Source organism: Microcaecilia unicolor, chromosome 5, assembly GCF_901765095.1.
Source record: "Microcaecilia unicolor chromosome 5, aMicUni1.1, whole genome shotgun sequence".
Taxonomy (NCBI): domain Eukaryota; kingdom Metazoa; phylum Chordata; class Amphibia; order Gymnophiona; family Siphonopidae; genus Microcaecilia; species Microcaecilia unicolor.
Window position 1 is genome coordinate 345616621 of NC_044035.1, and position 132518 is coordinate 345749138.

Sequence of the window (132518 nt, forward strand, 5' to 3'; positions counted from 1 at the left end):
CCGGAATCCCAGTTAGTAGCAACATTCCATGTAGAATCTCAAAGAGTAACATAGTAAATGACGGCAGATAAAAGACCTGTAGAGTCCATCCAGTCTGCCCAACAAGATAAACTCATTTTACATGGTATGTGATACTTTATATGTATACCCGAGTTTGATTTGTCCTTGCCTTTCTCAGGGCACAGACCGTAGAAGTCTGCCCAGCACTCTTCTTGTACTAAGTTCTGAAGCTAACGTCGAAGCCCCTTAAAATTTACACTCCAGCCCATCTCTATCTATTCAGTCACGATCAGGGCATAGACTGTAGAAGTCTGCCCAGCTCCCATTTTCTTTCCCAATTACCGGCGGAGTCACCCAATCTACTACTACTACTACTACTACTACTACTTACGCTAAGATTCCATGGAACCATTCCTTCTAAACAGGATTCCTTTGTGTTTATCCCATGCATGTTTGAATTCCATTACCATTTTCATCTCCACAACCTCCTGCGGGAGGGCATATACCACATATCCACCACCCTCTCTGTGAAAAAATAGTTCCTCACCTTAGTCCTGAGTCTGCCCCCCTTCAACCTCAATTCATGTCCACTAGTTCTACCGCCTTCCCGTCTCCGGAAAAGATTCATTTGCGGATTCATACCTTTCAAATATTTGAATGTCTGTATCATGTCACCCCTGTTTCTCCTTTCCTCCAAGGTATACATGTTCAGGTCAGCAAGTCTCTCCTCGTACAGTTTGCAACGCAAATCCCATACCATTTTCGTAGCTTTTCTTTGCACCGCTTCCAGTCTTTTCACATCTTTAGCAAGATATGGCCTCCAAAACTGAACACAATACTCCAAGTGGGGCCTCACCAATGACTTGTAGAGGGGCATCAACACCTCCTTTCTTCTGCTGGTTATGCCCCTCTCTACGCAGCCTAGCATCCTTCTGGCCACGGCCATTGCCTTCTTGCATTGTTTCTTCACCTTCAGATCCTCAGACACCAACACCCCAAGGTCTCTCTCCTGAGTCGAGCTTATCTCTCCCCTCCTATCTGGTATCTCTCTTTTGGGTTTCTGCACCCCAAGTGCATCACTCTACACTTCTTGGCATTAAATTTTAACTTCAATTTTGACATTAGAAATCGATTTTTATAGGTCACCCGGAATTTTGAGTAGTATATTAAATTTTAACTGCCAGACCCTTGACCATTCTTCTAACGTTCAGAGTAGAGAGCTGCACGGCTTCCATCCCTGCGGGAATCCCGCGGAAGCCGCGGGATTCCCGCAGGGACGGAGGCAGTTCCTGCGGGGTTCCCGCGGGGATGGAAGCAGTTCTGCGGGGTTCCCGCGGGGACGGAGGCAGTTCCTGCGGGGTTCCCGCGGGGATGGAACCAGTTCTGTGGGCTTCCCGTGGAAGTGTAAGCTGCACCTGCACCAGCCTCTCATCTACCGAATACTAATTTATTTGAGTGCTGTCTCCTCCTCCTCCTCCTCTTCTTCCTTGCTTTAACAGCATAAATGTGGAAAGTCTTCCATTAAGGAGGTGGTAGAGTCACAAATGATGACGGAATTCAAAAAGGCGTGAGATGAACACAGAGGATCTCTAATTAGAAAATGGAAGTTATATAAAAGCTAACCTTAAATGGCTGCATGTGTGTGGATATGTCAAGTGACACTTAGATGGCGACTCTGGCTGTGATGAACTAGGGCTGATACCTGGCAGACTTGTATGGTCTGTGTCTCATACAGGGCAATCTGGTGTAGGATGGGCTGGAAAGGGCTTAGACAGCAACTTCAGTGGCTGGAACATGAGGACAGTGCTGGACAGACTTTTACGGTCTGTGTCCCACAAATGAGAACATGAATAGGCTGGAGTGGGCTTCGATGGCAACTCCAGCAGTTGGAACATAAGGATGGGGCCAGATAGACTTCTGTGGTCTTTGTTCCAGAAACACGAAAGAAAGACCATAATCAAGTATATAATATCACACTCGTTGATTTAATGATGAATTGATCATGAGTGTGACTATTGGGCAGAGTGGATGGACCGTTCAGGTCTATTTGCTGTCACTTACTATGTTACTATTAATCCTCTTTGCTCCCAGGCTGGTGCATAGACCTGAACTCTGACACAGGCACGAGAATCAGATGTCACCTGACCTACTGGCGCGGGCATGTGGCGGCCTCTCAGCACCCACTGCCAGTGGATCAGAGTCAAATCTTACATGTGCACACCAGAGTGTTCCAAGTTCCAACTTCTGTTCCTTCCTTGCCTACAGTGCTGTGGCTCAAATCCAGAAAGAGACTGAGGGAGCTGACTGGAACTTTCTTTTATGTACTTTTAAATTCTTACGGGGATGGGTGGGGATGGGTTAAATTCTTGCGGGGACGGGTGGGGATGGGTTGGGATGGTTTAAATTTTTGCGGGGATGGGTGGGGATGGGTAAGATTCCAGTGGGGATGGGTGGGGACGGGTAAGATTCCAGCAGGGACGGGCGGGGATGGGTAAGATTTCTGTCCCCGTGCAACTCTCTAGTTCAGAGATCCCTTCTCAGAGTTTCTACTCCCTCCAGGGTATCCACTCTATTGGCTATTTTCGTGTCATCCACAAAAAGGCACACCTTTCCTTCCAACCCATCAGCAAAATCTCCCACAAAAATATTAAACAGAATAGGCCCCAGTAAAATAAATAAAAATATTGTATACAGGTACTTATTTTGTACCTGGGGCAATGGAAGGTCAAGTGACTCACCCAGGGTCACAAGGCACTGCAGTCAGTGTTGCCAGGTGGGCAGTTTTACCACCCAATTGGGCGGTTTTCCGCGACCCGCTGTGGGAAATTTTTGCCCGCGGCGGGTTGCGGTTTTTTGGGCTTGTTTTGGGTCTTTTGGGCGGTTATTAAAGCGTTTTTTTCGGCCGCAGGGGGCGGGGTTAGTGACGTTCTGGGCAGGGCCGATGACGGGGAGGCGGGGCCGATGACGGGGGCGGAGGCCGATGACGGCGTGGGCGGGGTTGATGACGGCGGGGGCAGGGTGATGACGCGGGGGTGGGGGTGTCAGGGGCGGGGTTTGACTTTGGGCAGGTTTTGGGCTGGATTTGGGCTCGTTTGGGTGGGAAAAAAATTTTCCACCTGGCAACCCTGACTGCAGTGGGAATCAAACCTGGTTAATCTGGTTTTCAGGCCACTCACCTAACCATTAGGCTACTCCTCCACTTTACTGATTTTAAGTTAGTGAACAATGAGCTTCCTGCATATTAGGAGAAAAGAATGAGTGTATGACGCTGCCATGACAAATTAATATTACAGTCGATATGTTCCGTTTCCCTAGCTGTGCTCAGTTTCATTCTTTATTTAGAATATATTTATTGCTTGCCAATCCAACATCCTTAGCAGATCACAGTAAATATACATAATCTGCAAACGCACAATAGAAAATACAGTAACCATCCACTGTAGATATAGAAAACATCCTGGTCAAATTTATTTTGGTTGGATCGTTGACTATAGGACACATTCTCCACCACCCCACAGCGCTCTGCATTTCATACTGGTTAGTAGTAGAAGTAGTATTTTTTTTATTTTTTGTTACATTTGTACCCCGCACTTTCCCACTCATGGCAGGCTCAATGCCGCTTACATGGGGCAATGGAGGGTTAAGTGACTTGCCCAGAGTCACAAGGAGCTGCCTGTGCCTGAAGTGGGAATTGAACTCAGTTCCTCAGGACCAAAGTCCACCACCCTAACCACTAGGCCACTCCTCCACTGTTGCTACTATTTGAGATTCTACATGGAATGTTGCTATTCCACTAGCAACATTCCATGTAGAAGTCGGCCCTTGCAGATCACCAATGTGGCCACGCAGGCTTCTACATGGAATGTTGCTAGTGGAATAGCAACATTCCATGTAGAATCTCCAATAGTATCTATTTTATTTTTGTTACATTTGTACCCTGCGCTTTCCCACTTATGGCAGGCTCAATGAGGCTTACATGGGGTAATGGAGGGTTAAGTGACTTGCCCAGAGTCACAAGGAGCTGCCTGTGCCTGAAGTGGGAATAGAACTCAGTTCCTCAGGACCAAAATCCACCACTGTAACCACTAGGCCACTCCTCCACTGTTGCTACTATTTGAGATTCTACATGGAATGTTGCTATTCCACTAGCAACATTCCATGTAGAAATCGGCCCTTGCAGATCACCAATGTGGCCGCGCAGGCTTCTGCTTCTGTGAATCTGACGTCCTGCACATACGTGCAGGACGTCAGACTCACAGAAACAGAAGCCTGCGCAGCTAGTGGAATAGCAACATTCCATGTAAAATCTCCAATAGTAGCAACATTCCATCTAGAATCTCCAATAGTATCTATTTTATTTTTGTTACATTTGTACCCTGCGCTTTCCCACTTATGGCAGGCTCAATGCTGCTTTCATGGGCAATGGACAGTTAAGTGACTTGCCCAGAGTCGCAAGGAGCTGCCTGTGCCTGAAGTGGGAATCAAACTCAGTTCCTCAGTTCCCCAGGACCAAAGTCCACCACCCACCCTAACCACTAGGCCACTCCTCCACTCCAGTCTAAATAACATCCCTACCCAAGACAATGAACACTGATTAGAACAAGGCTATGAGAACACTGCAGCTGTGTATGTATTCAGTTAAGGACACAGATTAAATGGTGTGCAAATATCTTATAAGGCAATAGTGAAGGGTAGTGTACAGAAAATGATCTCCATCAGCCTTTTTTTCTGCAATCTCTTTCATTCCAGGATATACACCGCTCTCACACTCATTCTTTTTCTCTATGTACAGGGTTTTGTTTTTGTGTGTGTGCAGATACATGAAATGGCCTCTATTGGTGCAGGTAGAGACAAAAATAGTAATCAAAAAGACTGAGATAAGCACAGAGGATCCCTAGTTATGAAGAAAAAAGAAAGGGGGATGGGATTTGATATCCTAGTGGTTAGGGTGGTGGACTTTGGTCCTGGGGAACTGAAGAACTGAGGAACTGAGTTTGATTCCCACTTCAGGCACAGGCAGCTCCTTGTGACTCTGGGCAAGTCACTTAACCCTCCATTGCCGCCGCATTGAGCCTGCCATGAGTGGGAAAGCGCAGGGTACAAATGTAACAAAAATAAAATAGATACTATTGGAGATTCTACATGGAATGTTGCTATTCCACAAGCAACATTCCATGTAGAAGGCTGCGCAGGCTTCTGTTTCTGTGAGTCTGACGTCCTGCACGTACGTGCAGGACATCAGACTCACAGAAGCAGAAGCCTGCGCGGCCACATTGGTGTGACTCTGGGCAAGTCACTTAACCCTCCATTGCCCCATGTAAGCCGCATTGAGCCTGCCATGAGTGGGAAAGCGCAGGGTACAAATGTAACAAAAATAAAATAGATACTATTGGAGTTCTACATGGAATGTTGCTATTCCACTAGCAACATTCCATGTAGAAGGCTGCGCAGGCTTCTGCTTCTGTGAGTCTGACGTCCTGCATGTACGTGCAGGACGTCAGACTCACAGAAGCAGAAGCCTGCACGGCCACATTGGTGATCTGCAAGGGCCGACTTCTACATGGAAAGTTGCTAGTGGAATAGCAACATTCCATGTAGAATCTCAAATAGTAGCAACAGTGGAGGAGTGGCCTAGTGGTTAGGGTGGTGGACTTTGGTCCTGGGGGGAACTGAGGAACTGAGTTGGATTCCCACTTCAGGCACAGGCAGCTCCTTGTGATTCTGGGCAAGTCACTTAACCCTCCATTGCCCCATGTAAGCCGCATTGAGCCTGCCATGAGTGGGAAAGCGCAGGGTACAAATGTAACAAAAATAAATATACTGCCCTTCTGTGGTTACAATCAAAGTAGTTTACAAATTATATACAAGTACTTATTTTGTACCTGGGGCAATGGAGGACTAAATGACTTGCCCAGAGTCACATGGAGCAGAAGTGGGAAGCAACCCTGTTCCAGTGGTGTTCCTTGGTCAGCTGTCACCCAGGGTGGGTCATCGCTGCGCACAACCCCCCCAGGTGCAGCACCCCCCTTGCGCTTTACCCCCCCCCCCCCCCCCTGGTGCATCACCTGCAATCCCTCTCCCGGGTGTATTGTTCTTACCTCCTAGGGGTGCTGGGAGCAGCCGTGTGGCTGTCAGCTCCACCGGTTCCCTGCCCCAGAACAGGAAGTAATATCAGAGGGAGCAGGACAGAGGGACCGGCAGAACCAACAGCCACGCGGCTGCTCCATGCACCCTCCTGCAGCGTGCACCCGGGGTGGACCACCCCCACCACCCCACCCTCGGTATGCCACTTCCATGTTCCCCTGGTTCTCAGGCTGTTGCACTAACCATTAGGTTACTCCTAAGGGGAAAGCTAGTGATCAGCTGGGTTCTGTGACATTGCACCAGAAATGAAACTGAGCAGAGACTTGATGTTCTGTTAGATTCTCTGTTTCTTGATACTCATATGTCCATAGATGGAGAGAAGTCGATGGTTGCTCAGTTTTATTCAGCTGGAAATAAGTTTTATACTTTCTTTCAATAGCAATATTATAACTGGATTGAGGCAAAATTTCAACAGAACAATTTTGTCTCGGAAAAAAAGTTCCCTGGCAGACATTTCCTTTCATATCTTAAATGCTGAAAGATAATTAAACAGAACAGAATGATATCTACCTCTGAGCATTCTCATAATGACATCCTTCCCTACACTGCAACAGATAGAGAATTATCAGAAATAAATCTATGATTAAAGATGATGATCTATATACATATATATAGAATGGCCCATTTTAACTGATTTACATTTTTATGAAATAACAGGAATTTTATCCCTCTGTAGTATTTTAAAAATGCTTTTATCCTTTTACAGTGGATTAATTTGCATACATAAAGGAATTATTCAAGCCTATCAGCTTCTTCTCAGAGGTTTGACATTATTTCATTGAATTATATTTATAATTAATATGTAAATATAATGTAGTTTTAAATGGTGTCGGATCATGATGTCTTGAAGCATTTTACTTGTTCAAGTTGTATGAATGTATTTTTTACTATTAGATCAGGATAAATATATATGTAGATATGTCGATGTTTCATCAGCCTGACCTATGCCTTTCATTTATCAGTCATTTATTTGACAGTTATCACTTTTCATTGTTTGGTGTTTCTCTGTCCACAATATCTGCTTACATAATTATAATATATTAAAATTTTTTTACATAATTTATCATTATACATTTACAAATGTGCAATACTATTATGAATGTCCGTATATGTTTGGCTACATATTTTATTAAGGCGGATATATTTTATTTGAAATCTCTTAATATTATGTTTTTAATTTGTCCTGTTTTTTTGTAGAAAGTTGATTGTGACCCCTGAGGCAGGCGCTTTGGCGCCGAAACACGGACCGTGTCGGGTCCTTGATATGAATATTCTGAATAAACTGTTTTTTGATATCATTTCCCTATTGGTTTGCGCATTTGTCATTCTCTACTTTTGCTGTTTTGCTTTGACTTTCCGTGGAGGCTCCTCCTGTCTTCTTGGATTTTAGCTTTGTTAAAGACATATTCAAGGGTGGCTCCTAGATGAATTGCTGGGGTGTAGTAAGGGAAACAGTGTATGGTAAGACTCAACAGATGTTTTCATTTCCAGGCATGGCATTTGGAGAACCTTCATTATGGTTTCATGTTTTGTGTCTATTAATCTCTCTCCAGTCCTCTTCCTTTTTTCTCAGTAGGTCATCATATGTAGCCATCAATATTTTCCTCTTTTTATTCACACCTCCTCGCAACATGTGAACTACCTATCTCTTGTGCCTAAGAGCAGGATATATCTCCAAGTCAGCTCTTATGCTGTGCTTTTGTCAGCCACTAGATGGCATCTTAAGAGCAACAGGAGCTAGATGTGCTACCATGCTCAGGAAATTAACGGCATGTAGCAGCCATATACTCTACTATATAACAAAGGTATTTTTTAAGATCAATAGGTTATTCACAAGAGACTCCATCTTGTGCGTCTTGTCTACTTACCTTTCAAGACAAAATATCCAGAGTCCTGAAGAAGGCACCCTCAGTGCCGAAACAAGGTACCTTGTAGAGTCTTCTCTTAATAAACATATTTTAAATATCGGACGTCTTCAGTCTGTTCTTTGAAGAGCCTGGTTGTGTCCCCACTCCTTTATCTGCTCCTGAGATTCTTCGTGGGACATCGTCGTTCTCTTCCACCCCGGTGGTTTTGCAGGAAAGAAATATGCCATATAAACTCTCCTCATTGTTCTGCAACTTAATGATAAGTTAATTTTGGCCATGGAACTACTGGAAACTGACTTTCTTGTATGGAATTACAGCTGTGTGTTTGATTTGTAAGACTACATTTTGTATCTTACAAATGATATGGTTAAAGAACTAGCTGAGCAAGAGAACGCAGAGTAATAGTTAGTGCGGTGTGGTCAAGGGAAAGTAACTAGTGCCCAGTCCTCTTCAATAGGGACATTGGGGAAAGATTAGAAAGGAAAGTATGTTAACAGATAAAATTAAAAATTCCAACTTTGGTCTGTCCCAGTATGGCAAACATTAACACCCCAGGATACACCCTCCCTATCTCAGACAGTCTGAAAATTCTCGGAGTAACAATCGACCGTAACCTATCACTAGAGACCCAAGCAGATTCCACCTTAAAGAAAATGTTTTTCTCAATGTGGAAACTCGAACGCGTGAAACCATTCTTCCCGAGGGAAATATTTCGTAACATGGTACAGTCAATGGTACTAAGCCACGCAGATTACTGTAATGGAATCTATGCGGGATGCAATGATCAAATCATAAAGAAACCTCAGACCACCCAAAACACAGCAGCCAGACTTGTATTTGGAAAAGCACATTCAGACAGCGCCAAACCACTCCGAGAAAAACTGCATTGGCTACCAATCAAAGAATGCATCAATTTCAAAATCTGCACGACTGTCCATAAAATCACCTACGGCGAGGCACAGGGATACATGACAGACCTTATCGACCTGCCAACCAGAAACTCCACAAAATCTGCACGATCATACCTAAACCTTAACGGTAAGCCACATTGAGCCTGCAAAAAGGTGGGAAAATGTGGGATACAAATGTAACTACTACTACTACTACTTAACATTTCTAGAGTGCTACTAGGGTTACGCAGCGCTGTACAATTTAACAAAGAGAGACAGTCCCTGCTCAAAGAGCTTACAATCTAATAGACAAGTGAACGGTCGGTCCGATATGGGCAGTCAAATTGGGGCAGTCTGGATTCACTGAACAGTAAGGGTTAGGTGCCGAACGCAGCATTGAAGAGGTGGGCTTTAAGCAAAGACTTGAAGATGGGCAGGGAGGGGGCTTGGCGTAAGGGCTCAGGAAGGTTGTTCCAAGCATAGGGTGAGGCGAGGCAGAATGAGCGGAGTAACAAATAATAATAATATCATGTATATTGTGGAATGCCTGGAGAACAAATCAATTGATATTGGAAGAGAGCAAACCTAAGCTTTCCTTGGAAGATCTAATGACAAGGCTTTAACTTTTATATTTTAGACATGCATAGAGAACGATCATTAGCGAAAGACATCGTATTTGGCAAGGTTGAAGGTCAGTGCAAAAGAGGAAGACCAGCCATGCAATGGATCAATACAATAACAACAGGTATGGATGCCACTCTATCTGAAGTCAAGAAAGTTTAGGATGAGTACATAGGATCTGTAAGAGAGAGGAAGGGAATAGTAGATGGTATGGACAGACAGGCTGGATAGGCCGTACGATCTTTATCTGCCTTCATTTTCTCTGTTTCTCTATTTCTATCAGCCTGGCTTTAGACTGAACAAAGTTCAGAGCAACTATCCAGAGGGTCACCATGAATTGACACTGACTCAACATGTCAAGGGGGGTAAATAAAACGAAAGATGATTTAAAAAATTAAAAATGTGGTCTAAGATATGACAACTATGCTTTAATCCAAGAAAATGCAAATCGCGCGTAGCACATCACCAAAATGTACCTTTCTTGCAATAACACGAGGAACCTTCAAAATGATATAAACAAGATGGAGCTGGTCCACAGAGTGGCTACTACAGTGGTCAGTGGTCTTTGTCTTAAACCCAGTGTTGTTTTTCTAGCAAAAAAGGTGCCGGTACTCAAATGCTAGGCCACCCTTCAGGAGTGGGGTAATCACTGAGGGTCCCACCCCATAATAGCCAGGCCACCTGCAACCAGTCATAGAATCTATGACAAAACAGAATTGGTGTGTAGGGCCTGAGCTCTTTCATTAAAACTTGGGGTCCATGGGTCAATTTTAGCAGACAATGGAAAAGGTGCCGGTACTCAAATGCGAGGCCACCCTTCAGGGATGGGGTGATCACTGAGGGACCCATCCCACAATAGCCAGGCCCCCTGCAACCAGTCACAGAATCTATGACAAGGCAGAACTGGTGTGTAGAGCCTTAGCTCTTTCATTAAAACTTGGGGTCCTTGGGTCAATTTTAGCAGACAATGGAAAAGGTGCCGGTACTCAGTACCCTCAAGTACCCCCTCAAAAAAAGCCCTGCTGACAAACTTAAAGATCTCAATATGTTTACTTTGGAAGAAAGGCAGGAGAGGAGAGATACATTGAGACATTTAAGTACCTTCATGGTGAGTCTCTTTCAATTAAAAGCAGCTCTGGAATGAAGAAACATAGGCTGAAAGGTGAAAGGGGATAAATTCAGAAGTAATCCAAGAGAATACATCTTTATGGAAAGGGTGGTGGATGCATTGAATGGCCTCCTGGTGAAGGTGGTGGAGGTGAAGACTGTATCTGCATTCAAGAAAGCATGAGACAAGCACATTTGACCTGTAAGGTAACAGAAGGGATAGTCGATGGTATGGATGGACAGATTGGCCCCAAACAGGAGCAGTCTGTACTCACTCCTCCTTCTTCCTCCTAGGGCCGCTGAGAGCCGGAGCCGGGCCCGTGACAAGGCTGCCCCCGGGCCCTCCCCACCCGAGGTCGCCACCCACCTGAGATCGCCGGGCCCCGCCCACCTGAGATCACCGGACCCCCCCCCCCCCCGCCGCCCACCCACCCGAGGTCGCCGGGCCCCCTTCCACCCGCTATCGGGCTGGGCCCTCTGAACTAACCTTAAGCCTCCTTTCACTTCGCAGCAAGCAGTGGCAGAGCAGACCTCTCCTCCTTCCTTCCGTGCCCCGCCCTCGCGGACGTTACGTCAGGCGAGGGCGAGACATGGAAGGAAGGAGTGGCCTGACCTGTTGCTGCTTGCTGCGAAGTGAAAGGAAACTTAAGGTTAGTTCCGGGAGTGACGGAGGGCGGGCCAGGCGACAGCAGCGCCGGGCCCCCCTGGAGGCCCGGGCCCCAGGACCTTTGTCCCCCCCTCTCGGCGGCCCTGCTTCCTCCCCTCTGAACAGGGGTTTGTTATCCCTTTCATCAACTAAGACCTACCCATAGGCCTCACCAAAGACTACAACTGGAGGTTGTGTCAGCCATTTTGAAAATGGCCCGGGCAGGAGTGACTGAGAATTGGTGCTACCCAGACTATAGCACTAAAACACCACTAATTATAAGATTAACTTTAGGGGGGGAGGGACCTAGGAGAGTAGCTACTCCCAGTTAGTGGTGGGGGTGGACTAGGCTGTACTGTAGTGCCATAAAGCAGGATGACAGGCTGTAAGGGAAGGGAAAAAAAGGGAAATGCCAACCCCCAAGAATTCAAATGTATATGTGACCATCTCTGGGAAAAAGTGACTGAAGTGGCAGATCCAAAATGTTGAGAATAGCCAAGCAGTTTGCAAAAGTTACATGTCTGAACTCCTGTAACTTTTGTATTTGTTCAGATAAAGGGATGGGGGGTTGGACTGTTGGATTACAAATTGTTTGCTCTAACAGAATTCAGTAAAACCTCATTTTTAGCTTCTGGAGATTTCGGTCAACATTCCCCAGAGATGGGCTCACATTTAAGAGGCAAGATCAGGCTATCCACTGCGAATGGTCAGCATACAGAGGAAGACTGAATCTTTATAGAGGCCCATTTACTAAGCTTCGTAGGCGCCTGTGCTCACCCAATGCCCATCAGTTTTGAGTTACCGCCTGGCTGCCGTGTGGCCCTTGCGGTAATTTCATTTTTGACGTGCGTCCACTAGGCACACCGGAAAATATATTTATTTTCTGGCACACGGGCAGTAATCGGGCGATAATGGTCATTCTACGCATGTAGATCATTACCGCCTGGTTACCGGGTGAAACCTTACCGCTAGGTCAATGGCTGGCAGTAAGGTCTCAGACCCAAAATGGACACGCAGCAATTTTCATTTTGCCACCCATCCATCCTCTCCGTGCAAAACTTCACTGGCTCCCTATCAAAGAGCGAATCAACTTCAAGATCCACACATGAAGCCACAAGATTATCCACGGTGAATCTCCGGACTATATACTAAATCTGATTGACCTTCCAACAAGAAACATGGCTGAATCTTCGCAAAATTACCTCAACCTGCACTACCCCAACTGTAAAGGACTCAAGTACAAAACATATTATGGATCCAATTTCTCCTTCCTAGGCAGCCAACTCTGGAATGCCCTCCCCAGACCTATCCAATCAATCTGTTACCATCGACCCTTCTGGAAAGCACTAAAAACCCATTTATTCAAGCAAGCCTATCCAAATGACCCAAACTAATGAACCCATCTACTTAACAAATACCAAGAGACAAGGACATTGACCCAATCTATATCTCCCACCGTAATCCCTTCTCCACTACCTATCTCTACCTACTTATCTATTTTACTACTGGGTTATACTTAATTTTTACTCTCTCTACAATATTCTGTATTCCCTATTACTGTGTAAGCCGCATTGAACCTGCTTTGAGTGGGAAAGCGTGGGATACAAATGTAATAATAAATAAATACATTTTTGGCAAAAAGTTAAAAAAGGCATTTTTTTTTTACAGGTGTGCTGAAAAATGATTCTGCGTGCGCACAAAACACACGTCTACACTACCGCAGGCCATTTTTCAGCGCGCCTTTGTAAAAGGGCTCCTAAGTTAAGGAATCCTATTATATTTTGTGAAATTCTGCAGAACCTTTTCTTTTTCACCCCCCCTCCCCCCCCCTCAACACACACAGAATATATAGACTTGTATAGAACCCTTTAAGGATCCTCACTGAACCCCTGTTGAAAAAAACACTAAACATTTAAACATTCAGCTTCACCGTGTTCCCATCTGTTTTTCTTTTCTACGTACAAAGCACACTGGCATAAATCTAACAGAAAAGTGAGGGGAGACATGATAGAGGCATATAAAATAATGAGTGGAGTGGAACAGGTGGATGTGAAGCGTCTGTTCACGCTTTCCAAAAATACTAGGACTAGGGGGCATGCGATGAAACTACAGTGTAGTACATTTAAAACAAATCGGAGAAAATGTTTCTTCACCCAATGCGTAATTAAACTTTGGAATTCGTTGCCGGAGAATGTGGTGAAGGCGGTTAGCTTGGCAGAGTTTAAAAAGGGGTTGAACTGTTTCCTAAAGGACAAGCCCATAAACCGCTACTAAATGGACTTGGGAAAAATCCACAATTTCGGGAATAATATGTATAGAATGTTTGTACATTTGGGAAGCTTCCCAGGTGCCCTTGGCCTGGATTGGCCGCTGTCGTGGACAAGATGCTGGGCTCGATGGACCCTTGGTCTTTTCCCAGTATGGCATTACTTATGTTCTTATGACATGTGAAAAGAATATAATGAACTGAGAAAAAAAAACAAAAAAACACAGTGGCAACAGTGTCTCGGAATATATTAGTTAGAATAGGGAAGGTAGACAAGGATATGATAGATGAAAGGGAAGGAGAATGGGAGGGAAATGGTAAAGGATGGAGGGAAGAAGTTGAGGGATTGAGTATAAGGGATTAGTGAAAAAGGTCAATTGTAACATTGGGGTCAAAGTAAGCATCGACGTCTTAGCAGGAGTATCGTAGGTGGTCTGCTGGAATTAAGTTGGTCCATTAGGGTAAGCTTGCTTGAAAAAATGAGACTTTAACATTTTCCTGAAAGGTAAATAGTTATTAATAGCTCAGATGGGCCTTGGGAGAGCATTCCAAAGTTGACTACCCAGGAAGGAGAAACTGCCTGAGTCATATGCAGCAGGGGTGTCCAAAACTGGCCCTCGCCAGATCGAGCTTTAGGATTTCCTCTGTGAATAGGCATGAGATCTACAGTATTTGCATACAGTGGAGGCAGTGCATGTCAACAGATTTCATGCCTATTGATTGGGGAAATCCTGAAAACCTGGCTGGATTGCGGCCCTCGAGGATCGACGTTGGACACCCCTGATGCACAATGGATTGTACTAAAAAGTGCTACGTACAGTGGGCTGCTATATACTATCTGGGCTTTTTGATTGACCGTGTGTGGCATTAGTCCAGTTAAACATAACTGGCTTATTTTAACTGGTTATGTTTATACTTATTTTATATTTTACAGTATTTCGTCTTGCCCCATCCTTGACCATCTTTAAATCTAGATTGAAAGCCCACCTCTTTAACATGCTTTTGACTCGTAACCACGTGTATCCACTCGCCTCCACCTACCCTCCTCTCCTCTTTCCTCTACACATTAATTGATTTGCTTGCTTTATTTTTTGTCTATTAGATTGTAAGCTCTTTGAGCAGGGACTGTCTTTCTTTCTTCTATGTTTGTGCAGCGCTGCATATGCTTTGTAGCGCTATAAAAATGCTAAATAGTAGTAGTAGTAGAACTACCTGGGCTTTTCGGCTTCTGTAACTGATTTTGCAGTCTTGGCAATCCGACAGACACACCACTCTGCTGTTGGTAGTTGTGTCAGCATAACAATTTGGGGGGCGAAATGAAACAGGGAGCAGCAGGGGCCAGACACCCAGGTTTGGGTGGGCAGAAGAACTCTACCTTGTCCCACAAATGATATGGTCTCGTCCTCTCTCGCCTGCATGCCATATGGTCTCTCAAACATCCCCCCACCCCACCCCCACCCCCGCATACCTTTTAAATAGCAGATTTTCACCTGAAGTGAGCAACAACTAATACACACTGCTCATGTTGGCCCCACAGCCTTCCCTCTGATGCAACTTCCTGTTTACACATAGGCGGGAAGACATCAGAGGGAAGGCTGTGGAGCCGGTACGAACAGTATGTATCAGTCGCTGCTCGCTGCAGGCGAAGATCTGCTATTCACGAGGTATGCAGTTGTTGAGAGTTTTCGGCTGGTGGGGCTTCGGATCCCTGTCAGCCACATCATAGGTATGCTGCTACTGAGTGGGCCTGAGCTGAAAGTGGGTGGGCCTGGGCCCACCCTTGGCTATGCCACTGGGGAGCAGCAGGAAGGACATGACCAAGAAAAACACCGTTCGTGATTTCTGCTGTATGACCACAGCTGATGGCCAACTCCAAGAAACCGATGCCTGCTGACCACAGGAAGCCCTCTGTCAGACTCCAAGGCTGGCAAAATAAAAATTGCTGAGAGCCAAAATCCATTTTGCATGTCACAGTCATTCAGCTCAGCATATGACATATACAGTCAGTCACCCTGCACGAAATAGTTGTTTTGCTGCATTATCATTCTATTTTAGAATTCTTTCAGCTGCATTTCTGCAGTGCACATGATGCGCTGGGCCCAGTCATTCTATCTATTATGACACAGTTTGCATCACCTGCTACAGGAGCCTTTTAATATGACTCAGGCAGTGGAAGTCTATGAATGTAACACAGGCGATAGGAGTCTCCGTGTGTCATTCAGGTAGAGGGTGTCAATGTGCAATTCAAGCAGTTGGAGTGTCCATGTGTAACCCAGGCAATGGGAACCTCCGTGTGTGCCTCAACCAATGGGAGCCTCAATGTGCCATTCAGGTATAAATATTCATGTGTAATTCAAGCAATGGGAGTCTCCATATGTAATTTAGGTGATTGACAGGGCCGCTGAGAGACTAGGCTGGGCCCGGGGCAAGGCCACCCCCCCCCCCCCCCCCGAGGTCGCCGCCGCTGCTCCTCCTCCTCCACCCGTCCACCCGTCCCCCTCCGTCCGCTACCGGGTCGGGCCCCCTGCATTGAAATCACAGCACTTCTCACCTCCGTGTGAAAGCGCTGCAGGCAGCAGCAGATCGCCTCCCTTCGGGCCTCCTTCCCTCCCTGTGTCCTCCCCTCGCGGAAGTTACGTCAGACGAGGGGGTTTTTTTTTTTGTTACATTTGTACCCCGCACTTTCCCACTCATGGCAGGCTCAATGCGGCTTACATGGGGCAATGGAGGGTTAAGTGACTTGCCCAGAGTCACAAGGAGCTGCCTGTGCCTGAAGTGGGAATTGAACTCAGTTCCTCAGTTCCCCAGGACCAAAGTCCACCACCCTAACCACTAGGCCACTCCTCCACTGTTGCTACTATTGGAGATTCTACATGGAATGTTGCTATTCCAACATTCCATGTAGAAGTCGGCCCTTGCAGAGATCACCAATGTGGCCGCGCAGGCTTCTGCTTCTGTGAGTCTTGCTTCTGTGAGTCTTACGTCAGACTCACAGAAACAGAAGCCTGCACAGCCTTCTACATGGAATGTTGCTAGTGGAATAGCAACATTCCATGTAGAATCTCCAATAGTAGCAACATTCCATGTAGAATCTCAATAGTAGCAACATTCCATGTAGAAGTCGGCCCTTGCAGATCACCAATGTGGCCGCGCAGGCTTCTGCTTCTGTGAGTCTGACGTCCTGCATGTATGTGTAGGACGTCAGACTCACAGAAACAGAAGCCTGCGCAGCCTTCTAAATGGAATGTTGCTAGTGGAATAGCAACATTCCATGTAGAATCTCCAATAGTAGCAACATTCCATGTAGAATCTCCAATAGTATCTATTTTATTTTTATTACATTTGTACCCTGCGCTTTCCCACTCATGGCAGGCTCAATGCGGTTTACATGGGGCAATGGAGGGTTAAGTGACTTGCCCAGAGTCACAAGGAGCTGCCTGTGCCTGAAGTGGGAATCAAACTCAGTTCCTCAGTTCCCCAGGACCAAAATCCACCACCCTAACCACTAGGCCATGGTGGGACACAGGGAGGGAAGGAGGCCCGAAGGGAGGCGATCTGCTGCTGCCTGCAGCGCTTTCACACCGAGGTGAGAGGCGCTGTGATTTCAATGCAGGGGGCCCGGCCTGGTGGCAGACGGTCGACGACAGAAGGTGGGTGGGACTGCGGCACCGGGCCCCCCTTGGAAGCCTGGGCCCGGGGAATTTTGTCCCCCCCCCCCCCCCCCCCGCCTTCCCCCCTCTCGGCGGCCCTGGTGATTGATGTTTCTGCGTTTAAGTAAAACAGTGGTAATCTGAGTGTAATCCAGCACTGGGAGCTCTTGGATGCTATTCAGGAACCTTCCATGTGTGAATCAGACAATGGGAATGTCTGGATGCATTTTAAAAAGTGGAAACGTCTTGGTGTAATTCAGATAGTGAGAGCCTCCCTAGGTAATTCATACAGTTGAAGTCTCTGGGTATAATTCATGGAGTGGGAGCTTCCAGGTGTAATTTAGGAAGTGGGAATCTTTGGATGCGATTTAGATAGTGGGAGCTTCTGGGTATAATTCAGTTACTGGAAGCCTCTGGGTGTAATTCAAGCAGTAGGAGCCTCTGAGTGTAGCAATTTAGGCAATAGGGGCTTTTGGCTATAATTCATGTAGAGGGAAAGGGAATTGGGCTTGATATTGAAAGCAATGGAAGTAAAACCCAGACTGGCTCAATCTGGCCTCCTTTTTCTGGAGCCATATGGTAACCCTAAATATGAGCATAACGACACTGGCGGAATATTAGCCGTGCAGCAGAATTTTGAACAGATTGAAGAGGAGAGAGATGGCTAAGTGGAAGACCTGTGAGAAGCAAGTTGCAATAGTCTAAGCGAGAGGTGATAAGAGCATGGATGAGGGTTCTGGTAGTGTGCTCAGAAAGGAAAGGGTGAATTTTGGTGATATTATAGAGAAAGAAACGACAGGTTTTAGCAGTCTGTTGCATATGTGCAGAGGAGAGGGAGGAGTCGAAGATGACTTTTGGGTGTAATTCAGGAATTGTGAGCTTTGGTTTTAATTCATGCATGTCAGAGCCTTTGTGTGTAATTCAGGCTTTAGGAGCTTATAAACACAGTTCAGGCATTAGGAATCTTTGGCTGCAATTTAGACAGTGGGAGATTCTGGGTATAATTCAGGCAGTAGGAGCATCTGATTGTCATTCAGGCATTCAGAGCCTTGGATATAATTCAGACAGTAAAAGCCTTTGAGTGTAAATCACCAAGGACCACAGGCTTGTACAGGGCAGGGGTGTGAGCCTCACCTGATGACAGCCTGGGCAACCATGGGTGGTCCTCATGAGGCCCTTGCTCACCCAAACTCCTGTTTGACTCTGTGGTCTTTGCAAAAAAGTGCAGATATTCCAGGAGTGCGACGGCACAGCACATTGTGGGCTTTGCCTTCTTCACCAAGGCCAGGGCCTGCGCAATCCCTCTGGTGGGTTTTTGGTGAAGCGAATGTTCAAAGGTTGGGGTCGGGTGGATCCTCCTTTGCAGGATGTGCATTGTCCCATTACCCCGTCATTGTTGTCGGATTTGTGGTTTGACCTACCGGCGGTTGCAACATCCTCGTTTGAGTTGGTGCTCTTCCGTGCTGCCTTCAGCTTGACCTTTTTTGCTACCCTGCATGTGGGTGAATTGGTCCTTAGATCTAGTTTGTCCATGGATGCAGGGCTATGAATCCGTCGTGTCTTAGGTTTGCCAGACACAACTTTGGTCACCATTGCCTGGTCCAAGACCGATCAATTGGCCAGGGGTCAACACCATTAGATGGTGTCGTTTAGTGGGGCTGCCTAGTCCTCATAGGTATTTACTGCAGTTCTTGCAGATTCCTTTTTCCTAGTGCACGTTGACAGCTCCTTTCTCATGAGGTACCAATATGCAGCGGTGCTTCACATGGTGATCGCTCATCTGGGACTGAACTGTACAAGGTACATGACGCACTCCTTCTGCATTGGCGAGGCTACCAGTGCAGGACCCTATGCAAACCAGTTCAGTGCCCCCCCCCCCACCCATGCCCACGCCCTCCTGCGCCTGCCACCATAAGTCATAATTTATCAGTTTAAAAGGAGGTTTACAGTTCTCGGAACCCCACCTCACCCCATACCTTGATATGCATCCACCATGTTTCAGTAGAGAGCAGGGGCATAGCCAGACAGCAGATTTTGGGTGGGCCTAGGCAAGAAGTGGGTGGGCACCAAGTGTTCTCCCCTTCCCCTCCCCAAAAAAATATCTGTACCTTGCCAGTCTGCAGCAGGCATGCACTGAAAACTGAGCATTCACAGGTGCCAGTAACATAGCGCACACCATTTTCATTACCATCAGGGGGAAGTCTTCAGCTGGTAGAGCTTGGAACCCCCATCAGCTACTGCTAAGCACGTGCTACTGTTGGGTGGGCCTGAGCCCTAAGTGGGTGGGCCCCGGCCCACCCAGGCCCACCTGTGGCTACGCCACTGGTAGAGAGCGACAGACAGTGGCAGCAATTTTCATAACCCACTTCCCTTCTACCTCCACTCTCTATTTCGGTTGATAACACCCTCATCATTCCCGTCTCATCTGCCCGCAACCTCGGTGTAATCTTCGACTCCTCCCTCTCCTTCTCTGCGCATATCCAACAGATAGCCAAGACCTGTCGCTTCTTCCTCTATAACATTAACAAAATCCGCCCTTTCCTCTCTGAGCACACCACCCGAACTCTCATCCACGCTCTCGTTACCTCTCGCCTTGACTACTGCAACCTACTCCTCACTGGTCTCCCACTTAGCCACCTATCCCCCCTTCAATCCGTTCAGAACTCTGCTGCACGTCTTGTCTTCCGCCTGAACCGATACACTCACATCACCCTTCTCCTCAAGTCACTTCATTGGCTTCCGAACAGGTACCGCATTCAATTCAAGCTTCTGCTACTAACCTACAAATGCACTCGATCTGCAGCCCCTCCTTACCGCTCAACCCTCATCTCCCCTTACGTTCCTACCCGTAACCTCCGCTCTCAAGACAAATCCCTCCTTTCAGTACCCTTCTCCACCACCGCCAACTCCAGGCTCCGCCCTTTCTGTCTCGCCTCGCCCAACGCGTGGAACAAACTCCCCGAGGCCATATGCCAGGCCCCCTCCCTGCCCATCTTCAAATCTCTGCTTAAAGCCCACCTCTTCAATGTCGCCTTCGGCACCTAACCTCTACACCTCTGCCCAGGAAATCTAGACTGCCCAACTTGACATTTTGTTCTTTAGATTGTAAGCTCCTTTGAGCAGGGACCGTCCTTCTTTGTTTTATTTTGTACAGCGCTGCGTAACCCTAGTAGCGCTCTAGAAATGTTAAGTAGTAGTAGTAGCTGCAGAGCCTAGAGCCTCCTTGCTGCTGCATCCTGCCCTTGCAGAAGCAGGAAGTGACATGAAAAAGGGGGCGGGATGCAGTAGCGAGGAGGCTCTAGGCTTGGCAGCTGACAGGATATGAAGATCGCTGCCGCTGCCTGATACTCTCTACTGAAATATGGATGCACATTAAGGTGTGGAGCAGGGAGGTGTTCCGAGACAGGAGGACAGACGTGCCAGAGATGCGGGGCCCCTAGGAACGCAAGGCCCTGTGCGACTGCCCCCTGTCGCCCCTGCCTAAGACCGACTCTATTTGGTAGTAATGTAGGCAGTGGCATCCTTTGGTTGTAACTCAGAGCCCCTGAGCGTAATTCAGGCAGTGGGAGCCTCTAAGCGTAATTCTGGTATTCAGAGTCTTTGGGTGTAATCCAGGCAGTGTAATTCCATCCCAAGCAGGAAGTTCAGCTCCTGGCTGTTTACATCAGGGCTAAGTTAAGTGCATTCCACTGACCTGACACATTTTATTCCATATGAAGGCAATGAGACAAGTCACGGTGAGTGCTTATTCTTTTTCTGGTGACAGAGAACTGGTTCAGTTCTTATCTGAGAATCAAATCCCACTCACATTAATTTCTGGTCCCAAATGAAACTGTTTTTAACATGAAACTTTCTGGCAAAATCACCTGTTAGCCAGCCCTGAAAGGGAGGAGAGGGCACCCAAAACCAGCATCCAGCTGTCTCGGTGGTGTGAGGGCAGGTCTGTAACCTGGGACTGTAACAGGTGAGAGCAGGCGGGGGGGGGGGGGGGGGGGGTCAGGGAACAGCTAGAATATCACATCAGAGAGCAGGGTGGGACACGTAGGCTACAGCTCTGTTCCAAGGGCACTGCAGCCTAGGAAAAGCCGAGAAAGCTATTTTGGGACAACAGGGAGAGCAGGGCTGGTGACATCGGAGAAAGGGAATCCCTGATCAGGCTGAGCACACTAAGATTGTGCCATGAGGTTCCTGAGACCAGCCAAGCCGCAGTGGGAGAAATGTTCCAAAGAAGCTTGGCATGAAAGGCAGCATTTAGTAATTCCTCCGTGTACAGTTTTTAGCTACTTCTGCTGTCTGTCATTCAGAACTAAAATGTAACTTTGCTTTTAGTGGTTGCATAATAGAATTGCTTGTGGGGATCGAGCTAGCTTTTGCTTTCTAGCATTCGGCTCTCTTCTCCCTACAGTAGCCACCTACAGCCTGGCAGGATTTGAGCTGGGTGATGCTGGTTTGCCTGTTTATTTTGGATGGGGAAGCAAATGTTTTCGTGTCTTACAGCCTGTCCTGGTTCCAACAGAAAAATGACAGTGTACTACTTTCTTTTTCAATCACCCAAGCAGAATTACTGCCCTGCTATGTGTTAAGCAACCTGCCAGCACTTGCCCAGCTGAATCTACCACAGTGACACCTGTGTACGTGAACTCATTGACTGTTAAAGAGAAGAACTACCTGTCCCCAAACACTGGCTATAAAGCGAAAATCAACATAGCTTAAATATACTTTTGCAATCACAACCTGCTTAGGGTTGCTTGGTTTATACGCCAACAGTCTCACCAGGTAGCGTCTGTTCTAACAGGTGTGGAAGAATACAAGTTGCTAAAGGCCATTTCGCAGGATGCCAGGACTCCAAATGGGTTTGTTCAGGGCTGAATTTGTGGGCAAAGGGGAAATGGAACTGTGGAGCCTACAGAGGGGGCTGGCGAGCAAGGGCAGGAGCAGCAGAAGAAGAAGAAGAGGGATTGGAAAAGGGAGTGCCTTGAAGAGCGCTAGACTCAAACATAGTAGCATAGTAACGTAGTAGATGATGGCAGAAAAAGACCTGCATGGTCCATCTAGTCTGCCCAACAAGATCAACTCATATGTGCTACTTTTTGTGTATACCCTACCTTGATTTGTACCTGTCCTCTTCAGGGTACAGACCGTATAAGTCTGCCCAGCACTATCCCCGCCCCCCCAACCACCAGCCCCGCCTCCCACCACCGGCTCTGGCACAGACTGTATAAGTCTGCCCAGCACTATCCCCTCCTCCCATCCACCAGCCCTGCCTCCCACCACCAGCTCTGGCACAGACTGTATAAGTCTGCCCAGCACTATCCCCGCCCCCCCAACCACCAGCCCCGCCTCCCACCACCGGCTCTGGCACAGACTGTATAAGTCTGCCCAGCACTATCCCCGCCCCCCCCAACCACCAGCCCCGCCTCCCACCACCGGCTCTGGCACAGACTGTATAAGTCTGCCCAGCACTATCCCCTCCTCCCATCCACCAGCCCTGCCTCCCACCACCAGCTCTGGCACAGACCGTATAAGTCTGCCCAGCACTATCCCCGCCTCCCATCCACCAGCCCCGTCTCCCACCACCGGCTCTGGCACAGACCGTATAAGTCTGCCCAGCACTATCCCCGCCTCCCATCCACCAGCCCCGCCTCCCACCACCGGCTTTGGCACTGACCGTATAAGTCTGCCCAGCACTATCCCCGCCTCCAGGGGTGTGCTGGTAAATTTTTAACAACAGGCTCTTTCTCCGGACGTAGCCAGCTCTGCAGTTGGAAGGGCCAGGGGCGGTGGGGGGTGGGGGAGCAACACTTGCCTCTCTCTCCTCCCTCCCTTCGTGCGGGCATGCTAGGCATACCTTTGCTGGCAGCCAAAAAATGGACTGCCACCACTCCCAACGTCTTACTCTGAGCAGCATGCTGGAACTTCTCTTACATGCTCGAGAAGTCCCAACCTGCTGCCCAAAGCTGGAAACAAGGAGCGGGGAGCAGCAGTAGTCTATTTACTTGGCTGGCAGGGCTCAGCATCCCCACCAGCAAAGTAAAAGAGAATTCAGCAGGGGGCCCAAGCCCACATTTTGGGAGCCAGTTGTTAAAGTAGCCATGGAGGGCCCTACTTTAACAACCGGCTCCCAAAATTCTTAAAAACTTAACAACCGGCTCTTGCGAGCCTGTGAGAGCCTGCTCCAGCACACCACTGCCTGCCTCCTATCCACCAGCCCCGCCTCCCACCACCGGCTCTGGCACAGACCGTATAAGTCTGCCCAGCACTATCCCCGCCTCCCAAACCACCAGCCCCGCCTCCCACCACCGGCTCTGGCACAGACCGTATAAGTCTGCCCAGCACTATCCCCGCCTCCCATCCACCAGCCCCGCCTCCCATCACCGGCTCTGGCACAGACCGTATAAGTCTGCCCAGCACTATCTCCGCCTCCCAAACCACCAGCCCCGCCTCCCATCACCGGCTCTGGCACAGACCGTATAAGTCTGCCCAGCACTATCCCCGCCTCCCATCCACCAGCCCCGCCTCCCATCACCGGCTCTGGCACAGACCGTATAAGTCTGCCCAGCACTATCCCCGCCTCCCAAACCACCAGCCCCGCCTCCCACCACCGGCTCCGGCACAGACCATAAAAGTCTGCCCAGCACTATCCCTGCCTCCCATCCACCAGCCCCACCTCCCATCACCGGCCCTGGCACAGACCGTATAAGTCTGCCCAGCACTATCCCCGCCTCCCAAACCACCAGCCCCGCCTCCCACCACCAGCTCTGGCACAGACCGTATAAGTCTGCCCAGCACTATCCCCGCCTCCCAACCACTAGCCCCGCCTCCCACCACCGTCTCTGCCACCCAATCTCAGCTAAGTTCCTGAGGATCCGATCCCTTCCTTCTGAAGGAACACTGCAGCCACAACCATTAGTTTAATAAAGGTTCGAGGGTCTTTGGCCAGGCCAAATGGAAGAGTTCTGAACTGAGAGTGCTTCCCCAAGACACAAAGCACTACTTGGTTGTGGGCATTCCAAATGGCAATGAACCAAATACCCCTGCTACTCCAAGAGTCTCAAAATCAGTGGCAGAATTTCGTTCCCGGCCCGTTCTCCCAGAAATTAAGCCTTGGATTTGCTGCAGCCTGTTGTGGTCTGCAAACAGAAATAGCCCCTAGCTGTTTTCAGACAGGATACTTTTTTTTTTTTTTCAGTGTAGCAAACATTTTGACTCCAGGATACATGGCAATTAGAAACAACGGCTGTCAGTGTGCTGCTGTGGCTAAGAAAGCAAATAGAATGTTAGGTATTATTAGGAAAGGAATGGAAAACAAAAACGAGGACGTTATAATGCCTTTGTGTCACTCCATGGTGTGACCGCACCTTGAATATAGTGTTCAATTCTAGTCACCGCATCTCAAAAAAGATATAGTGGAATTAGAAAAGGTGCAGAGAAGGGTGACAAAAATGATAAAGGGGATGGGACGACTTCGCTATGAGGAAAGGCTAAAGAGGCTAGGACTCTTCAGCTTGGAGAAAAGGCGACTGAGGGGAGATATGATAGAGGTCTATAAAATAATGAGTGGAGTGGAACGGATAGATGTGAATCGCTTGTTTACTCTTTCCAAAGATATTAGGACTAGGGGGCACGCGATAAAGCTACAAAGTAGTAAATTTAAAACAAATCAGAGAAAAGTTTTCTTCACTCAATGTGTAATTAAACTCTGGAATTCGTTGCCAGAGAATGGGGTAAAGGTGGTTAGCTTAGCAGAGTTTAAAAAAGGTTTGGATGGCTTCCTAGTAAAAGTCCATAGACCATTATTAAATTGGACTTGGGGAAAATCCACTCTTTCTTGGATAAGCAATATAAAATGTTTTGTACTTTTTTGGGATCTTGCCAGGCATTTGTGAGCTGGATTTGCCACTGTTGGAAACAGGATGCTGGGCTTGATGGACCTTTGGCCTTTCCCAGTATGGCAATACTTATGTACTTATGTACTTAATTAAACAGTCTTGTGAAACAAAGGGCTATATTCTTCTAAGCTGGGCTCCCTGACTGCTCATCACATTTTTGATTGAAACTATGAAAACACGAAAAATGTAGCCTTGTAGGAACATTCCCTCCCTCCCCCCCCCCCAAAAAAAAAAAAATACATTAAAGGCAGATTATGTTGAGATGTAGTTTTCTTCTCAGCAGGGGTATTCAGTTAAGGAGCAAAGCTTCAAGAAACTGCTTTTGTGGGTTCCTTTTTTTCGTTTGTTTACCAGAAACCGGTGATTGCAATTAAATATTAAATGATTTTAGAACTTTGGACACCAGTGAAGCAATCATTTAATACTGATCTAATGGCAAAATGCCAAAAGTGTCTATTAAAGGCGTGGATAAATTTTCAAATTTGTCCTTCCTTTACAGTTTTTCACTTAATAGATGTATCTAATTCTAGATGGCTGAAGGGCTTTGGTGTTTGTTTGTGAGCCAAGATTTACAGTTATCTCTCCTAAATGCATAGTCATGCTGCTTCCTGCATAATTAAAATGTATCCGACAGCAAAACCTCAGCCCTTAACTACAGTGTTACACTGGAACATTACAGTTCCTTGCATGAATGTAAGAAAAGTAGCAATGCGGATCTTTACAGTGCAGCCCGGTCCTGTTTTAGAAAGCCCAAGGGAAAGACGATACATCCACTCTGGTCTTTGTTTTCTTCTTTGTTAGGACTTCTGAGAGTAAAACATTTATCCATTATCCTCTCTCTAAAAAAATGTATTGGTTATATAATTCCCCAGTAACACCTGTGCACACCCCGTAGTAACTGCATACCTGCACACAGGTTAAAGTAACATAGTAACATAGTAGATGACGGCAGAAAAAGACCTGCACGGTCCATCTAGTCTGCCCAACAAGATAAACTCATATGTGCTACTTCTTGTGTATACCTTACCTTGATTTGTATCTGCCATTTTCAGGACCCAGACTGTAGAACTCTTGCCCAGCACTAGCCCCACCATCCAAACACCAGCCCCGCCTCCCAATCTCGGCTAAGCTTCTGAGGATCCATTCCTTCTGCACAGGATTCCTTTATATTTATCCCACGCATGCTTGAATTCAATTACCGTTTTCATCTCCACCACCTCCATTCATCCCTATCCAGCAATTCCAAGCGTCCACCACCCTCTCCGTGAAAAAATACTTCCTGACATCTTTCCTGAGTCTGCCCCCCTTCACTCTCATATCATGTCCTCTCGTTCTACCGCCCTCCCATCTCCAGAAAAGGTTCGTTTGCGGATTAATACCTTTCAAATATTTGAACGTCTGTATCATATCACCCCTGTTTTATGTAAGACTAGTAAAAAAGGCCCGTTTCTGACAGAAATGAAACGGGCGCTAGCAAGGTTTTCCTCGGAGTGTGTATGTTTGGGAGAGTGTATGTGAGAGTGAGTGTTTGAGAGTCAGAGTGAAAGTGTGAGTCCAATCTAGGGTTACCATATGGCTCCAGAAAAAGGAGGACGGATTGAGCCAGCTGGGTTTTACTTCTATTGCTTTCCATTGAAAGCAATGGAAGTAAAACCCGGCTGGCACAATTACTTCCATTGAAAGCAATGGAAGTAAAACCCGGCTGGCTCAATCCGTCCTCCTTTTTCTGGAGCCATATGGTAACCCTAGTCCAATCCATGCTCCTCTGTCACCTGGCCCCTCCATTCATCCCTATCCAGCAATTCCGCTGTCTCCCTGAGGCCTGCCCTGCAATCCATATGCATCCATGGCCAGCATTTCCCCTCTCTGCCTGAGGCCTGCCCTGCAATCCATATCCATCCATGGCCATCTGTCCCCTCCATTCATCCCTATCCAGCAATTCCCCTCTCCCTGAGTCCTGCCCTTCCAATCCATGCTCCTCTGTCACCTGGCCCCTCCATTCATCCCTATCCAGCAATTCCCCTCTCTGCCTGAGGCCTGCCCTGCAATCCATATGCATCCATGCCCATCTGTGCCCTCCATTCATCCCTATCCAGCAATTCCCCTCTCCCTGAGTCCTGCCCTTCCAATCCATGCCCATCCATGCTCATCTGTCACCTGGCCCCTCCATTTTTCCCTATCCAGCATTTCCCCTCTCTGCCTGAGGCCTGCCCTGCAATCCATATCCATCCATGCCCATCTGTCCCCTCCATTCATCCCTATCCAGCAATTCCCCTCTCCCTGAGTCCTGCCCTTCCAATCCATGCCCATCCATGCTCATCTGTCACCTGGCCCCTCCATTTTTCCCTATCCAGCAATTGCCCTCTCTCCCTGAGGCCTGCCCTGCAATCCATATGCATCCATGCCCATCTGTCCCCTCTATTCATCCCTATCCAGCAATTTCCCTCTCTCCCTGAGTCCTGCCCTCCCAATCCATGCCCATCCATGCTCCTCTGTCCCCTGCCCCCTCCATTCATCCCTTTCCAGCAATTGCCCTCTCTCCCTGAGCCCTGCCCTCCCAATCCATGTCCATCCATGCTCCTCTGTCCCCTGCCGCTTCAATTCATCCTTTTCCAGCAAGTCCCCTGTCTCCCTTCCATGACCCCCCCTCGCATCCATGCTCCTCTCTCTCCCATGTCCCAGCCTGGGCCGCCCTCTTCTCCCCCCCCCCCCCTTCGCATCCATGCTGTCGTTTCTCCCCTGCCCTCCCGCTCCCATTGTTGTACTTTAGTGGCCACCCTCTTCTGTCCGCCAAACATGTTTTTTTTTTTTTCTTGTTTTTAAATTTACCTCCGTGGCGGTTCCGGCAGCGAAGCGTCAGGGAAGGAGGTGGTGCTCCCGACGTCTAGGTTTCCCTTCGCTGTGTTCCGCCTTCTTTTGACGTCATCCTTGACGTCAGAAGAAGGCGGAACACAGCGAAGGGAAGGCTAGACGTCGAGAGCGCCGCCTCCTTCCCTGACGCTTCGCTGCCGAGAGTTGCGATTGGTTGAGTGTCATTGCTCCGCCCTCGACGTCATCACGTTTGACGCATGGGCGGGGCAGACACAATGCGATCTCACCCCCTTCACTTAGAATGTTGGCTAACAGAGGCTTCATTAGAACGTTGGAGGTGCGTTTTATATAGAGAGATATGACAAAATCCTAGGTAGGAACTCTTTTTTACACATTATTTTATTTATTTATTTATTTATTTTATTTTACTTATTAGGATTTATTTACCGCCTTTTTGAAGGAATTCACTCAAGGCGGTGAACAGTAAGAATAGATCAAACATGAGCAATAGGGAATTACAGCAGTAAAAATATTTGAACAACAATACAAAGTATGGCATGGTATACTACTTGCAATGACAACACAATATGTACTAGAATATTATAATTGGTAGTGAAGGGTAAGGCAAAGTTGTAACATATAGATTAGTAAGAAAGTAGGAAGAATTAGAAAGGAAGGTGACTGATTTGAAGAAAGTTGCACGTGAGGTCAGAGAGATGGTTAAATATTATCTCAGCTAGGGTAGGAGTGGATAAACATGTCCCCTGCAGTATGTGCAGCCCGAGCCAATCCTTGTGTGTGTGAGTGAGACTAACAAGTTAGTTACTTCTTCCATTAAAGGCTTGGTTGAACAGCCAAGCTTTCACCTGCTTCCTGAAGTAGAGATAGTCTTGTGTTAAGTGGAGCCTTTCAGGCAAATCATTCCAAAGTGTGGGGGCTACTCCGGAGAAGGCTCGCTTGCGGGTATCACATCATGTAATGTCTTTTCGAGAGGGTGTAGTTAGTGATAGTCCTTGAGAGGACCTTAAATGTCCTTGGAGGACTGTAGAGGGTCATCCTGTTCTTCAAGTATTCTGGGCCATTTCCTTTAAGGGCCTTGAAGATCGGACATAGAGATTTAAATTTAGCCCTGTATTGTACTGGTAGCCAATGAACGTATGCTTTATATGTCTTAAGTTCCTTATGGAATCCTTTTGCAAAGGATCACTGAAAAGTGGCTTGCGGTAGTGTAGGCGCGGGTATTGGGCGTGCGCCAATCCATTTTTTAGTGCGCCTGTAAAAAAGGCCTCTTTTTTTTTTGCCAGAAGTGGACGCAGGTTAAAGTGGAATTATATAACCAATAAACACAGACAAAACACCCTGAATGACAAAAATATATATAGGATATGTATTTATTGAATACACACTAGAAAATCACTGCCCCCCTCTTCCCTAAGAACTTTCTCAATATGCTCCCTTGCTGGCTGGGTTTGGGGAATTAAGAGTTGTGTTGAACTGCAGAAATCAAAGCTATTAACAGCCTATTTTTAAAATCTTTCAGAGAGAGGATAATGGATAAATGTTTTATTGAAACACATTTTATAACATTTAAAGTCAAGGCCTTGATTTAATCAGGGAAAGGTACTCAGCACTAGTTCCCATGGGATGAAAATGCTGATCAATATTATTTTTAGTAGTCTCCTCAAACTCCTAATTAATTGGAAATAAACTCACAATTAATAAACACTTAAAAAGCCCTACACAGAGGAGGTAATTTTGCAGGTGGCTGAGGGGCTACTGTTAAGTTGTGTTACTTTACCACCAACTTCGTGCTATTTTACCACAGGTCCCATTTTATGAATGAGACCCTTCCCATATAATAATTCTCACCTCCAACATTCTGAGGCTGCCTGGAACCGTGGATCATGTTGGAGTAGATAATAGTGATGTCACACAACCCACACCAGGTTGGCCAGTAGAAGGGAGAGGGGCGGAGCCACGATACAGGGAGCAGCGAATCAGCACAACACGGGGAATGTACAGCAGCAGGAACAGAAGCCTCTCTCACACAGTCACTCTCTCAAACATACACACTCAGAGGAAACCCTTGCTAGCGCCCGTTTCCTTTCAAACAGAAACGGGCCTTTTTTACTAGTTTATTAATAATCCAGATTGACAGTAAAATAACCCACCTTAAAAGTAACTCATAAAACTGTGTTCTCCAGCTCAAGTGAGCATCTATAAATATCCTTGGGGCAGGGGCATAGCCAGACCTTGACAGGAGGGGGGCCAGAACGCAAGGTAGGTGGCACATTTTGGCCCACCTCCCCGCCGCTGCCCTCCTGCTGCCACTTCCGCCCTCCCCCCCACCTCCATGGCCGCTACCACCTCCTCCTATCGCCCTCCTGCTACCACTTCGTCCTCCTCCCTGCCGCCACTTCCCCTCCCCCCCCCCCCCCCCCCCCGCTGCCACTGCAAAGGGACCTTGGCTGGCGGGGGTCCCCAACCCCCACCAGCTAAATTGTTTGTCCCTCGCGGGTCTCACATTGCCTGGCACCCTGTTTTGCTTTCAGTCGCTGCATATGCTTGTTTTCATTAAAACGAGCTTGCACAGCGACTTAAAACAGGACAGGGTGCCAGGCAATGTGAGACCAGCGTGGAACAAACGCTTTAGCTGGTGGGGGTTGAGGACTCCCACCAGACAAACCAGGGACCCCAGAGCCAATTTGGAGGGGGCCCAGGCCCCCGTGACCCCATAGCTATGTCACTGCCTTGGGGTATAGATGCATAAAAGTAGCTACTAGGAAGTATAATGCCTACTTTTATGTGAAATATGCATAGGTGCCACAGGGGAGGGATTAGCCTCTGCCTTGGAGCACATGTAATCTTGTGAGCAAGCTTTTGGCGAAGACATTTGCAAAAAGCACATAGACATAAATGTTGCCTTTATGAAATAGGCATGTAGCAGACCTCTCGGATATTGGGGCTTAGGAATACCCCTGAGGTCGGTGCACAATTTGTTTAAGGTCTGTGGCCACAAAGCACTTACCTTCTCCTACAATTTCTCCCACCATGCACACCGACTAATAAGGGTCCCCCTAACAGCAGCCTTAAAAGTTACTAGTTATGAACAGATTAACTGGGAGATTGCTCTTAGATATCATAAAACTTGATTTCATTGGGCTCTCCAGTAATATATGAGTAGGGATAGAAAGCAGTAAGGCAAAAAGTCTATAACAACAAACTGAAGTTGCTACAAAAAGAATAAGAAAAAATGTCAATGGGATGGTAACCCTTGGTCTCCTCTGGGCAATAAATGCTCGCTACTTGAAACTCATGCATCTTTCACACTTTCTTACAGCTTGGATAGTTGTAACAATCCTTAGTCTCCTGTACAACAGGGACGTAGCCAGACAACAGATTTTGGGTGGGCCTAGATAAGAAGCGGGTGGGCACCCAATGTTCTCCCCCACCACCACCAAAAAGATATCTCAGCTGGCAGGAAAATGCTTCTTTCCACCTTGCCAGTCTGCAGCAGGCATGCGCTGAAAACTGAGCATGCGCAGGTGCCAGTATTGTGGAGAGTAGAATTTTGTTACTATCAGGGGAAAGTCTTCAGCTGACAGAGATTGGGATCTCCACCGGCTCCCGCTAAACGTGTGCTTACTGTTGGGTGGGCCTGAGCCCTAAGTGGGTGGGCCCTGGCCCACCCAGGCCCACCTGTGGCTACGCCACTGCTGTACAATGCCTTTATCCTTCTTGATGTTAGTGACTTAGGAGTCCTTTTGCTAAGTCACGTTGGGCGCCTACATGCTCACAACATGCATCAGTTTGGAACTACTGCCTGGCTACCGCGTGGCGCTAATTTCATTTTTTTTAACATACGTCCATTACGTGCGTCAGCAAATATATTTTCTTTTCTGGCGCGTGGCGCTAACCGGGCGGTAATCGGCATTGTACGTGTGTAGACAATTACCACATGGTTAACGCATGAGACCTTACCGCTAAGTGAATGGGTGGCGGTAAGATCTCAGTCCCAAAATGGACGCGCAACAATTTTTATTTTGCCGCACCTCCATGTCCCCGTTCCCCCCCCCCCCCCCCCCCCCCCCCGGCAAAAAAGGCATTTTTACAGGCACACTGAAAAATGGATGTTCGTGCATCCAAAACACGTACCTACACTAGCGCAGGCCATTTTTCAGTGCACCTTAGTAAAAAGACCCCTTAATTCCTTTCCTAGTTACTATGGTCTTTTGGGTCATGGTTGTGTTCAATATTTTCAAGCCCAATATTTCACTCCTCTCTCTCTCTCTCTCTGCGCCAGGGGCTTGGACCCCCTGCCGATGACCCTCTCGACCCCCCCTCCCGCCACCAACCCGCCGTCGCCATCACCTACCTTTGCTGGCGGGGGTTGGGGGTCTCCCACCAGCAAAGGTAGGCGACGGCGGGGGAGGGTTGGCAGCGGGAGGGGGGTCGAGAGGGTCATTGGCAGGGGGAGTCAAAGTTGGTGGTGGTGGGGGATCTGCAATGGCAGGAGGGGTGGCGGCAATGGCGCGGGGGGAGGGGTGGCGGTGGCGCCGGGGGGGGGGCTAAAACGTATCCCCGCACCTCGGGCTCTGGACCCCCCTCCCGCTGAAGTCTGGCTACGCCCCTGCTCAGCGCCACTCACACTTCCATCCGCTCTCTCATTCCTTTGCGGCTCTGTGTTCCCCAGTGCTTTTTTCTATTTGAACATAAAGGTTGATCAGAACCTAGGTCGAGTTCTCTCTCCTATCCCTTTGAGATATCAATACTCAACCGTTCCACTGCTCTCAGCTTCCAGATCCTTTCCCTGTAAGGACTGTCTTTTGGCAGCAGCTGTTACTCTCTCCTTCAGAGGATCAGGATTAAATCTCCCTGAGGACCTTACCCATTCCCTTTCATGTGTGGTCTGTGCCTTGGGGAGCAGCAGTGGGCCAGACCAATAACCCTGGACCAGTTCAGCGTTTCGGAGAATATACATCAGAAAACATCTGCGGACCAGACTATCAACCCCTGTGTTTCTTTCTCCTTAGCCCGTTAAGCAGATTCCTGAGAGTTCCAAAGTGGGGTACCAACTTAGTCCAGCTTTAAACCTCCTCATTACTGGAACCTCCTCTCTGAACTCAGTTTTATACTTCTCTTCAAAAGCTTAACCTTCAGTACTATTGGGCCACTTTCTCAGAATAGACCCCCTCACTATTCACTTTTGATTGGCACCTTTATGGAGCAGGAGCCCAGAATGTTCCTCCTACACCAGTATAGGAAAGTACATTTTGGCAGCCTGCTACAGGCACAACATATGCGCCTATGTGTTTTCACAGCCTGAGGGATCAAAAGACACCGTAAAACTCAGCAGAAGCTGGTGGTGGATTGCTGTGCATCTCTGAATAAAGTTTTCTCTTTAATTCTTGCTGGGAACCTTCACATGGTGACCTGCTTATATAAAATCTATATCAAATTTCAACAAAGTGACACCTCCACAATTGAAGTATGATTACAAAGAAAAGGAAGAATGCATACATCCAGGATAAAAAAAGGTGCCATCCTGTAGCTTACAAAACTAGGGGTGGGGGGGGGGGGGCAATGCAGATAGTATACAGTTACTGCAGGGTGTGCACACATGTTACTGGTCACACATTGCAGAAAGTATGCAGTTACTTTGGGGTGTGCATGTGTGGTACTGGTCGCACATTGTGGAATGTATGCAGTAACTGTGGGGTATGCACACATACATAGTACGAGGGGAATAATCGAACGGCGCCAGCGAAATAGATTGCCGGCGATCTATTTTGGCGGCGCCGCAAACAGCTGGCCGGAACTGTATTATCGAAAAAGATGGCCGGCCACCTTTTGTTTCGATAATACGGTTTGGACCGACCAAATGCCAGAGTTCGCCGGGTTTGAGATGGCCGCTTTTGTTTTTCAGCGATAATGGAAACAAAAAGCGGCCATCTCAACCCCGGCTAAATCCAAGGCATTTGCTCGTGGGAGGAGCCAGCATTTGTAGTGCACTGGTCCCCCTAACATGCCAGGACACCAACCGAGCACCCTAGGGGGCACTTCTAAAAAAAAATATATATATATACAAATACCTCCCAGGTGCATAGCTCCCTTACCTTGGGTTCTGAGTCCTCCCAAATCCCCCCTAAAACCTACTCCCCACAACTGTACACCACTACCATAGCCCTTATGGGTGAAGGGGGGCACCTACATGTGGGTACAGTGGGTTTTGGGGGGGTTTGGAGGGCTCAATACTTACCACCAGAAGTGTAACAGATAGGGGGGAGATGGGCCTAGGTCCGCCTGCCTGAAGTCCACTGCAACCAACAAAAACTGTTCCAGGGACCTGCATACTGCTGTCAGGGAGCTGGGTATGACATTTGAGGCTGGCATACAGGCTGGCAAAAAGGATTTTATTTTTATTAGTGTGGGAGGGGGTTGGTGACCACTGGGGGAGTACAGGGAGGTCATCCCCCATTCCCTCCGGTGGTCATCTGGTGAGTTGGGGCACCTTTTTGAGGCTTGGTCGTGAAAATAAAAGGACCAAGTAAAACCGGCAAAATACTCATTAAGGCCACTTTTGTTTTTTCCATTATGTGCTGAAGCTGGCCATCTGTTAGCCACGCCTATGTTCTGCCTTTGCTACACCGCCGACACGCCCCCTTGAACTTTCGCTGGCTCGGCGACGGGAAAGCGGCGATGGTGTCAAAAAAGGGGGTTTCGATTATACCGATTTGGCCGCTTTTGAGAGATTGCCAGCCATCTCTCGATTTATGTCAGAAGATGGCCGGCGAGCACTTTCGAAAATGAGCTGGATAGTAACATAGTAGATGACGGGAGAAAAAGACCTGCACGGTCCATCTAGTCTGCCCAACAAGATAAACTCATATGTGCTACTTTTTGTGTATACCTTACCTTGATTTGTATCTGCCATTTTCAGGGCAAAGACCGTAGAAGTCTGTCCAGCAATAGCCCCGCCTTCCAATCACTAGCCCCGCCTCCCACCACCGGCTCTACCACCCAATCTCAGCTAAGCTTCTGAGGATCCATTCCTTCTGAACAGGATTCCTTTATGTTTATCCCACGCAAGCTTGAATTCCGTTATCGTTTTCATCTCCACCACCTCCCGCGGGAGGGCATTCCAAGCATCCACTACTCTCTCCGTGAAAAAATACTTCCTGACATTTTTCTTGAGTCTTTTTTTCATTTTTCATGAATTTGCACACATGTTACTGGTCACACAATGCACATAGTATGCAGTTACGGTGGGGTTTGCACACGTGTTACTGGTCGCACAATGTGGAAAGTATGCGGTAACTGTGCAACCTGTAACATACTGCAGTGTGCAACCAATGACACGTGTGCAAACCCCACAGTAATGCACACTGTCTGCATTGTGTGACCAGTAACATGTGTGCAAACCCCACAGTAACTGCATACTATGTGCATTGTGTGACCAGTAACATGTGTGCACACCCTGCAGTAACTGCATACATTCTGCCCTGTGCAACCAGTAACACATGTACACACTCCACAGTTACTGCATACTTTCCACATTGTGCGACCAGTAACACGTGTGCAAACCCCACAGTAACTGCATACTATGTGCATTGTGTGACCAGTAACATGTGTACACACGCCACAGTTACTGTATACTTTCCACATTGTGCGACCAGTAACACGTGTGCAAACCCCACAGTAACTGCATACTTTCTGCACTGTGCAACCTGTAACATACTGCAATTTGTGTAGTACATGTGGGTGCCCAGGGTGGAAATCTATACATGATGCTCAAATCAGATGCCAGAAAAAATTTGTGCCAAGTACTATTTTAGAAAGGACACACGCCCTTAGCTCCTGGTGCCGATTTTAATGCCCAGTTCTGGTTGCCAGACTGACACCTGCTGAAACCTAGTGTAAATCTTGGTGCTCAAGTTGGGCACGGAGACCCATTATTCTATAACACCAAGCCTATATTTTCAGAATGCCTCTTACCCCCCCCCCCCCCCTTGCCCCTCCCATGGCCACACTCCCTTTTGGGATGCATGCTATGAGATTGAGGCGCCCAGCATTATAGAACAGCACTCAGCCAGATATGTGTGTAAATCCAAATTGGTGCCGATTAACATTAATAATTAGTTGCTAGCAACGGATTACTGATGGTTAAGAGTTCACGAGCCACTAAGATGTGCACGCATCTCGGGAGCGCACCCAAATCTAGGCAGCATATATAGAATCCGGGGGACACTGTATTAAAATAAACTGATGACAATGAACAGTGTGCTGTCCAGGGTAACCCCCAAAGGGAAAAAAGGGTTTATGTCTATTTGGGGGATTACATGTGGTCTCTACCCCTAACAATTTTTAATACTTTATTAATGTATAAAGATTGTATAACTGCAGAAATAGGCAATTATACCTTCCAAGATGAATTACAGTGTAAATAATATACAGATTCTGGAGTTACTGCATTAACAGCAACTCAAACTCTAGACTAGCAAAACTCTGCCAAAGAAAAAAAAAAATCTGGCCCAAAGCCAGCATAATAAAACAGAACTAACATCTCAGAGTCAAGCAACAATAACTGTAGCTATGAAAGGAGACACCCTGGAATACCAGTATACTTCCTACTGGGAAAACAGAACAAGTTAGTCTGCTGCAGACACCGACACAGAAATTAATTATAAGCAGGATACCTCGCTTTTGTCACTCCTCTAGAACACACACAGAGTCTCAAATAAAGAATCATTTCATTTTATTTATTTATTTGTTACATTGGTATCCTACATTTTCCCACCTATTTGTAAGCTCAATGTGGCTTACATGGAGGGGCATAATTGAACAAAAACGTCTATCTCCATGGGCGTTTATCTCCGAGAACGGGTCCGTGAAGGGGCGGACCGAACCGTATTTTCGAAAAAAATAGACGTCCATGTTTTATTCGACAATTTGTGAGCTGGGCGTTTTTGTTTTTCAGTGATAATGGAAAATGAAAGCGCCCAGCTCAAAAACGAATAAATCCAAGGCATTTGTTCGTGGGAGGGGCCAGGAGTCGTAGTGCACTGGTCCCCCTCACATGCCAGGACACCAACCGGGCACCCTAGGGGGCACTTTTACAAAAACAAAAAAAAAGGTAAAAGAGCTCCCAGGTGCATAGCACCCTTCCCTTGGGTGTTGAGCCCCCCAAATCCCCCTCAAAACCCACCGCCCACAAGTCTACACCATTACTATAGCCCTAAGGGGTAAAGGGGGGCACCTACATGTGGGTACAGTGGGTTTGGGGGGCGGTTTGGAGGGCTCCCATTTACCAGCACAAGTGTAACAGGTGGGGGGGGATGGGCCTGGGTCCACCTGCCTGAAGTCCACTGCACCCCCTAATAACTGCTCCAGTGACCTGCATACTGCTGCCAGGGAGGTGGGTATGACATTTGAGGGTGAAAATAAAAAGTTGTGAAACGGCATATTTTGTGGTGGGAGGGGGTTTGTGACCACTGGGGGAGTCAGGGGAGGTCATCCCTGATTCCCTCCAGTGGTCATCTGGTCATTTAGGGCACTTTTTGGGGCCTTATTCGTGGAAAAACAGGGTTCAGGAAAAGTGTCCCAAATTCTCGCTAAAAACGCATACTTCCATTATCGGCGAAAGGCGCCCATCTCTGATCGCCCGATAACCACGCCCCAGTTCCGCCTTCGACACGCCCCCATCAACTTTGTCCGCATCCGCGACGGAGTGCAGTTGAAAACGTCCAAATTCGGCTTTTGATTATACCGCTTTATTTGTTTTTGTGAGATAAACGTCTATCTCCCGATTTGGGTCGCAATATAGGCGTTTTTCTTTTTCAATTATAAGCTGGATGGTACCGGAGAGGTGTTTTCAGGCTCCGGTGTGAACAAATACAGGGTGATGTTGTGGTAAGATCAAGTTCATGTGGCACAGCCACATTAGGGATTCGGAGAACGGAAGAGTTGTGTTATGTCCATTACGTACTTTAGTTTGGTTGTGTTGCAAAGATTAGGCATTTAAGTTGGATCGGTAGGGTAGGCCTTTTTAAACAGGTTGGTTTTTAGAGATTTCCGGAAGTTTAGGTGGTTGTATGTCATTTTTAAGGCTTTTGGTAATGTGTTCCACAGTTGTGTGCTTATGTAGGAAAAACTAGATGCGTAAGTTGTTTTGTATTTAAGTCCTTTGCAGCTTGGGTAGTGCAGACTTAGATAAGATCGTGTTGATTCATTTAACTTTAACACTTAAAATCCACTTTACCATCAAGTTCAAGGTGGAGAACAATCAATCTATATCAATACAATCAAATAAGATGGTGTTAAGATCCCTACATAATCCAAGTGTAATCAATTCAACATAGCAGAATATAAAATTCAAACAAAATTCAATTCTCAGAGACAGAAATCAATTCTATCTTTGCTTACACACTATGCTATTAAAATATTTTATTGTGTAATGTGTTGACGTGGTAATGTAGCATACTATGCCATGCTTTGTATTTGTGCTTGAATATTTTTACTGCTGTAATTGTCTATTGCTTATGTTTGCTCACGTCAAATCCGGCATGCTCGTTTTAATAAAACCGAGCATGTGCGCATGCTCAATTTCACTAAAACAAGTGTGCCGGATGTGAGGGGAAGAGAGAGCAGGGCAGGAAATTCGGCAGCGCTGGAGACCAGCTCTGGAAAAAACGCTTCAGCTGGCGGGGGATGGGGACCCCCATCAGCCAAACCAGAGACACAGATCCAGTTTCGGGGGGACCCAGGCCCCAGTGGCCCCCGCAGCTACGCCACTGGAGTGGACAACATGAAAAGGGATCTAAAAAAAAATTAGAAGAATGGTCTACTGTTTGGCAAATAAAATTTAATGCAAAGAAATGCACAATGATGCATTTGGGGTGTAGAAATCCGAAAGAGCAGTATGAGCAGGGGGCGACAGTCTGACACACACGGATAAGGAGAGCCTTGGGGTGATAGTGGCCGAGGATCTGAAGGAGGAGAAACAATGTGACAAGGGGATGGCTGTTGCCAGAAGAATGCGAGGCCACATAGAAAGAGATGTCCCTGTACAAGTCATTGGCGAACTCTCACTTGGAGTATTGTGTCGAGTTTTGGAGGCCATCCAGCTTATAATCGAAAGACAAAAACGCCTATATTGCGACCTAAATCGGGAGATAGGCGTTTATCTCCCAAAAACGAATAACGCGGTATAATCGAAAGCCGAACTTGGACGTTTTCAACTGCACTCCATCGCGGAAGCGTACAAAGTTGACGGGGGCGTGTCGGAGGCGTGGTGAAGGCGGGACTGGGGCATGGTTATCACCCGAACAGAGATGGGCGCCTTTCGCCGATAATGGAAAAAAAGTATGCGTTTGTAGTTAGAATTTAGGGCACTTTTTCTGGACCCTGTTTTTTCACGAATAAGGCCCCCAAAAGTGCCCTAAATGACCAGATTACCACCGGAGGGAATCGGGGATGACCTCCCCTGACTCCCCCAGTGGTCACTAACCCCCTCCCACCACAAAAAATGATGTTTCACAACTTTTTATTTTCAACCTCAAATGTCATACCCACCTCCCTGGCAGCAGTATGCAGGTCCCTGGAGCAGTTGTTAGGGGGTGCAGTGGACTTCAGGCAGGTGGACCCAGGCCCATCCCCCCCCCTCTACCTGTTACAATTGTGCTGCTTAATGCTTAGTCGTCCAACCCCCCCCAAACCCACTGTACCCACATGTAGGTGCCCCCCTTCACCCCTTAGGGCTATAGTAATGGTGTAGACTTGTGGGCAGTGGGTTTTGAGGGGGATTTGGGGGGCTCAACACCCAAGGGAAGGGTGCTATGCACCTGGGAGCTCTTTTACCTTTTTTTTTTGTTTTTGTAAAAGTGCCCCCTAGGGTGCCCGGTTGGTGTCCTGGCATGTGAGGGGGACCAGTGCACTACGACTCCTGGCCCCTCCCACGAACAAATGCCTTGGATATATTCGTTTTTGAGCTGGGCGCTTTCATTTTCCATTATCACTGAAAAACAAAAACGCCCAGCTCACAAATTGTCGAATAAAACATGGATGTCTATTTTTTTCGAAAATATGGTTCGGTCCGCCCTTTCACGGACCCGTTCTCGGAGAAAAACGCCCGTGGAGATAGACGTTTTTGTTCAATTATGCCCCTCCATATCTCTCAAAGGACATGAAAAGACTTGAGGCAGTCCAGAGGAAGGCAGCAAAAATGGTACAGGGTTTGTGCCAAAAGATGTATGAGAAGAGACTGGAAGACCTGAATTTTTTATATAAGTACATAAGTATTGCCATACTGGGACAGACTGAAGGTCCATCAAGCCCAGCATCCTGTTTCCAACAGTGGCCAACCCAGGTCACAAGTACCTGGCAAGATCCCAAAACAGCACAACACATTTTATGCTACTTATTCTAGAAATAAGCAGTGGATTTTCCACAAGTACATTTTAATAGTGGTCTATGGACTTTTCCCTTAGGAAGCCAGCCAAACCTTTTTTTAAAACCCTGCTAAGCTAACCACTTTTACTAAATTCTCTGGTAACGAATTCCAGAGTTTAATTACACGTTGAGTGAAGAAATATTTTCTCTGATTCATTTTAAATTTACTACTTTCTAGCTTCATTGATTGCCCCCTAGTCCTAGTATTTTTGGAAAGAGTAAACAAGCGATTCACGTCTACCCGTTCCACTCCACTCATTATTTTATAGACCTCTATCATATCTCCCCTCAGCCAAGGAAAGGAGAGAGAGAGGAGACATGGTACAGATATTCAAGTACTTGAAAGGTATTAATATACATACAAACCTCTTCCAGAGACACAGGGATAGTAGAACTGGAGGACATGAATTGAGGTTGAAAGATGGTAAACTTAGTAGTAATATCTTGAAATACTGGAATGCCCTTGCAGGAGAGGCTGTGGAGTCAAAAACAGTCAGGGAATTCAAATATGTATAGGATAAACACGGGGGATGCAAAAGAGGATGGAAACATAACATGGCTGTTGGGGTGTTATATTGGGCAAGTGTATGGGAACTAAGGCCAATGTTGGACAGACTTCTATGGTCTGCATCCTGCATATGGCAAAAGACAGGGGAAGATTTGGCAACTCCAGCATTGTATATCACTTTATTATCATATTATGCGAGTGAGGGTGCAGTACAAATTCAGGGGCAGGGAAAGACCTCTTAATGGTTATAACATACATTGTCCCAGGACTCCTTCTTATAGCAGCTCATTTTCAAAGCACTTAGACTTACAAAATTCCATAGGGTACTTCTCCTCCACTGCTGACTCCAGACTGCGTTCCTTTTATCTTGCTGCACCATATGACTGGAATAGACTTCCAGAGCCGGTACGTCAAGCTCCATCTCTGGCCGTCTTCAAATCTAAGCTAAAAGCCCACCTTTTTGATGCTGCTTTTAATTCCTAACCCTTACTCACTTGTTCAGAACCCTTATTTTATCATCCTCACTTTAATATTCCCTTATCTCTTGTTTGTCCTGTTTGTCTGTCCTAATTAGATTGTAAGCTCTGTGGAGCAGGGACTGTCTCTTCATGTTCAAGTGTACAGCGCTGCGTACGTCTAGTAGCGCTATAGAAATGATAAGTAGTAGTAGTAGTGTTTGGGATTCCGGAATCTTGCTACTCTGTCTGTCCTGATTAGATTGTAAGCTCTGTCGAGCAGGGACTGTCTCTTCATGTTCAAGTGTACAGCACTGCGTACGTCTAGTAGCACTTTAGAAATGGTAAGTAGTAGTAGTAGTAATTTTGTAAGTCTACGTGCTTTGAAAATATGCACATGTGGTTGGCATGATGGCAAATTGCCAACCAGTGTTTAAGCAAGCTCAATACCCTATGGAACGGGTATTACTAAAGTGAAATTTTTCCAGCACCCTGGGGGGGAGGTAGATCCCTGCCCCAGGGCTGGAGTGGCAGGATGTCCCTGGGTGGGAGGAAGTCCAGCCCATGGGGAGTGGTTCTGAAACAGAATGCAAGAGAAAAGAGTGGCCCTTGTAGAGAATGACAAGGTTGGAGGAGTTGCAAAGGGGATAAAGGCTTTTGGGGTGGGGGGGGGTCTTTGGTTGCCTGCAGGTCTGGAACTACCTGTACATCCCCTGCCACACATTCCCTGCCATTGATCAGCAGGAAAGAGGGGAATTCTAGAAATTGGAGAGATCCACTGGCTTTGAGAGACAGGTTGTGGCTCCAATAAGTGGCAACCGGGAGACAGTGTGCAACGGGTGGGTGGAAAAGGGCCCAGCCTGCGTGTGTGCTGGAACTAATGAGGGAGGGGAGATTGGCCCTGAATGTGAAACTGAACTGAGATCTCTTTTGCGGCCCAGGGCCGGAGCTACCACACGGGTGAGACCCGGGTTACGCATGAATGACTATAATAACCTGCACAGTGTGGTGGATGTGGCCCTGGAGGTCTTGCTGGGCAGGATGGGTGAACTGTGCAGGGGTCTTTATCTGCCGTCATTTACTATGTTGCTGCTTCTTCTTCCTCCAACACAGGTCCCCATTCCTCTCACACTCACCCCTCCCTAGCCCCTCATTTCTACTCTCTCTTATGCCCTCCTCCCCCCCCTCCCTCCCTCCCTCCCTCTTGGCTGGAGGAGTGGCCTAGTGGTTAGGGTGGTGGACTTTGATCCTGAGGAACTGAGTTCAATTCCCACTTCAGGCACAGGCAGCTCCTTGTGACTCTGGGCAAGTCACTTAACCCTCCATTGCCCCATGTAAGCCGCATTGAGCCTGCCATGAGTGGGAAAGCGCAGGGTACAAATGTAACAAAAATAAAATAGATACTATTGGAGATTCTACATGGAATGTTGCTACTATTGGAGATTCTACATGGAATGTTGCTATTCCACTAGCAACATTCCATGTAGAAGGCTGCGCAGGCTTCTGTTTCTGTGAATCTGATGTCCTGCACGTACGTGCAGGACGTCAGACTCACAGAAGCAGAAGCCTGCGCGGCCACATTGGTGATCTGCAAGGGCCGACTTCTACATGGAATGTTGCTAGTGGAATAGCAACATTCCATGTAGAATCTCAAATAGTAGCAACAGTGGAAGAATGGCCTAGTGGTTAGGGTGGTGGACTTTGGTCCTGAGGAACTGAGTTTGATTCCCGGCAAAGGCAGCTCCTTGTGACTCTGGGCAAGTCACTTAACCCTCCATTACCGCATGTAAGCCGCATTGAGCCTGCCATGAGTGGGAAAGCGTGGGGTACAAATGTAACAAAAAAACAAATATTCACATTATCTCCAGTATGACTCCCCACATTTTAGGCTCATCTCACATTGTGCCCCAGCTCATATCATTTCCCCAATTCGCATTCCCAGGTCCCTACCCCAAACTCGCAACTCACAGCTGCATACTCTCCAGACTCACTTCCTGGTTCCACCATCCTCCAATTCAACCCACCCTCTAGTCCCCAATAGCTACTTTCTCCACCCTCACAAACCCATCCCCCGATCCCAGTCTCCCTTTCTGTACCTTTTCAACCCATGTTCAATGAATTATTCATGTGCTGCTCTCCTACGATTCCACACCCAAGCCTCTTTTATACCAATCGGAGGCCATATATAGAAAGGTACAAAAAAAAACTTTAGGTGATTTCATCAAGAAAAATCCATATTGGCTTTCTGCAGCTCAGAGGATTTCTGTTCTGACTTAAATACCAGCCTCCCATCCTTCTCTTTCCATCTCTCCTTAATTTTATCCCTCCTTACCCTTTCTCCCAAATTACACTATCCTATCCTGTCTACCCTCTTTTATCCTAGTCATATTTTATCTAGCTCAACTTATCATACACTACTAAGCCCAACTTTACATTGTTTTACTACTGTTTTATTAAAATTCTATCAATAGAAATCAAACAAAATAAAACATGGAAAAGAAAATAAGATGATACCTTTTTTATTGGACATAACTTAATACATTTCTTGATTAGCTTTCGAAGGTTGCCCTTCTTCGTCAGATCGGGTTCTACATGGAATGTTGCTACTCTTTGAGATTCTGCGTGGAATCTTGTCACTCTTTAGCAATCCGGAATCTTGCTGTTCTTTGGGGTTCTGCGTGGAACGTTGCTACTCTTTGAGATTCTGCGTGGAATCTTGTCACTCTTTAGCATTCTGGAATCTTGCTATTCTTTGGGGTTCTACATGTAGAGAGGTGTGGTAGCCGTGTTAGTCCACTCTTAAAGGTTATCAATAGAAATCAAACAAAATAAAACATGGAAAAGAAAATAAGATGATACCTTCTTTATTGGACATAACTTAATACATTTCTTGATTAGCTTTCGAAGGTTGCCCTTCTTCGTCAGATCGGGTTCTACATGGAACGTTGCTACTCTTTGAGATTCTGTGTGGAATCTTGTCACTCTTTAGCATTCCGGAATCTTGCTATTCTTTGGGGTTCTACATGTAGAGAGGTGTGGTAGCCGTGTTAGTCCACTCTTAAGGTTATCAATAGAAATCAAACAAAATAAAACATGGAAAAGAAAATAAGATGATACTTTTTTTATTGGACATAACTTAATACATTTCTTGATTAACTTTCGAAAGTTGCCCTTCTTCGTCAGATCGGAAATAAGCAAATGTGCTAGCTGACAGTGTATATAAGTGAAAACATTCAAGCATTACTTTGACAGTCTGACAGGGTGGGAGGAGGGGGGTGGGTAGGAAGTATGCATGGGGACATCAAAGCATATCATTGATATTCTAACAGGATGTGTGTGGATAGGTGAGGGGAGGGTGATCAACAGAGACATACAGCTTTATGGTTTATAATGGGCTAGGAACCCCAGATCCTTGTTAAGTCCTTTCTGTTGGGTGTTAAAATATTCAATCATTCTGACTTCAACAAGATATTCAACATAAAGGGATTCTGACTTCCATGTTTTATTTTGTTTGATTTCTATTGATAACCTTAAGAGTGGACTAACACGGCTACCACACTCCTCTAATTAAAATTCTATTAACTTTGTATTTCAAATTACCATGTAAGCCGCATTGAGCCTGCATTGTGTGGGAAAGCGCGGGGTACAAATGTAATAATAATAATCTTTAAATTAACTTTTATAATTCTTTGTTTTTTTTGGCATGCATCCTTTTTGTAAATTTGTGGGTTTGGCAGAATGACACCGTGCAGAATTGTATGTTTGATTCTCCTTTCCAAGTAGTTCGTCCTTAGGAGCGAGCAAACTCCTCTCCCCCTCCTCAAAAAAAAATATATATATAGTTATTCCACCCATTCCAATTCTTGGCTTTTTTTTTTAACCTTATATCAATCATGAGGCTGTTTGAAGCTTTTGTGCATAAAAGATTTATTTTTAACTGTGTCCCCAGCTGTGTCCTGCTATACTCCTCTGCCATTGAAGCTAGAGTTGGATCACACTGGTTGTGGTTTTACAATGCCTGAAGCAAGTAAAACAGGAAGCCGGACTGCAAGTTACAAGATCTGCCGAATAGACAGTTTTTAAAACACAGTACACATCAGGGTTTTTTTTCCTCTTTTGAAGTTGCATTTTTGATGTGCAGTTTGGAACAGCACTCGGGCACCATGTTAAGCTTCAGCTGTTAAGCTCGGCAGGGGTAAGATGCTTTTTTTTTTTTTTTTTTTTAAAGAGCAGTAATGAGTTTTCAAAGTACCTTGTGATGGGGACATACTTTAATATTTGAATTTGCTTTGCAATTAGATGTGCCCTCAGTGAACATTGCCAGCAAATCTGTAGCATCGGGAAATGTTGTTGTTTTAATGCCCTTCAAAACAAATTTTACATTGGATGGTGAAAGGCACCGTGTTCTAGTGCAATAACTTTATTCTAGGCTGATACATGGTCTTACCTCAGAATGCATTTCCTGCCATAGGGACCCTTTTACTAAGCTGCGTAAGCATCTAGGCGCGCCCAATGCGCGCCAAAATGGAGTTACCATCTGGCCACCTTGTGGCTCTTGCGGTAATTTTCATTTTTGGCACACGTCCGATACGCGCGTCTGAAAAATATTTTTTATTTTCAGGCGCACGTAATGAATGCACGCCAAGTGGTATTTGACGTTCGTAGGCCATTACTGCTCGGAATTCTTTACCGCTAGGTCAATGGCTGGCGGTAAGGTCTCAGACCTAAAGTGGACGCGCGGCAATTTTGATTTTGCCGCACCGTTTTCAGCACCAAAAAAAATAATTTTTTTATAGGTGCGCTGAAAAATAATTCTGCTCGCGCACAAAACACGCGTCTACACTACCACAGGCCATTGTTCAGTGCACCTTAGTAAAAGGACCCCTTATTTATGTATTTATTGGGATTTATTTAACTTCTTTTATAGAGAGATTCTCCCAAGGCAGCGTACAGCAGGTCTAGCTTCACTTATGATTTTATTAACAGCATAAATAATAATAGTAACATGACCAAACATAACAGTAAAATAATCATATAACAGAAATATGATAAATGTCAGCAAGATATAAAGGATACATCATAATGGTAATTAAATTCGCCGATGACACAAAATTATTCAGGGTCGTCAAGTCGCAGGAGGAATGTGAACGATTACAGGAGGACCTTGCGAGACTGGGAGAATGGGCGTGCAAGTGGCAGATGAAGTTCAATGTTGACAAGTGCAAAGTGATGCATGTGGGTAAGAGGAACCCGAATTATAGCTACGTCTTGCAAGGTTCCGCGTTAGGAGTTACGGATCAAGAAAGGGATCTGGGTGTCGTCGTCGATGATACGCTGAAACCTTCTGCTCAGTGTGCTGCTGCGGCTAGGAAAGCGAATAGAATGTTGGGTGTTATTAGGAAGGGTATGGAGTCCAGGTGTGCGGATGTTATAATGCCGTTGTATCGCTCCATGGTGCGACCGCACCTGGAGTATTGTGTTCAGTACTGGTCTCCGTATCTCAAAAAAGATATAGTAGAATTGGAAAAGGTACAGCGAAGGGCGACGAAAATGATAATGGGGATGGGACGACTTTCCTATGAAGAGAGGCTGAGAAGGCTAGGGCTTTTCAGCTTGGAGAAGAGACGGCTGAGGGGAGATATGATAGAAGTGTATAAAATAATGAGTGGAATGGATCGGGTGGATGTGAAGCGACTGTTCACGCTATCCAAAAATAATAGGACTAGAGGGCATGAGTTGAAGCTACAGTGTGGTAAATTTAAAACGAATCGGAGAAAATTTTTCTTCACCCAACGTGTAATTAGACTCTGGAATTCGTTGCCGGAGAACGTGGTACGGGCGGTTAGCTTGACGGAGTTTAAAAAGGGGTTAGATAGATTCCTAAAGGACAAGTCCATAGACCGCTATTAAATGGACTTGGAAAAATTCCGCATTTTTAGGTATAACTTGTCTGGAATGTTTTTACGTTTGGGGAGCGTGCCAGGTGCCCTTGACCTGGATTGGCCACTGTCGGTGACAGGATGCTGGGCTAGATGGACCTTTGGTCTTTCCCAGTATGGCACTACTTATGTACTTATGTACTTATGTACTCCGTATCTCAAAAAAGATATAGTAGAATTGGAAAAGGTACAGCGAAGGGCGACGAAAATGATAGTGGGGATGGGACGACTTTCCTATGAAGAGAGGCTGAGAAGGCTAGGGCTTTTCAGCTTGGAGAAGAGACGGCTGAGGGGAGATATGATAGAAGTGTATAAAATAATGAGTGGAATGGATCGGGTGGATGTGAAGCGACTGTTCACGCTATCCAAAAATACTAGGACTAGAGGGCATGAGTTGAAGCTACAGTGTGGTAAATTTAAAACGAATCGGAGAAAATTTTTCTTCACCCAACGTGTAATTAGACTCTGGAATTCATTGCCGGAGAACGTGGTACGGGCGGTTAGCTTGACGGAGTTTAAAAAGGGGTTAGATAGATTCCTAAAGGACAAGTCCATAGACCGCTATTAAATGGACTTGGAAAAATTCCGCATTTTTAGGTATAACTTGTCTGGAATGTTTTTACGTTTGGGGAGCGTGCCAGGTGCCCTTGACCTGGATTGGCCACTGTCGGTGACAGGATGCTGGGCTAGATGGACCTTTGGTCTTTCCCAGTATGGCACTACTTATGTACTTATGTACTTATGATCCTCAGAAGCTTAGCAGAGATTGGGTGGCAGCATCGGTGGTTAGGAGGTGGGGCTAGTGGTTGGGAAGGCGGGGCTAGTCCTGGGTAGACTTCTACGGTCTGTGCCCTGGAAATGGCAGATACAAATCAAGGTCAGGTTTACATATAATGAATGTAGCACATATGAGTTTATCTTGTTGGGCAGACTGGATGGACCGTACAGATCTTTTTCTGCCGTCACCTACTATGTTACTATGTTATGTTACCATGTTACTAGCAGGCTTATTTTCAAAAGAGAAGGGCGCCCATCTTCCAACACAAATCGGGAGATGGGCGTCCTTCTCTCAGGGGCGTCCCAAAAAATCGATAGCCAATTTTGGATGCCCTCAGCTGATTTCCGTCTCGGGGATGACCAAGTTCATGGGGGCGTGTTGGCAGCGTAGCGAAGGCGGGACTGGGGCGTGCTTAAGAGATGGGCGTCCTCGGCTGATAATGGAAAAAAGAAGGGCATCCCTGATGAGCACTTGGCCAACTTTACTTGGTCCATTTTTTCTTGCGACCAAGCCTCAAAAGGTTGCCCAAACTGACCAGATGACCACCGGAGTGAATCGGGGATGACCTCCCACCCTAAAAAAAAACTTTAAAATTATTTTTTGCCAGCCTCTATGCCAGCCTCAAATGTCATACCCAGCTCCATGACAGCAGTATGCAGGTCCCTGAAGCAGTTTTAGTGGGTGCAGTGCACTTCAGGCAGGCAGACCCAGGCCCATCCCCCCCTACCTGTTACACTTGTGGTGGTAAATGTGAGCCCTCCAAAACCCACCAGAAACCCACTGTACCCACATGTAGGTGCCCCCCTTCACCCCTTAGGTGGTGTACAGTTGTGGGGAGTGGGTTTTTTTGGGAGGGGGTTGGGGGGCTCAGCACTCAAGGTAAGGGAGCTATGCACCTGGGAGCAATTTCTGAAGTCCACTGCAGTGCCCCCTAGGGTGCCCGGTTGGTGTCCTGGCATGTGAGGGGGACCAGTGCACTTTGAATGCTGGCTCCTCCCATGTGGATTTGGTCGTTTCTGAGATGGGCGTCCTCAGTTTTCATTATGGCCGAAAACAGGGGACGACCATCTCTAAGGACAACCTAAATGTTGAGATTTGGGCGTTCCCGACCGTATTATCGAAACCAAAGACGGACGCCCATCTTGTTTCGATAATTAGGGCTTCCCCGCCCCTTCACGGGGCCGTCCTGCAAGGACGCCTCCAGGAAAACTTGGACGCCCTGTTCGATTATGCCCCTCCATATTACCTATATATACACAGGCAAAGCACACGGCTCAACATCCTTCAAAAGGAGGAAACAATCTCTGTAGTCTGTAGGTAGCAAAACCTTAGGGGTCCTTTTACTAAGGTGTGCTGAAAAATGGCCTGCTGTAGTGTAGGCGTGTGTTTTGGACGCACGCAGATCCATTTTTCAGCACACCTGTAAAAATGCCTTTTTAAAATTTTGACCAAAAATGGACTTGCGGCAAAATGATAATTGACACCCTTTGACTTAGCAGTAAGGTCTCACGCGTTAACCAAGCGGTTATGGTCTATGCGCGTCAAATGCCTTTTACCGCCTGGTAGTGCCGCGCGCCAGAAAATAAAAATTATTTTCCGACGCGCGTGGTGGACACATGTCAAAAATGAAATTACCACCCGGGCCACGCAGTAGACGGGTGGTAACTCGGAATTGGCGCGTGTTGAGCGCACTTGGGCGCTTATGCGGCTTAGTAAAAGGGTCCCTTGCTCACCAATTACTCATGTGACTAATTGTAATTGTCACCATACAGACTCTAATGTCAATCACTGGTCAAAAACCTCCCATTTTTTTAACATACTTATTTGTTCATTCTATAAATTTGTTTGCATTACATGTTATAGTCAACAAGTTTATAAAAAGTCAATCGTACAGAGCCCGTGTCTTTCAAAAATGTTAAGTGTCTCAATCGGGGCCACCATTTCATCATCTGCTTTCTTCAGAGGACAATATCAATTATTCCTGCTTGATTTTTGAAATAAAAAAATAACTGTCACCATTAATCTCTGTCCTCCATGAAATGTGTGTAGCTGTTAGTCACCTCTCAGCACATCGTACAAGCTTTGTTGCAGTCTCCTTTTTGTTGAATTATACTCTCTTACCCTAGATGACATGCCTGGGTGACACTGGTACACTTGCTAATACTTAGGGCACCAACTCTAGGGCTGGCAAGGATTGCCTCTCATTAGTGGCCACTGTCACCCTCCTTCCCTTAATTGGGGGTAAGTAGCATGGAATCTTGCTCCTTTTTGGGATCCTTCCAGGAACTTGTGACTTGGATTAGCCCCTGTTGTAAACAGGCTACTGAGCTAGATACACCTTTGCTGTGACCCACTAAGGCAATTATTTTGTTCTTACGTTCCTTCCTGAGCTGGAAAACAGACAAAGCAGATACGTATATGAAAAAAACAGTATTTAATGGAAATTCAATGAAAATGAAATTAGAAAGCCCGACACAGGCCGTGTTTCGCCCAACTGGGCTGCATCAGGGACTAATGGATATCTGTGTGATCATATAATTTCCACTTAAAAATCTGTTTGTTGAACTCACAAATGCAAAGTGGAATGAAAGGACTACTTAACCGAAGGCACTTTAAAGATAAGAGTCACTCCAAAGCCGTAGGTCTATGTCTATCACAAAAAAAACGATAGACGTAGACCTACGGCTTTGGAGTAACTCTTCTCTTTAAAGTGCCTTTGGTTAAGTAGTCCTTTCATTCCACTTTGCATTTGTGAGTTCAACAAACAGATTTTTAAGTGGAAATTATATGATCACACAGATATCAATTAGCCCCTGATGCAGCCCAGTTGGGCGAAACACGGCCTGTGTCGGGCTTTCTAATTTCATTTTCATTGAATTTCCATTAAATTCTGTATAAGTATCTGCTTCTGTTTTCCATCTTGGAGTTTGCAGATCGGTTACCCTGCTGTTTTCTTGGATCTTCCTGAGCTGGAACATGTCACCTTTGAGGTGCACCCAAGCCCCGGTGACCTTATCAGACAAAAAGATCAAAATTATTTTGAGCCACGGAACAATTTTCAAAAGTCATTAATGATGGTCATCATATACTATTTGATCATGCTGTATGTATGTGTTTCTTTTAAGATCCACAAAGGCATGAGCTGGGACTGTATTTGTAAAGGATACGTCTGATATGGAAGATGTAAGTGATCCCGAGAACCCTTGGTTTGTCTTGTCTTGGTTGGCCTCTGGCGTAATTGTGTTTGGTGGTGTGCTGCCCTACATCCCTCAGTATCAAGAAATCCAAAGAACTTCCAGTGCTGATGGATTCTCCACGTGGGTGTGCCTGGTGTTGCTGGTGGCCAACATTCTCAGGATATTCTTCTGGTAAGGTGAAGATGGCATTTACAAGAGAAAAGAGATGTTTATACTTATTAGACGGGAAGGGGCATTTTCGACATGACGTCTAAATCCGATTTTGGATGTTTTGTGGAAAACATCCAAAAATGAAGTGGCGAACATGGCCATTTTTGAACCTGAAAAATGTCTATTTTCTAGTTTTAAAAATGGCTATTTTCTCGATGTTTTTAGACATTTTGTGTTCACTACATTTTTCTTTTGTGACTATTTTTGAAAAAAAAACATTTTGAACTCTCTGGGCCCAATATTCAGATCGTGGCAGGCAGCCCGCATAAGTGCAGCGATCGTCGCTGATCCCAGATATTCAGTGCCGGGCCATTTCCGGTGACTGGCATTAAATATCTGGGGGGGTTTTCGCTGGGTGAAACTTAACCGGCTAAGTAAATATTCAGCACTGGTCGATTAAGTTTATAGTGGTCAAATATAGGACTGCTATTTAGGCCTCTGATTTGGACACTACACTCACCCGGCCAGCAGTGGCGTAGCTACATGGGGCCAGCGGGGGCCTGGGCCCCCATAGATTTGGCCCTGGACCCCTCTGCCGACGACCCTCTTGACTCCCCCCTCCCGCCACCAACCCTCCTCCGCTGTCGCCGTGGGCTACCTTTGCTGGCGGGGGACCCCAATGCCCGCCAGCCGAAGTGGTCCTCTTCTTCCTCCGAAGGCTTCGTTCTGTTTCTGACGTCCTGCACGTTGTACGTGCAGGACGTCAGAAACAGAACGAATCCTTCGGAGGAAGAAGAGCACCACCTCGGCTGGTGGGGATTGGGGTCCTCCGCCAGCAAAGGTAGCCCACGGCAATGGCGGGGGAGGGTTGAGAGGGTCGTCGGCAGGGGTCATCAAAGTTGGCGGTGGCGGGGGGGGGGTCGGCGCTGGGAGGGGGCTAAAATGTGCCCCCTCACCTCAGGCTCCCCTCCCGCCAAAATCTGGCTACGCCCCTGCTGGCCAGTGCTTGAATATTTGCTGATACCCCGCTAAATCGTGCGATATAGCCAATCAGTCGCTATGCATTAACCACGAATATTCAGCAGAGATAACTGGCTATTCCCCGCAGAATATTTATTTATTTTTGTTACATTTGTACCCCATGCTTTCCCACTTATGGCAGGCTCAATGCGGCAGGCAATGGAGGGTCAAGTGACTTGCCCAGAGTCACAAGGAGCTGCCTGTGCCGGGAATCAGTTCCTCAGTTCCCCAGGACCAAAGTCCACCACCCTAACCACTAGGCCACTCCTCCACGTTTAGCGGTTAGCCAGCCAAACACTATTTAACCATCCATGGGCCATTCCTGGCCAGTTAAATACCACTGAATATCGTCCGATCTGACTTTAAGTTGGCGCAGGATCGCTAAAGTCATATATAGTGGGCCATTGGGGCCATGGCTACATCAATATTTTGCCAACCACAACATCAACAACCAGAGAGCTGAAGGGTGGGGCTGGAGAGTGTTTTCTTTGGCCTCTTCACCCAAAAAGGTGTATGATATTGTATTGTAAAATTGGATTCTTTCTTATGCATTATTCTTAGTTATGTTTATTGTAAGCCACATTGAACTCAAACTTGTTTTTGGGATAACGTGGGATATAAATGTCACAAATAAATAAATTCCCCTGCCTCTGGCTCAAAGAATGCCCCATGGTGTTAACCCTTGCTGTCCTCACACAAGTGGATGAAGGTTGTCTCTCACTTCAGGTGCTTTTAATGTCAATTTTGCCCTTTCTCACTCTCTTTGCCCTCCTTCCTCAGGTTTGGAAAGTTATTTGAACTCCCCCTCCTCCTGCAGAGTGGGGTTATGATCCTAACGATGCTGGCCATGCTACGCCTTTGCTGCTGCGTCCATTCTGTAAACAAAGTGTCCACCAAAAGACACTTCTTCACAGGTAAGACCTGTTCTTGTGAAATCCGTATGCAATGATGACTAATAAAGAGGACGGATTCCTGCCTATCAGTGCCCTACTGGAGGCACAGGGAGGGGCAGGGCATCCAGGCTATGAGGGCACATAGACATGCCTGTTTTATGAAGGCCAAACACTTAAGAAATCATAAGAATGTAAACAAGCCATACTGGGTCATACCAATGGTCCATCTAGCCCAGTATCCTCTTTCCAGTAGCGGCCAATCCAGGTCACAAGTACCTGGCAGAAACCCAAATAGTAGCAACATTCCGTGTAGAACCCCAAAGAATAGCAAGATTCTAGAATCCTAAAGAGTGACAAGATTCCATGCAGAATCTCAAAGTGTAGCAACATTCTATGCTACCAATCCCAGGGCAAGCAGTGGCTTCCCCATGTCTGTCTCAATAGCTGACCACAGACCCCTCCTCCAGGAATCTGTCCAAACCTTCCTCAAACCCAGCTATGCCAGCTGCTGGCACAACATCCTCCAGCAAAGAGTGAAAAAATATTTCCTCCTATTTGTTTTAAAAGTATTTCCATGTAACTTCATTGAGTGTCCCCTAGTCTTTGTTCTTTTTGAAAGAGTGAACAATCGATTCGCTTCTACTCATTCTACACCACTCAGGATTTTGTAGACCTAAATCATATCTTCTCTCAGCCGTCTCTTTTCCAAGCTGAAGAGCCCTAACCTCTTTAGTCATTCCATCCCCAGTATCATTTTGGTCGCTCTTCTTTGAACCTTTTCTAATTCCGCTATATCTTTTTTGAGATATGGTGACCAAAACTGAATGTCATACTCAAGGTGAGGTCACACCATGGAGCGATACACAGGCATTATAGTATTCTTGGTCTTATTTACCATCCCTTTCCTAATGATTCCTAGCATCCTATTTGCTTTTTTGGAAACTGCCACACTGGGCAGAGGATTTCAGCGTATTCTCTACAACAACACCTAGATCTTTTTCATGGGTGCTGACCCTCAAGGTAGACCCTAGCATCAGGTAACTATGATTCAGATTATTCTTCCCAATATGCATCACTTTGCATTTGTCCACATTAAATTTCATCTGCCATTTGGATGCCCAGTCTTTCAATTTCCTAAGGTCTTCCTGCAATTTTTCACAGTTCACATGTGTTTTAATAACCTTGAATAGTTCTGTGTCATCTGCAAATTTATTCGCCTCACTCATCGTTCTGATTTCCAGATCATTTATAAATATGTTAAATAGCATCGGTCCCGATACAGATCCCTGCGGCACTCCACTATTCACCCTCCTCCATTGAGAGAAATTGCCATTTAACCCTACCCTTTGTTTTCTGTCCAATAACCAATTCCTAAGCCACAACAGAACATTGCTTCCAATCCCATGATTCTTTCATGTTCTCAGAAGTTTTTCATGAGGAACTTTGTCAAGAGCTTTCTGAACATCTAGATACCCTACATCAACTGTCTCAACTTTATCCACATGTTTGTTTGTGCCTTCAAAGAAATGAAGCAAATTGGTGATTCAAGACTTCCCTTGACTGAAACCATGCAGACTCTGTCCCTTTAAACCATGTTTATTTACGTATTCTGTAATTTTATTCTTTATAATAGTTTCCACTATTTTGCCCAGCACTGAAGTCAAGCTTATCTGTCTGTAATTTCCCAGATCACTCCTGGAACCCTTTTTAAAAATCGTTGCCACATTTGCCACCCTCCAATCTTCAGGTACTACAGACGACTTTAACGACAGTTTACAGATTACTAACAGTAAATCAGCTATTTCATGTTTGAAGTCTTTCAATACCCTTAAGGTTATCAATAGAAATCAAACAAAATAAAACATGGAAAAGAAAATAAGATGATACCTTTTTTATTGGGCATAACTTAATACATTTCTTGATTAGCTTTCGAAGGTTGCCCTTCTTCGTCAGATCGGAAATAAGCAAATGTGCACCCTTGGATGCATGCCTATTCTTTTTTTTTTTAATTCTTTAGTTCTGAAACAAAGAAAAATTATATTTCAGTAATAAAAAGGAAATATATCCAGAGAGAAGCATAAATATATTTGTAGCCCACATTAACAGGAGTACTTGTTGAATACATTCAAAAATATAATTAACAAAGGAAAACCATACTTAATCCAGTAAACAAATTAACGCTGCCTAAGAAATCCAGTTCTAACAATGTGACTGGACCAATAGTTTGAACTGATCTTGTTCAAAATAACTACGCACACAACACAACTTCCTCATCAAACAAAGATTTCTTAACTAGAGAGGAAACTTGATTTTTCAAAGAAAATGGGCCTTTATACTAGAATCCCAACCACCAACATTTAGACGCTTGCATTTACACCTGCTATTGGGAAACAGAGGAGGGGTGGGGAAGGTAGGCTCTTTCCAAACAACTGAGAAGACGTATGATTGTAAGTAAAAAGTAATGTTTATTACAACAACTTGACTCAACACAGCCGTGTTTCGGCGCCGTAGCGCCTTCTTAAGGAGTCTTCCAGAGGTTTTGACCGGTGCTTTGATAGTTAACACACCAAAAGTTTAAACGGTGCTTGAACAGTTAAAACATCAAAAGGCTATGCACTGAAGAGTACACAATTCCTTCTCTCCAAAGAGCGTAATCACGACTCCTGTTTGCTCATAGTTTGTACTGTTATGCAGAAAGAAGCACACAAGCAAAGTCTTCCATCAACATGGACGTTCATCCCATATGTCTGGCCTCATTTTAATAAAACTGGTTGCCAGTAGGGTTTTGCGCCTCTGCAGATGAGAATGATCTGGTTTTTCTAACTCCTGTTGCAAAGTTTCCTCTCACGTAGTTTTAAATAGGAAGGAAATCTGGCTTCCTGTCATGTTCTGAATTCTCCAATGTCAAGCCAGTGCCAGGCTTGAAATACATGTACGATGTCTGCTTTTTACCACTTTTGTTGCCCGTTCATTGTGCTTCCTTCCTCTGTTGCAAAAGAATGTTCTCCGATTGCATTTTCATTTGGATATCATGTGCAAGCAAAACATTTTCAAGCATAGCATGAAATAAATACGCCTCCTGTGTGAAATAAGTGTCGACATGATTTTTTTGGATAAAGTAGTGTGATTGTCCTGCTAGTCCAATTAAAAGGTAACGAATAGAAACAAAAGAAAAGATGATACCTTTTTTATTGGACTAACAATGCATTTCTTTACTAGCTTTCAAAGGCCAGAACCTTCTTCCTCAGGTCATGAATGAGCAAAAGATGACAATTATCATAATACAAATGAAACATAAAAGCATTCCAATGACAGTCTCACAGGAAAGGTTGGTGGAGGGGGGAGGGAGAAACATGGAAAGAGGGATGGGAGATCATAGGTTACATAAGTACAAAAGTATTGCCATACTGGGACAAACCAAAGGTCCATCAAGCCCAGCATCCTGTTTCCATCAGTGGCCAATCCAGGTCACAAATACCTGGCAAGATCCCCCAAAAAGTACAAAAACATTTTATGCTGCTTATCCCAGAAATAGTGGATTTTCCCCAACTCCAATTTAATAATGGTCTATGGACTTTTCCTTTAGGAAGCCATCCAGACCTTTTTTAAACCCCGCTAAGCTAACCGCCTTTACCACATTCTCTGACAATGAATTCCAGAGTTTAATTACACGTTGAGTGAAGAATTTTATGGTTTATAATTTGACAGGAAAACACAGGTCTCTGTAGATTCCTGTCTTGTTGGTGTTAAATATTTTGCCATCTTAATGTCAAATGTCTTTTGTTCCTGGATTGATTTAAAATGTCCTCTTAGTATTCTGACCATAAGGCTAATACTGCAGTGCTCTGGTCCTGTAAAGTTCTCTCCTACGGAAGTATCACCTTGGTTTGTCTCAGGGCAGTTTCTCCAATGGGTTAGTTTGCAACAAATCATGCTTTGTGGGCGTTTGATGTGGTGCCTGAGTGAGTTGATTCTTGTCTGTAGCACCTTTCTCTAAGGCCAGCAGTAACCACAGATAAAACCCACTCTCTGGAAGTGTAGCTCCTTTATTGACAGCCTTCCCACATCAGAATGGCTTGTTAATGCAGATTAAGAGAAAAATGCTGTTGTGTATCTTTTAATTAAAACAAAATGTCAGAAAGTGAGATGACAAAATGTTAATGAGAAGGAAAGCCTGCCTCTTGGTTCTGATTTTCGTAGCAGGTCTTTATTGCATCTCTTTTCAGGGAGACACAGCCAAGTCAACACAATCTTCATTTCAAGGACATTAAACTCAGTCAAATTATACTCCCGGATGGCCCTTTAAGTGCTAAATCCCAGGCATGAAACATTTGTAGGAATGTCTGAGCAGCAATCCATGGACATGTTGGTTCTACAAATGAAAAACAAGGGTCACTAGAAGTTTTTATTTATAACTTTCCAGCAGTTTGAGGAATTTTGAGGTGGTGTAGATTCAGAAACATCCTATGAATAAGTTTAGTGCCCGAGATTAAGGATGCACAGAAATTAGACTGTCCTTTGTTTTTTCTTTTTTTGCCATCTTGCAATGTTGTTTTTCACACGGATGTTGTGATAAAGCAGCCTCTAGTTTACTCTTAGAGGCAAGAACTCCACATATTGTCCACGGTTGAGCAGGGCATAGGAATTTAAGCTCATTCTTCATTTATAGGCTTGCTTTCTTCATCATACCTCCATTCCAAAATACACTTGAGAGACTGTGCTAGCACTGACCACATTCCTAAGAGCAATTAAGTCAAGGACCTTCCTTTTGTCTCTCAAGCACCTTTCCCTGCTCAAGAGCAACCTCTCCCCTCTGGGTCATGAGCAATCAAAGGCAGCCAGAGAAGTCAGGAGGAAAACTGTTTTTGTATTGGCAAATCTATGAAGATTTTAACATTCTAAGCAAGCATAAGAAGTATTAAGAAATCAAATTAGCTTAAAGCGTGCTTGTCTGACATTGCTGTCTGGATATCTCAACGCCACCTGAAATTAAATATGACCAAAACCGAGCTTCTCATTTTCCCCCCCAAACCCACCTCCCCGCTCTCTCATTCTCCCTGTCTCCTCAGCTCGAAACCTTGGGGTCATCTTTGACTCTTCTCTCTCCTTCTCTGCTCATATCCAGCAGATTGCCAAGACCTGTCGTTTCTTTCTTTACAACATCCGTAAAATCCGCCCTTTTCTTTCCGAGCACTCTACCAAAACCCTCATCCACACCCTTGTCACCTCTCGTTTAGACTACTGCAATCTGCTTCTTGCCGGCCTCCCACTTAGTCACCTCTCCCCTCTCCAGTCAGTTCAAAACTCTGCTGCCCGTCTCGTCTTCCGCCAGGGTCGCTTTACTCATACTACCCCTCTCCTCAAGACCCTTCACTGGCTCCCTATCCGTTATCGCATCCTGTTCAAACTTCTTCTACTAACCTATAAATGTACTCACTCTGCTGCTCCCCAGTATCTCTCCACACTCGTCCTTCCCTACACCCCTTCCCGTGCACTCCGCTCCATGGATAAATCCTTCTTATCTGTTCCCTTCTCCACTACTGCCAACTCCAGACTTCGCGCCTTCTGTCTCGCTGCACCCTACGCCTGGAATAAACTTCCTGAGCCCCTACGTCTTGCCCCATCCTTGGCCACCTTTAAATCTAGACTGAAAGCCCACCTCTTTAACATTGCTTTTGACTCGTAACCACTTGTAACCACTCGCCTCCACCTACCCTCCTCTCTTCCTTCCCGTTCACATTAATTGATTTGATTTGCTTACTTTATTTTTTTTTTTTTGTCTATTAGATTGTAAGCTCTTTGAGCAGGGACTGTCTTTCTTCTATGTTTGTGCAGCGCTGCGTACGCCTTGTAGCGCTATAGAAATGCTAAATAGTAGTAGTAGTAGTAGTAGTGTTGCAGAATTGATCAGAAACTTTGAAGCAGGATATCAGAGTGAGACGGAATCTTCCAACTTGAGTTCTTTGTGTTTGATTTGTCACACCTCTGTGCTAATTACCTTGAAGGTGCTCTGAAGTTCCCCTCCCTTCTTCCTCCAGCCAAAGCCAGAAATCTGAGCCCTGAAGATCCTCCACTGCATGCAAATCTCTCTCATGAATATTCATTGTCGATATCCTGAAAACCTGGCTAGCTGGGCTACCTTCAGGACCAGGTTCTATTCTATAACCAGCATCTGGGTGCCTGGATTCCATTACAGAACACTCGTTCAACCCGCGGTCACACCAGCCATAGACCTAACGTAACTGCAAAGGAGAGGTCGATAGTCAAAGCAATTTTAACTGGCCAGAAACAGCTCCTGGCCAGATAAATCACCTGTTCAGGGCTAACTGCTCATTTATAGCAGCACTTAACTGGTTATTTGTACTGCTGAAAATAACCAACTCATACCAAACTGTAAATCGGCTACTTTGGGGGCAATCCGGGAGCAGAGTCAGCATTTAACTGGCTAGATTAACCACATAAATAGGATCACGTAAAATCAGTCCTATCTTTCTGTGGTAGCCCATAGCCGGTTAATTACTGAATATCGCACTTAACCGGCTATGCGTTGGCAAGCTCCGAAAACCCAGAAATTCGATGCCAGTGCCCAGACATGGCCAGTGATGTCTGGGCACCGGGTTTATCGCTGATCATACAGGGTTTATCACTGATCGCCACCGGCAGAATATTGGGCCAGGAGTGCATAACTTACAGTATCCTAAGTGGGGTGTGTAAGTGGCAGAACCACCCATGCTCCTTCCATGCTCCACCCCTTTGCATTTACACACTGTGCCACTTATATTCGCCCTTATTTTTTATTTTTTTTTAGTTGTTACATTTGTATCCCACATTTTCCCACCTATTTGCAGGCTCAATGTGGCTTACATAGTACCGTAAAATCGATCGCCAATTCCTTTATGAACAAATGCATTAATGTTTTGGTAGAATAAGATTCAAGTGTAACAGACATATAGGGAATTGTAGAGAGGAAGAGGGTCGTAGAGAGGGATAGTTCATATGTGTCCATACGAGCTTTGGTTTCGTTGTGTTGCAAGGTGTGTCGGCATTTACGTTGGGTCGGTGTGATATGCTTTTTTGAACAGGTTGGTTTTTAGTGATTTCCGGAATTTTAGGTGGTCATATGTTGTTTTCACGGCTTTGGGTAGTGCGTTCCATAGTTGTGTGCTTATGTAGGCAAAGCTGGATGCATAAGTTGATTTGTATTTGAGTCCTTTGCAGCTTGGGTAGTGGAGATTTAGGTATGTTCATGTTGATCCTGTTGTGTTTCTGGTTGGTAAGTCTATCAGGTCTGTCATGTATCCCGGGGTTTCGCCATAGATGATTTTATGGACCAATGTGCATAATGTTGATTTACATGCATTAAGATCTTTTTACATATTTTAATTCAATTTTACAATCAATTTCAAAAGACCCTTTTCTTATAGTGTGGGGATTAGCTTAATCAACAGTTCAAAACATATCCCAAACACTCTTCAGTTTCATATATTTATAGATCATATCCGTCACAGCGATCTTTTTTACTAATAATTGAACATCTTCCTTAAACGGGGATCGTCAGATTGTTTCACCAACTCCACCATCTGGGGAAAACCCCAGTCTTATAGTGGTGACACCCACTTCTTCATTGATCAACCTATTTTTTAAAATTTTTATCACTACTTTTTCATTTTCGTTTTCTTTGTTTTCTTTAAATAATACAATTCAATTCTTCTTAAAGCAGTAATCCAACTTTATCCAATAACTTGTATACAACCAATATTGTTATACTACTTAGCTTTTTAAATAACTTGCAGCAACAATGGCAGAGGTTTGGTCTGGGAGACACATCGCTGATATATTCAAGGCAACCGTTTGCCTGTTGTCTCCCTTTGTTGTTTCAGTTAATACATTAGACATCCTATATAATAATTCTCACCTCCAACATTCTATGCGTCTGCCTGCCTGTGTCCGTAACTTTCTTCACAGATGGGCTCCGAAGCCCCGAGGGTTGGCGGCGGGAAGGGGGGCTCGAGAGGGTCGCGGCAGGGGGGTCCAGGGGTCAGGAACTCCGAGGGGGGGTCAGGAAATCTGAGGAAGGGGGGTCTGCAAATCGGAGGGAGGGAAGCAGGGAGGGGGGTCTGGAACTTGGAGGAGGGGACGAGAGGGGAGGAGGGGGGGAAATGCACCACCTGTACAAAAACTAAAAAAGAAAAAAAGGGGGGGATGACCCTGGAACTCGGAGGGAAGGATGGGGAACGACGACCCTGGAACACAGAGGAAGGGGGGACACTGGAATTGGGTGGGAGGAAGGGGCCCCAGGCACACACACTCTCTCACAGACACACTCGCACCCAGTCTCACTCTCTCTGTCACACACACACACTCGCAGATTCACTCTCTCTCTCTCTCTCTCACACAGTCACTCTCACACACACTCTCTCTCAAACATACACACTCCGAGGAAAACCTTTTTAATTGTGTCAGAAACGGGCCTTTTTTACTACTTAAGTACATATTTTTGGTATCTTAAATCTATATTTTTGGCTAGTGTGAGTCCTTTGCAGCATGAAAGTGACCAGAGGAAATCGTTTAATGATTACAGGGAGACTACTATATTAAGCTCTAGAACAAGGTAGCAGCTCATTTGTACACACCAGTCTTGCGTCTCTTTCTTACGGCTTGATTTCTTACTCTACTGTCTTTAATTGAATTTTCTGGATCGTTTGTGTTTTTTTTATCCTGCTGTAACTTAGATGTGATATCATTTACCTTGAGGAGACAGAAAGATGTTTATATTTCACTAGTCTATTCAGGTCTAATGAAGTGCAAAGCCAAGGAAAAATTATCTAATTATGAAGGAAAGTCAAATTAAAACTATGATATGAATAAATTCTAAGAACCCTCGGTAGCCAGGTAGTTACTTGAAGCAGCAATGATGTCTACGATATCCACAGCAGTACTTGGGATGAACAAATTGTTCTCTTGTTAGCTTTCTTTTGTATTCCAGGAAAAGGAAATAAATAAAAACCTTATACCCAATTAGCTATTAATGGTCATCTCGCCTCCCCCGCCCCCCCCCCCCCCAAAAAAAAAAATCAGGCTGTTAGATAAACATGGTAGAGAAGTGTCAGGAAGTATTGGTAAGTCACAGTGGATGGCCTTCCGCTTAGTAACAAGAATATGTCAGGAGGCTGAATGTAAAGATGGCCATTGCAGTGTAGAGTGGAGTGGAGGAGTGGCCTAATGGTTAGTGTAGCAGGCCTTGATCCTGGCAACCTGGATTCAATTCCCATTGCAGCTCCTCATGACCTTGGGCAAGTCACTTAACCCTCCATTGCCCCAGGTACAAAAACAGATTGTGAGCCCTCTAAGGACAGAAAAAGTACCTGCATATAATGTGTACAGCACTACATATGTCTAGTAGCACTATAGAAATGATTAGTAGTAGAGTAGATTCTTGACAACAGAATGTATTATCTCTAGATGGCTTTCCAGCTTATAATTGAAAAAGAAAAACGCCTATATTGCGACCCAAATCGGGAGATAGACATTTATCTCACAAAAACGAATAAAGCGGTATAATCGAAAGCCGAATTTGGACGTTTTCAACTGCACTCCGTCGCGGATGCGGACAAAGTTGATGGGGGCGTGTCGAATGCGTGGTGAAGGCGGAACTGGGGCGTGGTTATCGGGCGATCAGAGATGGGCGCCTTTCGCCGATAATGGAAGAAAAATATGCGTTTTTAGCGAGAATTTAGGGCACTTTTCCTGGACCCTGTTTTTTCACGAATAAGGCCCCAAAAAGTGCCCTAAATGACCAGATTATCCCCAGAGGGAATCGGGGATGACCTCCCCTGACTCCCCCAGTGGTCACTAACCCCCTCCCACCACAAAAAATGATGTTTCACAACTTTTTATTTTCACCCTCAAATGTCATACCCACCTCCCTGGCAGCAGTATGCAGGTCCCTGGAGCAGTTGTTAGGGGGTGCAGTGGACTTCAGGCAGGTGGACCCAGGCCCATCCCCCCCCCACCTGTTACACTTGTGCTGGTAAATGGGAGCCCTCCACACCGCCCCCCAAACCCACTGTACCCACATGTAGGTGCCCCCCTTCACCCCTTAGGGCTATAGTAATGGTGTAGACTTGTGGGCGGTGGGTTTTGAGGGGGATTTGTGGGGCTCAACACACAAGGGAAGGGTGCTATGCACCTGGGAGCTCTTTTACCTTTTTTTTTGTTTTTGTAAAAGTGCCCCCTAGGGTGGCCAGTTGGTGTCCTGGCATGTGAGGGGGACCAGTGCACTACGAATCCTGGCCCCTCCCACGAACAAATGCCTTGGATTTATTCGTTTTTGAGCTGGGCGCTTTCATTTTCCATTATCGCTGAATAACAAAAACGCCCAGCTCACAAATTGTCGAATAAAACATGGACGTCTTTTTTTTTGCGAAAATACGGTTCGGTCCGCCCCTTCACGGACCCGTTCTCGGAGATAAACGCCCATGGAGATAGACGTTTTCATTCGATTATGCCCCTCCAAGTCTGGTAACACAGGACACTTTGCGCCACCTGTTTAACTTGTCTTCCCTCTTCAGCTCTGTAGAGTTCTTTTGACTAGTCCTATATAAGTATCCTGATAAGCATGTCTATGGCCAAAAAAACAGCAACAACGACAAATTTGGTTTATGTTCAGAATTTTGAAACTTTTCCAAATGTTTTTTTCAGTTTGTTTCACACTTTCAAACAACAACAAAGCCAGGAGACACAAGATGAAGCTAGAATATGGTAGATTTAAAACAAATAGGAGAACGTTTTTCTTTACTCAGCGTGTAACTAGACTCTGGAACTCTTTGGGGGGGGGGGGGGGGGGGTTGCCGGGTTCTTGAAGCCTGGATTGGCCACTGTCGGAGACAGGATGCTGGGCTTGATGGACCCTTGGTCTTTTCCCAGTATGGCAGAGCTTATGTACTTATGTATTGCAAGTGTTGTCTGTGCGCTAGAAGTTTTTTTTGCATGCATATCAATCACATGCTCATGTACATACAAGCGGTTTGCAAGCATGTAAATTTTGTAGGTGTCAAACTGAATGTGTACTAACGAATACACATCCTTACACCAATAAGACCATTCTTCCCAAGATTCGTCTTCCGCAGCCTAGTGCAATCCCTCGTCCTCAGCCACCTGGATTACTGCAACTCACTATACGCGGGCTGCAAAGAGCAAATAATGAGGAAACTTCAAACAGCCCAGAACACAGCAGCCAGGCTCATCCTCGGAAAACCAAGATAAGAAAAGGCGAAGCCACTACGAGAGAAATTACATTGGCTTCCACTTAAGGAACGCGTTACTTTCAAAGTTTGCACACTAGTCCATAAGATCATCTACGGCGAAGCCCCAGCGTACATGTCTGATTTAATAGACCTACCACTCAGAAATGCTAAAAGGTCATCCCGAACATACCTCAACCTCCACTTCCCCACTTGCAAGGGCCTGAAATACAAGACGCTACACGCGTCAACCTTTTCCCACATGAACACGCAGGCCTGGAACAAACTACCGCGCAACCTAAGAATGATTAACGAACAAGCTTCCTTCCGAAAACTACTGAAGACGTACCTGTTTGAACAAACTTACGGAAAGAACCAAAACACATAGAGTCCATACTCAATGTTCATCAATGCAACATAAATCCACTTCAGATCCCTCATCATGTAATCAATTGTCCCACTGTCTCCTCCCAATGTTTCTATGTTGATGTCCCATTGTTATATTCCTAATGATAATCGAATGTCTCACACAACTCTGCACAATGTATTCCATATTCAAGTTGTTACAAATGTATTTCTACTATTCATATCTTATTGTAAGCCACACTGAGCCCGCAAAGAGGTGGGAAAATGTGGGATACAAATGCAATAAATAAATAAATAAATAAATAATGCTGGAAATGCTACTACAGAAGACTCAGCCAGGCCTATTCAGCTTTTATTCCATTCTGTTCTTAGCTTAATGGGCCCCTTGCTCTGCTGGGAAAGCATCATTACAGGTTTAATGTGCTGCTTCTGATATTATGTATGTATTTGTGTTTCTTTGCGTGTGTGTATGTTTTAAATTAAAAAAAGACCGAGATCTAAATTGTACATTAGCCATTTGAAACATTGCTTAGGCATGAGTAATTCCCTCTGTAATTTATCCCTTCATGTTTGCACCACCTGATTTTCACATCATTACTTGCAATAATTAATAAATAGGTGTAAACCTAACCAGGCAGAAAGGCTGACCTCTTTTTTTCCAAGGAAGAGGCATGACCCATTCTCTCTGAAAGAGATTATGTAATAAATCTCCAAATGCTTCAAGTCCTTCAACTAATTCCTTATTCCATCCCACATTAACATAGCTTTCTTCTACTCCCTTGCAAAGTGCTGTAATTCTCTTAGCAAAGTCTGCATTGTCTTCATTTCTTGCTAAGCCTCTCCCTCATGCTCTTGGCAAAAATATTTGGGTCAATATTCAAAAGCTGTTATTTGGATAACACCACCTGCTCTCTGGTTACGTGCTGCTGACTGAGATATTCAGATCCACTGTCCGGATAAAGCTTCCGAATACCTGTACACACCATGTCAAGCACTATGCAGGTACTTCCTAGGTGGAGCCAGGGTGATCCCAGATCTTATCCAGAATTTTATGCTGTCTGGATAGGTTAACCAGATAACCTGGGACAGATAGAAGGCTGCTCTAAGTTATCCAGATAAGTTATCTGAACAGTGGACTGAATATTGTCACTATTCGGATTACCTTACTCAGATATTTAGCACCATCCACTGACCAGATATTAGTGCTGAGTACCAAGGTATTTTTGACCACTGAAGGCTGACTGTAGCAGCTGAATTATTAGGAAAGGTATGGAGAACAGGTGTGAGGATGTTATAATGCCTTTGTATCGCTCCATGGTGCGACCCCACCTTGAGTATTGTGTTCAATTCTGGTCGCCGCATCTCAAGAAAGATATAGTAGAACTGGAAAAGGTGCAGCAAAGGCCGACAAAAATTATAGCAGGGATGGGACAACTTTCCTATAAAGAAAGACTAAGGAGGATAGGGTTTTTCAGCTTGGAGAAGAGACGGCTGAGGGGAGACATGATAGAGGTATATAAAATAATGAGTGGAGTGGAACAGGTGGATGTGAAGCGTCTGTTCACGCTTTCCAAAAATACTAGGACTAGGGGGCATGCGATGAAACTACAGTGTAGTAAATTTAAAACAAATCGGAGAAAATGTTTCTTCAGCCAACGCGTAATTAAACTCTGGAATTCGTTGCCGGTGAAGGCAGTTAGCTTGGCAGAGTTTAAAAAGGGGTTGGACGGTTTCCTAAAGGACAAGTCCATAGACCGCTACTAAATGGACTTGGGAACAATCCACAATTTCGGGAATAACATGTACAAAATGTTTGTACATTTGGGTAGCTTGCCAGGTGCTCTTGACCTGGATTGGCCGCTGTCGGGAGACAGGATGTTGGGCTCAATGGACCATTGGTCTTTTCCCAGTGTGGCATTACTTATGTACTTATGAATTATCATCAATAATAATAATAATTTGTACAGTTCATACCAGGTGTACATATAAAAGACTGTCTGTCTTCTCGTTGGAGTTTGCAGTGTCCTTAGGACAAACACATAATCATTGAATTTGCAGCTCTGCTGTTTGCTCCATAGTGTCTGGGAGAACTGGGGTTGGGTAAATGTAGGGGCAGCTGCCACTTACCCTTCCAGCCCAGCCAACTGGCTTGGCCATACAACAGATATCCATGGAGCTCTTTGTGGCTCATGGTCTGGATGAAATTGTTTGCAAGACTTAGAATCTGTAGAGAGATATATATCGAACTTACCCTGACAACCTGACACACTGAGCTCAGCACTTCTCAAAAGAGTGATTTGTAATGGCCAGCATCAGTGTAGGTTCCTTATAGAGAGATGACTTTTGAGATCTGGAGAGAAGAATGATTTGCTGAAGAGGACTTTCTAATGAAGATGTCACCTTCCAGACACTAGACAATTGATAAGTATGACAAATTCAGCTGCTCACCTTTCACTATGGTATTATCCACTCCAAAGACAAGGCTGTTACACAAGGACCTCAAGAGAACAGGAAGTAGAATGATCTTTGTTTCTCATATTAAAAGTAACAAGAAGTAGTGAAAGACCAGGAAGGAAGAGGACCACATACTGGATATAGTCTGCAACACTACAGTGGCGGGAACAACTAGGAACCCAATGGCCCATATCTGCCAATACTGACTCATAGCAAATGACGGTAGATAGAAACTTGCATGATCCATCCAGTCTGCCCATCAAGATGGCCAGAGCCTCACCCACCACTCTGTGCAGGTTACACGCCTTCATGATTAAACACACAGAGCAGTCGGCAATAGGCCATAATTAGGGTTACCATATTTTATCCCCACAAAAGGAGGGCGCATGCCCTGCCCCACCACACACCCACCCGCCCCTTTCACACCTCAACCCGCCCCCTTCCACGCCCTCTCTTCGCCCCCTGTCACATTTTCTCCTCCCCCCTGTCACACACCCCGTCTCCCCATCACCTCCCTCCCCTTACCTTACTACTGCCCTGGTGGTCTAGTGACCTCTTCAGGGCAGGAAAGAGGAGCCCCCTCTTTCCTGCCCGGAGTGCTGCCCTGCATGCATTCTTCCTTTCATGATTTCAGTGCTGATTCAAAATGGCCGCCGAGAGTTGAAGTCTCACGAGGTCACTTCAACTCTCGTCGGCCATTTTGAATCGGCGCTGAGATCAGCGCTGAAGGCAGAAGAGGTCACTAGACCACCAGGGCAGTAGTAACTAAGGGGAGGGGAGGCTAGCAATCTGCCCGTTTGTCTGGATTTCTGGACAAACAGGCAGGCTGGTGGGCGGGCCATAGGACGGCCCGCCCACCAGCCTGCCCGTTTGTCCAGAAATCCGGACAAACGGGCAGATTGGCAAAACCCGCCCGGTTGCCCGGACATGTCCTCAAAAAGAGGACATATCCGGGTAAATCCGGACATATGGTAACCCTAGCCGTAATGCTAACCACAGAAAGACATGTATAAAATGCAATCTTGGAAAAATGGTTTGTGTTTTATCTGCAATATAATTACATTCATTGTCAAATTCATGCTTAAACCAACAATGTTGCTGTCAAATATTTGCTAATTTTAACCTTACGCTGTCATCCCCTCCCCCACACTCATAGCATATGATACGAATGTGATTTAAAATACACGTAACTTGATCCTGATTCATCTTTGCCATTTATGGGACACAGACCGAGAGTTGAAGCCTTGCGAGGCCGCTTCAACTTTCGGCGGCTGTTTTGAATCCTGAGACAGCAACAGGATACAGGCAAGGGCAGCGCTCCGGGCAGGAAAGAGGGGGCACTTTGCTGTCCCGATTAAGAGGTCACTAGACCACCAGGGCAGTAGATAGTAAGTAAGGGAAGGGGAGGCTAGGATAGGTCTGCCGCCCGCCCACCCGTTTGTCCAGAAATCCGGACAAATGGGCGGACTGGCAAAACCCGCCCTGATGCCCAGACATGTTCTCAAAAAGAGGACATGTCCGGGTAAATCCGGACGTATGGTAACCCTAGGCGGGACTCAGTGAGGGAAGGCCTGCCCGAGGCGAACGGCCGCTTTCGCACAGAAGGCGCTGCGCTGCTGCTTTAGGTTTTTTTTTAAATGCAGGGGGTCGGATGGCAGACAGAAGGAAGCTAAGGGTAGGCAGGTGGAGACTGGGGACTGCGGTGCCCCTCCCCAAACACACACACAGCAACCCTGCTCTTATCCCTCCTTTCTTCTGCAGCATATGGGGAACATTCTGTTGGGAAAACATTTTATTTGGGGAAATGTTTTATCCCCAGATTCTGGATTACGTCTTCTCAGTGGCATAGGAACGGGGGGGGGGGGGGGGGCGGGATGGGCGGTCCGCCCCGGGTACACGCGCTCGGGGGGGGGGGGTGCCGGCCCCGCTGGTTCCCTGCTCTCTCTGCCCCGGAACAGGTTACTTCCTGTTCCGGGGCAGAGAGAGCAGGGAACCAGCGGGGCCGACGCAGCTCCGAGTGACGTGCACTCGGGGCGGATCTGCCCTCCCGCAGGTAAGAATGCGCTCCGGGGGGGGGGTTGCGTTCCGGGGAGGAGCGCTGCAGAGGGGGGGTCGCGCCGTGCTGCACCCAGGGGGGGGTGTGCGCAGCGGCGACCTGCCCCGGGTGCCATTAGCCCTCGCTACGGCACTGCATCTTCTACATATCAGTTTAAATACATTTCCATTGTCATATGTTTTCAGGATAAGCAGTTGGTCAGAAAGATGCATATTGAAATCCCTCAAGAGATTTCAGGCATTTATTCATTAGTTTGTGATTAAAAAAAAAAAATAAGTCCCTTCCTGCACAGATGCCAACATTTCAAATGGTTGGGGATGCTCAGCTCCCACAGAGCTGGCTTCTATGCCTTCAACTGAAATAATTTCTGCAGGGGAATGAAAAGAATAAAAATTTGTTGGTACCCAAATTAGAGTCATCAGATGAATATTGCAATTTTTGTCTTTCATCAGAGATCACATGGTTTTAGATCCTTTCAGAGTGCATCTGTGTAAGTTATATGCAGTGGTGTGCTGGAGCAGGCTCTCACAGGCTCGCAAGAGCCGGTTGTTAAGTTTTTAAGAATTTTGGGAGCCGGTTGTTAAAGTAGGGCCCTCCATGGCTACTTTAACAACTGGCTCCCAAAATGTGGGCTTGGGCCCCCTGCTGAATTCTCTTTTACTTTGCTGGTGGGGATGCTGAGCCATGCCAGCCAAGTAAATAGACTACTGCTGCTCCCCGCTCCTTGTTTCCAGCTCTGGGCAGCAGGCTGGGACTTCTCGAGCATGTGAGAGAAGTTCCAGCATGCTGCTCAGAGCAAGACGTTGGGAGTGGTGGCTGCCAGCAAAGGTATGCCTAGCGTGCCCGCACGAAGGGAGGGAGGAGAGAGAGGCAAGTGTTGCTCCCCCCACCCCCACCCTCGGCCACCCCTGGCCCTTCCAACTGCAGAGCTGGCTACGTCCGGAGAAAGAGCCTGTTGTTAAAAATTTACCAGCACACCCCTGGTTATATGGAACAGAGGACCTGAACCTGGAACCACACAGTACCAAAAGCTAGATGACAACTGACACGGTCAGAGGTATGAGGACATGACCAGGAAGATGAGGAACGGTGTGTGAGAAACATTTTACAAACTGTTTTAGACCAGAGGGAAAAAAAAAGAAAAAGGAAAACCTGTAGTATAACATGATTTATGGAAACCACTGAAAAAAAATCAATCGTTCTCTAATTTGTCTTTTGCACTTGGCAATGTTGGTCCCTTAGGACACAATTCAGACTTGTCGAGCAGTGCTTGTGCCATGCACAGAGGGGAATTGCGCAATGGAAGAGGAAAGCTAGTCATTAGTTTTGTTGATTATGAGGGCCGAGCATTTTCTTTTTTTGCAGGTTGTGAGAGGCTATACAGAATACTGCCCCTCACCCTTAAGGATAGTCCCTCAGATAGCCTGAGCCACCTTAAACCCTATAGTCCCGCCCAGGGAGGAAGTGAGATGGGAGAGGAGTATATTTTTTGGAGAAAAAGGCACAGGGGAGAAGCTTCCCGCTAGAGTGGACCTGTGACAGAATTGCCCCTGTGCCAACTGACGACGCATCCCACAAATAAATTCCTGGCTGGATCAGGATGTCGTAACACTGGCGCGACGACAAAAGCCCGTTTAAGATTTTCAAACGCCTCATAAGCCTCTGGTGACCAATTCCGGGTGTCAGCATTCTTTCTGGTCAGAGCAGTAAGGCGAGCGATCAGTGACGAATAATTGTGGATGAACTGCCTATAATAATTTGCAAATCCCAGGAAGCGCTGCAGCACCTTACGCCCAGTGGGCTGCTGCCATTGCAAAATTGCGGTCAGCTTGCTGGGATCCATCCATAGTCCTTGGTTCAAAATGATATATCCAAGGAAAGGCAGCTCAGATCGATGAAACTCACATTTCTCTAGTTTCACGTATAATTGGTTCTCTCTTAACCGTTGAATTACGGTCTTCACATGTTCATAATGATCCTCCGCTGATCTAGAAAATATTAGGATATCATCTAGATAGACCACTACGAATTTGTATAGGAGGTCTCTGAATATGTCGTTCATAAAGGACTGGAAGACCGCTGGGGCATTAGCCAGGCCAAAGGGCATCACCAGGTACTCATAGTGCCCATCGTGGGTGTTAAATGCGATCTTCCACTCATCACATTCTCAGGTTGTGAGAAGCTATACAGAATACTGCCCCTCACCCTTAAGGATAGTCCCTCAGATAGCCTGAGCCACCTTAAACCCTATAGTCCCACCCAGGGAGGAAGTGAGATGGGAGAGGTGGAGCCAAAGTATATGAAAGAGGAAATATAAAAGGTAGAGCCAGTCTGGGGTTAATGGAGGCCAAGGGAAGGAAGAGTTGAAGTCCCACCATATGTCTCTACAACTTATGTCTAATGGCCATGACTTGGCTGAGGTAAGTCACTTTTGATTTGAGACTTGCGAGCCTTGCCCTGAGGTCCGCCTAGAGCCAGACCTGGAACTCATGGGCAGATGATCTGAAGCCCCATGCTGTTCCAAACAGTGCTCTAAAATTAGCACTGGAACAGTGTGGGGCATTAACACCCGTATGATCAGAGCTAATAGTATGCAAATTTAGGCACATTATTAGCTCTGATCTTAGTTCTCCTGCACTTGTTTGACAGGTCCAGGATGTCAGAAGCCCGAACCTGTCAAACCGAGGTGGTACAAATGTCATACCTACGGGTACCGCAAGCATCATAGCTGGAATAATGGCAGCCGGTTCAATTACATGTTGCAGAGGTTCATCTTCTAGGTCCGGTTCTAAAGATGTGCTCTCTAGATCTTTAGAAAAGATCTAGAGAGCATATCCGCCTTGGTATTTTTCTCCTCCGAATGGTAAGTTAATATGAAGTGGAAGCGAGAGAAAAATAATGCCCACCGGGCCTGTCGGGGATTCAATCTCTTCGCTTCACGCAGGTAAACCAAGTTCTTGTGATCAGTGAATACGGTGAAAGGTTCTTGGGCCCCTTCCAAAAGATATCGCCACTCCTCTAAGGCCAGCTTAATAGCCAAAAGTTCCTGGTCACCGATGGCATAATTCTTCTCTGCTGGAGTATATTTTTTGGAGAAAAAGGCACAGGGGAGAAGCTTCCCGCTAGAGTGGACCTGTGACAGAATTGCCCCTGTGCCAACTGACGATGCATCCCACAAAAAATGTCCTGGCTGGATCAGGATGTCGTAACACTGGCGCCACGACAAAAGCCCGTTTAAGATTTTCAAAGGCCTCATAAGCCTCTGGTGACCAATTCCGGGTGTCAGCATTGTTTCTGGTCAGAGCAGTAAGGCGAGCGATCAGTGACGAATAATTGTGGATGAACTGCCTATAATAATTTGCAAATCCCAGGAAGCGCTGCAGCGCCTTACGCCCAGTGGGCTGTTGCCATTGCAAAATCGCGGTCAGCTTGCTGGGATCCATCTGTAGTCCTTGGTTCAAAATGATATATCCAAGGAAAGGCAGCTCAGATCGATGAAACTAACATTTCTCTAGTTTCACGTATAATTGGTTCTCTCTTAACCGTTGAATTACGGTCTTCACATGTTCATAATGATCCTCTGCTGATCTAGAAAATATTAGGATATCATCTAAATAGTCCACTACGAATTTGTATAGGAGGTCTCTGAAAATGTTGTTCATGAAGGCCTGGAAGACCGCTGGGGCATTAGCCAGGCCAAAGGGCATCACCAGGTACTCATAGTGCCCGTCGCGGGTGTTAAACGCGGTCTTCCACTCATCACCTTCTCGGATCCGAACGAGGTTATAGGCCCCTCTGAGATCCAGTTTGGAGTATATCCGGGCTCCCTGAAGACGATCAAGCATCTCAGCAATCAGGGGTAAAGGATACTTGTCCTTTCGCGTGATAGCATTGAGCCCTCTATAATCAATACGTGGGCGCAAACCTCCATCTTTCTTCTCCATGAAGAAAAACCCTGCGCCCGCTGGCGACTTTGAAGGACGAATGAACCCTCGAGCAAGGTTGTCCTCTATATATATAAATGGCCCATCCAGTCTGCCCATCCTCAGTAACCACTAACTCCTCCTTTCTTAAGAGATCCCACATGCCTGTCCCATGCTTTCTTAAATTCAGACACAGTCCTCGTCTCCACCACCTCCACCGGAAGGCGACTCCACCATCCTTTCCATGAAAAAACATTTCCTTAGATTACTCCTGAGCCTATAACCTCTTAACTTCATCCTATCCCTCTCATTCCAGAGTCTTTCTTCATTTGAAAGAGGCCCACCTCCTGTACATTAATGCCACCAAGGTATTTAAATGTCTCTAGCATATCCCCTCTCTCCTGCCATTCTTCCAGTGTATACATGTTGAGGTTTATAAGCCTGGCCTTATATGTTTTATGACAGAGACTGCTTGATAATTGTGTAGCCACCCTTTGGACCGACTCCATCCTGTTTATATCTTTCCGTAGGTACGGTTTCCAGAATTGCACACAGTACTCTAAATGGGGTCTCACCAGAGGCTTATACAAGGGCACTATCACCTCTTTTCTCATGGCTTAGGAATCATTTCTGCCTTCACTTCCCCTCTCCAAAGGGTGTTAGATATCAGAGATTTTTGTTTGTTTTGACATTTGCACACCAGGCGGCAAAGGAATGGAATGGTCACATACTAGAAGTTTAAATGATTCCATATCATTTACAAAACCGCTGAAAACTTATCTATTCAGAAAATATCTATTAGTACAAAGATGAGAATTGAATAATAGAATAGACTTATGAATGTATGATATATGTAACTATAAGATCGATTCTTGCAGAGATGAAATTGTAATTACTATACTTCCTAGTAAATTACTAGTTAAACTTTTTTAAACCACATGGAAGCTGTGTATATGATAGTTGCAGATTATTTATTTATTGCATTTGTATCCCATATTTTACCACCTATTTGCAGGCTCAATGTGGCTTACAGAGTTCTGTTATGGCATTGTCATTTCAGGATATCATATACATTTATTGATGAGAGCAGGTTAAGTAAAGGGAGAAGAAAGATTTAAGAGAATAGTAAAGAGGGTATAAGAATTATTATTATTTCTCTGGCTCCTCTGACCACCCAAACACTCCCTGACCCCCCTCAGAACACCCCCTGACCGTGCCTGAACTTCTTGACCCTCCTCCACTCTAAACACAGAAGCAGTTCCCAATCATTCCTGCCTTCCAGTGCAGCCATCTTTCAAAATGGCTGCCCTGAGCCCCAGCAGTGCATTCTGTAACCGGCTGGTTTCCCTTCCTCACCTGAATTAACTCACATACAGCACTATCATCAGGTGTATTAGCAAAGGTGATGAGATAATTTCCTCTTCTTCATTCATTTTCCTATACTCAAAGACTGATGGACAGCCTTTTGTCCAATTATGCAGGGAATCAGAAAAGAGCTACCTAGCTTTCTCTTGAACTATTGATCCAAGAACTTTAGCACCTCAAGATTTACTTGATAATGGTTATTCCTCCCTTCAAGCTTATCAGTGATACGCTGTTTAATATGCTCATCCCAGTCAAACTTCAAGCCATCTCTTTGCTTCAAGCTGCCATTTTTGTCTTGTGCCTCTAATGCCACCTGGAATCCATTTCTTCACTGAGAGAGTTCATTGTTATTCCAAGGCATGTTTCATTCATGCTGTCATTGAACAAGACAGTACTTGCATCCATGACTCTTCCAAATATGTGATAACATAGTTCTGAAAGCTAGATATTATGGAACAGGCCAGTACTTGCATCCATGTCTCTTCAAAATATGCGATTGCATAGTTCTAAAAGCTAGAAGCCAGTGTATTCCCAGGATCCCTTTCTATGATTTGTGAACGCATTTTCAACTAGGTTTACAGGCCTCTGCCAGCTCAGTGATAAATTATTTCTTGAAGTCATAGTGAAGCATACAACATTATTGGGATTCATCGAGGAAAAACCTATCCATTTTGTTGGCATCGAGCTAATTTCATCCATTAGAAAAAATTGGTTTAATTTTTCAAGTGTTACATCATGTTTGCCACCCTATTTATTTCACCAAAGCCAAAAAGCAATGCTATAGTGGCAAATCTTGAAAAAAACGCCAACTATTTCCATTATAATCAATAGAAATCAAACAAAATAAAACATGGAAAAGAAAATAAGATGATACCTTTTTTATTGGACATAACTTAATACATTTCTTGATTAGCTTTCGAAGGTTGCCCTTCTTCCTCAGATCGGAAATAAGCAAATGTGCTAGCTGACAGTGTATATAAGTGAAAACATTCAAGCATTACTATGACAGTCTGACAGGGTGGGAGGATGGGGGTGGGTAGGAGGTATGCATGGGGACATCAAAGCATATCATTGATATTCTAACAGGATGGGTGTGGATAGGTGAGGGGTGGGGTGATCAACAGAGACATACAGCTTTATGGTTTATAATGGGCTAGGAACCCCAGATCCTTGTTAAGTCCTTTCTGTTGGGTGTTAAAATATTCAATCATTCTGATAATCAACATTCATTATAATCAACAAACTGACATATCCAATGTTAAATAAACTTGTTGAATTATTCTCAAAGCAACTTCTTCTTTCCCCACTGTCATTTATATCTGTTGGGGAACTTATCTCGTGGCGACAATTGAGCCTATGATGAGTTTTGCTTTTTTAAAATTTTTTTTTAGGGAAAGGGGAGGGATTTTGGATTTAGTTCAAGCCTTTTGTTAGGTAAAATTCTGACTATTTTATTTATTTATTTATATCCCACATTTTCCCACCTCTTTGCAGGCTCAATGTGGCTTACAATGTGTAGTTATTAGTAGATAGTAGATTAGGAGATAACAGTTGGTGTTACATAAAGAATAGCAAATCAAAATTTAAACAAGTAAACATAAGTAGTGAACAGTATTAATAATAGGTAAGGTGGAGATGCCATGGAAAATGACGTAATCGAGATTTAAACAAGCAGATCTAAGCATGAACATCATTGATAATATATAGGTTGCGATGTATTACATTTATAGTTGCTGTTCTTATTGGTATGCTTTGTTGAATAGGTGGGTCTTCAGGGATTTGCGAAAGCTAGTTAGTTCATAAGTAGTTTTTAAGCTGCACGGCAATGCGTTCCATAGCTGTGTACTCAAGTAAGAGAAGTTTGATGCATGCATTAGTTTGTACTTTAGGCCTTTACAACTGGGGAAGTGAAGATTGAGGAATGTGCGGGATGACCTTTTAGCATTCCTGGGTGGCAGGTCTACCAGATCTGACATGTAGGCAGGGGCATTTCCGTGGATGATTTTATGAACTAGAGAGCATACCTTGAACGTGATGCAGTCTTTAAGTGGAAGCCAGTGTAGTTTCTCCCTCAGGGGCTTAGCGCTTTCATATTTTGTTTTTCCGTATATGAGTCTAGCTGCGGTGTTCTGGGCGGTTTGCAGTCTCTTGATGATTTGCTCTTTACAGCCAGCGTAGAGTGCATTGCAGTAGTCTAAGTGACTAAGCACTAATGATTGTACCAGGTAACGAAAGATGGTCCTTGGGAAGAAAGGTCTTATCCTTTTTAGTTTCCACATTGAATAGAACATCTTTTTAGTTGTATTTTTCACATGACTTTCAAGTGTAAGGTGTTGATCGATGGTAACTCCAAGAATTTTCAGTGTGTCCGATACGGGAAAGGATAATTTCGGTGTGTTTATGGTGGTGAATTTGCTTGTGTTATGTTGTGAGGTGAGTATAAGACATTGCGTTTTTTCTGCGTTAAGTTTCAGCTGAAATGCATCCGTCCATGAATGCATGATATGGAAACCTTGATTGATGTCGCTTGCAATTTCCGTTAAATCGTGTTTAAACGGGATGTAAATCGTTACGTCATCTGCGTATATGTATATTCTGTGTATATATATATATGATTGCAAGATAGCACACAGAATAACCTCCATAGACCCCTACTTACTAAAGTGTGCCAAAAGTTTGCAAATGGAGAATAGAAGAGAAGCAGACCTTTGAGAAAACAGTCTTTATTAACTCTTTAAAACTCCCAGGTGTCAAACAGCATTGTCCGATATGGTCATTTTTCACCAGACAGCTGCGCCAGAGGCAAAAGATACAAAGCCCAATATCAGACCGCACGAGTTAGCCCGGCTAACTCTCGTGGTCATCACTGAGCCTGGTTATTCAATTCCAGGCCATTTCTGGTGACCAGCATTGAATATCCGGTTTATTTTTGGTCGGTTCAAACTTAACCAGCCAAGCCAATATTCAGCACTGGCCGATGAAGTTTGCAGTGGCCAAAGATAGGCCTGCTATTGACGTGGTCAAATATGGCCACCAAAATCGGGATAGCCAGTTATATCGTGCATATAACCAGCTGGCTGCTAGCCACTAACCGCAAAATTTTCAGCAGGTTATAGCCGGCCATGTCCCAGTGAAAATTCACTGATAACCGGTTATGGGACATTTAATTGGCCAGGTGCCAATCCTGGTCAGTCAAATGCTTTTGAATATTAGGGGGACAGTTTTCAAACAAACCCAGGCTGAGGAACTATATCTTTTGCCCCTGGTACAGCATTCTGGTGAAACACGGCCATGTCTGGCAACACTGTTTGACACTTGGGAGTTTTAAAGAGTTAATAAAGTTTTGTCAAAATTCTGCTTCTCTTCTGCTCTCCATCTTGGATGTTGTGGACCATTTGCCCTGTTGTTTTTTGAACCCAATGTTTTCCATATGCCACACAGTAATAGACAAAATAAACAGTCAGTTGCTGCAAGTGGAGGAGTGGCCTAGTGGTTAGAGCACCAGTCTTGCAATTCAGAGGTGGCTGGTTCAAGTCCCACTACTGCTCCTTGTGATCTTGGGCAAGTCACTTAACCCTCCATTGCCTCAGGTACAAACTTAGATTGTGAGCCCTCCTGGGACAGAGAAATATCCAGAGTACCTGAATGTAACTCACCTTGAGCTACTACTGAAAATGGTGTGAGCAAAATCTAAATAAATATATGGAATGTTGCTACCATTGAAGATTCTACATGGAATGTTGCCACTTTTTGAGATTCTGGAATGTTGCTACTATTTGAGATTCTAGATGGAATGTTGCTAGTGGAGGATTGGCCTAGTGGTTAGAGCACTGGTCTTGCAATCCAGAGGTGGCCAGTTCAAATCCTACTGCTGCTGCTTGTGATCTTGGGCAAGTCACTTAACCCTCCATTGCCTCAGGTACAAACTTAGATTGTGAGCCCTCCTGGGACAGAGAAATATCCAGAGTACCTGAATGTAACTCACCTTGAGCTACTACTGAAAAAGGTGTGAACAAAATGGAAATAAAATATCTCTACATTAACTGTCGGCAGTATTTCCAACATTTTTGGGAGGCCTGGTTTGTAATTAATAGAGAAGAAAAAGTTGCTATGTGCAACTCCGTTAGCTACACCTCTTGAAGTGGTGTTAACTGCATGCATTATCTGCCAGGTAGGTCTAAATTCAGTGAATGGTGCCCAAATTTTGGCACCAAATAAAATGAGCAATGAGCGCTATTCTATAAACAGCACTCTGAGTTGGGGGCTGTTTATAGAGTAGCACTGAGTGGCCAGTTTTAGGCCCAGGCAGGGACAGCCCAAGTCAAGATGTCGCCTGAGGCGGAGCTTAGATGTCTCTTCCCCCTCCCCAGGCTGAGATGCCGCTCCCCCCCCCCCCCCCCCCGGACTAAGATGCTGCTCCTTCCTGGGCCGAGATGCCACCCTTTCCTTACTCCACCCTGTTCTCAATGTTCACCTTGTTTCGTCATGTTCCAAAAGCCGCCGGCTGCATCGGTTCCCATAGGCTGCCCTGCCGCCGGCACCAACCTCTTCCTTTTACTGCGGCCATCTCTGATGAAACAGGAAGTTACATCAGAGAGGGAGCTAGAGTCAAGGGAAGAGGCGGGTGCCGGCGGCAGGGCAGCCTATGGGAATCGCTGCCACCGCTGGCTTTTGAAACATGATGAGACAACAGGTAAATGCCGTGAAAGGGGTGGAGGAAGGAAGAGGGGGATGCCGCTCCCCAAAGAGTGCAGCCTGAGGCTCCCCCCCCCCCCCTCAGGTGGCCTAATGGTCAGGCCACCCCTGGGCACAAGGATTTACGCCAACTGAGACCTGATATAAATCCTTGTGTCTAAATTAGTTGCAGATCTCCTGTATTCGATAATAGTGTGGGCATTTTTAGTGAACGCTCCGACCCACCCTTGACCTTTCTATGGCCACGCCTACTTTATAGTTGTGCGCTGAAAAAGTTATACGCACATCTTTATAGAATAGCGCTTAGCAAGATGCACATGTAACTTCAAATTTTTGCCAATTCACACCAATAATTGATTAACACCCAATTATTGGCACAGATTAGCTTGTTCCTCAATTAAATTGTGCATGCAATTGGGCATGTGCCCAAATTTGCATGCACAATTTGGAGTGCCATTTATAGAATTTGGGGACTGGTGCGACTTGTTGGAGAGCGGAGTGACTGTGGGCCACTCTATCCCATGCTCTTCCATTGGTGAGTTGTGTTGTCGGGGCCAGGTTCTGAACATGCGTGGGGCCTGGGTATTTTTTCCCTTCTGCGGGGTTATGGGGATGGTTTTGCAATGAGCGCCCTTGCTGGGCGCTTTCATGCACCTCCTGCATGGTTGCCTGCCATGTGCATATGTTGTTTTCTGGGTTGCCATGCCAATGCATTGTGGCAGGTCGTTCCTTGTGGGTGTGGTGCTGTTTTTTTGAGGGTACTGCGCCTGACTGCAAGTGCCTCAGGTCTCCCCACTATCAAAGAGCCTCTCCCCTAATGCAAACGCTCCATTGGCTCCCCATGACCCTTTACATTGACACTGACACCCCCGCTTAATAAATTCCAGAACAGAACTGCACATGGCCACTGAAAATGTAGTTGAATGGCTAGGGTGATGAAATCCATGCTGAGTGAATATGAATTTTTTAAATGGTGAAACAAGAGCTAACCAGAGGCATGGCAAGATGGCGGTGTGATCCGGATGGTGTGTGAGACGCTGGCTTCTTCCCTGGTTTATTTACTTTTGAAATATGCCTCATACGAAGAGAAAAGGGACTGTGAGGTTTGTTCCCCTGCCTACCTTAGCGTCGTCCCCAATCCAGCAAAGATTGGATTGTTTCCTCGCCGGAGCCTTTCCAAGTGAGTCGAGGGAGGTGAGTCCTGCTGCGGAGGAAATTGGAGGAGCGAAACATCTGCTGGGACATGAAACATCTCTTTCTCCCCCCTCTGCCTCCAAAATTCCTCCGTGCCCAGCGTCGCCTGCTTTGCTGCGAGATAGCTTGCACGTCTCCGGACATGGGGCGTGCAGGGTCTCTGGCGAGGGTCCAGGGTTGCAGCGAAAGAGTCCAGAGAATGAGACCCAGGGTACGACCGGAGTCTCGGATACATCTGCGGAGGTGCATTTTGGAAACATTTGGACGATACTCAATAAGATGGACTCAACTCTCCAGAAATCCTCAGGTGAGGTAACAGCTTTGTGCCTTAAGTTTGAAGATTTGGTTAAGACAGGAGTCAGTGAAAGAAGATCTCTCCGCTCGGGTTAAGCAAATTCAAAATGAAGTGAAACACCTTCAGGATTTGAAGTTTACCACGGTTAAAGATAAATTGGCTCTCCATAAAAGGATAGAGCAGGTAGAGAACTTTAACAGGCGTTTGAATCTCCGCCTTTTGAATTTTCCTAAAGTCCCTGGGACTCTGCCTATGGATTTACTTAGAAGATATTTGGTAGAAAACTTGAAAATACCACAGGAAGCTATTCCTCCTATCAATAAGATTTTCTAGTTGCCCAAGAGTTCAAGGAAGAAAGAAGGAGAAGGCGGAGGCGGAGAAGATATAAATATTGACGTGAACAATATATCTGCCATTTTGGAGCAATCGATTGAAAATGTTACAGAGAGAGCCACGCTCCCAGTTTCTTTTGTGTTTGAACAAAATCTTAATGCCGTTTTAAGGCTCTATTTTAAACATTCAAGTGCTATTTTTTGGAGCAGAAAAAATGTGGATTTATCCGGATGTTACTAAATTAACTCAAGAACGGCGAAAAATGTCTTTGGTTATGAAACAGGAAACATTGAAACTAGGGGAAACCTTTTTCCTTGCTTACCCATGTAAATATTTGGTCCGATTTGGAGAGACGAAATACATTTTTTTATTCCCCAGAGCCATTAAAAGCTTTATTAGATTTTAAAAAGTTCAAATAATGTTGGAAATAGTAATATAGGTTAGGTAATCACACATAGCCTTTATGTCTATATTTTGCATTACTTATGTATAATCTCCTATGATCTAGCCACGCCTCCTAAGTAATGGTGGTCTAAGAAAGTTGACTTTATTTTGATATAAGAGGTTTCTTCTATTTGCTTTGGCTTCTACTGTGTTTCTGTATGACAAGTGAATGGATTGTAAAAAGTTTTGTAAAATTATTATAAATAAATACATTTGAAAAAATAAATAAATGGTGAAACAACACCGACACTGAACTACCTCCATAGCCCTGAAAACAATTTAATAACAACCCAAAACGTTAGTTGTTTTTCATGCTGAGTTACATTGAAAGCTTTTTGCGTGTTTACCACTGAAAGTGCTAATGAGCTGTAAATTCAGCCAGTTGGATGTACAATAACTTTCCTGCTGGTTGCTCATGTTTTTGGCACGCGCTAAACGTTAGAGACGCCCATAGGAATGCATTGGTGTCTCTAACGTTTAGCGTGCACCAAAAACGTGAGCGCACCTTAGTGAAAGACCCCCTCAACTTGCTAATTATGAAACCATTTTCAGTAGGGTCGAGGTTGGAATGTGCTCCATGTTTACGAACGTATGTACGTTCTCCTTGCTTGTTTCATATTGGCATGACAGCATCTCAGTAATAATGTGAATGATTACCTTCTGCCAGCTAACTGTAATTCTCCCAAATCAGAAAAATATGTCACTTAGCTTCTGACACTGCCAATTTGTTTCAACATACGACAGCTAAAGCAGGCAAAATGTACAATGTGAGCAGTAGAGTCTTATGCATCCGGAACAGTTGAGACAAAGCCCACTCTAGATAACGGAAGTTCTAGATAATCGGGGGGGGGGGGGGTGAGGGGGGTCTGACAAAAGAATTTTGGATAATAGGAAATTTTCTGGAAAATGAATAACATGAAGGCAAATTAGTTTTCTGGCTTATGTCCCAGGGAATACAAATTTTTCCTGGATAATGAGATTTTCTGGTTAACGGAACTTCAGATAAATGGTGTTCTACTGTAATATGACAGCGACATAAAACAATAATGAATGCAAACAAAATGTTTTGTTCTTGAAATTTAATTCATTGATCACTGTCATTGTACACAGGAGTTAGGGAAGTATCTCATATGTTCTGAAATCAGATTGTAAAAAAAGGGGTCTTAAAACAGAATCTGATATAGATCACTGACTTTGACTTCGTAATAAGTATCACAACATGAATGTAAGCTCTCAGGAAGCTAAATGTGTGGTTAGTAACAGTCATCATAGATCAATGGATTCTACTGTAGTGCCCTTCTGAGCCCAGTAGACGTTGCATGAATGGGGTTATCAGCCAGGGTATGAGGGGATGCCCATTTCCATCTATAGATACATAACTCACATCCATTACTGTTTTCATCACCACCACCTCCCACGAGAGGGCATTCCATGTATCGGGTGGTGGATACATAGAATGCCCTCCCGCGGGAGCTGGTGGAGATGAAAACGGTAATGGAATTCAAACATGTGTAGGATAAACACAAAGGAATCACATTTGCAGTACATATAGGCAAGAACAAAGTGAAATTCTTAGATGTGCAAATCCAATGGAATAAAAGTGAATTCATTACCCAAGTGTTTCGTAAACCAACAGATAGGAACACCTTACTTCACTACACGAGTCACCACCCAGCCCATTTAAAAAATGATAGACCCATAGGACAATTTTTGCGCATTCGCAGGATTTGTTCCCAGAAACAGGATTTTGTAGCACAGGTAGTGCACAAGTTATGATAGAGGTAATAATGGTAAAGAAATTCATCCTATATAATAATTCTCACCTCCAACATTCTGAGGCTGCCTGGAACCGTGGATCATGTTGGAGTAGATAATAGTGATGTCACATAACCCACACCAGATTGGCCAGTAGAAGGGAGAGGGGCGGAGCCACAATACAGGGAGCAGCGAATCAGCACAACACGGTGAATGCACAGCAGCAGGAACAGAAGCCTCTCTCACACAGTCACTCTCACATACACTCTCTCAAACATACACACTCAGAGGAAAACCTTGCTAGCGCCCGTTTCCTTTCAAACAGAAACGGGCCTTTTTTACTAGTAATAAAGAATCGTTTATATTAGTAGTTTTGAAAGAGTGGACTGCTACTTGAAGTATGTATATTCATTAGGGATATCCCGAAAAACTGACTGATTGATGGTCCCCCAGGACAGATTTGAGAACCAATACTCTAGTCTGTGTTTGGAGGCCAAAATGATGTGTGTGTGTGGGGTGGGGGGACTTGAGCCTTATATCTTGCCAAACCTTGAGTCATCCTAGCAGAGAGAATGAAAGCTCTGTCCCTCTGCCAAAGTCCTGAATAATCCAAACCATTATTCCATTACTGTCATGAGTAAGTATAACTTCACCACTAATTTTATTGATTAGATCAGTGCATTTACAGTTACTTGAATTAGTTTGCCTCTCATGCTTGATTAGAGTTTAATTTTACTTATTTCTAAGACTCTTGATTACTTTATCAATTGCTCTCTTGTCATCTTGTGTACGAGCTATAGACTCAAGAACTCTGATATAGCACACATTTTTCAGGTTGAAAGAGAGAACCATGCACTTTCTGGCAGTGCAAATTCTCAAATACAAATTGTAAGCTTCATGAACAGGGCTCATGGTGGTCAGTTGTATATTTGGAGTTAAATGCCTACAGTTGGTTATGGAATAGTAGCATAACTGGGAATATACGCACGTGTTTAATTTAATTTAATGACTGTACATTGTAGAGTGCAAACAGTATTAACACAGTCATAATAAATAGGAGGGGAGAGATTAGCAAACTCGACTCAAGAGAGAGACCTTGGGGTGTTGGTGTCGGAGGATATGAAGGTGATGAAACAATGTGACATTGCAACGGTCGTGGCCAGAAGGATGCTAGGCTGCACAGAGAGGGGTATAACCAGCAGAAGGAAGGAGGTGTTGATGCCCCTCTACAAGTCGTTGGTGAGGCCCCACTTGGAGTATTGTGTTCAGTTTTGGAGGCCGTATCTTGCTAAAAATATAAAAAGACTGGAAGCGGTGCAAAGAAAAGCTACGAAAATGGTATGGGATTTGCCGACCTGAACATGTATATCTTAGAAGAAAGGAGAAACAGGGGTGACATGATACAGACGCTCAAATATTTGAAAGGTATTAATCCGCATTCGAACCTTTTCCGGAGACGGGAAGGTGGTAGAACTAGAGGACATGAATTGAGGTTGAAGCGGAGCAGACTCAGGAGTAATGTCAGGAAGTATTTTTTCACGGAGAGGGTGGTGGATACGTGGAATGCCCTTCCGCGGAGGTGGTGGAGATGAAAATGGTAATGGAATTCAAACATGCGTGGGATAAACACAAAGGAATCCTGTTTAGAAGGAATGGATCTATGGATTCTTAGCGGACATGGGTGGTAACACTGGCATTTGGAGAATAAAACCGGTGCAGGGCGGACTTCTACGGTCTGTGCCCTGAAAATGGCAAGGACATACATATAAAGTATTACATACCATGTAAAATGAGTTATCTTGTTGGGCAGACTGGATGGACCGTTCAGGTCTTTATCTGCCGTCATTTACTATGTTATTATGTTAAATAGTAAACATAAATCATATTGATTAACATAGTAACATAGTAGATGACAGCAGATAAAGACCTGTATGATCCACCCGGCTACCGCGTGCCCTGAGTGGTAATTCAATTTTTTACGCGCATCCGATTCACTCGGCAGAAAATATTGTTTATTTTCTACCACGTGGCGCTAACCGGGCGGCAATCAGCAGAATATGCGTAATGACGATTACCGCTTGGTTAACGCATGAGACCTTACCGCTAAGTCAATGAGTGGTAGTAAGGTCTAAGGCCCAAAATGGATGCACACCAATTTTTATTTTGTCGCACATCCATTTTTTGGCCAAAAAAAGGCCTTTCTTCCAGGCGCGCTGAAAAATAGACTTACGCGAGTCCAATACACGCGCCTACAACAATTTTCAGCGCACCTTAGTAAAAGCACCCCTGAATAATTGTGTCCTTTACCCCCTTCCTACAGCAATTGCGGAGATGCAGCTATGTAGTGGAGCCAAGGCAAAGTGTCAAAGATGTCACTCTGAAAGAAATGAGAGGGTTTTCACTATTCAGAGGCTGCAAAAGGTAGCAGGCAGTGGTCAGATAGCTCTCCTGCCCTGAGATCCATCAGTGATGGCGACCTCCAGCTCTCACTTGGAGGAGGCAGCCTGCAGAGCATATGGCATCGAGAAGCCACTGACTTTGCTGCTGCAAGATATAAAATGCTAGATGGCCGAAATTAGGCAAGAATTGTGAACTATGAAGAAGATTAAGGAGGTGGCAGGAGAACAACAACAACAAAAGACTGAGTTGGGGAGTCATCATGTAGCATTAGAAGGGAGAGAAGTGATGGGAGGAAGCCACAGATGCAAGCAAAATGCACAGTGGCATGATGAAATTGCAGGAAAGCTGGAGGACTTAGAGAACCACTCAAGGAGATGTAATTTACGCATCCATGGGTCCTGGAGAGAGACCCAAGTCAAGATTGTATGGTGGTGGCTAAGGAAATCTGCCTGGCTGTCCTGGGCTCTGGTCACATAGGAGAACAGCTGTTACCTGATGTGAAAGTGGAACGTGTAATGAACAAACAACTGGCCTCAGGTACACCTTTATGAATTTACAGTAGAGGAAGCAATGGCACCGCAAGCGTGGAAGGAGGAACAGATTACTTGGAAAAAGAGCACACTGGAATGTTTTCAGGAGCTGTCTCCACTTACCACCCAGAAGCACAGGAATTTCCAGGAGGTCACATACTATCTCCAACGAGAGGACCATCGATATTGGTGGCTTTTCCATTTGCTTTGGTGCTCACTGTTTAAGGGGTCTCCCATTTAGTGAAAACAGTGGAGGAAGCATGGTCAGTGGAGAACCTCTCTGACATAGTAACATAGTAGATGACGGCAGAAAAAGACCTGCACGGTCCATCCAGTCTGCCCAACAAGACAAACTCATATGTGCTAGTTTTTGTGTATATCTTACCTTGATTTGTAACTGTCATTTTCAGGGCACAGACCGTACAAGTCTGCCCAGCACTATCCCCGCCTCCTACCACCAGCTCTGCCACCCAATCCCGGCTAAGCTCCTGAGGATCCATTTCTTCTGAACAGGATTCCCACGCATGTTTGAATTCCGTTACCGTTTTCCTCTCCATCACCTCCCGCGGGAGGGCATTCCAAGCATCCACCACTCTCTCCGTGAAAAAATACTTCCTGACATTTTTTTTGAGTCTGCCCCCCCCCCCCTCCAATCTCATTTCATGCCCTCTAGTTCTGCCGCCTTCCCATCTCCGGAAAAGGTTCGTTTGCACAGTAAGTGAGGCAGGGACCTGTGGATCCACCAGCAAAGCCCAAGTGGCAGAGAGATCCTGAAGGAAAGAAATTGAAGCACTTTTCCAGTGGTGCATACAGCCGGTGAGAATTCAGAAAGCTGAATACTTTGTCATAATGGCTCAGAACAACAAAGACACAGATACAGTGGATGGTATTAGGGGCAGCAAGCGTGATGACATTTTGATTTTTAGGGAGATGTGGGGGGGGGGGAGGGAAAGGTGCATGATGGGGTTTGACAGTGTTTTTCAAGTTATTATTATTATTAATATTTGTTGCATTTGTATCCCACATTATCCCACCTATTTGCAGGCTCAAAGTTGGCTGTATGACAGAGTTGGATGCTAGGAAGATGGGTGTGTTTTTTTGTTTCTTTTGCTGCTGGTGAAGGGATGGTGTTTAAGGGGGAGTGGCACAGGATTAAAGCATGAGCAGGATGTCACACTTCATAGCTAGAAGAGGAAAATGGTGGGAAAAGGACCACGGGCTCCAGAAACAAGAAGGACAATCTTAACGCTTAGGAAGATTTATCGATCAAAGACTCAACACAATGCTGTGTTTTGGCCTCAACTGGCCTGCCTCAGGAGCCTTTAAAAAGATCTTTGTAATGGACGATGTGAACCTTCAAATCTACTAGAGCCCACGTTTGCTTCCACTCGATGATCAGAGCTGGCCAGCGCGTGAAACAACCCACCAACCCCCCCAAGCCTGCAGCCTACTTTGATGTAGTAGTTGGAGGAGCTTATATGGAATTTAACCCCGCCCAGTACATCCCAGGATGCACCGGGCAGGGTACCACCATTTTGAGAAGGGAGTGCTAGTCCCTCCCTCCTCCGACTACTACCACCAGGGCATTTTTATTCAATGTGGGGGGGGAGGGGGATATCTAGCGGTCCCACTCGACCACCAGGGTTTTTGTGTTTTGGGGGTCGGGGGGCTTAGATTTGACAGGTCCAGGAGAAAATCCCAGACTTGTCAAACCTCTTCTGCGGTTTGACAGGTCCGGGCTTTGACAAGCAAGTGCAGGAGGATTGTGCCTGAGCGCATTCTCAGACATAATCCTCCCGCACTTCACCCCTATGATCAGAACTAACAGTGTGCCAGTAGCCCAGGCCACTTTTCGGCGCACCTTAGTAAAAGGGCCTCCCAGTGGCCATACAATATATTGCAAGCTATTGTGTATCTCAACAGTAATATGACTGGAGTTTGCTCTGGTTGTTTCCTGTAGTCTTATGTCAGACCCACTAAATCCTGCCTGACCATGAACGTATGGATGATTGCTTCCATATTGGGTTATTCTTTCATTTCTTTTTGTTTCTGACAGATTTTGACCTGCGGTATTTCTGGAAATGGAGTCGATTTGAGGACTACCTTCAATTCTGCCTCTTCTTCACTGTTCTGTTCAGTTTTGTCACCTACGTGTTCATGAATTCTTACATCTTTGTGGAAGGGATTGGTTTCTTGGCGGTTCTAACTGAGGCCATGCTGGGAATACCTCAGTTATTAAAGAATTTTCAGAACAGATCTACACAGGGCATGAGGTAAGAATTTCATTATTATCTACTATAATAAAACTCACCCTCAACGTTCTGAGGACACTGACGTCAGTGAAGCCAAGCCCTGACTTCCTTCAAAAAGGTTCGAAGGTTCATGGTGGTGAAGCCACCAAAATCGCTCCGGGCCCCGCCCTCGAGGGCGGAGCAATGGCAGAACAATGAAGGGGTTGGGAGGGAGGCAGGGAGGCGGGGGTGGGGGTGGGAAATCGCTCCGGGCCCCGCCCTCGCGTCTAACGTCATGACGTTGGGGGCGGAGCAATGCCAGAACAACGAAGGGGTTGGCCAGGGAGGGAGGGAGGGGGGTGTTGGCGACGAAAACCTTGCTAGCGCCCGTTTCATTTGCTCTGAAACGGGCTTCTTTTACTAGTATTGGATAAAAGGTCAGTGCCAAATATTTCCAACACATACTTTTCATGAGTATTTTCTATTTTCCATATCAATTTCATTTTTACTTAATGCTGTAAATTATTTTGCAGCATGGGTTTTGAAAGTAATTCTCAGAATAAATATCTGGTTAGCTAATATAATTGCTATTCAACATATATAACTATTAGTGATGCATTTCAATTGTTTCCTAATCTATACCAGAACCCACCAATATTGATCCCTTCTGATTTGATTATTTTATCATATTATCATTATTGAACATTACATTTTTCCTACTCTCACTTGCATGTTATGTATTATCATTTTATTTACCCTACCTACCTGTTATTCTTGTACATTAATTGTAACAATATGCTGAACCTCTTACTCTGTTAATGGTGATGCCATTGCTATATAATGTAAGCCACATTGAGCCTGCAAATAGGTGGGAAAATGTGGGATACAAATGCAGCAAATAAATAAATAGATTACTACTACTATAAATCACTTCTATAGCGCTACCAGTCGTACGCAGCGCTTTACAATTGAACATGAAGAAGACAGTCCCTGCTCAAAAGAGCTTACAATCTAAATCAGGACAGACAGACAGGACCAATAAGGATAAGGGTAGAAGGACACATAGGAATGATTCTAAATGGAATGTTGCTACTATTGGAGATTCTAGATGGAATGTTAATGTTGCTATTCTGCTAGCAGCATTCCATGTAGAAGCCTGCCCTTGCAGATCAGCAACACGGCCGCGCAGGCTTCTGTTTCTGTGAGTCTGACGTCCTGCACGTACGTGCAGGACGTCAGACTCACAGAAACAGAAGCCTGCGCGGCCGTGTTGCTGATCTGCAAGGGCAGGCTTCTACTACTACTACTATAAATCATTTCTATAGCGCTACCAGTCGTACGCAGCGCTTCACAATTGAACATGAAGAAAAGACAGTCCCTGCTCAAAAGAGCTTACAATCTAAATCAGGACAAACAGACAGGACCAAAAAGGAGAAGGGAAGGACATACAGAAGGACACATCAGTGGCGTTCCTAGGGGGGGGGGGGCGGTGGGTGCGGTCCGCCCCGGGTGCCGCGCGCGCCTGTCCGTCGTTCGTTCTATGCTCCCTCTGCCCCGGAACAGGTTACTTCCTGTTCCGGGGCAGAGCGGGAGCATGGAACGAACGACGGACAGGCGTGTGCGGCACCCCCTCAGAGGCGTGCACCCGGGGGGGTTCTTTCGGGGGGGGGTGTCCTGCATCGGGGGGGGGGGGGGGGCGCTGCACCTGGGTGTCAGCCCCCTAGGAACGCCAATGGGACACATAAGGGTAAGATAAAAGTTACAAGTCAGGAATCGAAAGCAGCATTACATTAAAAATTTAATCACAATTAATCATGTATGTAAAGGTATGTTTGGGGGGGGGGGGTCCCACTGTAGCTGCTTGTGACTCTTGGCAAGTCAGTTAGCCTTCCGTTGTCCACAGTCAGTCACAAGGAGCTGCACTGTGAAAATAAATAAATAAATAACATACATTTCATCACATTTACAAATTTTAATCAAAATTACTACTACTACTACTACTATTTAACATTTCTAAAGCGCTACTAGGGTTACGCAGCGCTGTACAATTTAACATGGAAGGACAGTCCCTGCTCAAAGAGCTTACAATCTAATAGATAAGAGTGAGACAAATATAGGACAATCAAGCCATTGTGACATCACTGATGAGGTTGGCTCTTAGGCATTGGTGGAATGAGGCATTATGACATCACAATCTCAGCTCTGGTTAAATCACTGCTATATGTAATACTACTACTACTACTTAACATTTCTAGAGCGCTTCTAGGGTTACGCAGCGCTGTACAATTTAACAAAGAGAGACAGTCCCTGCTCAATGAGCTTACAATCTAATAGATAAGAGTGAGACAAATATAGGACAATCAAGCCATTGTGACATCACTGATGAGGTTGGCTCTTAGGCATTGGTGGAATGAGGCATTATGACATCACAATCTCAGCTCTGGTTAAATCACTGCTATATGTAATACTACTACTACTACTTAACATTTCTAGAGCGCTACTAGGGTTACGCAGTGCTGTACAATTTAACAAAGAGAGACAGTCCCTGCTCAAAGAGCTTACAATCTAGAAGACAGGTGTACAATCAGGAGATAATCTAAACAATCTAAAGATAAGTGTGCAGTCAACGGACAAGTGCAGAGTCCGTCTAATAGGGCATACTATATATCACGAAAGGTTAGGTGCCGAAAGCAGCCTTGAAGAGGTGAGTTTTAAGCAGAGATTTATTGACCTGGAATGTCTTCTATTACTCTCCAAAATTCAATGCCTGTATCACTAATTTTGCCTTGTGATTCTTTCAACTTGATGCCCAGAAATAAAACTTTTAATTATTTTCAGAGGGAGAGTTTCTTTACTTTCCCATCTGGGTTAAAGGCATAGACTTGGGGAAGGGTTAAAACACATACTTTGCCCTGTAACAGGGTCATCGGAAGGAGAAGAAGTGGAGCAATTGTTATTGCCTCAACCTTATCATAGGCAGGTTATGCAGTTAGCCTATCCTGTTAGGAGGTCACTTAGTCCAAGAGAAAATCCAGGAGCGGATAATGGTCCGGTTTTTCTGGCCAGGCTTAAACAAATAGGTCCAGCTCTATTGCTAGGCCTGCCCAACCTGCGTACACTGTTAATGCACATGCGTGGTTAACACACGTTAAAAACGCTAACGCGGCGTAGTAAACAGGGCCCTATAATTGTAATCCGCATGTTCATTAATATTCTTTTCATTATAATACTGTGCTTTAATTGTATGTTAGCCACATTGAACTGATAATCTTATTTTGTATAATGTGGGATATAAATACCAATAAACAAATAAAAATAAGGTGGGATCCCAGAAGAAGTGGGCTTATAGTAAGTATATCTTAAAGGGACTGCAGTAGGGAAATAGGGAGCCAGTGTTTAGCATAGTAGAGGGGTTACCCTGTTAAATCCATCAGCACAATGAAGGAGTATTTCAGAATTGTTTTGCAAAAAACAACAAGGCAAACGATCTGCAAAATCCAATATGGGAAAGAAAGCCAGCAGATCAATATCACAACAAAAAGATTTTATTGAAGATACCGTGTATGAACAAATCGCCCGACACAGGCCGTGTTTCGCCCACCTAGGGCTGCGTCAGGGGCTAATTTGAAACCAGAAACGATGCATATAAACATCACAGGACACTTGCAATAGTTTTTCCAGCTTCAGTAATGGTGTGTCCATTTCTGTATGCTAGAGACCACAGGATTCCCGTTTGAGCTGTGTCAGGTTCTCAGGTTCAGAGCCCGCAGAGCTGGGCTCTGGAGCAAACATGAGCCCTTGGTCTGCTGACGAGGAGCGACAGCAGCAGGCAAAACCCACCAACCAACACTGGGTAAGCACACCGGCAGGGACTGCAGGTACTGCCCAGCGAACCAGAACACATGGACTGGAATACCCCAGACTGGAGGACACAGGACTGGAACACTGGACTGCAATCCCCCGGACTGGAACACACACCGGACCGGAACACACTGGACTGGAGCACACCCGACTGGAACACACACCGGACCGGAACACACTGGACTGGAGCACACTGGACTGGTCCCCCGGACTGGAGGACACAGGACTGGAACACGGGACTGGCACTGACGTCTGACGTCAGACGCCGAACTGGATTCAACGAATCAGCACTGCAGCGTTACTTCCTGGAAGCATGGCCACGGAGGAAGACGAAAAACGGCGATTGCGGGTCGGACCTCGGCGCAAGCAAAAGTAAGCAGCGGGGGAGGGTTGACGGCGGGGAGGGGGGCCAGGGCGAAATCTGCGGGGGCCCAGGCCCCTGTGGCCCCACGCAGATACGCCCCTGGTTCAGACCCCAATCATAACAAGCTGGTTTTTTCTTGACTTTTATGCACCATATTTGCCCCTTTACAAAGGTTTCAAATTAGCCCCTGACGCAGCCCTAGGTGGGCGAAACACGGCCTGTGTTGGGCGATTTGTTCATATACGGTATCTTCAATAAAATCTTTTTGTTGTGATATTGATCTGCTGGCTTTCTTTCTTGTCCAGAATTGTTTTGCAGCCATCTGAGACCTTGGTACGTTGATTTACAGTAGTCTAGATGAGAAAGAATTAGAGTGTGAATACGAAGAAAGGATGGAGAACATGTTCGTCAAAGTTCAGCTATTTATTTACAGTGATTCCAAGAATCTTCCGACTTGATGGGTGTACCTAGGATTGCAGGGAGAAGGAAAGCGGGCGGGAACTCGAACCAGGAGAACAATATTGCATCTGCTTTTGAAGCCCTAAGCTTTAATCCATTATTCATGAGCCAACCAGTGATTGCATCCAGCTTAGAGGATAGTTCAGACACGAAATCAGCTGTGACGGAATCTCAAAACTTTAAAGTTGTTTGTCGTCAGCATAAATAAAGAAAGTGATATCTAGGGATTTGATGAAGAGATCTAAGGGGACAAGAAAGATGTTAAAAAGTATAGGACCCAGAATGGAGCCCTAAAGAATACCACAAGATAAACTGAGTGGCGTAGAGAAGGAATTGTGATAGTGAACGCTTAAAATATCTAGACTTCAAGTAAGATTTAAGCCGGTCCAATAAAGTACCCGAAATGTGGAATTAGTCAGCCATTGTAGAAGAACAGAGAGTTCCACTGAAAGGTATGTATGTTAGTTTGTAATCCAGTCTAGATAATAGCGGAATATAAAGTGAAATAAATTAAATGAAATCTCCTGGCCTTTATCCAAGCATATCTGTACAAAATCTACTAAGGCAATCAAAAAGCATTCTGTGCAGTATTATGGGTGAAAGCTGGTCTGTTTAGAGTGAAGGGCATTGATTTTGTCAAGGTAGGAGATCAGCTGGGTGGCGACCAGTTTCTCTACAACATTGGCCCGGACAGTAATTCAAAGCAATAACAAGATCAGATTTAGGATCTTTCAGATGAGGATGAATAATAGCAGGCTTCCGTTCAAAGGGAAAGATACCTGACAGCAGACTAGAGGATGCCATTGAAAGCAAATAGGAGAGAAACAGGTCAAGGAATTGTTTAAGATGATGGGTGGGGAGAGGGTCAGCAGGATTGGTAGAGGACTTAAGAGAGACTACTTTCCATATGTCTAGGACAGACGATAGAGTGACTTCATGGAAAGTGGAAATAAGATGGACTAGATCTGGATCATTTGAGGTCAAGGTTGAATGAGGAACAGAAGAATCTTGAGAAGTGTTAGAAGATCTGAGGGTGTAATGAAGAATGTAAGCTCTCTACTTCCTGGGTAAAGCAAGGACTATGCTATCCCCTGTGAGGTTACTTCAGGCTAGCAATGAGGGTAAGGGGGAGAGCACTTGAATAATCTGTATAATTAAGAAGGGTTTAAGTCCCTTTGAAAAGTAGACCTTCTTTGTATATCAATGGAAATTCTGTAAGCTCAAAAAGAGATTAGACAGAAGTCTGAGCATTGTTTGTGTCATCTCCTTTCCAGATGACATAAATGCCATCTCATAAGATGAAGGGCCATGATGGTACCATGGTTCACAGCATCTCTCATTCTGGGTATGCGATTGCATTGCAGAATGCAAGGTGTTGTGCCAGATGTCAACTTGCTGAGATATGGGTAAAGAGGAAAGACTTCAGGGAAAGAGTCTCAGGCTGAAATTAAATGAGGCAGCATCGATGCTGGCTATCTTCTGAAAAACCGAATATAGGAGGGGGTGGATTTATTAGTGGGAGCAGAGATGTGACAATGAAAAGAAATAAAGAATGGTTCAGTCAAGGAATAGGTGTAGTGTGCAGATTATGAATGGACGTTTTGAAGGTATCTAAGGTAATGAGGAGGAAGGTCTGCCTGCAGTGAGTGTAGGGGAATTCACAAGTTGTGACAAGACAAAATCACACAAGAAAGAAAGAAAGAAAGTCTAGTGCAGTTCGTGATTTTGGGAAGAAATATGAAGGTTAAAATTACTTAAAAATATAGGCAGGGGTCATAGATTATAAAAATGTTTGGAGTGGAGTAAAAGAGATGAGGAGTGAGTAATAGACTTAAGGTGAACGAAGTGGCCACTAAACTAAAGGATAAGCCTTCAACTAGGGGGAAGAGTTGAGGTTTTGAGGAAAGAGTAGTGATAAAGGGGGGAGAGGAAAACAGATAAGCCCTCACACTTTTTATGTTAACGGGAAGAGTAGAAGCAGTAGCCAGGGGGACAGGCTTGATATAGGTAGGTTTAGTCAGCATCTGTCAACCATTTTTCTGTATGGCAAACTAAATGTAGACCTTAATTCATTATCAGAGATTAGATGAGATGAGTTTTATTCCGTAGGGAGTGAACATTCAGTAGGCTGATGGTCAGTGGAGAAGGAAGGGTGCATTTGGGCTGAGGGGAGGCCATAAACTGGAGGCGTGGAACAGGAAGGAGAACAGAGGGTCTTACCTTCCATCAAGCTGTGCAAAGGTCATTGTGCCAGTGACCCCAAATTGTAGGAATTAAGAAAGACAAGACATAAAAACCAGGGCCAAAAAGAGGAACAGAAGAATGGTTAACAGCCAGAACTTCATATTCAATCTAAGCACCTGCAGGTTGCGCACGACTCCCCTGTGATCTCTCTGACATTTCCAAGGAAATTTGTTGTCTTCCTCATTGATTCTTCTCCTTCCTGGGTAGATAAACAGACAAGATCTCATTCTTAATCCAGTGTCCAGCTCCTTCTTCCCTCATTTCTCAAATCTAAACATTTACCAAAGCTAATGAGAGTGTTGCCTAAATATACAGCCTCCTGGGTCCTAGTGGCTTTGCTGGACAATACCAGGACCGCCGAGAGGAGGGGGGGGGGGCAAAATTCCATGGGCCCGGGCCTCCAAGGGGGGCCTGGCGCCAAGGTCAGGCCGCCAGCGCTGCAGTCCCCGGTCTCACCTGCCTGCCTCCTCGGCTCCGGGCCCCCTGCATTCAAAGCGGCAGTCGCAGATCGGCTCTCTTCTGGCCTTCCCTCCCTGTGTCCCGCCCATGCGAAAACCGAAAATTACATCAGACGAGGGCAGGACACAGGGAGGGAAGGCCAGATGAGATGCCATCTGCGACTGCCGCTTTGAATGAAGGGGGCCCGGAGCCATGGAGGCAGGCAGGTGAGACCGCGGACTGCAGCGGCAGGGGAGCGATGGGAGGCGGGGCAGCGGGGGGCGGAGGCGGGGCGGCCTTGCCCCGGGCCCGGCCTATTCTCTCGGCAGCCCTGGACAATACCTAGCCAACACTAACCTGCAGGCACCAAGATAGTTGTTTCTGAGGGATTGTAGCCAACTGGACCATTAAGCCCATCTAGTCTGCCCAATTTCCTTCATGGTACAGTGCTATGGACCCTGTAGAGACTAGGCTAGATTAGATAGGGGGGTGAAGGGTTAAAATGGTAGAGGAGAAGGGAAGCCCAAAGTAGGAGTAGGTTCCAGTTGACCAACAAATTCAAAGGAACAGAAGAAAGTTACTGGGCCAAAAAGGGTTTGCTTTGGGTTTTCTCAACATGTCCAGCACCAGTGTTTGCAAAGACTGATCAAATCAATGCCTTCTTTTCTTCAAAATTAAAGGCACTATAGTTTCAAAGAAGTCCTTTCAAAAGGACAGAAATACTGATTTCAGTTCTATATGAAACCCTTATTGCTTTTTCATGGCTTCTTGAAAATGAAAGTGCAAGGGAAATACCCAGATGTGGGAAGATGCCAGTCCACATGACGGAAATATTCCATTTCTATAGGGCAGTGGGTAGTGTTTTATGTATGACTAGTAAAAGAGGCCATTTCTGTGTGAAATGAAACGGGCGCTTGCAAGGTTGTCCTCGAAGTTCTCCCCCCCTCCCTCCCGCCCTCCAGAGCTCCCTCCCCCTCTCCCTCCAGGGCCCCCTCCCTCCCTCCCTTCCTCTCCTCTCCCTCCCCCCTCCCCTTCTCCTCTGCTCCCTCCCCCTCCTCCCCCCTCCCTCCTCCCCCCCAGGGCCGCCCCCCTTCGAGTTCCAGGGACGGCCGCACTGTGATTAAAGAAAGCACACTTTTTAAACCTACCCGTTCGCCGACGTGCGTCATGACGTTTCAGCCGCCACAGCGCTATGCCCGCCCCTTTGTTCTGGGAATAGCTTACTGCCACAGCAGCTGCCGCTGCATCCAATGGAGGGATGCGCAACGCTTGCATCCGGCCTCCGCACGTTCGCTGATTGACTGTTGGCTGCTCTGCAGCCGCGCATGTGAAAAGAGCCCTGGGGCCGAGAGCGTCCTAATCCGTGCTTGAGACGCGTTGCAGTTTCCCAGGCAACAGGGTGACGTCACCGGAAGGCTTCAGACATTACGAACCGGGCTTCAACTTCCTGGCAGTCAGCTTCAGATCGTTGGAGGTGCAAATTATTATAGTAGATGAAGATAATTGAACCAGATGTTGCTAGAAAAAATAAAGGATGAGCAGGATCCAGGATCAGCAAACTGAGGGGCCCTTTTACTAAGGGGTGCCGAAAAACGGGCTTCGCTAGTAAAGGCACCTGTTTTGGGTGCACACAGATGCATTTTTCAGCGTGCCTGTAAAAAAAGGTCTTTTTTACACTTTTGCTGAAAATGGACATGTGGCAAAATAAAAATTGGCAGGCATCCATTTTGGGTCTGAGACCTTACCTCCAGCCATTGGCTTAGCGGTAAGGTCTCTCGTGTTAACCGTGTGGTAATCTTCTACGCACATAGAATGACGATTACCGCCTGGTTTCTGCCGCACGCCAGAAAATAAAAATTATTTTCCAGCGCACGTATCGGACGTGCATCAAACATGAAATTACCTCAAAGGTCATGTGGTAGCTGGGCAGTAACTCCAAACTGACGCACGTTGGGTGCATGCAGGCGCCTACATGGCTTAATAAAAGGGCCCTTCCTGTTTACTAAGGTGCATTAGCGTTTTTAACACACCTACAATTAGCGTGCATGTTAACCATCCATCGATCCATCCTATGAACTTTTATTGGAACACCGCTCCACCTCTTATTCCGAACATGAACTCTTTATACCTGATTGCTTAATCTACTTTGTCATTCGTGATCTTTATGTAATACCTCATTTCTCACTCCAGAATGGCGATCGCCATGATGGAACAATGTAAGCCACACTGAGCCTGCAAATAGGTGGGGAAATGTGGGATACAAATGCAGTAAATAAATAAACCATGTAGGCGCCTATACGGATATTGTAGGCGTATACACTGTTAACACATATACGTGGTTAACGTGCGTTAAAAATGTTAACACGCATATGACACGGCTTAGTAAACAGGGCCCTAAGTGCTGATGTGCCGGTCCCCAGGCGAATGTTGACAGATGAAGGCTGCTCCGATTCACGTGAGTTAGGTAGAAGAAAGAAATACGGATGGCGATTGCTATGTTTTCAGTTATAGGATCTGCAGTGCATGCCAAGAGAGCCTTTATAAATCAAATTATAATAAGATCTGTGAGTTCGCATTTTTGGGTCCTTGCTTTTTACATTCTAATAATGGAATTCATTAGGAATCCATTGAAATATTCCATTTATTGCAGTAAATATAGATGGCTGTTGACATTAACTGCTGTTATGGGGCCAGGCCTTGATTACAGACAGGCAGAGTCATTTTACAGCTGAATGAATGTGCATTAATTCAGAGGTTAGGAGTATTAATCTGGTGGAGCTAAACCCAGTGTGTATGTATATGCATGCATATATACAGTGAAGATAATTCAAAAGCTGAAGATTTCTCTGAGCAATCTACAGGCAGCCACAGGGAACTCTATTACTGTCTCTCGAGCAGTCTGGTCATTAATATGTAGGTATAGGGGAATATATTTATAGCGCTGAGAAAAAGTTTGCGAGCCCCTTAGGTTGGATTGGCTGTGTTTTAGCACAATTTATACTCAGTGCGTGACTATTCGCTCATTCTGCACCTGGACTAGCTTGCTACACATACTGTAACTCAGATCAGTTCCTTATCTCTTGCTTAACTATCAGGGGCGTATCTGCGTGGGGCCACAGGGGCCTGGGCCCCCGCAGATTTCGCCCTGGACCCCCCTACCGCCGCCAACCCTCCCCCGCCGTTGCTGTCGCCTACCTTCGCTGGCGGGGGACCCCAACCCCCACCAGCCAAGCCGAGGTCCTTTCATTTCTTCCACTGCAGTCTGCAAAGCTGGCGCCGAAAGTTTCTTCTGAGTCTGACGTCGCTGCACGTTGTACGTGCAGGACGTCAGACTCAGAAACAGAATGTGTATCTTTTTGTTACTGTTTCACAGTAGCTCTATTATTAGGTTTCAATTTACTGTTTTCAAGTTTACCTCATTTATTATATTTACTAGCCGTTAAGCCCGTTAAAACGGGCTAGTTTTTTGTTTTCCTATGGCCTCCCCCCGTCCATCAACCCTGCTCTCTCCCCTACCGTACCCCCATGTCCAGCAACCCTCCTCTTTCCCTTGTCCTCCCCCCCCCCCCCCGTCCACCAACCCTGTTCTCTCCCTTGCCCTCCCCCCATTGTCTAGCAACCCTGCTCTCTCCCCTGGCCTCCCCCCATATCCAGCTACCCTCCTTGCCGCCGCTCCCACCCCCCTCCGTGCTGGGCCCCCTGCAGTGATATGAAAACGCCTCTCATCTCCGTGTGAAAGCGCTGCAGGCAGCAGCGCTTTCACACGGAGGTGAGAGGCGCTTTCATATCACTGCAGGGGGGCGGGAGTGGCGGCGGCGGCAACGTCGGGGAGTGGGGCCTTCATTCATTGCTCCTTCCCCCTCTGATTTCAACGGCGCCCCCTCCGATTCCCACGCCCTGTCCTTCACTTACGTTTGGGCTGTTTGTGTACTCTCCGCCCCTCGCCTTCCACGCCCCCTCTAATTCCCACGCCCCATCCTTCTCTCTACTTGCGTTCAGGCTGTTTGTGTACTCTCCGCCCCTCGCCTTCCACGCCCCCTGCAATTCCCACACCCCGTCCTTCTCTCTACTTGCATTCGGGCTGTTTGTGTACTCTCCGCCCCTCGCCTTCCACGCCCCCTCCAATTCCCACGCCCCGTCGTTCTCTCCACTTGCGTTCGGGCTGTTTGTGTACTCTCCGCCCCTCGACCACCTCTGACTCCTCCTCCTTTCTGATTCTGAAGCTGGTGGAGGCGGGGCTAGGACTTTTCCTGTCTCAACGTTCGGGCTCTACTGCGCATTTGCGGGTGAGTCGATCACTTGTCATTTTTTATGATTGATGTTTATTCTTGGTTATTTTACTATTGTTATGCTGTTAACAAAATTGTAAGTTTTATGTTAAACTGTATCTGTACACCCAGGGCCGCCGAGAGACTCGGCCGGGCCCGGGGCAAGCCTCCGCCCCCCTGTCGCTGCCGCCCCCCGTCGCACCCTCTGCCGCTGCTGCCCCCCATCACTCCCCCCGCCGCTGCAGTCCACGGTCTCGCCTGCCTCCATGGCTCCAGACCCACTGCATTCAAGGCGGCAGTTGCAGATCGCCTCTTTTCTGTCCTTCCCTCCCTGTGTCCCGCCCTCATCTGATGTAACTTCCAGTTTCCGCAAGGGCGGGACACAGGGAGGGAAGGCCGGAAGGGAGGCGATCTGTGACTGCCACTTCAAATGCAGGGAGTCCGAAGCCAAGGAGGCAGGCGAGACCGGAAACTGCGGCACCAGTGGCCTGACCCCGGCGCCGGGCCCCCCTTGGAGGCCCGGGGAATTTTGTCCCCCCCCTGCCCCCCCCCCTCGGCGGCCCTGTATACACCGCCTTGGGCGAATCTCTTCATAAAGGTGGTTGATAAATCCCAATAAATAAATATCCTAAACTAAACCACTATAGGAAAGAAAAATAGACCCACTGAGCAAATAACTTGGACAAAAAATATATATATTTTGATTATTTATTCAATTTTAAAAAATCATTAATAAGTATCCTTGTACAAGAAAGTAAATGATCCTTTCATTCAGTAACTTCCGATCCCTCCTTAAGCAGCAATAACTTCAAAAAAGCATTTCCTGTAACTGTTGGTCAGTGTCTCACATTATCCTCCAAGAAGTTTTGTTCCATTCTACTATGAAAAACAGTTCGGCTCTGCTGCATTTGAGGACTTTGCTGCATGACCAACTCACTTCAGGTTCCACAATCAAAAGAAATTTTAGAAGACCTATGAAAAAGGGTAGTTGAAAATCATCTGTCTGGACAGGGTTACAAGACTTTTTCTAAACCTCTGAGGCTCTACCAGCCACTGTCATCAGGGCTAGCCCAACCATTAGGCAAGACTAGCCAGCTGCCTAGGTAGCAGCTTCAGGGATGCAGCAAAGAGTAACTGTTGCCAAAGAAAAGAATAGATCCTGACAGCTACACAAACAAAAAACCATCAATGCATATTTTTACCTACAGGAAGGGTGAGCTGCTTTCAAATTGTCCATTTGCATCCCCTCCCCCCCCCCAAGTTTAACGTTTAAAAGACATAAGACATAAGCATCGCCACACTGGGACAGACCAAAGGTCCATCTAGCCCAGCACCCTGTCTCCGACAGTGGCCAATCCAGGTCACAATCACCCGACAAGATCCACAGAGCAAAGCATTATGTACTGCTTGTCCCAGGAATACTGGATTTTCCCCTACATCCATTTAATAATATTCTATGGCCTTTTCCTTCAGGAAGCCATCCAAACCTTTAAACTCTGCTAAGCTAACCGCCTTAACCACATTCTCTGGCAACGAATTCCAGAGTCGAATTATGCGCTGAGTAAAGAAATTTTTTCTCTTATTTGTTTTAAACTTACTGCACTGCAGCTTCATCGCATTCCCCCTTGTCCTAGTATTTTTCGAAAGCCTGGTGTCTTGGAAGGGTACAGATCAGGGGCTTGAAAATTAATTGAGCAATGACAGGAGGGATAAGGCTGAAGATCCGGCAAGGGCAATCAACACCCTAGCACAATGGTTCCCAAACCTAGGGCTAGATGAACTAAACTTAACGAGCCAGCAACTTGGGTTTTAAACTGGTTCTAGCCAGTTTAACGTGCAAGTAGTAAACCAGGACATGCATAAAAGGGCATTGTCCTGTCACAGCTAACGAAAACGGAATGCAGATGAGCAAATTAGTATTATAATGTGTATAAATCGTATTGTAATGAGATGCACTACCGTTTTCCGATTCCCCTTACCGTGGAAAACCTAACGGGAGGTCTGCACCTCTCGTTGGGGCTGCTGTGAAGGAATCGGAAAGAAAAAAAATTATTGCAGAGCTGAACAACACCTTTAGCGAGCTCCAAAAATGTCTGAGAAGGATGACAATCTGGGAAAAAAAATGTCCAAGTGCTCGTCAGGGACGTCCTTCTAAAGTGCCTAACATGGACGTCTTTTACTCACAAAAACAAAAAAGGATGTCCCTGACGATCACTAGTCCTGGAGGCACCCCAGCCAGTCAGGTTTTCAGGATATCCATAATGAATATTCATGAGAGAGATTTGCATGCACTGCCTCTACTACGGTAGTGACGATTGGCCGTGCGCTAACAGCGCATTAGCCCTCCCGCACCTTTGCAAAAGGGCCCCTAAATATGGGAGGTTTTCCGACCTATGAATAAAATTGGAGTCTGGATGGCAGCAGTCACTGTTAGTCACACAGAGTGATGTGGCGTGAAAAGGTTTTGCATGCCACAGACTGCAAAGATCTTTTTCTCCCTAAGTTAAAATGAACTTTCTGCACTGTGGTTTTTTTGTTAAGGTTCATGAATCAACCGTCAAGAAAACACTAAATGGGAGTGGTGTTCATGGGAGGACAGCTGAAAAGAATACCGCTACCTGCCTCAATTTCACCAAAGAGTTCCTTATCCGATCAGTTGAGTACAGCTCTCGGTCACTCTATGGATCAGTGTTCTCCATGCCTTCTGATCGCTCACAGCTTCTTTCAGTTCTGCTATGTTCATTCCGGTATCTTCCTTTATAGTATCTATCCATCAATGACGACAAACCATCCAGGTTCTGATGCAACAAAGCCATCCCCCACCATGATATCTCCATCGCCATGCTGGACAGTCGGGATCGGGTTCTTACTTTATTTATTTTATTTATTTACTGCATTTGTATCCCACATTTTCCCACCCATTTGCAGGCTCAATGTGGCTTTCATTGTTCCGTCATGGCGATCGCCATTCCGGAGTAAGAAATACAAGAGGTATTACATAAAGATCATGAATGACTTAGTAGATTAAGCAATCAGGTATAAAGAGTTCATGTTCAGAATAAGAGATAGAACGGTATTCCATTAAAAGTTCATAGGATGGGTCGTTGGAGTACGTCTTGATGAGGACATAGTAGATTCAAATTCGGAATGGGAGATAAAGCGGTATTGCGTTAACGTTCATAGGAGGGATCTTTGCGGTATGCCTTGTTGAAGAGGTAGGTCTTCAATGGAAGGCAGTGTTTGTATTTTTTGACAAACAAAATGTTTGTTATTGTGAATATTTTACTCATTAATCTATGCTCAAACTCTGTGCTCACCAAAGAGTATGAGCATAGAATAATGCTTTGCTCATCAGTACCTGGATGGTTTGTCGTCATCGATGGGGCCATGAATTCTGCTCTGTATCAGAAAATTCTAAAGAAGAGTTGAACCTGAGCCAAAGTGGGTCATGCAGCAAGACGCCAACCTTAGAAATTCAAGTAAATCTATAGAATGGCTAAAGAAAAAGAGATTTCACGTTTCATATTGGCCATATCAAAATACTGGCATAAACTCTAATAAACTGCTCTAGCAAAACACGAAGGGAGACATCAATATTCAGCAACTTAACCAGGAAGTGCCTCCGTGTACTGACTCTGACTGCCATAGAACTGTCCAGGCAGCAACAAACGGGTTGATAGAAACACACAGCAACTGTCTCTCTCATTCAAGACAATTCTGAATGCAGCTTTCGTTGGATTTTAGCTCTGTTGCGTGTACGTGCCCTTTGGGACTGCAACAGCTGTTTTAGCCCCTGACGCAGCCTATAGCAAGGCGAAACATGGCCACTTCGGGACATTTTACAGAGTGGCACAAATAAAGCCTTTTTATCATATTAGACGTGTGTTCTGCTCTTCTTTGGACTATTCATTGTGGATATCCTGAAAACCTGACTGGCAAGAGGCACTCCAGGATTGGACTTGAGAAAGACTGCTCTAGACTATAAGCCCTCCAAGGACATGAAAATGCCTACTGTATTTGAACATAACTTGCCTTGAGCTACAATGTACAGATGTAAGCTAAATCGAAAACCCCTTCCATTCCTTCCCCCTTTTGCCTCAGCACCTTAAGTATCATCTGATTTTCTACTGGCAAGCTCATCTGTCAACTTAGGAGAGAAGCCTTACTTCTAGGAGCGGCATTTTGGTTATTCTTCCGACCGGCTCCCTCAGCAGCAGTGCAAGTGTGCTGGACATGTCTTGATGCCTGTTACATGCAGGGGCGTAGCCAGACCTCGAGGTAGGAGGGGGCCAGAGCCTGAGGTGGGGAGGCACATTTCGGTCGCTGCCCCGCCGCCACCCCCTCTGCCTCCGCCCCCCTCCTCCGCTGTAAACATCTTGGCTGGTGGAGATCCCCAATCCCTGCCAGCTGAAGCACCGCCGCCGCAAATACCTTGGCTGGTGGGGGAGGGGTCCCCAACCCCCACCAGCTGAAGACTTTGTCTCTGGTACCGCTGCGTTGCCTGCCCTGCCCTCTCTTCCCCTCACATCGGCATGCTCCTTTTTGATGAAACTGAGCATGCTCAATGTCACTAAAAGGAGCGTGCCCGACATGAGGGGAAGGGAGAACAGGGCAGGCAATGCGACGGCACTAACGCAGACCAGTGCTGGACGAAGTCTTCAGCTGGCAGGGGTTGGGGACCCCCCACCAGCCAACCAGGGGCCCAGAGCAATTTTGGGGGAGGGGCCCAGGCCCCCATGGCCCTATCTAGCTGTGCCACTTGGTTACATGGCTAGGCTGCTCCCTGGAAACCAGTGCTCTTTCCTTCAAATCTGAGGATTTAAGCTTGTGGAGAGCTTTCTCATGTGGATCCCTCTGCTGAAAGCTGGAATAGATATTTTCCATGAGCGCTACGATTCCTCCCAAGGGTACAAGGACTTTTTCCAGGCTGAAACTCATTTCAGCAAAGACCCAACAAATCCACCATCTCAAACACTGCCTTTTCAAAGCCGTGCAACTTAGTTACCTTCGAAAGCAAGCACTAGAGAGAGAGAACAAAAATAGGGAAGGAAGCAAGATAGGAAACACTGGACACAGATCCATTTCAGGATGAGCCCACATGGTTGGAAGTGCAATGTCACAGAATCTCACATTTCATTTTGGCCATACTCAAGAGTCTCAGTCAGCGCCGAACAGAATTTCTCATCAGAGCTGCCAGAAATCATTAAGGTTTTCTTTAGGCCAAAGGAGGGGAAATAATCCCAAATCCCTTCTGAGGGGCAGTTTCAGCAGCTCTGATTCTTATCCGGCTGAGATGCAGCCCACATTTCAGGCATGGGAAAGGTGAGAATTAATTAGTTTTCTTTTCACTGCCAGCCTCGGCTGTACCTCTAGGTATTCTGCGGTCAGACTCCCAAGCAACAAGAAAACCAAAAATTGGAAAAACTCAGGCTAAATCAGGAGAGCAAGATTCAATATTCATTGATAAATTATTCAGAGAGTGAGATGTAGCTGTAAAAATCCTTTCTGTTTTCTGTTGTATTTATGCTGACCAGCCTATAGAGCACAGCTGGTGTCCGAGCTTTGCTTCCAGTACAGTCTCAGGAGGAGAGCCTCACAAGTAGGGTTACCATATTTGCCCTAAGGAAAAAGAGAGCACATGCCCCACCCCCTGTTGCCCCACCCCCACCCCCTGCTCCCCTGTCACACTCCACCCTGCCCCGTCACACCCCACCTCACCCCCTGTCACTTTGACCCCCCCCAAGGAAAGCCAGATTTCCTCTCTCCCCCCATGTATATCCCCTCCCCAATTTTCTAGCCTCCCTCCACCCACATGACTCCATTCACTACCCATCCCCTCCCCTCCTGTATCTTATTGTAGTGCCCTGGTAGTCAAATCGCCTCTTCGGGGTAGGATAGAGCCCCCTCTTTCCTGCCCGGTGCGGCTGTAGACCTCTCTTGCTCCCGGTGCTGATTCAAAATGGCTGCCGAGAGAGACCTTGCAAGATTTCTGCAGCACCACACTAAGGTAAAGGAGGGGAGGGGAGGATAGGACACCTGCCTGCCTGTCCGTCCACCAGCCTGCAAATTTGGACAAACGGGCAGGCTTGCAAAACCCACCCGGATGCCCGGTCATGTCCTCAAAAAGAGAGGACATGTCCGGGTAACACCGGACGTATGGTTAGGGTTACCATATGTCCGGAATTACCCGGACATGTCCTCTTTTTGAGGACATGTCCGGGCAACCGAGCGGGTTTTGCCAATCTGCCCGTTTGTCCAGATTTCTGGACAAACGGACAGGCTGGTGGGCAGGACATCCAGAAATCCGGACGAACGGGCAGATTGCTAACCTCCCCTCCCCTTACTTACTACTGCCCTGGTGGTCTAGTGATCTCTTCCGCCTTTGGGGCAGGAAAGAGCCCCCTCTTTCCTGCCCGGAGCACTGCCCTGCATGCATCCTGTTGCTGATCTCGGCGCCAATTCAAAATGGCTGCTGAGAGTTGAAGTGATCTCGCGAGACTTCAACTCTCGGCGGCCATTTTGAATCGGCGCCGAGATCAGCAACAGGAAGGATGCATGCAGGGCAGCGCTCCGGGCAGGAAAGAGGGGGCTCTTTCCTGCCCCAAAGGCGGAAGAGGTCACTAGACCACCAGGGCAGTAGTAAGGGGAGGGGGGTGACGGGGAGGGGTGTGTGACAGGGGGAGGGGAAAATGTGACAGGGGCGGAGCGAGGGCGTGAAAGGGGGCAGGGTGTGAAAGGGGGCAGGGTGTGTGGTGGGGCAGGGCGGGGCATGTTTCCTCCTTTTTGGGGGACAAAATATGGTAACCCTACCCCTAAGCATCCTGTTTTCAGCCATACCAGTATTTCTGAACTGTGAATACACTTCACCCTGATCAGAAATACTACACAGCACTGGACCCATTGCTGACCAACATGAGTATCCTTCAATCCCCTCCCACAACAGTACGCTGCAATATAAAAGTTGTGGAAACTTGCAAAAATTCACTTATTTATTTATTATATTTACATTGTTTTGTAAACTGTCTACTTTCCATGGTTCTAGGCAGTTAACAATAAGCACACATAAACTACAGCAAAAACATAAAAGTACAACCATAAATAATCAATACAACTTTCAATAACTCAATGTCAAGCAACCCATACCTTGTAAGTCTAGCAGAAAAGATGAGTCTTGAGACACTTCCAAAAACTGTGACGGTCCATAATAGAAAGCAGCAAGTTTGGTAAAGTATTCCACCAGATTGGCACATAAAAGGGCCTTTATACCAAGCTGCAGTAAGCACCAGCGCATGCTTACCGCAGAGTAAAAGGACTTAACCCGGGATGCACTGAGGCATCCCATGGTAATTTTGCAATCTGCACGTGCAAACCGCATGCTAAAAAAACATAATTTTTACTTTTTTGAAGAGTCAGCGTGTTTGCGCTAATCAGTTAATGCGTCTACGTTACGCACACTAACTGATTTGTGAGAGATTAGCGTGTGAGCCTGTCCTGCCTACAAATTAGGTGTAGGTAAGGGCTCACATGCTAATTTTTGTTAATGGCCATGCGCTAATGGCAACATTAGCACATGGCTGTTAATTCGGAAAATGGAAAATTGGCCATTTTTCAGCTGCACTACAAATAGCCTTAATGCGCTGGAAAGACGCGTGTAAGGGCAAACTAAGGCCTCTTTTAGCACAGCTTAGTAAAAGGACCCCAAAGTGGGAACGCCCTGGCACACATCGTACATGTTTTGAGACCAGGCCCTTAATTGGCCAATCACATGTATGGGCCTTAGGTTTGACAGACGTAGCATGGATTTCCCATAAACCTTGAAAAAAAAAAATCTCCAACTAGCTCGGAGAATGTTTGGGTTTCTGGTACTGGTCATAAATTTGAGGATTTTAGTGAACGTATGTTACTGGCATTCATGTGCAAGGAATATACTTAACAATCCTTTCCCTTGCTTTCTCTCATTTCAGTGTGAAGATGGTGTTGCTGTGGACAGCAGGTGACTGTTTTAAGACAGGCTATTTTATCATTAACCAAACTCCAGCTCAGTTCTGGCTCTGCGGACTATTGCAAATAGCCATCGATATAACCATCCTTCTTCAGGTCTTCTTCTATAAACAGTGGCCACATTCCAAACCCGGCTAGTGAGATGAAGCAAGAAGGACTTTATTGTGTTTCTAATATACTCACAAGGAGAAGGGAAAGCGGGAACTAAGGCCACGGTTTCCAGAGACTGGAGCACACAATGTCTTGAATTAAAACAAGATTTTATTGAAAATCAAAAGCGACTCAACACAACGTTGTGTTTCGGCCGAAGGACCTGCATCAGGAGTCTGTGTTTATAAAGGTGCTCAATGCTGGGACTGTGACCGGCATTGAGCACTGTTATACGACCAACGGTCTTTTTAAAGACCCCCCCTCTGTTTTTATTACGATTCTCGTGATTTTAATTGTCAGACGTTTTGATTCTGTTATAAACACAGACTCCTGATGCAGGAGGCCCTTCGGCCGAAACGCAACGTTGTGTTGAGTCGCTTTTGATTTTCAATAAAATGTTGTTTTAATTCAAGACATTGTGTGCTCCGGTCTCTGGAAACCGTGGCCTTAGTTCCCACTTTTCCTTCTCCCTTGAGATACTCCGTGGGATCTTTTGAGTTCTCCACTGATGTGGATTCTCTTTGGACTCTTCACTAATATACTCACAAGACATACGCTGTTCATGAAACCTAATGGCATGTTACGTTTATTTAAAAATTTGCTCTACCACCCTTCCTTGAAAAAAATAAATCGAAAGATATCATTAAGGAGACCTTTTAACAAGCTGAGGTAAGCACTAATGCACGCTTACTGCAGTAAAAAGGACTTTCCTCTGGGCCGCGCTTAGGGGTCCCATGGTGATTTTACCCACGCACTAAAAAAGTCTAATTTATTTTATAGCACTGGGGGGGCCGGTCTGGAGGTGGAGAGTGGGCGTGCACTAAACGATTAGCACATGGTTAGCGCATGAGCTCTTATCGCATATATAATGGGTGACGGTAGGGGGGGGTCACGCGCTAATGGCCATGCGCTTATGAGCCACGTAAGGATGCGCTGAGGCCACTTTTTACCGCAGTTTGGTAAAAGGGCCTCTAATAAAGAAAACGTAAGAACAGAAAATAACAGTTTCCCAGAATGCAGCAAATCTTCACGAGGGCCATTGCTCTCTTCGCCCTTCATCGGTTAATAAGAAAACAAACAAAAAAAAGAAATATTTTAAGACCTGAATTAAATTCTGAAAAAAACAGTCTGAATTCCAATGCGTTGGGGCAGTGAATTCCGTAGGGCCGGAGCTAAATAAAAGAGTTCAGTTACGTTCTATAAATAGTTGGAATTGCAAATCTATTTGGTTCTCCCTGGCATATAAGGTATCCACATATTGTACAAATATAGCTTTGTTTTCACTGCAAACAACTTATATTTAAAGCGGCATTTGATGTGAAGTGTTGCAAAATTTTATGATATAGTAGGTCGGCATAAAGGTCATTGCTTAGTAGCAAGTTTCAAGTTGTCAGCAGATAATGACATCTGCCTTTTTGCCTTTCTAAATATCTACCCCCACCCCCATCCACCACCCTATGTATCTGTCTATGCTGTGTTCACTGCACCTTCTACTGGTAGATATTTTCCCCTTTACCAAATTTAGTCCATGACCCCCTTGTCATTAATCGTTTTTACAGGAAAATATTATCTTCATGTGCCTTTTGGAACCCTGACCAATATTTCAGTGTTTCTAGAATACTCCCATGTCTTCCCAGATCCACCGAGAGTCAAAGCCAGGCTTTTGACTCCCCCACCTCCACACACACACACCCCGCTGCCTCACCACCACCACTGTCGCTGCCCTCTCCCCCCACAGCAGCAAACAAGAGTTCTGTGCCAGTCACAGGTTCTTCTTCCTGCCACATCCCGCCTCCTGTGAAGTAACTTCCTGTTTCTGCATAGGCAGGATTCGGCAGGAAGAAGGACCCATGACCAGCCTGGCAGAGCAGTCTCGATCACTGTCGAAGGGCTCTCCTTGGAAGCCAGGTCCAGGGAATCTTCCGCGCCCACCCCCCCTCCCTTGGCAGCCCTGTCTCCCTCATCTCTTTCCTCCAGAGAATATGTTTTGATTCCCTCAAGCATCGGTGTGTAGAATTTGTGTTGCAACATTTCTGTAGCCATCCTCTGACACTGTGTCCGTCCTCTCTATCTACTTACGAAAGTGTGGCCAGCAAAACTAAAAAGTGCTAGTCTGTGCCATTTCCAGTGCAAAAGAAAAATTAAAATGACTTCTAAATATATTTACTACAAGGTGCAAATTTGCCAAAGACAGGTCAACAATTGTTTCTCACAACCCACGTTGCAACCAAAGTACTTTATGAATTTGAAATCTTGCCTGTGTCTAGACGTCTATCAGATCAAGTGCTGTAGTCAAGCTGTTTCAAATTCTGCTGGTACCCAGGCTTTTATCAAAAACACAAGACTCGATGCACTAAAACTTCAGCACAAATTTCAGACATCACTACATTTAGCAGCCAATATGTTGAGGAAAAACGGTTCCTTATTGAAGGGTAGATGACAGTTGAAATGAGCTCACAACATAAGGCAGGAAGAGCAACCCTACAATGTGTCCAAGGAACCAAGTAGGGGATGACACAATGACTTCCAGTGGGCAAACTTGATGTCAAACCAATCTTTATTAAATAAGCACCACTGTTGGACTCAACATGGGACCATGTATCGGGGGAAACAACCACCTACCTCAGGGGTCAAAACACTGTACATAACTATAAATAAATAATAAGTAAATTAATGAATGACCAATAGATAACAACAAATGACAAAAACAATACAATAATAATAAGTTGTGTACAAAAGAATAAATACAAATAAACCTAAATATCTCTATATATAAAAGGCAACACCAACGTTCTATGAAGCCTCCAGCCGGAAGTGTGAAGGGGGAGAGATATCCGGTTTCCCCATGAGTGTCTGCCCCGCCCTCGCTCTCTCTCTAACACAAACAGTGAAGGAAAACAGCAAAGCAGGAAATCAAATCACACTCTCTGTAACAGTGAAGGACTCAGAGGGGGGAGGGGAGAGAGGGCAGGGACACACACACTCCCACATGCACACAGAAGAAGACCTTGCTAGCCCCCGTTTCATTTGCATCAGAAACGGGGCTTTTTTACTAGTAATAGATAAAAAACATAGCTAATATGTAATCATAAAAACCAATATATATATAAAGGATAAAATCTGAAAAACTGATGTGAACAAAAAAACTGGTGTGAATAAAAATAATAAATCAATGATTACAGGCTTAATAAAGCTGAAGATGATGATACAGCACATAAAAGAGATAGAGACACCAATCCAGGAGAGCTAATAAGATTGCATGTGAAAAAAAAAAAAGAAAGCCATACATAAAAAAAATGCAATAACAATTCATTGAAAGATAAATAAATAAATAAAATTGAGTACTACAAAAAGGAGAAAAAAATGTATGCACGAGAAGCTAGAAATGCTCATGACAGCTGCCAGCCCCTGTAGTGGCTTGAATAGATCCACTGAAAAGATACAGGAGACTACCTTGAAACAGCGCTTGTCGCGAAACATGGAATCATGTCGGCTTTACCATGTCTCCGTTGTGTGCTTTGAAGTAAAAGAGTAACTGGATTACATTTAAAAAGCTAAGTGAAAGCTGAATGTTTAAGATACTTTCAATGATAAAATTAGAAAAATATAGAAAATAGAGGATCGATGAGGATTACGTCGCTACCTCCGAGATATGCTTGGCTCATTTTAGCCATAACAGAGGTTGATGCGCGGATCTGATGATCCATATAAAGGTCTTACTCTACCAGACTAATGTATGTGAACTTTAAAGGTATATCTGAAGCTGAGCGTTATGTGAATGCTGAGCCCCTGTAGTGAAGCAGTTAACGCACCACGCAGGGAAAGAAGATAAATACCTGCCAACATTCAATTTCCTTTGTAGGAGTAACATAGTAACGTGAGTAACATAGTAGATGACGGCAGAAAAAGACCTGCACGGTCCATCCACTCTGCCCACAAGATAAATTCATATGTGCTACTTCTTGTGTATACCTTACCTTGATTTGTATCTGCCATTTTCAGGGCACAGACCGTAGAAGTCTTGCCCAGCACTAGCCCCGCCTCCCAAACACCAGCCCCGCCTCCCAAGAGCAAGAACAGAAAGCACAGTGGTAAAATTTCCAATCTGGCAGAAATGTTTCACTGGAAAAAGAATGCGGAAGAGTCATTCAGAGAAATGGAAAATAGTTCCCAAACTAAAAGCGGATATTGATGGTGGCTGCAGTGACTTAACCTGAGACGGGCAGTCCTGACCCGTGGCCTTAGATATTTTTCACTCGGGGCAAATGCAGGGACAGGTGGGAGCCTATTCTACAAAAGCAGTCGTCCAACCTCGGTCCTCAAGGGCCGCAATCCAGTCGGGTTTTCAGGATTACCCCGATGAATATGCATGAGATCTATTTGCATGTACTACCTCCATTGTATGCAAATAGATCTCATGCATATTCATTGAGGAAATCCTGAAAACCTGACCTGGTGAGGGTCGAGCTTGGAGAAAAGGCGGCTGAGGGGAGACATGATAGAGGTCTATAAAATAATGAGTGGAGTTGAACGGGTAGATGTGAAGCGTCTGTTCACGCTTTCCAAAAATACTAGGACTAGGGGGCATGCGATGAAGCTACAATGTAGTAAATTTAAAACGAATCGGAGAAACTTTTTCTTCACTCAACATGTAATTAAACTCTGGAATTCGTTGCCAGAGAATGTGGTAAAGGCGGTTAGCTTAGCGGAGTTTTTAAAAGGTTTGGACGGCTTCCTAAAGGACAAGTCCATAGACCGTTATTAAATGGACTTGGGGAAAATCCACTATTTCTGGGATAAGCAGTATAAAATGTTTTGTGCATATTTGGGATCTTGCCGGGTATTTGTGACCTGGATTGGCCACTGTTGGAAACAGGATGCTGGGCTCGATGGCAATACTTATGTACTTATGCCTGGTTTCCTTTATATAATACTAGCGTAACTGGATATATACACACTTAAAAGTTAGGCGTGAACTATTACTCCAGCCATAGAGCTGGTGTACAGGTTGTCAGAGATATGCACGTAACTGATAACATTCTGTACGTTACATGCATAAGTACGAGTCCTGCCCAGGCTTCACCCATATATACATCCATTTACACGTGCACACTATAGGATCTTTTACTAAGCCACGGTACTGTTTTTAGCGTTTACGGTCAGCTGATTTCTACCGTGAGCTAAAAATGCTACTGCGGCTTCGTAAAAGACCCCCTGAGTAAGTTAAGCGGGTATTTGCAGAATAGTGTTTAGGTGGAATTCTGTTATGCATGTAAATGCCATTATTTTAAAGATTTGTGCCCATAATAGGCACATAACTGTACAAGCCTATGTTATAGAACTGCCCCTATGCAGCTAATTTTATAAGTGATTTTTGAGCATGTAGAACAGTACTTCACTTATAAAGCTGCCTGGTGAAATACACACATGGAAGTATGCGCTAGCACCTCATATAGTGCTGTGTACCAGCGGCAGGGCTTTTTTTGAGGGGGTACTTGGGGGTACCGAGTACCGGCACTTTTTCCATTGTCTGCTAAAATTGACCCATGGTCCCCAAGTTTTAATGACAGAGCTCGGGCTCTGCACAACAATTCTGCCTTGTCATAGATTCTGAGACTGGTTGTAGGGGGCCTGGCGATTGTGGGGTGTGTCCCTCGGTGGTCACCCCACCCCTGAAGGGTGGGCCGGCATTTGAGTACCGGTACCTTTTTCGCTAGGAAAAATGCACTGACCAGCGGCATTGCCAGATGGCTAATTTTGGGTGGTCCTAAGCCCAAAGAAGGTGACCATGAAATTTTCTCTCTACCTCTCCCTTCCCCTGCTCTCTGCCCCTCCGTGCTCCCACCCTAATGATCCCCCCCCCCCCCAACTCAAAATATAAATACCTGAGCTGCCAGGGATCCCCAAGCCCCACCACCTGAAGACTTCCTCCTCTGGTAGCCAGAACGCCTTCCAAGCTCGGTAGTCGGTGGCAGTGTTTCTGAGCCACTTCTGCTGATGGCAGCTTGGAACACTGCTGCCGGCTGTCAGGCTTGGAAGGCGTTACAGCCACTGGGGGAGGAAGACTTTGGCTAGCAGGGCAATGGGGATCCCCGCCAGCTACAGCAAGGGTGTGCCAATTTTGGTTGGGCCTGAGCCCAAAGTGGGTGGCTGCTGCCTACCCAGACCCACCCACATGCATAAACGATCCTCAGCAAAGCGGGTGAGTGGAGCAGGGACTGAGTTGTACCACACAGGCATGTTATAAAACACATGTATTTGTGCAAAGTTAGGCATATCATGTGTGCCTGCCTCAGAAAAGGTGAAAAGGCCTATGCCTATTTCTGGTGAGGTAATTTTATACAGACTTATTATGTATTTATTGCTTTTCTGAAAGAGGTGCAGCATGATTGTACAGTGGGGGTGGGACGACTTCCCTGTGAAGAAGGACTAAGGAGGCTAGGAGGGCTTTTCAGCTTAGAGAAGAGACGGCTGAGGGGAGACATGATAGAGGTATATAAAATAATGAGTGGAGTGGAACAGGTGGATGTGAAGCGTCTGTTCACGCTTTCCAAAAATACTAGGACTAGGGGGCATGCGATGAAACTACAGTGTAGTAAATTTAAAACAAATCGGAGAAAAGTTTTCTTCACCCAACGCATAATTAAACTCTGGAATTCGTTGCCGGAGAACATGGTGAAGGCGGTTAGCTTGGCAGAGTCTAAAAAGGGGTTAGACGGTTTCCTAAAGGACAAGTCCATAAACCACTACTAAATGGACTTGGGAAAAATCCACAGTTCCAGGAATAACATGTATAGAATGTTTGTACGTTTGGGAAGCTCACCAGGTGCCCTTGGCCTGGATTGGCTGCTGTCGTGGACAGGATGCTGGGCTCGATGGACCCTTGGTCATTTCCTAGTGTGGCATTACTTATGTACTTATATTTCTTTCTTGCCTAGGTTCCCTGTTAGGAAGTCACCTTCTCTGTAGGGATCTCTGTATGCTCTCTCTCTTAACTAGCTTCTCAAAGTCACAAGTGGAAACACTCAAGAAAGTCACCAGAGGCCTCCATGTCCCTTCTGTGAAAACACTGTTTCCATATCAATGAAGAGACAGGTATAGAAGTGGCAAAAACCACTACAGTCTCTGTATACACTGGTTTCTGCCACTTCTGCACCTGTCTCTTCATTGATATGGAAACTGTGTTTTCAAAGAAGGGATATGGAGGCCTCTGGTGACTTTCTTGAGTGTTTCCACTTGCGACTTTGAGAAGCTAGTTGAGAGAGAGAGAGAGCCAGCAAGGTGGAGGTATTGCAAGATCTGCCTGCTCAGTGAGACAGAAGTCCCTGTCTCCAATGTTGACAACAAGGTTAGAACCCTCTTATTGTGACCAAGGGTTCTGCTAAAAGATTGCTAAAGGTATTCTAGAACCTCAGGTAGCAACACACCTGCACACCAAGAAGCGAAAGACAAAGGGAGTCTGATAAAGTTGTCTTACTCTTGCTTCAGCCTAGATCATCAGGTTGAGATTGGAACTAAGATCTTCAGGGGTGTCTGGTAGAATGAGGGTTAGGAGACTAATCTCTTAAAAGAAGAAGCAGCTGTTGCTTACTTCCAATCAGTGGTGTATCCATAGGGGCAGTGGCGTAGCTACGGGTGGGCCGCCCACCCATTCTCGGCTCAGGCCTACAAAGCGGTGGCATCCCACATCATCATCTCTCCTCCTCCGCAGCACCCTGGCATCTGTCCACCCATTGACTTCGGTTATCGTTGGTTTCGGTTTTCGTCAATTTGTTTCGCTAAACATTTGTCTCGCATTTCGTCGGTTGCCTCGGATTTGATCGGCATGCCCAAGTGACCTCGCTGCTAATCTTGCAAAAACGCGTTCTCCTGCTCAGTGTGGCGTTGTTTCTCATTGTGTGAGCATCACCCCATGCGTCTAGCCAAACAATTCCTTTGCTTTCCACTGTTGATTCTTATGGAAATAATTGCCTCGGTTTTCGTCGGTTTCGGATTTCGCCAATTGTTTTCGGACGGATTATCAATGAAAACCGAGGTGTCACTGTATTTCTCTTCTCGGAGGGGGCCCCGGTGCAGCAGCCATCCTCACAAGCGGCCTCCGGCTATCCCGAAGCTTTCCCTCTCCGCCGCGATCTGTTGCAATTTCTTGTTTCCACCTGGGCAGATTGCAGCAGAGAGGGAATGCTTCAGAGATGCTGGAAGCCGCTTGTGAGGATGACTGCTGTGCTAGGTCCGTAAGGGGAAGGGAGGGGGACGTACTGTGTTGGAGAGAAAGGTAAGAGATGCCCAGACGCAATGCAAGTCGGGAGATCAGGGGACAGGGCTCCCCCTCAATTTCTGCCTTGGGCCCCACCATATCTAAAACCGGCCCTGACACCCTATGCGGGTCTTTCCCACTAGCTAGGGCCACTTTTTTGCCATGGCTGGAAAACGGCCAATTTTCTATTTTCCAAATTAATGGCCATGCGCTAATGTTGCCATTAGTACATGACCATTAACAAAAATTAGCATGTGAACCCATACCGTCACCTATTTTGTAGGTGGTAAGGGCTCATGCACTAATGCTACACTAACTGCACTAAGGGGCCCTTTTACTAAGCTGTGTAAGCGTCTACGCATGCCCAACATACGCCAAAATGGAGTTACCGTGTGCTTCTTACGGTCATTTTATTTTTGGTGCATGTTTGATACGCGCGTCCAAAAAATAACTTTTATTTTCAGGCACACGTATCGGACACGCGCCAAGTGGCATTTGATGCGCATAGGTCATTACCCCCTGGCTACCACATGAGACTTTACTGCTAGGTCAATGGCTGGTGGTAAGGTCTCAGACCCAAAATGGATGTGCGCCAATTTTGATTTTGCCGCACGTCCATTTTCAGCAAAATAAAAAAAAGACCTTTTTTACAGCCGCGCTGAAAAATGGATCGGCGTGCACCCAAAACCCACGCCTAAACTACCGCAAGCCATTTTTTAGGGCACTTTAGTAAAAGGACCCCTGATTAGCCCAGACACACCTTACACAATGGGGAATGGGAGGAGAGAGGGTATGAAGAGCAGAGGAGATGGCTATAACATCTGAAGCTGTCATAGAGTCTGGTAAGTAATATTTTTAATCACATCTTTGGGGGGTGGGAGGGGGGTCAGTGACCACTGGGGAAGTAAGGGGGGGTCATCCCTGATTCTCTCCAGTGGTCATCTGGTCATTTAAGTCTGTGCCTTACTCATTCTAAAAACAGGTCTAGACCAAAACGTTGAAGTTTCAGCCTTAGATGTTTTTGTTTTGTTCCATTACAGCTGTAAAATGTCCAAGCGTTAGGAATAGTGGAATTAGAAAAGGTGCAGAGAAGAGCGATGAAAATGATAAAGGAGATGGGACGACTTCCCTATGAAGAAAGGCAAAAGCGGCTAGGGCTCTTCAGCTTAGAGAAAAGGAAGCTGAGGGGAGATATGATAGAGGTCTATAAAATAATGAGGGGGGTGGAACGGGTAGATGTGAAGCATCTGTTTACACTTTCCAAAAATACTAGGACTAGGGGGCATGCGATGAAGCTACAATGTAGTAAATTTAAAACGAATCTGAGAAACTTTTTCTTCACTCAACGTGTAATTAAACTCTGGAATTCGTTGCCAGAGAATGTGGTAAAGGCGGTTAGCTTAGCAGAGTTTTAAAAAGGTTTGGACGACTTCCTAAAGGAAAAGTTCATAGACCGTTATTAAATGGGCTTGGGGAAAATCCACTATTTCTGGAATAAGCAGTATAAAATGTTTGTACTTTTGGGGATCTTGCCAGGTATTTGTGACCTGGATTGGCCACTGTTGGAAACAGTATGCTGGGCTTGATGGACCTTTGGTCTTTCCCAGTATGGCAATACTTATGTACTTAGGTCCTCTAAGCCAGCCCCCGACATGCTCCCTTGTGATTTGGATACACTGCAGATGAATTGCATAGATAAACGGCCACAAAATAGGTTTGAAAATACCAATTTGGAGGTTTTGAGAATACATTTATTCAAATGCTGCTTTATGACACTTTTGGGACATTTTACTCTTTCAAAAATGAGCCCCACAGTGTCTAGCAAAGGAGGAAGAGATTGTTTGGCTGTTACTGCCACGACACTGGAATTTGAATATAATTTTTTATAGGTAAATGAAACATCATATTTCTGCTTTCCACCTGCTGCTTGGGGAAGTTCTACTGCTTGGTTGCAGAGGACCTAAGAGGCAGGCAGAGCTCCGAATTCTCAATGCATGGTTGAGACGATGGTGCAGGGACAGTGGCGTAGGGAGGAATCTTTAACAGGGTGTGACTTTTTGGACTACATTTTCAGTTTTTATTTTTCAGTGCTTGGGGCACTAGTAAGCAGGATGAGATCTTTGTAAATAGTAAAAATAATAGCACATGGTATATGGTAAACATACGGTAAGCTTTTATTAGCCAGCTGTCTGCATGCTGTTAACAGAGCTTTTGGGTCCAATGAATCTCATGGGTGACAATAGACTCTTCCATGCAGCCCTCAGCTTTTCTATCACATTATGTTACAAAAAGTTGTTCAACAGATTTTGTGCCATCTTGCTGGGACCTCACTAAAAAGAAAAATAGGTCCCTAGATATTCTTTGGGTAACAATAAAAACGTGAATGAAATTGCTGATTGTTTAGTGACATATCAATTAATTGTAACTGTACAAAATATCTCACAGTTCACATGAGAAGACCAAACATTTAGGGGCCCTTTTACTAAGCCCCGTAAGCGTCTACGCATAGCCAACGTGCGCCAAAATGGAGTTACCGCCCGGCTACTGCGTGGCTCTTGCAGTAATTTCATTTTTGGCACATGTCTGATAAGCGCGTCTGAAAAATTAATTTTTGGATGCGCGTATCGGACACGGGCCAAGTGGCATTTGATGCTCGTAGATCATTACTGCCCGGTTGCCGCGTGGGACTTTACCACTAGGTCAATGGCTGGCGGTAAGATCTCAGGCTCAAAATGGGCGCATGCCAATTTTGATTTTGCCGCACGTCCATTTTTGGCAAAAATTTTTAAAAGGCATTTTTTTTTTTGCAGGCACACTGAAAAATGGATCTGCGCGCGCCCAAAATACGCACCTACACTACCGCAGGCCATTTTTCAGTGCACCTTACTAAAAGGACCCCTTGGTGCATCTGTTCTTGGCGCAGGTGTAATTTTATGTTATACAGTGTAATTTTAGTTTCTGCTGTGTCTTGAGTATATTAGGCAGGAATTTGGTTAATTGACATCTATAACATTTACTGTAAGTTGACAACCTGCTCAGGTCGTGCATGAGTCTATGTTATTGTATCCACTGTAATTTTTTTAGTTTCTGTTCTGAGTATATTTGTATTTTAGGCAACATTTTGCAAATACTATTATAACCCCCTCAGAACTGTGGATGGTGCAATATTAAATATTTTAAATAAATACAGCATTTTTTTTTAAAACTTCATCATCTTTGATTCTAACCACAGAAAGGCGGTATATCAAATCCCATCCCTATTTCCTGGCTATCTAGGTTTGGGATGAGAACCTGAGGAGCTGCAGTACAGAGCCCTTGGGTTGGGTCTGAATATTATTCATTGGAATTTACTATTCCGCTGAAGCTGAGAACAGAACATTCCTATGCCCTGTGACTGGATACTATTATCCTTGCCAAATCCCCATTGATTCCCCAGATTGGCCAGCATACCTCACTTCCACCCCTTCTTTGGGATGTAAGTTTGAAACCAGGACCAGCCAAAAATTCTCCTTCCTGGAATGGGTAACTTGGCAGCTCTGGAGTATGACATATGCATCACAAGCAGTGTGCAATCCATTCTGGTCCTTAAAATGTACTTGGATGTATAAACTCTGTTAATTCCAATACATAATCACAGGTTACACAGTTGCCACATTTAAAGTGACCACAAACAATATTGGCACTAGATATAATTCGTGCTGGTCAATAAACCAAATAATCTTTTCAGTTTCCCCTACATTGAAAAGCAAACTGAGGAGGAGATGAAAAACAGGGTGCCCCTTTGAAATATGCCAGTACTTCGAAATATTTAATTTGAAAATCTCGCTGTGAATAAGGCAAACACAAGTGAGATGAGATCCCCTGAACACGCCTACACCTGGGTCACATGTATGCATCTATTTGCAACACTTACACATAGGGGCGTAGCCAGAGGCCAAGGTGGGGGGGCCGCCTCCTCCAGCCGCCGCCCCTCCCCGCCACTTCCGCCCCCCCCCCACCACTTCTGACTCTGCCGCCAACCCCACAAGGTACCTTTGCTGGCGGGGGTCCCCAACCCTCGCCAGTTGAAGCCACCTTTAGCGCCGGTCTCCGGCATGCCGCGTTCGCTGATCTGTGCTGCTGTCTTGAGTCCTGACGTCCTGCACGCTTCTTTAAGTGAAACTAAGCATGCTCAGTTTCACGTAAAGGAACGTGCAGGCGCGCCGCATTTGCTGATCAGTTTTTTTTCTTCCTCTTGACGTCAGCATACTCAGTTTCACGTAAAGGAACGTGCAGGATGTCAGGACTCAAAACAGCAGCACAGATCAGTGAATGCGGCGCGCCGGAGACTGGTGCTGAAGAAGACTTCAGCTGGCGGGGGTTGGGGCCCCCCGCCAGCAAAGGTACCAGGGGCCCGGACTAAATCTGTGGGGGCCCATACCTCCGTGGCCCCACCTAGCTTCACCTCTGTTTACACAGTAAATGATGGCAGATAAAGACCCACATGATGCATCCAGTCTGCCCAACAAGGGGAACCAGAGCCGCACCCGCCACTCAGTGCAGGCCACCACCGCCCATTCTTAAACACCGGTTGGCAAGTCTCCACCATGTCAACCACATATAGGCAGCCAAACATGATGGAGTCTGGTTGTAACTATACATCATCCCCAAATATTATTGACAATATTCAACTTACCGATCAAGATGTCTTACCCTGTCCCCTGAACTGCACAGCACCCTCCCTCGAAACACGTGACAATAAAGTGATCTACAGCACTGGAGTTGGAGCTTTGCTTGTCTTTTGCCGTAGAAGTCTGTCCGGCAGTTGGCGAATCTTCACCAGTCTTACGCCATTTGCGGGACTGGAATTATGTCATTATGCATTTACCACAGGAAAAATCATTTATAAAATTATCCCCTACGCTCCCAACCCCCACCCCATCCCTTACACTCCTCATGCAATGGCAGCTGGCAGCCTTCAGGAGACTGGTGTAGCAACGTTTGGGAGGCCACGCACATTTCCTCTCTGCCCCAGCACCAAACATTAAAAAAAAATTAATACCTTGGCTGGCAGGGATCTCCAAGTCCTGCCAGCTGAAGACATCATCTATCAGAATCTGCTGAGAACTGAGCACGGGTGAGGTGTAGATGTCGGCAGCTGGGAGCACAGCCTCTGACTGCCACAGTCTTTAGACATCCCAAGGGCTCCAGTATGGTCTGGGAGGAATTGTGAGCGGCTAAGGGATTGTTTTACACATCGACCTTGAATACTTTTACAAGATTAAAATGCAACAACTACACCCATTGAACCTGTGTATTGAAAGGATGTGGAAGGAATTTAAGTCCAAGGACCAATTATATGGACGGAATAGCTGTATAGCCAGAACTCTGACGTATGCAAAGACTATCAACAGTGCCACCCAGGTGGTGGTATTCATAGCGCTGTGAACTATCTAATACACTCCATAATTTTATGGAGAAGGAATTGCGTGTAGTGAATGGGGTTTTTGATTGATGTGTTAAACTTGCTGATTATTATAAAAGTGATTGCAGGTTCAGGAGGGTAGTGAGTGATTTGCTGTATTAGGTAGTTCAGGCAAGGTCTGATGAGATGTGAGAAAGTTTGGAATGATTGTGCATGCATGTGGTGTGTTTTATGGAAAAACTAGTAAAAAAGCCCCGTTTCTGATGCAAATGAAACGGGAGCTAGCAATGTTTTCTTCTGTGTGCATGTGGGAGTGTGTGTGTCCCTGCCCTCTGGCCTCTCTCCCCTCCCCTCTCTGAGTCCTTCACTGTTACAGAGCCAGCGATTTGATTTCGTGCTCTGCTGTTTTCCTTCACTGACTGTGTTACAGAGAGGGCGGGGCAGACACTCTTAGGGAAACCGGATATCTCGCCCCCTTCACACTTCCGGCTGGAGGCTTCATAGAACGTTGGTGTTGCCTTTTATATAGAGAGATAAACGTTTTGTCATTTGTTATAAAAATAAAGAGCAATTATAATAGCTGATATTGTGATAGATATTTATAATATTAAGGGCTCCAGCAGAGGATGTCTTCAGCTGGTAGGGCTTGGGGATCCCCACCAACTACTCCAATGTTGCACACAGCTGCTGGGTGGGCCTGAGCCGAAAGCGGATGAGCCCAGGCCCACTCAGGCCCATACGAAGTGACGTCCCTGCTTCAGCAGTAAGGCTGTGATTTTCTATTCATCGTATTCCTCTTGGGAAATGGACATTTGAATGCTGAAACCTGCACCTGGAGAATGAGACTGAGAGGCAGTAACACGTGTAAGCCAGAATAGGCCTTTGGGGTCTCCGTACAGCTGGTACTGAAGAGGTCCGTTACAAGGAAACACAGAACTGGAAATGAAACAAGGTACACAGTGAACAAATGGATGGCACGTGTACAGAAAATGTAAAAGCAGCGTACGCTGAACACCTGCAGCCACAGACACACTAAATTCATCCTTTAGAAGGAGCATCCTAATGATTAGAAAAAGCAAAGAATCAGGGAAGCCAGAATTCAAATCCCACTTCTCATCCTTGTGATTTTGGGCAAGTCACTCAACCTTCCACTGGCTCAGGTACAAACTTAGGTCCCCCTTTACTAAACCACACTAGCGATTCCCGGCTAACAAAGCCCGTTCACTTTGAATGGCCTTCATTAGCATTGCCACACGGGAATCACTAGTAAAAAAGGCCCTAGTCCACTAGGGACAGAACAATACCTACTGTATTGCACCTTGAGCTGCAACAATGGCGTAGCCAAGGGTGGGCCCAGGCCCGCCCACTTTAGGCTCAGGCCCACCCAGTAGTATCACACCTATGATAAGGCTGGCAGGGATCCCCAAGCCCCACCAGCTGAAAACTCTCAACAACTGTCCCTCCTGCGTACCTTGTAAATAGCAGATCTTCACCTGCAGCAAGCAGTGATTGATATATACTAACATAGTAACATAGTAGATGACGGCAGAAAAAGACCTGCATGGTCCATCTAGTCTGCCCAAGACAAACTCATATGTGTATACATTACCTTGAATTTGTACCTGTCCTTTTCAGGGCACAGACCATATAAGTCTGCCCAGCAGTATTACCCGCCTCCCAACCACCAGTCCTGCCTCCCATCACCGGCTCTGGTACAGACCGTATAAGTCTGCCCTCCCCTATCCTCGCCTCCCAACCACCCCCCTCTTCCCCCCAACTGCTCCACCACCCAATTTCAGCTAAGCTTCTGTCAACCCCACAGCCTTCCCTCTGATGTATTCCTGCCTATGCGGAAACAGGAAGTTGCATCAGAGGGAAGGCTGTGGGACCAACATGAGCAGAGTGTATTAGTTGCTGCTCGCTGCCGGTGAAAATCTGCTACTTAAAAGGTATGCGGGGGAGGGGGGATGTTTGAGAGCCCATATGGCATGCAGGCGAGAGAGGGAGAGACAAAATCACTTGTGGGACAAGGTAGAGTTCTGCCCACCCAAAATTGGGTGTCTGGCTACGCCCCTGAGCTGCAATTGAAAAAAAGGATGAATAGATCCAAAATTCCCCCTCCTGCCTAAAGCCGCCAATGTTTGAGATATCTGGAAATCCTTTAGGTGATAGAAGCATCACCGAAACATCAAGTGATGTGTGCTGGGCACAGGGCTTTTTTTGAGGGGGTACTTGGGGGGTACTGAGTACCAGCACCTTTTTCATTGTTTGCTAAAATTGGCCCATGGTCCCCAAGTTTTAATGAAAAAGTTCATGCTCTACACACCAATTCTACCTTGTCGTAGATTCTGTGACTGGTTGTAGGGGGCCTGGCTATTGTGGGGTGGGTCCCTCGGTGTTCCCCCCACCCTTGAAGGTTGGACTGGCATTTGAGTATTGGCACCTTTTTTTTTTTAATCTTTATTTATGATTTTAATTATAATTCACAAGGATAACCTTGTTATAGCAATACAGGTAAAGAAATACTTAGGTTAAGAATTTATAACATTCTCATTCAAATAAAAATTATTTACGTTTCTGTCATAAAGAGGAAAAATAGGAAAATTATAATGAGTACAATTACAAATAAATATTTAACCTTTCCTAGACCCCAGTAGTTACGTGGGGGGGGGGGGGGGGGGGAAGAGTTAGAGAAGTTATACAGGCATTAATTAAACTAAACTAGTCCTAAAAGGAACACATGTTTAAATACAGTAAAGGCTGTCGGTTTCCAGAATTAACTTATTTCACTGTTTTAACTTCTAGAAACACTTTAAGCTGTTCCGGTGAAAGGAAATTGTATTTTGTTTGACCCAGTTTCACTACACACTTGCATGGGTATGCTAGAAAAAAAATGTAGCTCCAATCTCTATAGTTTTTTGTTTCAAAGCAAGAAATTGTTTTCTTTTTTGTTACGTCCGGATAGATCCAAACCTTAATACCGTGGAATTGAGCTTTTATATGTACTGGCTGGGCACGTTTGTCTTCGACAACTAGAGATATTCTTGCTTGCATGCCAGTGACAAGCTTCATTGCTTTATGTTGCGTGATAAATTTCACATCAGTCTGTCGAGCCAGCACCGCTTCATCGTTCCGAAGTATCAGCTATGGGAGCTGCAGTACAATCTGAATTCTTGGATCTCTATTTAGTATAAACCATTTTTTTCTATTCGGTCTAGTACGTGGCCTGGGTGCTGCATCTGAATTTTGCCTCTGCTAACCATTCTCATTGCGAGCTTGGACAAGTAACATTTAGGCCTATTCATAGGGTTACCATATTCTGTCCCCCAAAAAGGAGGACACATGCCCCGCCCCTACAACACACCCACCCCACCCCCCCTTTCATACCCTCGCTCCGCCCCCTGTCACATTTCCACTCCCCCCTGTCACACACCCCATCACCCCCCCCTCCCCTTACCTTACCTACTGCCCTGGTGGTCTAGTGGCCTCTTCGGGGCAGGAAAGAGCCCCCTCTTTGCTGGCCGGAGCGCTGCCCTACATGCATCCTTCCTGTTGGTGATCTCGGCGCCGATTCAAAATGGCTGCCGAGAGTTGAAGTCTCGCAAGGTCACTTCAACTCTCGGCGGCCATTTTGAATCGGCGCCGAGATCACCAACAGGAAGGATGCATGCAGGGCAGCGCTCCAGGCAGGAAAGAGGGGGCTCTTTCCTGCCCCGAAGGCGGAAGAGGTCACTAGACCACCAGGGCAGTAATAAGTAAGGGGAGGGGAGGCTAGCAATCTGCCCGTTTGTCCAGAAATCCGGACAAACAGGCAGATTGGAAAAACCCGCCCGGTTGCCCGGACATGACCTCAACAAGAGGACATGTCCGGGTAAATCCGGACATATGGTAACCCTACCTATTCAAGAAGATGCATTTAGGAGGGAAGTTTTCAAGTTGAGCTTTTATCACACCTTGATTTACCACAGGAGTCAGAAGCCTGTAGTAACAACAGTCCAACAGATTTGCTGACTACCATGGCAAAGGAATAATTGCTGTTTGTGAGCCATGTTGCTGGAGACATCAGGCATCAATGCTGCAGCCCGATTGTAACGCCCTCTCAGAAGCATCCCTGAGTTCAGGACCTGACTTGACATGAACCCCCCGGGCCAATGCCATCAGTCTGTTATATGTATGGCGTCTGTTTTCTCCACCTATGGTAAAAAGTCTTTTAGTAGGTATGATTTCCCTGCTTTTTCCCCAGACAAACTCCAACAAACATTTCTGTGGATTTTCCGCTCCTCTGATATCTGCGACCTGCACCTTTCAGGTTTCACAGAACTCTCCCCTTGAGAGCAGAGAAATCAATCACTATTTACTTTCTCCTCAAGAAAGCTCTTTCCCCTCCTCCCAAGCACAGGTTGCTGTGGAGAAGAGAAAAAGATAGATTTCACTGACAGCCTGTCTTCAGCACACAGGTATGTCTTATCAAAACTGATAGAGAAAGGTCAGAAACATAGTAACATAGTAACATAGTAGATGAAGGCAGAAAAAGACCTGCACGGTCCAACCAGTCTGCCCAACAAGATAAACTCATATGTGCTACTTTTTGTGTATACCCTACCTTGATTTGTACCTGTCCTCTTCAGGGCACAGACCGTAAAAGTCTGCCCAGCACTATCCCCACCTCCCATCACCGGCTCTGGCACAGATTGTATAAGTCTGCCCAGCATTACCCCCACCTCCCACCACCGGCTCTGGCACAGACCATATAAGTCTGCCCAGCACTATCCCCGCCTCCCAACCACCAGCCCCACCTCCCACCACCGGCTCTGCCACCCAATCTCGGCTAAGCTCCTGAGGATCCATTCCTTCTGAACAGGATTCCTTTATGTTTATCCCACGCATGTTTGAATTCCGTTACTTTTTTCTTTTCCACCACCTTCCGCGGGAGGGCATTCCAAGCATCCACTACTCTCTCCGTGAAAAAATACTTCCTGACATTTTTCTTGAGTCTGCCCCCCTTCAATCTCATTTCATGTCCTCTCATTCTACCACCTTCGCATCTCTGGAAAAGGTTCGTTTACGGATTAATACCTTTCAAATATCTGAACGTCTGTATCATATCACCCCTGTTTCTCCTTTCCTCCAGAGTATATGTTTAGGTCCGCAAACCCAAAATGCTAGTCTGTTTAACACACAAACCATGTCCTATTGAAAACCTTTTTTATAGAGCTGACCATATGACCACCGGAGGGAATCGGGGTTGACCTCCCCTTACTCCCACAGTGGTCACCAACCCCCCTCCCACACAAAAAGCAGCAAATATGAGTTATCTTGTTGGGCAGACTGGATGGACCATGCAGGTCTTTTTCTGCCGTCATCTACTATGTTACTATGTAGAGGAATATCATGATGCTCCCAGGCTGGAGACTGAAGGGCCAGTGCCATTCCCGCCACCCCCCCCCCCCCCTCCAAAGACATCCCCACCCCTCATAAACATTCCTACTACTACTACTACTATAAATCCCTTCTATAGCGCTACCAGTCGTACGCAGCGCTTTACAATTGAACATGAAGAAGACAGTCCCTGCTCAAAAGAGCTTACAATCTAAATCAGGACAAACAGACAGGACCAAAAAGGATAAGGGAAGGACATACAGAAGGGCACATAAGGATAAGATAAAAGTGACAAGTCAGGAGTCGAAAGCAGCATCAAACAGGTAGGCCTTTAGCCCGGATTTGAAGGCAGCCAGGGATGGAGCTAGACGTAACGGCTCAGGAAGCCTATTCCTCCACCCCAATCAACCCCCCCCCCCCCCCCCCACCCCTAAAGACATCCCATATCCTCTGATCAAATCCCCCACTCCTCAAAGACATCCCTCACTTCTCTGACGACAACCCCCGCCCCCAATCTACTGTCTATCTCCTCAAAGGCATCTCCCCCCCACCTCCCCAAAGGGCCACCCACCATCTTTAAAGGCCTACCATCAATATCCTTTGTGCTCCAGTGTTCTTCAGGTAGGAGTGACTGTCTCCAAAATGATATTGGTAGTGATATTGGTGCAATGCCTTCTGGAGGGCAAGGGGATGTCTTCGGGTGTGTATGGGGATCGGTACCAGCCCTTCAGTCTCCAATCTGGGAACGTTTGAGGCCCAATGCTCTCAGCACAGTACAATAACCCCAGCTTTTGGCATTTTAAGCCCAGAACGCGTCATCTGGTATACACGAGCTACACACGACAAGTCATGCTCTTACATGTATTTCCATGTTTTGCATCTCACTGCTATGTAACCTAAATATCACCACAGTGGGGCGAGTCAATCTGCATTAGAGACCTTGAAGTCATGTTAAGGGGCAAATAATGTGATTTCATTTCATTAATATGAACAAATGAGAACTGAAATGACTGACTTGGAAGTCAGCTATCCTGAAAGTATGTGTGTGTCCTGAAACCTGTATTATTGAAACAAGATGGATGTCCAGCTTTCGTTTCGATAATACAGTCTGGGATGCCCAAATCTCAACATTTAGGTCGACCTTAGAGATGGTCGTCCCTGGTTTTCAGCCATAATGGAAACCGAGGACGCCCATCTCAAAATCGACCAAATCCAAGCCCTTTGGTCGTGGGAGGAGTGCACTGGGCCTCCTCACATGCCAGGACACCAACCGGGCACCCTAGGGGGCACTGCAGTGGACTTCACAAATTGCTCCCAGGTGCATAGCTCCCTTACCTTGGGTGCTGAACCCCACAACCCCCCCCCAAAACCCACTCCCCACAACTGTACAACACTACCATAGCCCTTAGGGATGAAGGGGGGGCACCTAGATATAGGTACAGTGGGTTTTGGGTGGGTTTTGGAGGGCTCACATTTACCACCACAAGTGTAACAGGTTTGGGGGGGGATGGACCTGGGTCCGCCTGTCTGAAGTGCACTGCACCCACTAAAAACTGCTCCAAGGACCTGCATACTGCTGTGATGGAGCTGGGTATAACATTTGAGGCTGGCATACAGGCTGGAAAAAAATTGTTTTTTATTTTTTTTTTTAGGGCTGGAGGGGGTTGGTGACCACGGGGAATAAGGGGAGGTCATCCTCGATTCCCTTCGGTGGTCATCTGGTCAGTTCGGGCACCTTTTTGAGGCTTGGTCGTGAAAAAAAAAGGACCAAGTAAAGTCGACCAAATGCTCGTGAGGGATGCCCTTCTTTTTTCCATTATCAGCCGAGGACGCCCATCTCTTAACCACGCCCCCGTCCCGCCTTCGGTATATTGCCGACATGCCCCCGTGAACTTTGGTCGCCCCCGCGACGGAAAGCAGTTGAGGAGGCAAAAAAAATCGGCTTTCGATTATGCCGATTTGGGCGACCTCGGGAGAAGGACGCCCATATCCTGATTTGTGTCGAAAGATGGGCGTCCTTCCCTTTCGAAAATAAGCTAGATAGTAATTATTTTCCATATTGTGTAGAAACTCAAGAAAAGCTTAGAAATACTACTTCAGGGTCTGTGGAACACATGCAGAGCTCCAAACACCTTGGAGTGAGCAGGCCCTGAAGCAGTATTTCTAAACTTTGGCCACTGTCGGCCGTGGGCCAGCTGCAGATGGTGTCTCAGCACTTTTAAGTTAAGTGTGTGTCTTCCTATTTTGTAATGCACTCAGCTAGTCTATAATAAAAGCAGGGTTTTTTTAGCCAGTGATGACAGCAAGAACTCCAATACTGCTGAAGAAGTGCAAAATGTTTGGAGTCTGTTGAGGCTTTTTCCTCCTTTATACAAAAATGTCTTTGTTTAATGGTGACACCTACACATACTGAGAAGGGGTATCTATTGTAAAATGATAAATTTACCCAGTGGCGTACCAAGGGTGGTGCGGTGGGGGCATTCCGCCCCGGGTGCACGCTGCTGGAGGGTGCAGAGAGTAACCGTGTGCCTGTCGGCTCCGCTGTTTCCCTGCTCCCTCTGCCCCGGAACAGGTTACTTCCTGTTCCGAGGCAGAATGAGCAGGGAGCCAGCGGAGCCGACAGGCGCGCAGCTGCTCTCTGCACCCTCCAGCAGCCAAGAATGCACTCGGGGGGGGACTTGATGCGCCAGGGAGGGAGGTGTCATTGCGCCGGGGGTGTGTGTCATATTGCACCCTGGGGGGACGGATGCCACTGCACCCGGGGGGGGGGGGGGGGGGGTTCGCAGCGGCAATCCGCCCTGGGTGGCAGCCAACCTAGGATCGCCACTGAATTTACCATATATTATAATATTGTATGGGCCCTATTTACTAAGGTTTGCTGGCGTTTTTAGCGTTCGCCAAATGCTAGAGACACCCATATATTCCAATGGGTGTCTCTAGCATTAGCGCACGCCAATTTTTAGCACATGCTAAAAATGTTAGTGCGTCCATAGCGTGGCTTAGTAAACAGGGCCTGAAGTTTGTGTTTTGCAGCTGGATTTGGAGTCAGTACATTTTTACCGACTCCACCCAAAACTGCTTCTGACTCTATACTCTGACCCTGAATCTAAGGAAACTATTTTCCTGTTATCTGCATTGCGGTGCTGAACATCACCACTATCTAGATAATTTCCCGCTCGATCCTCATACCATCTCGTTTCTATCCAGGTAGTGCCGTGGTGATCTGCAATGATTTTCAGTGGCATTATCCAAATATCAGGTGACTCAAAAAAGAAGGCGCCAGCATTTAGGGGTCCTTTTACTAAGGTGTGCCGAAAAATGGCCTGCGCTTGTGTAGACACATGTATTGGACGCACGCAGGTCCATTTTTCAGCGCACATGCAAAAAAGGCCTCTTGTTTTGGGCCAAAAATGGACGTGCGGCAAAATTAACATTGTCGCGCATCCATTTTGGGCCTGAGACCTTACTGCCACCCTAGCAGTAAGGTCTCACGTGTTAGCCAGGCAGTAATGGTCTATGCACGTACAATGCCGATTACTGCCTACTTAGCACTGCGTGCCGGATAGTTTCCGGCAAGCTTAGTGGACGCGCATAAAAAATGAAATTACCACCCAGGTCACGCGGTAGCCGGGCGGTTGTTCAAAACTGAGGCGCGTAGGACACGCGTAGGCACCTACGTGGCTTAGTAAAAGGGCCCCTTAGGGACCGAGAATGTGCATGAATGACCGGAACACTGGAATGTATGTGCCCTTAAACACCAATATCCCGGTTAAATCTGCTCTATAAAATGGAGTCTAAATGTGGACAGCTTGTGGTTTGAAGGTGGGCGGAGCCAGTGTCAGAGATGGGCGGGGCATGCAGTTAACATGTATAAATAATAGAATGCTATCATTTATGCATATTTGTTTAACAATCTAGGAACAAGCATTTACACCAGTAATTGTTTCTAAATCATACATTTGTATTTTACTGTTACATTAATATTCTGTAAAGGAAAGCAAGCACCTACTGGCCAATGTTCAGTGCTAATTAACTGGCCAGGAACGGCTTCTGGATGGTTAAGCACTAATATTCAGTGCGAGATAGCTGGTTATCTCTGCTGAATGTTACTACTCAGCACATAGTAACATAGTAACGTGGTAACATAGTAGATGACGGCAGAAAAAGACCTGCATGGTCCATCCAGTCTGCCCAACAAGATAAACTCATATGTGCTACTTTTTCTGTATACCTTACCTTGATTTGTATCTGTCTTTTTCAGGGCACAGACCATATAAGTCTGCCCAGCACTATCCCCGCCTCCCAACCACCAGCCCCGCCTCCCACCACCGGTTCTGGCACAGACCGTATAAGTCTGCCCAGAACTATCCCCGCCTCCCAACCACCAGTCCCGCCTCCCACCACCGGCTCTGGCACAGACCGTATAAGTCTTTTATGTTTATCCCACGCGTGCTTGAATTCCGTTACTGTTTTCATCTCCACCACCCTCCGCGGGAGGGCATTCCAAGTATCCACCACTCTCGCCGTATAGGGCCATATTCTATATATGATGCCTCAAAAATCCGGGCGGAACTAAGCATATTTTGTAAAATTTAAGCACGGTTTATAGCATATGCTTAATCAATGCCATAGTGCCTAAATCTACGTGTGCCCATTTACGCCAATAAAAACCTGGTGTAAATCCGCGTGCATAGATTTAGGCGCACTGACCCATATTCTGTCATTACACATGGAAAGTTTGGAACACCTATGAAACGCCCATAAACACGTCCCTTTTAAAACTACATGCATTTATTTTAAACTATGCGCTTTTACAATTTAGGCGCAGTTCTTTATAGAATACACTTAGTAATTTTCATGCATAAATTGTGATAATTACCAATTAGTGTTCATTATTGCTTAAGTGCTGTTAAAAATGCTGATTGTCTTGTTACGCCAATTAAGATACATGTGTATTCCGCACGGAAATCTAGGCGCCATATATAGAATCTGCTCCATAGCGGCTAACCAGCTATATCGCACGATATAACCGACTAGCCATGAATATTCAGCACATCACTGACTAACCCCCCCTATTTACTAAGCCGCACGGCAATGCCGACACAGCCCATTCAAAGCCCGACCAGGGTC

General features: G+C 45.9%; 1 protein-coding gene across 2 annotated transcripts; it reads left to right on the top strand.

Moving 5' to 3' along the window:
• Positions 1-20892: 20892 nt before the first annotated feature.
• Positions 20893-108389, top strand: LOC115470909 (PQ-loop repeat-containing protein 1-like). Of its 2 annotated transcripts, none has more exons than XM_030204525.1 (5): positions 20893-20929; positions 51145-51387; positions 53167-53300; positions 88389-88605; positions 108162-108389. In XM_030204525.1, exons 2-5 carry the CDS (start codon positions 51194-51196, stop codon positions 108334-108336), a joined length of 720 nt encoding a protein of 239 aa, XP_030060385.1. In that variant the 5' UTR covers positions 20893-20929; positions 51145-51193; the 3' UTR covers positions 108337-108389. The 2 variants fall into 2 exon arrangements, with proteins under 2 accessions (XP_030060385.1, XP_030060384.1); XM_030204524.1 differs by lacking the exon at positions 20893-20929 and adding an exon at positions 45298-45497.
• The last annotated feature ends 24129 nt before the right edge of the window (positions 108390-132518 follow it).

What these genes read in the sequence shown, in the direction of transcription:
- LOC115470909 (XM_030204525.1), top strand. Translation starts at nt 51,194, where the DNA reads ATGGAAGATGTAAGTGATCCCGAGAACCCTTGGTTTGTCTTGTCTTGG. An exon ending in CAAAAGACACTTCTTCACAG is followed by an intron (nt 53,301 to 88,388) that starts GTAAGACCTGTT and finishes TGTTTCTGACAG; the next exon opens with ATTTTGACCTGCGGTATTTC. An exon ending in AGATCTACACAGGGCATGAG is followed by an intron (nt 88,606 to 108,161) that starts GTAAGAATTTCA and finishes CTCTCATTTCAG; the next exon opens with TGTGAAGATGGTGTTGCTGT.